Source organism: Apium graveolens, chromosome 6, assembly GCF_009905375.1.
Source record: "Apium graveolens cultivar Ventura chromosome 6, ASM990537v1, whole genome shotgun sequence".
NCBI lineage: Eukaryota > Viridiplantae > Streptophyta > Magnoliopsida > Apiales > Apiaceae > Apium > Apium graveolens.
Window position 1 is genome coordinate 23,305,333 of NC_133652.1, and position 144,179 is coordinate 23,449,511.

The 144,179-nt window shown below is 35.2% G+C and overlaps 6 protein-coding genes and 1 non-coding gene across 11 annotated transcripts; 3 read left to right on the forward strand and 4 right to left on the reverse strand.

The window, feature by feature from the left end:
- The first annotated feature begins 13,042 nt into the window (after positions 1–13,042).
- LOC141666694 (uncharacterized) lies at positions 13,043–18,168 on the forward strand. 3 transcript variants are annotated; one of them, XM_074472838.1, is made up of 14 exons: positions 13,043–13,276; positions 13,383–13,430; positions 13,512–13,572; positions 13,689–13,721; positions 14,041–14,198; positions 14,360–14,494; positions 14,962–15,038; positions 15,193–15,428; positions 16,146–16,202; positions 16,294–16,462; positions 16,985–17,042; positions 17,125–17,210; positions 17,285–17,341; positions 17,740–18,168. In XM_074472838.1, the coding sequence occupies exons 1-14, from the start codon at positions 13,150–13,152 to the stop codon at positions 17,818–17,820; spliced, it is 1,383 nt and encodes a 460-aa protein (XP_074328939.1). In that variant the 5' UTR covers positions 13,043–13,149; the 3' UTR covers positions 17,821–18,168. The 3 variants fall into 3 exon arrangements, with proteins under 3 accessions (XP_074328939.1, XP_074328940.1, XP_074328942.1); XM_074472839.1 differs by having other exon boundaries at positions 13,045–13,276; positions 14,074–14,198; XM_074472841.1 differs by having other exon boundaries at positions 13,175–13,276; positions 14,094–14,198.
- Positions 18,169–21,246: 3,078 nt separating this feature from the next.
- LOC141667898 (cytochrome P450 87A3-like) lies at positions 21,247–24,117 on the forward strand. Its single transcript, XM_074474538.1, has 9 exons — positions 21,247–21,507; positions 21,718–22,039; positions 22,122–22,271; positions 22,499–22,750; positions 22,841–22,930; positions 23,027–23,105; positions 23,184–23,290; positions 23,473–23,600; positions 23,690–24,117. The coding sequence occupies exons 1-9, from the start codon at positions 21,308–21,310 to the stop codon at positions 23,775–23,777; spliced, it is 1,416 nt and encodes a 471-aa protein (XP_074330639.1). The 5' UTR covers positions 21,247–21,307; the 3' UTR covers positions 23,778–24,117.
- A 567-nt stretch (positions 24,118–24,684) lies between these two features.
- Positions 24,685–28,237, reverse strand: LOC141668708 (uncharacterized). Its single transcript, XM_074475696.1, has 4 exons — positions 28,079–28,237; positions 26,857–27,090; positions 26,210–26,309; positions 24,685–25,190 (listed from the first exon to the last, which is right to left on the reverse strand). The coding sequence occupies exons 2-4, from the start codon at positions 27,034–27,036 to the stop codon at positions 24,934–24,936; spliced, it is 537 nt and encodes a 178-aa protein (XP_074331797.1). The 5' UTR covers positions 27,037–27,090; positions 28,079–28,237; the 3' UTR covers positions 24,685–24,933.
- An 800-nt stretch (positions 28,238–29,037) lies between these two features.
- LOC141666718 (bifunctional UDP-glucose 4-epimerase and UDP-xylose 4-epimerase 1-like) lies at positions 29,038–32,860 on the reverse strand. Its single transcript, XM_074472881.1, has 9 exons — positions 32,538–32,860; positions 31,700–31,749; positions 31,420–31,555; positions 30,825–30,926; positions 30,480–30,707; positions 30,240–30,321; positions 29,811–29,893; positions 29,629–29,720; positions 29,038–29,370 (listed from the first exon to the last, which is right to left on the reverse strand). The coding sequence occupies exons 1-9, from the start codon at positions 32,733–32,735 to the stop codon at positions 29,286–29,288; spliced, it is 1,056 nt and encodes a 351-aa protein (XP_074328982.1). The 5' UTR covers positions 32,736–32,860; the 3' UTR covers positions 29,038–29,285.
- Positions 32,861–34,352: 1,492 nt separating this feature from the next.
- On the forward strand, positions 34,353–36,104 carry LOC141667337 (elicitor-responsive protein 3-like). Its single transcript, XM_074473778.1, has 5 exons — positions 34,353–34,508; positions 35,098–35,163; positions 35,355–35,481; positions 35,615–35,729; positions 35,870–36,104. The coding sequence occupies exons 1-5, from the start codon at positions 34,442–34,444 to the stop codon at positions 35,903–35,905; spliced, it is 411 nt and encodes a 136-aa protein (XP_074329879.1). The 5' UTR covers positions 34,353–34,441; the 3' UTR covers positions 35,906–36,104.
- A 1,432-nt stretch (positions 36,105–37,536) lies between these two features.
- Positions 37,537–47,090, reverse strand: LOC141668052 (uncharacterized). Of its 3 annotated transcripts, none has more exons than XM_074474736.1 (16): positions 46,931–47,090; positions 46,028–46,144; positions 45,767–45,883; positions 44,745–44,861; positions 44,500–44,601; positions 44,059–44,184; positions 43,202–43,363; positions 42,099–42,251; positions 41,317–41,418; positions 41,135–41,224; positions 40,799–40,945; positions 40,594–40,716; positions 40,410–40,505; positions 39,935–40,093; positions 38,998–39,055; positions 37,537–38,868 (listed from the first exon to the last, which is right to left on the reverse strand). In XM_074474736.1, the coding sequence occupies exons 1-16, from the start codon at positions 47,012–47,014 to the stop codon at positions 37,703–37,705; spliced, it is 2,919 nt and encodes a 972-aa protein (XP_074330837.1). In that variant the 5' UTR covers positions 47,015–47,090; the 3' UTR covers positions 37,537–37,702. The 3 variants fall into 3 exon arrangements, with proteins under 3 accessions (XP_074330837.1, XP_074330839.1, XP_074330836.1); XM_074474738.1 differs by having other exon boundaries at positions 40,609–40,716; positions 44,056–44,184; XM_074474735.1 differs by having other exon boundaries at positions 44,056–44,184.
- Positions 47,091–67,616: 20,526 nt separating this feature from the next.
- On the reverse strand, positions 67,617–67,723 carry LOC141669822 (small nucleolar RNA R71). The gene has a single exon (XR_012554078.1). It is a non-coding gene; the product is annotated as a small nucleolar RNA R71 (small nucleolar RNA).
- Positions 67,724–144,179: the final 76,456 nt, after the last annotated feature.

Genomic DNA, 144,179 nt, shown 5'->3' on the forward strand with positions numbered 1-144,179 from the left:
TTAAATTCTCTTGTTCCTTGTTTTGACTATAAACAACCTTCTTCGTAATGAAGCAAAATACACCTCAAGCAGCTATCTTTCTTTACTGCTTCGCATTTTATCTCTCTGCTCTGTATCTCCATAGTTAGTGTTTACAATATAACGAGTATTTTACAACACGTTATCAGCACGAAGCCATGCCGAAACTGAGAAGATATAATTTTAATTTAAATATACAAATATACGAGTAGACGTGGTTACACTCTCTACATATTATATATATATAACCGGAGTAGACGTGGTTACACCCTCTACTAATAATTTAAATATATATGCCCGGAGCACCACCTATTAATATTATTTTACGGTACCATTTAATTTTGGGTAATACCGAAGTAAGGGAGAACCTTAATTTATAAATTGCATACTTATCGTATAATAACTTTTTGCCCCTAACTAACTTATGCAGGATTGTCCACTTTAATTTATTATTGATCGGAGATAACCTGCATATGCAGACGTCCGTATGGCGGTGAAAATCCATTTGTCGTTTTATATATAGATCTTTTTATAATATCAATGATAATACTGATATATACATTGATTATTGTATACTTGTTAACGCACCTGATTAACTAGGATTTTATGTAATATTTACATTAATTAATTAAATTTAATAATTTTGTGTTAATTCAAATTTAGTATGACAAATATTACAAGTTTGTCGTTCGTTATCTTGGACATTTCTGGTGATAATTATTTATCATGGGTATAAGATGTAAAGTTGCACTTGGGTTCAAAAAAATTAAGCGAAACAATAAAGGCAGAAAATAAATCCACGGTTGAAAAAAACTTTACCTCTATAATTTTTCTCATGAAGATTTTAAATCCGAGTACTTAGAAGTCAATGATCCCTTTATTTTATGAAAAAATCTAAAGGATAGGTTCGATCACCAGAAACTAGTTTATCTACTTACAGCTGAAAATGATTGGGCTAATTTAAGACTTTAGAATTTTAAGAGAGTCCGAGCATATAGTTCTGCTTTGTTCAAAATAAGTTCTAGGCTTATTATGTGTGGTTAGAAAGTTACTGAAAAAAGAAAAGTCGATAAAACACTATCAATTTATCACCCCAACAATATCAACTTAGCATAGATGTACAGGGAGTGCAAATTTACTAAGTTCGGGGATCTTCTATCAAATATCCTCGTTGCTGAACAAAATCATGAATTAGTGATTTAACATCATCAATTTCGTCCAACAAGATCTGCCCCATTACTTGAAGTAAATAACATGTCATTCCAACAGAATGTACGTGGAAAAGGGTATGAGGGTGGACGGGGCCAAGGTCGGTACCGTGGACGAGGTCGGAGCCACGGACATTTTTGTCCATATAACAACTCTGGTCACCGGAAGTGGCAATCTGAATCACAGAGTAAAAGAAAGGCACCACGGGGAGGAAAAACTGAAAATGTTTGCTATAGGTGCGACATGGATGGACACTAGACACGTAATTGTCATGCCCCAAATCATCTTGTTAAGCTATACCAATCTTCTCAAAAATAAAAAGAGAAAATTGTTGAAACAAATTTCGCCGACAATAACATAGATGATTTCCCGAGAATCACAACTGGAGTGGTAAGTATTACTATAGTAGTGTGTATTGTGTGATTTATTTTGTTTGAACTATGTAGTGTGTTATGTTCTAATCAAATAAATTATGTTTCTTAATTATATACAGAATGGATTCTAAAGATATATGCATTGCTGATTGTGCTACAACTCATACGATTCTACAAAACCGAAAATATTTTACCTAAATAACCAAAACTGAAGCCCAAGTCGGAATGATTTCCAGCGTATCTGATATAATCAAAGGTTTTGGAAAAGCTAGTTTCGTCCTACCTAATGGTACCCAGATAGACATTCCAAATGCATTATATTCTAGTAACTCTACTAGAAAACTTCTTAGTTTTAAAGATATATGACTCAACAATTTTCACATCGAAACTACTTCTGAGGCTGATAGAGAATATCTTCTTATTACTTCCGTTAATCCTGACAACAAGAAAATCTTAGAAAAGTTTCACTCACTTTCCTCAGGATTATATATAATGAAAATTAGAACTATTGAGTCACACAATGTCATTGATTCCAAACTCAGAGATCCAAAATCTTTTACACTTTGGCATGAAAGATTAGGTCATCCTGGAGTCTCTATGATGCGTCTTATTATAGAGAATTCTACTGATCATCCTCTTAAAGATTTTAAATTTCTTTCCAACAATGACCTTCCATGTTCAGCATGTTCTTTAGGAAAATTGATAACTCGACCATCCCCTACTAAAGTTCAGCTTGAAAGCCCAACTTTTCTAGAAAGGATCCAAGGCGACATATGTGGACCTATACACCCATTATCTGGTCCATTTAGGTAACTTTAGTTTTATATTCAAGTTCATTGTATATAAGCATAAAAATTATGTTTTAACTTTTATTATATTTAATTGATAAATGACATATCATTTGGGCATGCTTTTGGCAAAAAAACATGCATATAGGCATACTGTGAGTCTCGTGACAGGTACCTACTTTTGAGTCTACAAATGCTGCTCTGACGTACCTCGATGCTACTTGCAACGGTATGTTTCTCATGTAAATATAATGCTAAGGTCATTCCATCTAGCCTTTTTTTGAGTTTGAAAGTGTTCACTGCTTGATATTTATCCTTAAAATGCTCGTTTCTTGATATTAATTCTTGAAACGCTCGTGGGTTAACTTTGTTTGTTTTCGTGGATGTAAAAAATGAAAGGAAATTATCTATTGGAAAAATGTTTTTATTGCTTCAAGTAATATTTTGTATATACAAAAATTTGCCCTTTATAAGCCTATACTTAACAATTTTCGTAGTTAGTCATATCTGATAATATCACTATTAACTTGAACATCCTAATCACTAGGAACTAATCATTCTTATAGTACTAACAAATAATTAACAATATAAATGATTCAAAACTCTTCAACAACTTTGTATTATTCTCAACAATTTTTAAAACTTAAACCTCTAGACTTGTGATTGTTTAGAATTATTGCTTTCTATTTTTCAGAATTGTTATATTAAAGTAGCAATGCTTCTGTTATTTATAGACACCATGCCTGAGAAATTGATGGAGTTCCTGGTGCTTAATCTTCCAACAACGATGGAGGGTGATAAACATTGTTATTCACTTGCAGTTTCCAGCCCATGTATCGCACGCGAAATACTAATTAATACCAAAACTGCTTGCTCAATAAGTCTGTTTCATGATGAAATTATTCGTGGTGTGCGGATGAATATTGACAAATTCTTCAAGAACATGAAGGTTTGCATTTCTTGTAAACGTATAGTTTGATTTTAAGTAGTGGTTAGCTGGTCTAATTATTCATTATGTAATGTTTTAGCCAGGGGACTTGGAAGAAGCACAACTAGATCTCTCACGTAAGTACTGCATTTCATTAGACAAAGGAAAGTCACAAAAGAAGAGACATGGTTCTCAAGCTAATCTTGTATCAGAAAAGCGCCCAAAGAGGAAGGGGTGGGTGGGCAGATGCTAAAACTAAGTAATTTTGTCATGCATACTTATTCAAATTATCCGAAAGATGACTTATTTTTTTAGGATGTTATTATGATTCCTTTATACTACTTATTATGATTTTATGAATTTTGCAACAATTAAAAATCTTGTGTTGATATGCTAAGAGGAATGTGCTAGGTATGCATCTATGGCCAGAGTACAAGCCTGATGCCTGCTATATTTATTCTACTCTTGTAATCGTGCTATATTAATTGTACTCTGCTGATATATCTCCAATGAAGGAGTTTTTCTCTTAATATATAATCGTTTGTGGTAAAAAAAAACTTCAAAAAAGGAATAGAGTATATATATCTACACGTTTCATACAACCACACGCGTATAGACGCGCATAAAAAATACAAACACAACAAGAAAACACACACACAATATACTCAAATCTAACAGATAATGAAAAACCAATTAAAGACACTACATGTAATCTCTGACCATCACTTGGTAAGTAGACTATTTAGAATACATCAGCACCATCAGACAGTATGCCTGATTCCTCGGGCTCTATTATAGTGCCGCATAGGCTTGTCAATGGAGCGGAGATTCGGTCTGATCCGATTCAATCCGGAGCTTGATTAATGAATATGGATTATATAAAAAAATGTTCGATCCGCTAAAAATCTGATCCAGTAAGAAGCGGATATGGATTTTACGTGATCCGATCTGTTAAAAACCCGATCCGACTTATATTATATTATATATATATATATATAATAAAATCTATATATTTAAAAAATTTAAGTTTGTAAGTACAAAATTTTCATTAAATTTAAATTTCTTAATATTTCTTCCTTGCAATTTATATATTAAACCTGATACACAAAATATCCAAATGTATTCATATATGTTTTGGAATTTTTAATAACAGGCTGGTTATGCAACTTTCAGAATATATATATATATATATATATATATATATATATATATATATATATATATTTATTTATTTAACCGTAGAAAAGTGAAATTTTACATAATCAATTTACTAATAGTTTAATTTCTTTATATAAATCCTCAAAACTGAATCTATGTGCAAATTTTTGTGATGTAACCATATCGGTGCTATATTTTAAAATTTATAATTTTCAATGAACTCATTTCAACATACAAAAATAAATAAACTGAAATTCGATGACACAAGTTTTTGAATGGCTTGCACATTTTTCTAAACACATATCGTATCATTTCATATTTTTCTTCATTCGTTCTTTTTTTAATGTTATTCTCCCGACATTAAAGATGATGTTTTTTTCCTCATATTTTTGGCTTTGTACACTTTATTTTACAAATATATTTCTTTATTCGTTCATTTTCGATGGTCCTCCTGTGATAAGTTGAATAGTTAGTTTGTTCCATTTCAAGATTTTTTTTTTCATTAGATGATAAATTGATTTTACGTACAAGTTTTTTCTTAAAGTTATTTTTCATAACTTTTGGTAATTTAAAAAAAACTTACAAAATTATTGTACAATTAAATTGCATAATTAATAAATAAAATAATTATTTATATCATAATTATTGTATAATCCAACCAACCCTTCTAAACTCTAAATAATAATTGAGTTTTAGAGTTCTAACTCCTACCAAATACCAATTATATTACGTAATTGACGGGTCTGGCGACTATGTCATTGCATATTTGCAATATTACAAAACTTTAATTTCCAATTATTTTTCATTTTAATTTTTAGAAATCAGCAAGCATGTAGCAAGAATAATTTAATTTAAGAAATTGTATATATTTAGATTTAAATGGATTTGAGCTCCGATCCGAAATCCGAAAATCCTAATGGGGTGGATATGGATTGAGTTATAATTTATCCGACACACGATCCGATCCGAATCCGATCCGGAAAAATTAATTGAACTTGAATATAAATTTACTTAAATCCGATTCAAATCTGACTCATTGACAAGTCTAGTGCCGCATCGACTCATTCAAGGAGTTTATGTTAGCAATGATGGTAATAATACTCTCTATACTAGGAATTTGGTACATGCTGCTCAACACGAGGGTGACGTCATAATTTCTGTTGAGGTAATGAATTCAATTGACTTCAATTGTTTTTCAGTCTTTTTCTCTGACTTTGACCCTTCGGTTCTTCCCTTTTTTCCTCAAGAATTTGCCTGTATTCCGCTCTTTGACTCGTACGGCGGCTATATTCTCTTCCGGGCTTATGATATGTATAAAATTGAGAGAAATTACATAGCCATTAAGGAGTATATCAGAGACTTCAAAAAAGTCTTTCAACTCATAGCTTCTCATACTTTTGAGTCTACTAATGATGCTCTGATGTACTTCGAAGCTGCCTCCAATGGTACGTGTCTCGTTGAGCTTATAAAGAGATATTGGATCATTTCAGCCAGACTATCTGTTTAAGCTTGAAGTGTTTGGTCACGCTACCAGCCTTTTTATTTTCAAGAGGATTGTGGGACAAAATGTGTACATAAAATCTTGTACAGTGAAAGAGTTGTGGTTTGACCTTATAGATTTTAAGGAAACCGGCCCCCTAGAATAGTTACTTTAATTAAGAAGAATTGTTTTTGTTTTTTTTTTCTGGATAGAAATATAACAAAAAATATTATGTAGGAAGAATTACTTACGGTTTTATATTTTCTGAATACAATAATCTGCCTTTATACGCTACATACGGATAACAAATATACTAGATAGTAGCCATAGTGACTTATAATAATTATCACTATTAACTTATCTATCTCGTAATCTCAATTATTGGAACTTACTAGTGCTACACAGTATTAGAAAAATCGCTAATTGGACTAAATCGGTTGAGGTGCCGATTTGTGATTTATCGAAAATAGGGGATTTATCAGAATGATAAATCGAAAATAAATCGAATGTAATTTAATATTAAATTTTATAATATTTATAAATTACATCATTATTATTAATATGCCAACATATAAACTTATTATTTTATTATAAATATAATATATATGTAAGTGTGAAGATATTAAAATAAATTAAAATTAATCAATTATTCATTTCAACTGCGTATTATCTCAACAATTCTTGTAACTCAAATGCTAGCCTTGCGATCATGCCGTCTATATTTTAGAATTATTGTATTTCTATGGCAACACTGATGTTGTTTGTAGACACCGTGCCTGAGAAATTGATGGAGTTCCTGGTGCTTAATCTTCCAACAACGATGGAGAATGATGAACATTGTTATTCACTTGTAGTTTCTAGCCCATTTGTGGCAGATGAAATACTAGCTAAAAGCAAATTGCTTGCTCAATAAGTCCGTTTCATAATGAAATCATTCGCTGAGTGCGGATGAATATTGGCGAATTCTTCAAAAACGTGAAGGTTTTTGTTTCTTGAAATCATATACTTTTATTTTAAGTAGTTGCTAGCTCGTCTAGATATTCATATATTTATGTTTACAGCCGGGGGACTTGGAAAATCCCAACTAGAGCTCGCCCGAAACTACTGCAGGCAAATGCTTATTGCACCAGATAAAGGGAAGTCCCGAAAGAGGAGAGTTGTTTTTCAGGCCAGTGTACCAACCAGAAGAAACCCAAAGAGAAAGGCACAGGTAGATGCTAAAACAAAGTGAGTTTGTCCTGCGCTTTTTATTGACATTATCCGGAAGAAACCTAAATTAATCTGCAAGAGTTAGTCATACCTGTTTGCCCTTAAGTAGTACTTCCAGTTCTACAGAACTCTGTGTGTATCAACCCATTTTAGTGATGGTACAATACTATTTTAAGTACCTATCCATAGTTCACTATGATGATTAAAGTTTAATGACAGTATTTCAGCCAATGGCCTAATAATCAAGCAGACATGTTTTGTAGTGATCATTGATCATGCATATAAAGTCACAAGTTCACCAAATAATTTTTACCCAGCATTTCTAAGCCCCCTGTATTCAGACTTCGTTTTTCCTATACTATTCTCTTTTTCCCAGAATCTTGAATACCTTATCTCAAATAACTTTGGCCTAATAACAATAATCATCTGTTGCTACAAATCTCACTGCATAATAGTTAGACCGAGATTTTTTGAAGTGATCAAATATATCATGCGAAGAAGTGTACAAAACAGCTTATACAAAGCACATCTAGACCTTTTTGAACAGCAGTGTATTGACTAGGTATACATTAACAGAAAGCACCTGAAATACCGGGAATTCGGAAGTAACAAACGGTAGGGAGGAATTTTTTTACCAGTTTTAGGTTTTAGTAAGCTAGACATTACATAAGCTAAGAGTTGTACTCTGTGCGAGAATGTGAAATCCAAACGAGGATACTCAAATTCATTGACCGTTACCTGCATTTTTCATCCTCTGATTATAGTGGTTTTTAACCAATGTTGGTCTGATCACCTGGTCCTTGCGACCGGCAACAAGATCAACAGGAATGTCGATGAACCCATAATATTCGCCCACGTCCAATGGTTGAGTTGAACCATATATCTCCATGTTGTTGTATATATAAAAGAAAAAAGCTTATTTCATTAGTACAGAAGAAAATCACCGAGTATATATATATATATATATATATATATATATATATATATATATATACTCCGTGCATTAAAAAATAATCCGTGCATTGTAATGATTTTAGGCTAGTGTATATATATATGTATATATAATTATTATCAAATCGTATGATTTAGAAATTTTATACAAATAAATTTTATGTTTTAAGGTTTTTAATTCAACTTAAATTTAAAAAATAATACACCATTATAGAAAATCCGTACATATACTATACTATTACGGGTCTTTCCCTCGGTGTTAAAAATTTAGAACTTTTAAACTTTTTAAAATTCAACAAAACTCAACTTTGATTAATACTTAAACAACCTGGATTAAATATAAATATTGAAGAAGCGGTTCTTCCGCAATTTTATTAAAAGAAAAATGTTCACGAGGGAACTTTTCTGAGATACAATTATAAGATAAAATGATAATAATTTTTTTGTAAATATATATTATATTATATAATTATTATAAAGTATTATATTATAATAATGATTGTTAAATCTTACTAAAAAATACTCACGATACTTACCGAGAAAAACTCGCGATACTTATCAAGAAAGACTATATTTAATATTGGAAACTTGTCACGAAAATCAAGATTTTGTTAACATGACTAAGAAAACTTAGCCTATTAAGTTTTTTTAGTATAGTTGATAAACCTCAACTATAAATGGAATTTTTGCCTAATTATTTGTACTTGAACAATCACACAAGAAGTAATAATATTTTTGAGATCTCTCTTTCTTTCTTACTCTATAGTTTATAGTTTATTTATATCACGTTATTAGCACGAGTCTCTCCCAACTGAAGTTTGATTCTCGAAAGAGGTACGACTTATTCTGACCCACGAGTCTCTATCAACTAAAACTATTTCATAAAAGAGCACAAATATGGGAGACATGTGTATTGCTGATTGCGCAACTACTCATACAATTCTACAAAACCAGAAGTATTTTTTCTCAGTTAACTAAAACCAACTCACAAGTATGGACAATTTCGGGTATGTCTAATATAATCGAAGGTTTTGGGAAGGCTAATTTTTCTCTACCGAATAAACACAGGTTCATATACCAAATGCCCTTTACTCTAGCAAGTCAACTAGGAAACTCTTAAGTTTTAAGGATATTCGTCTTAATCATTTTCACGTGGAAACTACTTGTGAGGGTGGAAAAGAATATCTCCTAATCACTTCATCTACCTCACGCTATAAGAAAATCTTGGAGAAATTACCATTAGTCTCTTCTGGGTTATATACCACACAAATAAAGGTCATTGAGTCTTACAATGTCACTATTCCCAAAATCGTTGATCCAAAATCCCTTATTATGTGGCATGATAGACTTGGTCATTCAGGAGTCTCTATGATGTATCATATTATAGGAAATTCTACGGGACATCCTCTTAGACACCATAAGATCATACCACAAGATGAACTTTCTTGTTCAGCTTGTTCTCTAGGAAAATTAATTGTTCGACCATCTCCTGTTAAACTTCAAACCGAATCCCCCAAGTTCTTAGAACGGATCCAAGGTGACATTTGTGGTACCATTCATCCATCTTCCGGCCCATTTAGATATTTCATGATTTAAATAGATGCAACAACTAGATGGTCTCATGTATGTCTACTTTCTACCTGAAATTTAGCTTTTTCCAAACCGTTTGACCAAATAATAAAGTTACGAGCCCAATTCCCTGACCATCCTATTAAATAAATTAGTTTAGATAATGCTGCTGAATTTTCATCCTCAACTTTCAATGATTATTGTATGACGGTAGGGATCTCAGTCGAATATCCAGTAACGTGCGTACATACCCAAAATGGTTTGGCAGAATCTTTGATTAAAAGACTTCAACTTATCGCTCGTCCCTTACTTCTTAGAGCCAATTTACCTACATCTGTTTGGGGTCATGCTATATTACATGCTGCGAACCTAATAAGGATTATGCCATCCTCCTATCATAAATAATATCCCCATCAACTAGCATTTGGTCAAATTCCTGATGTCTCTCATTTTAGGATTTTTGGTAATGTCGTATATGTTCCCATTGCCCCACCTCAAAGGTTAAAGATGGGACCGCAAAGGAGGATGGGTATATATGTTGGTTTTGATTCACCATCTATTATAAAATATCTTAAACCACTAACTGGGGAAGTTTTTACTGCTCGCTATGCTGATTGTCATTTTGATGAGTCAATAATTCCGACATTAGGGGGAGATGAATTATTGCATAAGATAAATCTTGACTTGACATGGAATACATCAAGATTAAATGCTTTAGATCCGCGAACTAATCAATGCGAATCTGAAGTTCAAAGAATTATTCATATACAAAATATTGCTAATCAAATGCCAGATGCTTTTAGTGATTCTAGCCATATTGTTAAATCACATATACCTGCAATTAATGCCCCAACAATGGTTGAAATGCCTATTCATAAATCAGTTCCTGAAGAATTGATTAATAATTCAAAACCACGCCAGAAGCGCGGTAGACCAATTGGTGCAAAAGATGTTGTACCACAAAAACGGAAAACGATTGGACATGCCTCTGAAGTGGCAAATCCAGTCAATACCCCAGAAGTGGTATCACCTCCCGAAGAGGTTAAAACCCCTGAAATGGCAGTGACAAAACAACCAGAAGTGGTATTGCCTCTAGAAGAGGATATTGCCCCTGAAGTGGCACTTACTTCTGTAAAAGCAAAGGTACCTGAAATTTATAAGATCTCATTGAGTTATGTATATAACGGGAAATTATTGGATCGTGGGAGTATTGAAGTTGATGATGAATATATTTTTTCGTGATATGTGATATTATTATGAACTCCGATCCAGAACCACAAAATGTGGAAGAATGTCGACAAAGAGATGATTGACCAAAATGGAAAGTTGCAATCCAGGAAGAATTGCAATCCTTGCGCAAGAGAAATGTATTTGAACCTGCGGTCCGAACACCGGCTGGTATGGTCCCCGTTGAGAACAAATGGGTATTTGTATGAAAACGAAATGAGAGAAATGAAATTGTAAGATATAAAGCTCGGCTCGTAGCCCAGGGATTCTCTCATAGGCCTGGATTTGATTATTAGAAAACTTACTCTCCTGTGGTGGATTGAGTTACTTTTCGTTTTGGCTTGTATAGAAAAATTGGAAACACGCCTAATGGACGTTGTGACAGCCTACCTATATGGATCACTTGATAGTGATATCTATATAAAAATCCCCAAATGATTGAAATTAGATGAGACTAAGACTCGTCATTTATACTCAGTTAAATTACAACGATCAATATATGGACTGAAACAATCTGGTCGTATGTGGTAAACAGGCTTAGTGAATACCTATTGAATGATGGGTATGTTAATGATAAAGTGTGTCCATGTGTGTATATTAAAAGATCTCAAACTGGTTTCGTTATTATGCTGTATATGTGGATGATTTGAATATTATAAATACTTCTGAAGATATTACTAATGCTGCTAATTATTTGAAAAATGAGTTTGAGATGATAGATCTTGGAAAGACAAAGTTTTGTTTAGGTTTACAGGTGGAACACTTATCTTCAGGAATATTTGTTCATCAATCAACCTACACATAAAAAGTTTTTGATTGATTTTACATGGACAAATCTCATCCTCTAACTACACCAATGGTGGTTCGGTCACTTGAAGTTGAAAAAGATCCATTTTGTCCCAAAAAAGAAGATGAATATCCACTTGGACCAGAAGTTTCATATCTCAGTGCAATTGGCGCTCTTATGTACCTCGCAAACAACACACAACCTGATATTGCTTTTGCTATGAATCTATTAGCAAGATTCAGTTCAGATCTAACTAAAAGACATTGGGATGGAATCAAGTATATATTGAGATATCTTCGCGGGACAATTGATCTTGGATTATTATTTCCAAATAATTCGAAATTACAGCTGGTTGGATATGCGATGTTGGATACTTGTCAGACCTCATGTTGGACGATCACATACATGTTACCTATTCACATATTGCGGTACTGCTATCTCTTGAAAATTTACAAAACAGACCATGACTGCAACTTCATCAAATCACGCAGAATTACTAACAATCCGTGAAGCAAGTAAGGAATGTGTCTGGCTACAATCCATAATCCAACATATTTGACATTCATGTGGATTATCAAATGTTACAGACGACCCCCCTATTTTGTTTGAAGATAATTCAGCTTGCATTAAATAGTTAAAGGAAGGATATATCAAGGGAGATCGAACAAAACACATCTTACCAAAATTCTTCTACACTCACGAATTACAAGAGGATGGAGATATTGAGGTACAACAAATTCGATCATGTGATAATCTAGCGGATATACTTACAAAGTCACTACCAACATCAACTTTTGAAAAGCTACGAAATAATATCGGAATGCGAAGATTGAAGAACATATTATATCATGATTTCAATATGTGAGATATTTTATTTAGGGGGAGACTGTACTCATTTTCCTTCTTCAAGATTTTTATCCCACCGGATTTTTCCTTACAAGGTTTTAACGAGGCAGTCAATCTTTGAAATACTCACATTTGACAATCAGGGGGAGTGTTATAATAATGATTGTAACTTATCAAGGAAGACTCGCGATACTTATTAAGCAAGACTCGCGATAATTATGAAGAAAGACTTAATTTAATATTGGAAGTTTGTCACGAAAATCAAGATTTTGTTAACCTCTATAAAGTTTTCTTAGTATAGTTGATAAAATTCTATTGTAAATAGAAGTTTTATCTAGTCATTTGTAGTTGAACAATCATGGAAGTAAATTTTTGAGATTTTTTTTTCTTACTCTACGGTTTATAGTTTATTTATATCATTATCGGATTATTATGGGATTTTTTTTAACATCAGTAACCTTTTTACCCGATGTGTCGTATTTAAAAGATGAATGAAGAAACGGCGTCGTAATGGTAGCGGAGCAGAACAAGGTCCAAACTCCAAAACCCTGAATCAAGAAACTCAAGTGTAAACAAGATCCAGAGAGATCGAGAGAGAGAGAGAGATGGGGTTGTGGAAGTGGACATGGGCATCAATACTACTGAGACTAATTCTAATATACTTTCCTCACAATCTCTTCAATTTATCATCTCGTCCTGAACTTTCCACTCCTCTCACTAGCCTCCGTCGCTGTAACAATCTCCTCCCTTCTCTTTAATTACTTACATGCTTTTGTGTATATATAATTCAACTTCTTAATGCAATTGGGTCTTTTTCTTTTTCTTTCTTTTTTTGCAGTGGCTGAAGGATACTGGTTGAAGCAATCATCTATTTCCCCTTATGCCGGTTCCTCCTTTTACCCCTTTTGTTTTAAGTGCATTTTTGTACTAGTTTTTTTTTAATTGAGTTGGATGGTGATTTTATTAGGTTCTATGTACCATGGATCTCCGATTTTACTCTCACTTCTCGGTCCAGTTACTGTTATTAGGTAAACAATTTCTCATTTTTTTAAAAAATATTTGATTTTTAGTGATAGTTCAGAGTCTTTATTGTGTTAGCTGCGCATTTTCGAGTTTTTTATGTTTAGTATTTGCGGGTTTGCAGAATTGAAGGACTGCCTCCTCATGTATTGTGCAGGTATGTTTTGCCTTATCTTGCTGCTTGATTTGCTATGTTTTAACATATTGTATTTTTAATAACATACATGCAGGAACTTTAGATTTTATGTGATTTATTGTTAGGGATAGATTGGAAAACAAACATTATGAATGGTTATTTCTGAGTAAGCTGCAATAAGACCTGATTAAGAGTGACATACAGCTTACAGCATAAGGGGAAATTTACTATACTTATTGCAAACTAGTGTAGTTATCAGTTATCACAGTTCAGAACTGGTCAAAATCGACAGTTTTTCTTCATTATTGTATCCAAGTTGTATTCTGGTTTAATTTTGTAGATGCAACTTAATATCAACACATTTTGGATACAGTTTGGTATTTGTGATCGCAGATTTTGCCACTGCCATGCTCATTCGTGCAATTGGCCACAATCTAAAAGCGGCTTGCAGTAAGAAGTTAAATTCCTTAAATTTAGGCAAACTTGTTGACAATCCAGGTAACAAATAATTATTCTTTGACCACCCTACTGAAGTTCCTTTTCGGACACACCCCACATACATCTATATACTCATTCATTTTGATTTTTTATACAACTTTCTATGTGTTCTTTTACCCCCCATCACATACAAAGATCTAATTTTTTACTTTTTCAACCAGATTTTCTATCGGCTGGAGATATTGCTGCTCTCGTGTACTTGTGGAATCCTTTTACCATATTCACTTGTGTTGGTTCTTCAACATCTCCAATTGAGAATTTTTTCATTATCTTGACCCTTTACGGAGCCTGTAAGAGTAAGAAAACTGAGGGTTTTCTTTCAATTTAATTGTGCAAATTGATTCAGTAGGTGTCACGATATTTTTTATTTTAGTGGGTTGCTCTACCTTATGTCTATACTACTAAATATAATTATGTTATTTAATATTAGAAAATAAAAATTGGGTGTATAATTCTATGATACTAGGGCCCTTGTTTAACTTTGGGCCACAATCTGGTTGGCATTTCATGTTGAAAAGTGTTTTCAAGCCCTGCATCAGTGGCGTTTTAGTGAACTAATTTATCATGATTTCTAGATAATGTCTAAAGGTATGCTGCTGGTATAAGTCGCAAGTTAATTATATGTATATCCAAGTGTGTAATGTAAAATCAAATTTAAAACTTTCTTTTATAAGAAGAGTTCCTTTTAGCAAAGTTCTCCTAACATGAAGTACTAGTTGGTCCCAGTATCATAACCATTCATCTTTGCTTTATACTACAACAGGATTACCTCCTTTGGCAGCTTTTGGATGGGTTGTCTCTTCACAAGTGGCTTTGTATCCTGCGATTCTTATCATACCAGTATGCAGCTTCTCTTCTTTTTGTATTCCACTATGCCCCGTACATGCCCCTAGATCTTAATTGTGAAGGCAAATAATAAAACAATAAAATTATTCAGAGAAAGATCCTAATTGTGAAGCTGATGATCTTATTACTCTTAATCATTTTGCTCCAGGTGATTTTTTTGTTAGGTTATGGTCCTGATTCACCACCAAGGAAGCTGTTCTTGAAAAAGAATCTGTCTAAAATTAAAAATGATATTTTATCAAAACAATCAGCACAACCAACTTATTTCTCATGGACATCAGTTGTGCTTTTCTTTTTGTGGGCATCTATATTTGCATCATGTGTGTTCATCCTATGCGGATTATACATGAAAGAGTATGGTGGCCTACAGGAGATGTTACAGAGGTAAATCCTTACCATGCAGATCTTTAATAATCTATTCCTTCTTTATGTGAATACAATAAGCTTTCCAAAAGCACTCAGCATGATATGCCTGGTAATAGAAACATATGAATGTCCAAGTCTGTGTGTGCCTTTGTACTCAATAAGTAGATGTATCCCAAAATGAATTCACTCACATATTACCCCTCAATCTCTATTTCACTTCGTGAGATTAGGTAGATGGCTAACCTATGGGCTCTAGCCCTCCTTTTAAAAAGAGATGAATACCTGCCACATGAATATATATACAATTAATCTTAGATTGATATTCCGAAATCTTCACTTTGTAACAGTTTCATTCGGGTGCCACCTAAATGATCAATTAATATCACTATAATATGCTTTGATAAAGATGCTTGCACTTCAATCTGTTTGTCTAATTAGAGACACGAGTATCCAATATGACATGCTTACCATTATAACATTCTTCTGTTGAATTCAATGTATATTTTTAATAGTATGGATTGATCACTTGTTTCCCAGTATGTGTCAACCACTTATATATCTTCAAATTGACAAGATATGTAGTATTAGGAAGCTTATAATGTTATTATTTTGTTAGTTATTGAATCATAAGTCACAAGAATGATATTCACTATATAGGCTTCTTTTTGCCAAGGAATTCTATCTACAATTAAATAGTTTTGAATTTTGTTTTGCCATTTTTATGGATTAATGCAGAACCTATGGGTTTATGCTCACTGTAGAAGATTTATCTCCCAATATTGGTGTCCTCTGGTGAGTAATATACTTTTCCAAATGATTTTAGTAATTTTAGTAAAGATTTAATCGTCTCCCTATGTAATATTTTGTGCTACGTTCATCGCAGGTACTTCTTTGCGGAAGTTTTTGATTTTTTCAGAAATTTCTTCTTGATAGTTTTCCATGTCAACATTCTCTTCATGTTGCTTCCATTAGCAATAAGGCTGAACCACCGGCCTTGTTTCCTGGCTTTTGTGTACATTGCAATCTCTTCGATCCTCAAATCATATCCTTCAGTAAGTTTTTAGGTTTTTACCTACAATTACATGTTCGTATATTGGGCTTAGTATAATATATACAGCATCTTCTTACTCCTCTTTCAGTTTACGGCTCTCTGATATGTAGAAATTACCATCGTCTATGACTTATAATGTGAATCTTAAATCAAGTGAAACTCTGGAGAAGCTTTGTCAAAAAACCCCGTAGTATCTTGTTTATCCTAAATGCATCTTGGTTTAATGTTCCAAATTAACTCTTTCATATTATAATCTCATGTTATAGTGTGAAGTATTGAATATGGTGCCTGCCAGTGCCAGCCAGCCAGCCAGCAAAGGATACTGCTAACGTCTAGATACTGAGAGAAAGTTCTTATTGTCCGTGTTCAAATTGTCTTATAAGTGTCGAATAATTAGTATGCAGGCTGTAATAATCTTAGGGCACAGATGACTATGTTAAATTCTGTTTGGTTTTGCATATTTCCAGATGAAAAAGATTGTTGGATATGCTTGCTTACATGTCTATCATTATTCATTGGTCAGGTAGGAGATTCAGCCCTATACTTGGGTTTGTTGAGCTTGTTTGTCAATGAACTAGCAGGTAACTGATAAGAAATCTGTTTTTTTCTCATTGGCGGCCTGTACGTTGGTCGGGCTAATACCATGTAGTTGATTTCCTGCAGATATGCAGTTCTCCTTTTTTCTCTTCTCTGGGTATGTGGGGGTATCTCTTCTCAGCCCTGTAATGCACAACCTATGGATATGGAGGGTATTTATCTGTCTGAAAATTACACATTAGTTTTTCATTTTATATGGTGGAAGTTAACTTGACAGTAATTACAGGGAACTGGCAATGCAAACTTCTACTTTGCAACTGCAATGGCTTATGCTTGCTTCCAGGTTTGTCATTTGTAGTCAAATTACTAAAATCAATAAAAAATTTCAAGAATGCTACACATATATGTGGTTATAGTATTGGATCTTCTAGAGCTCCAGTCGTGTTTGGATTCTTTTCATTCTTGGCCTTTAGAATCTGATGTTTTTGCAATTGATTTTTTCTTTTTTTCATTTTTAGTCTTTGTTCAAGTATTAGCAAAGAGGTCAGAAATATTGGAGCACCCTTCACGGGGAAAGCATGGATAGATGTTTTTGCGTTTGATTTTTTCTTTTTTTCATTTTTAGTCTTTGTTCAAGTATTAGCAAAGAGGTCAGAAATATCGGAGCACCCTTCACGGGGAAAGCATGGATAAATTTTTTAACACATCTAGTTTGTGATACAATTAAAATTTTCTATGCAGATTGTTCTGGTGGTCGAAAGTGTGAACGCCATTCTTAACCATGATAGAAAGATAAGGAAGCTATGTACAACCACAACTTAACAAGGCAGATAATGCTAAAAGAGAGCTTAACCTAGCTGTCACTTTGTCATTTTAGCCTCTGATGCAGAGGTATTCACCCGGCACAACAGCTTGGCATCGTTAATGGTTGTCCTCCCCGCGAAGTCTGGACATGGTTAACATGTATTCTAGAAGGCAGCTGTTTACTATATGAAAGCAGTATACTGAACTCGAGCCCTGGCAGTTGTACAACAATCTGCAATGCACTAGTTAAACTGGTTTTCTGTGTATTATTGTATAAAAGGAATTGTTGATGTCTTGTACTCATGGATAAGCATATGCATTTTGCATCAGCCAAGCTAACCTAGATCTTGAATTATTGACTATTGATCTCGAGGAATTACTTACCAAACACTACTGGAGGAGACGTTATTTTGTTTTCATTACCGGCTGCATAAGCAGATTTATGATGGGAATGCTTTAGTTTTAACCTAGCTAGGGGGATGTAATGTTTTTAAGGTTGAACCATGTGAATGATCAAATTTTCTATAGTTGTCGATTAAATAAAGAGACAATTGTCCAAGTGGCAGACATGCCAACTCATCACATCTAACACAGTGTCCCGTCTGATGTGGAAGGAGGGGGAGGGGGATCCTTTAAAAGTAAGTTCCCCACCATCTGATCACCAAAATGTTGAGTCACAGACAAGTAGGACCTCACTTTATGTCTCCCCACTTTAAGAGGTATACTGTTTAAGTTAATTCCACCTTGCTTATTAAATTTCATCCTTTACTGAATCATTCCATAGAACTTCACTTCTTAGAACATGTAATTATCTCAATTTTAATTTTATTAATAACACTTCCAAAATAGGTCCTTAATTAAGCTGTTATAAGTATAACTCTTTATTTCATTAGGTGATCTCTCCAACTCAAATAGATGGGTAAGCTTTCAATTCAACGTATATGAATTCGTCTAATTTTAGTAATTGTTCACCTTTCATCAACAAAGAAACCCCACTTTGAATTTGCATTATTGATTGATTAGACAATAGAAGAATGCATCATGACACATGTTCATAATGTATGTAGAACGGGATTTAGGAAAACATAGAATGATATTAATTCAAAACATAGAATCATTATATTCAAAATTATAATATTTTGGATCACACTTATGTGCATTCCCTAATGAGGGTTATTTGATAATTTTACGCTCCATTCATCTGAAAATAGAAAAAAATACTCTGAAAATAACATTTATCTACTTTACGTCTGTACAAATTACAACTAGGATGGAATGGATGATCAGTGATGTGATTAGCACAAATCACCGAAAGAATGAAGGCTTAGGTGGGGTGAGTGGATTTAGCAAATGGAAGTGTGCATGAGTTGTAATATTGAGAGAGAGTTGTTTGTTGCAAACGCTGCTTTACAATACAGCCAAGTAACGGCATTACCTATGAATCTTCTTCTCAAGTAGAGTCAAAGTAGTGTGATTACCTGCGACGAATCTTCTCAAGTTTCAAAACTTCATTTTTTCCCCACAGCTCCTATAATTTATCCTATACAGTACCATAGTCAACCCGGAAATAATGGACTTTACATCACTCCTTTGACACTTTTTGTCTGTACTTTGTTACATCTGATGTTTTTAAATCAAACATGGTCCGAGGTTAGGGTTACATCTAGTAATTAATTGACTAATTTGAGATTAACTAGACGAGTACGTGCGCTTAAATTATTCTTGAAGCAGTTAAAACTACCTAAATGCTCAAGTTGTAGCACATCAAAGGTCCGAATAGCTTTTGCCATGGGGACTAGTTGCTCAGACTATAGACAAGTGTGATTCGGAAAAACGAAACTTGTTAAAAAAATGCCTCATAATACAGTAAACCAAATTTATGCAAGTAATACATCAACGGATATCAGGAACATTGCAAGGGTTATATGAACATTTTTGTGTTGCGTATCATATATCCCTTGCGATGCGCATGGTCTGTATATAAGGATTTCATAGGTCTGTGTATAGCGTATAATCTCGTAGTTTCTTGACCATAAAAGTAGATCGATATTTAGAGGGTAATCCACGAAACCATTTAGGGGTCGTTTGTTTCGTGGTATCATGTATGAGTTTTGTTCATTCCAAACTCAGGTTTGTTTTACTGTTTTTAAAATCTGATACGCATTCCTTATATCTAGGGGTATAAACGATCCAAACTGTTCGTGAGCTACTCGAGCTCGGCTCGTAAAAAATTTGAATTCGGCTCGAAAATAATCGAGCCGAGCTCGAGCTCGAGTTTTTCTAATTTTTAACCGAGCCGAGCTCGAGCTTCAAATTATTCGGCTCGTAAGATTCATGAGCCTTATCGAACCTCAATTATTTTTTTTTATTATAAATGTATTTTTATGTAAATATTTAATATTTTTTATATATTATTTATTTTTATCGAGTTGAACTCGAGCCGAACTCAAGCCGAACTCGAGTCGAACCGATCTTATTTTAAATTTTTGTTACTCCCTCCGTCCCATTGAGATGTTTACGTTACTATTCAGCACGCATTTCGAGACTTGTATAAAGTATAGTTTCATAATGTTTTTTCAGATTTTTTTTTTGAATAAAAGTTTTTTTATTCAATTTTTTTTTAAAAAAATATTACGAAACTATATTTTAAACGAGCATTGAAAAACGTGCCGAAAATTAACGTAAACAAAAGAGTGGGACGGAGGGAGTAATATTTAGTGAATTAATTCGAGTTTTCGAGTCGAACTCGAGCCTACCGAACCTTTTACGAGCCGAGCTTCGAACTTGAAATTAAAGGCTCGGTCGAGCTCGAGTCCGAACTATTTTAATTGTGCTCGAGCCGAGCCTACCAGTATTCGGCTCGGCTCGATTACACCCCTAATTATATCCATCGTCAGTGGGAATGTGATTTGAGAGAGGGGTATGAGATATCTAAGATTAGATCATAGAAATCTAATTTAGTCAGTGAATAAAATGGAAATCTAGCAAGTTGTCATATATATATCTTCAAGATTTAGTCTTAATATTACTTCTTGGCCAGAGATTGTTACTGCTAAGTCCTAGCTAACCTTTGATTAATGCAACTAGAGAAACATACCTACCACATTACAGCACTTTGGAGAATGCCAGCATTCAAAGGTGACAAGACATGGAAACATCTTGTAAGCTTCATAGCAATGCTAACTAAAGTTTGATACTAATATGTAGTATTAGCAAGGTCACTAACTCGGGATAAGTGGGGTTTAGACAAAACTTTTAGCTATCTAATACTTGTCTCAACTACTTGTACTACTTTTTGAGGAACTAGACCATGCAAGAACTAACAAAAAGCCAACTTCACATAAAAATATTTACTTGTTGCTGAATCTAGGCAGCCTATATAAGTCACTAAATTCAAGCTACTAAACACATGCCATCATTTCAATCCTTAATCCTCTGAAAAAACTTCGAATAATCAACAGTTCGAACGTTAAGATATTACTAACTTGAGTTTCATTGCATAAACATGTGGTCGGCTGCATTAATCATAACAGCTTTCCTGGCTATAAGTATCTTGCACTGGATTTACAAATGGAGAAATCCTAAATGCAATGGTGTGCTGCCCCCTGGTTCAATGGGCTTGCCACTTCTAGGCGAAACACTTCAGTTTTTTGCCCCCAACTCATCATCCGACATCCAGCCCTTTATCAAAGAAAGAATTAGAAGGTAACAGCTACTAGACCATATGAATGTTATTTCAAAAATAAATGCTACATTCACATTGCATGCTTCTCTTCTTACATTGTAAATTATCACTGTGTTAGTCAGGATACGACTATTTACACATATGCATGACTTACATATTTAGTTGATCCTAGTATAATAAAATCAATGTTGAATATCACATATTCCTAAAGTAATTGTTCTCATTTCCAGATATGGACCAATTTTTCGGACTAGTTTGGTGGGACGGCCACTTATAGTAACAGCAGATCCAGACTTTAGTCACTATGTTTTCCAGCAAGAGGGCGAATTGTTTCAAAGCTGGTATCCTGATACCTTTACAGAGATTTTTGGGAAGCAGAATGTAGGTTCATTGCATGGGTTCATGTACAAATACCTCAAAGGCATGGTACTGAACTTGTTTGGTCCTGAAAGCCTAAAAAATATGCTTCCTGAAGTCGAAATGGCAGCAAGAAGACACCTGAAGATGTGGTCGGAGCAGGACAGTGTAGAAATGAAGGACAGTAGTGCAACAGTAAGTATTGGCTTATTTCCGTGTATCATTGGTGAGAGAAATTCGTACTACATATTAATCAGCTTATGCATCGGATTTGCAGATGATATTTGATCTGACTGCTAAAAAATTGATCAGTCATGATCCAGAGAAATCGTCAGAGAATCTACGGGAGAATTTTGTAGCTTTTATAAAGGGGTTAATCTCCTTCCCAATCAACATTCCTGGAACGGCTTACCACAAGTGTTTACAGGTACATTATTAAAACCTGAACATCATTTTAAACCTGATCCATTAAAAAAGTTTTTGTAACTAAATACACAACTAAAACAGTCCTAACTAAAAAAAAAGCACGAGGGTTTAAGTATATGATGTTGGTCGAAGACAGAAGTCATTAACTAGTGCACTAGCGACTCAACTGTTCCTTGTGCATACAAATGTATCACATTCTTTAGATTCATCACTTATGTGATTGTTCAGGGGCGAAAGAAGGCGATGAAGATGTTGAAGCATATGCTAGAAGAGAGACGGGTGACTCCTAATAAGCTTCAAAGAGATTTCTTTGATTACGTTCTTGAAGATCTACAAAGAAAGGATACAGTTCTTACAGAAGCAATTGCTTTGGATTTGATGTTTGTGTTACTGTTTGCTAGCTTTGAGACAACCTCCCTGGCCATAACTTATGCGATCAAAATCCTAGCAGACCATCCACATGTCCTGAAAGAATTAACAGTAAGTAATGATTTTTTTCTCAAAACAAAAAAAGAAAACCTACTTAACATCACAAGAAACACACTGAGATGCTGTTTATACAATGAACAGGATGAACATGATGCAATACTAAGCAGAAGGAAAAACATGGATGATGGACTTACATGGAAAGAATACAAATCAATGAAGTTTACAATCCAGGTGAGTTAAAAGATCCACATATGTATGATTCTTACAATATCATTGAAATATATTTACGAGTAGTTCTATCGTGCTCAATTGCTATCGTTACTGCAGTTCATCAATGAAACTGCTAGACTGGCAAATATAGTTCCAGGAGTATTCAGAAAAGCGCTCAAGGACATCAAGTTCAAAGGTAAGTAAGATTATGTTACGATGAATTTTCAAGATTTTTATAAGCATAATTAGTGATGAAGTATTGGTACTGATGCAGGACATACTATTCCAGCTGGTTGGGCAGTTATGGTCTGTCCTCCAGCAGTGCATCTGAACCCTTCAGCATACAAAGACCCTCTTGTATTTAACCCACGGAGATGGGAGGTTAGTCAATGATCTCAACATATATAGTGCTCAATTACATTTTCTGCTTTTGTAAGCAGTCCGAGAGCAAGAAAAATGAGCTGGCTCAATATACCCCCCCCCCCAGCCGACTTCAGAGAACTTAATAGCTAGATTTTTTTTTTTGGTTCTAAACTCTCATGTACTGTGTATAAATTATGCAGGAGATGGAACAAAAAGGTGCATCAAAAAATTTCATGGCATTTGGAGGTGGAATGAGATTTTGCGTTGGAACAGATTTCACTAAAGTTCAGATGGCAGTTTTTCTCCACTGCCTGGTCACCAAATACAGGTAAGCTTTAAGCACAGAGTGATCAGTGACATTCTAAGTTGAGTATTAAAAATGAAAGAGCACTTACCTCTTACTTCTAACATCATTAGGTTCCTACTTGTCAAAGGAGGAGACATCGTCCGTACTCCTGGTTTACAATTCCCCAATGGTGTCCATATTAAGATATCTGACAAATGATTGAAAGACAGAGCTAACACCATTCATTGTCAAGCCTCCTAAAGATGAATAAGCAAAGATAATTTGTATTTCCAAAGGCAAATCAAATTAGCTCGAACTCCACATAAAAGGGTAGAAGGAATGAGAACTACGATCCACAAGACATTTTCCTAGGGATTGGCACAAAGTTTTGCACTTCTACAAAGTTTAGCCTTGGATTGGATTTAGGAATATCACAGAACTGTATGTAGAAAGATCAATGTGTAACTTATTATATGAATTTGCTCGTAAAATCTAGTATTTTTCTGGCTCTTGTCAGTCATGTATACAAAGTTTTAGTCCCAGAATGCCTCTTAATATTTGTGTTACTGACCACAAGTATCTCTTGAACAAACCTCATTATCCCCTCCAGTCTAGTGGTGATAAAAATAATGAGGTTGTATGAACTTGAACAAAACAAGAAAGCATCATTCTTAGTGTGGTGTACTGATTGTGTGTCATCTATCATGCTTTTCGTAGTTCCTCTTAATTTTATCAGTATGCCTGGAAATTTTAAACAAACTGTTTATAAGAAGATTCTCTTCCTTTGTCTCCGGTAGCCCATTATATCATCTTGCCTTTGGTTGAAGGAGTTTGCTTCGTAATTCTTCAATTCCCTGTCCTGGTTTTCTATATGCATACTTATGGATTAAGAATTATTACAAATTACATTCAATAACTTTACTCGCTTAAATCTACCGTTCGTTATAAATTTATTAGTTAGTCCTTTTAAGCTGCAGGCTGTAGCTCATAGAAACTAATTGTTAACAGAAATATTAATACATGATAAGATAGTTATAGTTTGACTTGTGACTTGTGAGCTATCAGCTTATGAATTTAAAAGAATATAAACGTATCACAAGGCAAAAATATACAGAAGCCCCTCACCTTCGACTAAAATGAAGTTGAAATCTCTGCTTAAATTCTACTCCAACAAAAATCGTGCCAGGGTTCAAAATTTTACAAGGGTAAAATTTGCATGACGGATTCAAAAAAATTACAGACAGGTATTTCATACTTGACACTGTAATGCAAGTTTAAAAGTTAATGGTTAAATACAGAAGTATACATCAGAAGGAATTGAATCATTTCCCAAGTATACTGTATACCCCTGAAAGAATACATCTGTACAATTTCATTAATCATCAGGATATCCCAGATATCTATTTATGAGTTTAGCTACTGGCACCGCATCACCTGATTTGTATGGAATGAGAGTGTCCAGATCCATAGTTGCAATAATATTGTAAAGCGTTTGGGGGCGAGCACAAAACAGATGTTTTCTCTCTGCTAGTTCTTCCGCTAGCTCACTTTGATGGTTATCCATCAAATCCTCATTTACCACCACAATAAGTGGTTTACCCTGCCGCAGTGTCTCAAAGATGCTACCCGAGCCTGCAGGAAATTACTCTGGTTAAACCATTTATGTAATTTTGGGCAAGGTCAATTACAAGAATTTAATAATCATGCACACATTTGTCTCCACTAAGACTTGAACAGTCGACCTCTTGTAAGCATGGGTGAAGGTATCCCCTGGGCTAGAATGCTAGGGAACATTTCTGGTTTCTTAAATATCTTAATCATGTGTTTGTGACTGAAAGTTTAAAACATGCCACCTGACGGTCTCGGGTAGTACTTGTTTTGCACATAGGTAACAGTAATACACAGATGCTCCAACTTTTAACTCAAAAGTAACTTCGTGAAAATAAGTGAAGGCGATAATTTTATAACATCATGCCTTTTACTGTCTAACCAATGGAGACTTCAATTTTTCTCCTACGTATAATCATCTTGTCTGGAATAATTTCAATCAGAATGAAAGAACAAAAAAGGACTACTAAGGCAGTCAAATTGGGGAATGAGAAGTGAGAACACTCTTGCAAAGATAGTGACTTCTGTGAATACCCTATTAATTCTTTTTACTTTTTTCGTTGATGGTTGTATGTTGGTGGATGGTTAGGGGACGAAGCCAAGGTATATCTAAAAACTTTGGATTTGGAAGCTGTACCTTGGTCTGCGTCGATGAATTCTTTCACAAAGAGTGAACAACTTGGACATCAATAAATATAGGAGAAAGGCTAAGTATACTTGTTGCAGAATTGACCAAATTTAATCAGAGCAATATAAAGGGACAAAATGTGTTATCTCTTTTGTAATTGCAAGAGGGAGATACTGTGACAGTACATATTAACATACACACAGACAGGTACTAAGAGGTAAAATAATTTCTACATTTGCAGCTGAAACTGATATCTAGATGCATATCAATTTATCAGCTCGCAAGGTAACCAATGTCTGATTAAGCCAATGTATAATACATCCATTTAAGTGCTTGAGAAACCAATGGACCAGGAAAAAATGCTAGATACTATTCAAATGTTCCCAAGAACATCTCCTAGTCTGTTGATTATTACCTGCATGACTGATGACTAGAGATGCTTCTTTCAGGTTGTCAGCGATGCTAGATGAAAAAGTAAAATACTCTACATTCAGAGATCCACCTTCTCCACTAGACTGTATGAAATATAAGTACAATCTATTAGGAGGAATTCAAACTAAATAAAGTTCCCTTGAATCAAAAAAGTATATGCAAAATTATGATTTTTACAGGTAAGAAAGAATGGAATTAATTCTACAACAGAGGTCCAGAATATTTTATACTATGCTTCAGATACCCTTTTGAACCAACATGTTGAAGGAAAACTTTATAATATGATAAAATCAGGGTATTTAACATGCGACGGAACCATAACCCTCGGTATTTCTCGACATGTGGAAAAATGTGCTTTATTTTGAATATTTTATTGCAAGACAAGGATATAAAATTATAGACAGATTGTTAGAAGAGCTTATCAGACATAAATCCTAGTCAAAGCAGAGAACATAAATAAATTCGTCATTAAATTTTCACAAATCTGTTTCTTTTCTAATAGTAAGGGGACGTTCATGTAAAGTCCAGGGTAGCACAACTTTTTCATGTTATTATAAGGTTAACCCTACAATTAAGACTATTCATGATTTCCAAAAAGACAACATAATGTAATCCACTATTCATATATACCTCTGTAGGGAAGTAAGAGCCACGGCCCATTTGAATAACGAGGTCGGTGTAGCCTCTTTTTGATAATTCTTCTTTAACTTCACGAGTGTCTGCTGCTCTAACAAGACTATCAAAACTGGTTGTTCCAACTGTAACAAAAACTTTTCTCCTGGGCTTTAAACTTCCATCACTGTCATCCATCTTATTATAGTCTTATATCCCTTTATGAAAAGCACTAAGCCCGGAAACTATGAACTATCATAAATTATAGATATTAGACATACTCAAAACAGCTAAGAAGAAATTTGAATATAGTTACAATACAGTTGAAGAGAAGCAAAGGAAAAACAAGACGATGCTAAGTACAATATTTCAAGTGAATTGAATATTTATACATAATTAAATGATGTAGACGAATAACAATATTCATGCTAATTTCATTTGGGGATTTACAAACTAAACTATGAAAATTTATCAAACACTCTTCTGAGGCCTTTAGCTGGCAACCAAAACCCGTCAAAATTATTTCTCTATATACGCTTCACATATTTTGACGCTATGCTTAATAAGCGTCTCTTCTATATATTGAGTTAATAGACATAAATTGCTTATGACTACATGAAAAAATCAATATTCTGATCCCCCCACATTTAATAGGTCCACTACAGATATATTTAATAGTTGGATGAAGCTCATTATTCAGAAGACAAGTATAACCTCCTAGCTCGATATCATGATTGAATCACACTAACACGCCATAATAATTCGGTAATACCACTAAACTAACTTAAACATCAGTTGGAAAAAAAAAATCTAAAGTTTTCCAATGTCCAGAATTTGTATTGCATAAGCTAAAATCCGAATGAAATCGTGCACTAACTACCATTTTCTTCAAAAAAACAGGATTTAAACACTGGGAATGATTCTTTATGTTGCACTTACCCAACATTCCTAAATCTAAGACCTAAAGAAACAAAAACTAAGCTACAAAATGTCAGTACAAGCAAATTGATATATATATAATCAACTCATTAAGCTAAATTATAAAAAAAAACAACTCAAGATATTTCAACACCACAAAAAATACTAATCACAATAAACAAATAAATCTTGAAAACCCAAATGAGAACACAAGCAAAGAAAATTATATATAAAATTATTCATGTACAAAAAGATTTATGTATATATAGACACAAACAAATGCATACTTACATAAAAAAAAAATTGGGAGAGGCTTACTTACAGGTTAAAGATCCAATCTTTGTGTTCTTGGTGCTACCAAAAGATTGAAACTTTATGAACCCCCAATTAGAAAATTCGTTACCGTTGACTTCAGCTTACAACGACGTCGTTTGTGCAGTTTTTTTTTTGGTTACCTTTAGAAATGTGCAATTTAAATCAAAATGTTGTTCTTTATTTTTGTTGTCAGGGATGTTGTTAATCAATTTAAATTGTTTTTCAATACTTCTTTCCGAAGTCCCTCCCAATTGTTATCGTTTTTAATAGGGTGTCGTTTTTAAAAGAATGTCTGACACGTATTTTAAGATTAATAGAAAGTATAGTTTTATAAATAAATTTTTTTTTCTGAGTAAAAGTTTAAACATTTTTTTTATTCAGAAAAAGAAATTATAACTATACTTTATATTCATTTTAAAATATATACCAGACAATCTCTAAAAAATGATAACAACTGAGTGGGACCAAAGAAGTATTATATTTGCCGTCAAAACATTAACTTAATTTTTGTAGAATTGACATTTTTTATTGTGTTTCTCCCAATTTGTTAATAAAAAATGAAGAAATAATTTGGTAGGATGTAGTTTTATTCTATTTTATTAAATAAAATATTTTCATTCATATATTGTCTTTAACAAAATTCGCAGGGTGTGTAATAAAATTTGTTTATATTCATCCTCACCAATAGCTTGACTTGCGACTTTTTAATAGCTTACAAAATTAGCAGGTTGTGTAATAAAATGATGTTTCCAGCTATTCAAATTTCAAAATCATGTATGCTGCTGCTGCTTTTTCTCTTAAGACCAAACCTATCAGCAATGTACTTGCTTATTTCCTAGTATAGTAGGCAATTGGATAAATTTAAGTATTCATGTGTACATGAGTATACTATAGGATTCATACCAGAGACTAGCAGAGTTTGGACATCAATCAACTAGGTTCAGAAATCAGAATGGAATTGAGATATGAAACGAAACCACTGCAGCTTATTTCACTGATACATGAAAATTCACATACAAACTTTCATTCTTTTCAACATGACACAATGACATCTAGGAAGAAATGAGCCCTATTTCGACATGACGGGATTCTGATTCATTCTCAGATAAGGTATAAAGGATAACTAAGGAACTTGGTAACCCTTTTGGTATCCAAGGAAGTTGAATTATTTCACTCTTTTGAGAAACTACGGCTGTCAACATATTTGTGTCCAACTAATGCTTGGACTGGTAGCCCCAGGGATTTTGGCTTGCCCATTTCCACTGGTCCCTGCACATCTCGTCTACTCCATATTTCGCCCTGACATAAATTTAAAGTTTTTCGTAATCATCTTGCAATGGTAACATTACACAAAACACTTGTCCAACTCTATTTTTATTTTTTAGATTAACAAGTCCAGAATGTTTGGATGAAATCACCTAGCTAGTAGGATCAACTTCATAGCAAATAAGCTTAACCATGTTCTTAATATGCGACTCATAATTTTCTATCATAAAATGATCTAATAGTTGCCCCTCGAGTTCCAAACTGGTAATATAGTGAAAACTTAAAACTTACTTCCAACCAAGCTCTTTCTCAGCTTTGTCTGTTGATGCATACACAGCCGTTGCATCTCCTGGCCTTCTTGGACATAGTTTGAGAGGGATTTTCTGTATCATATATTTGAGATTTAATAAATTAAATATGTTTAGAACTGCTTCCTATCTTCAATGCACTGGTCTCAGTGCAAGATAGATTACCTTTCCAGATGCTTTCTCAAAAGCAGCAACCATTTCAAGCACAGATCTGCCGCAACCAGTCCCTAGGTTGTAGGCAACACAACCTGATAGCAAAAATAATGTAACATAAAACCCAAAATGATACAAAAGTATGCATGCTTATAGTTATTAACTGGAGATCTTACCTAGAAAGCATAAGTGTAAGAGTTACAATGGTGGAGCCAGAAAATTATAGATATGTGGGATAAAATTGAAAAAAAAAATTATAGTTAATATATTTCTTTGAATTTTTTTTCTAGTGGGGGCTTAAAACAGTTTTTATTAAGTACTTACATGTGATTTTTTTATAAAAATATATTAGTGGGGACTTTAGACCCCACTAGCCCCTATATAACTCCGCCGGGAATATCAGTATATGCATGTAATTTATCAATAAAATGATGCAATCACCTATATTATCTGCTGCAAAAAGCTTTCTGAGTGCAGCAACATGACCGTCTGCCAGGTCCATAACATGGATATAGTCACGGATCTGTAAAATCATAAAATCGTTAAGATCTGCATCTGTTCAAGAAAGTTGAGTAATACATAATATACTAGGTAACAAGACCTTAACTGAAAACAGAGCACAATAATGACCTAATACTATAGAATTAACATACTAAATCAACATGAATATATCACACATACCGCAGTACCATCTGGTGTTGGATAATCATGACCATATACATTTAACTTGTCTAATCTTCCAACAGCAACTTGTTGTATATAAGGCAAAAGATTGTTGGGAATGCCCTTGGGATCTTCACCAAGTTTACCACTCTCATGAGCCCCAACAGGATTGAAATATCTTAGCAAAATGATTTTCCAGTCTGGATCTGCCTTGTGAATATCCCGTGCAATTTCTTCCAGAAAGAGCTAACAGAACACAAAATGACAAGTTATTGAGGATAAGCTACACCTGATTGAACCTAACAATGAAAGATAGGTATAATTTATTCAGTATCTGTGATGGCATAAGTTGTGCATATATACCTTAGTGCGGCCATATGGATTCATAGCTTTCAGCTCAAAATCCTCAACACAAGGAATTTTTTCGGGTTGCCCATAAACAGTTGCCGACGAAGAGAAAACCAACTACAAAACCACAGAATCATTTTCTCCTATTAAAATTATGGAGAGAAAGAAATAAAATCTGGAGCTGAAGCTAAAGTTTACATCAAACTGAGAGAATAGACTTGTTACCAATTCAAATACTAGGCTTGCTTAGAAATCGTTCACTAATAAAGTAGACTGCTAATAATTTCAAAATTTTGATCATGGTATCTTAATTAATGTAGTAGGCGATGTAGTAGGAGAGGCAAGTCAATGGTGATTGGGAAGGAATGAAGACTGCATAATCAATTAACAAAGTTGTATTAAACTTAACATGAGACTGAATCTAACTTGTCTTGGACAAAAATTGTCAAAACTTGTGAATAATACTGAAAAAAGTACTTGTCATCCAGATTATCCCAAGACTGCCGATGAAAATGATATACATACAACACTAGACATAACATATATGTAACAATATTCTCTTAAAAAAATAAAAAATATGCAACAATATTCAAGAGGAGAAATAACAAACCTTTTTACAGTTATACTTGGCCATTGTCTGGTATAAAGTAATTGATCCAATCAAATTATTATCGAAATACCGAAATGGATGCTCAACACTCTCACCAACAGCTTTGAGGCCAGCAAAATGAATTACAGCAGCAAACCTATTTCACATTGATTACAATTAGCTCAAACTTGTCATGATCACATCAAACAATAACAAACCCATAATCCAAAAATTTCAATATGAAACGAAACATAAGAACGACAAAGATTTCAAAGACAAAAAAAAGGCAAATCCAACATACTTGGTTGTAGAAAACAACTTCTCCAAATCATCCTTATTCCTAATATCCCCCTGCAATCAACCAGGCAAGAAGAAAACATCAGCACAACATGAGACCCCAAGTACTCCTACTATATAGAAAGAATATGACAAACATCCAAAACCAAACCAAACATACTCATTATATCCCACTCCACAATTATGATCCGAGGAGAGTGAGACACTTTATAAAATTATTTCAAAGTTAGATACGAATTTCAAATTTCTTCTTTTCTAAATTCTAATTATTGAAACTTTAGAACTTTACAAGCACCCAAATTAGCATATTCAAAATTAATTTATAATATAAGACTTGTTCATAGTCTAGTAGCAAAGACTCCTCCCCTCTCGCTCTTGATCACCTCTCATGCCCCACAAGATCCAAGATCAAGGTCATGGGTTGAAATCATCATCGCCAATGTTGTTAAGTAACCCTTCCATCTAAGACTAAAGACCTAAGATGCTAGAGAAATGTCCCAACATGATTTTATACTATTCAAGACACCCCTCAATGGCACTGGACAAACAACAAACACAACCAGGAACCCGAGACCCCTGCCTTGATACCATGTTAAGTAACCGGTCTATGTTAGTAAAAGGTTCCGAGACCCTTCCCTAAACCGAGCTATGATAGCATGTGAAGTAACATGTCCATCTAAAACTTTAAGGTATTAGTAAAAGGTCCCAACATGATTTTATACTATTCGACAAATTTATCTAAAAATACATAAGAGACTCTACATACTCATAATCTTCTTGAATTTTACATATGAAATGAAAAATATAAAGAAATTTATTAAATACAAGAAGAGAGAAATTACCAGGTGGAAGTGAAGATTAGTAGAAAGGTCCTGACCAACCAACTCTCGAACTCGATCAACAGCTTGTTTAACAGAATTATCAAGATTATCAATGATAAAAACCTTAAACCCTTCTTCAAGAAGCTGAACCACAGTGTGTGAACCAATAAATCCAGCCCCTCCAGTCACTAAAATGGTTTGCTGCTCAAGTGAACCCATCAATCACTTTTTCGAAAACAAAGCAAAAGATTTATGATGTGAGCAAAGAAAAAACAAGAGTTCCGTGAAGGGGAAGGCTATAAGTTGAGAAAGAAAAGGATGAAATATTTATACATGCATAAAAAAAAACGTACACGTAAAAAAGATAGACAAGGAGGATAAGATAGGGAGGGGAGGGGGGCAAGCAATAAATGATTGGGGCAATCGAGGAGCTGTATAGGAACGGATAAGGAGCAAGAACAGTGGGATTATTTCTTAACGGTTTTATGATGTGTGCCCAATGACACACAATAATCACGAACTCTGTTCAGTTTGGTGCATTTTGATTGATCTTCTAATTCCTATATTTACAACAACTTCACCAATAAAAATACATTAAACTTATAAAATTTAGTATTTATTATGTGTACTTGAACTGGGGCACACATTAAAAAGACCGTATTTCTTATTAGATAAAAATTGAAGCCCTAGTAATAATAATTCTTGGCGGGTATTTCTTAATTTAGTTACTAGTGTTGAAAGTTAGTTGCCTATTTATTTTGCGGTTTGACAGCTCTATCTATATATCATCATTCTCATTCTTCTTTTCTTATCCAACTGCTCATGCTCGGGCCTTACTTTCTTAACCGCCACAGGTGGACGCAGAGCGGAAATGAGCGGAAATGTAGAAGAGGCTGATTTTAAATTCTAATTTTAAAAATTAAAAAAATAAGGTTAATTATTAAAAAAATTAAAATTTAAATAAAATATATTTAACTTATATCAATTTATTATCAACAATAAAATTTACTAGAATAATGATTTAAAATGTTTAATATATATAAAACAACTAAAGCTGAAAAAAAATACAAAACGATAAAAATTGAAAAATAAAGGGGAAAACTATACTAAAAGAACTTGACTGAACTACAGGTACCTTTGCTATAAAAGCAATACTATAAAGGTCATATTGGAAAATTTAGCGGATTGGTCATCGGGCTCTTTGTTTCTCCGTTTCTGGACATATTGGTTAAATTTATTAGCGAAAATTTTAACGGACATAATTACGAGCATCGTATTGATTAGGAGTGGTTTGATTTATGATTTTATGTCTTTGTTTCTCCGTTTCTGAACACATTGGTTAAATTTATTAGCGAAAATTTTAACGTACAAATAATTACAAGCATCACAACGATTAGGAGTGGTTTGGTTTATTATCTCGGCGGTTTCTGTTGGCGCAAAATTTTTCCAAATTGCTTTTTCAACCTTACTGGAAAGTACTTTATACTTTAGTGTAAAATATTTAAGAAATAAAAGGCAATGTAGTGGGCCAAATTGGTACAAGTTGCATTCATATTCAACTAATTTGGTCCTCCCCTGTACTTACATTTCATCTGAGCCCAATTGCAAGGAATTATCATGTCTCTGTTCCAATTAATTGTTTTTTTCGTATTTTAATTTTAGCTTTTAAATTTGCTCTTGCCAATTTCAATAATTCATCGAGATAAGATAAGCCCCCACAAACAAAATCCCTGTCTGAATTCGGGCCGGGCCAGTCTCTTTCAGACCGGGTCTGTTATATAGATCGGTCCAAGTATACAAGTCAACATCAGGGTATATATAACAAAGGAAACAAAAAGACCCAAAGACTTGTCTATTTCTTGTTTCGATCATCCTAAAAACACAGTAAATAATAAGATCCAAACACATCTCAACTTTAAGCAAGGATGAAACGAGGATCACTCGAAGTTCTTCTCATTGCTGCTAAAGGCCTCGACAATTCTGATTTTCTCTGTATGTTCTTTATTTGTGTGTCTTTGTTTTTACTTGCTAGTGTAAATAATCTCTCTATTTTATCAAAGATCTATCATTCTCACTTTCTCCTGTTCATCTTCTCATCTGGGATCAAAATCCGAATCACTGTTTTTTTTTCTTTTTTAATTTATATGTAACATAAACTGGATCTGTCATGATATTGATTTTGACACCCTGCATTTGATAGATACAACTGATCAAACCAGCCACCTTTTTTCCAACGTTAGATGTCTGAGGTAGTATCATGTATGTGCACTTTGCTAATCCAGTTGTAATTGAAGCATAGATTGTCTCACCAAATTTTATACACAGTTCACGGTGCAACTTTATGCATCATCATTAGCCGATTCTGCTTTTTTTTTTTGTGGCTTGTTTAAATAATTTAGTGCTTAAATCAGGTTTAAGTAAAATTATGCTATTTGGTTCATACATTATGCATATGTGTGATTATTTACTATTTTCGTTGGTTATCTGTTTGATTTGTCATGTGAAGCTCGATGTTTGATGGAAATATATCGTGATTTTAGATTTTGTTTCAGAAAATTTTAATTGAACTGTATTTATGTAGGTAACATGGATCCATATGTTGTTATCACTTGTCGAACACAAGAGCAGAAGAGTAGTGTCGCATCAGGTTGAATACATTCGTTTCTTTGTACACTATTCTTATATATTCCTATCAATTATCATACATTGTAAACCTTTATATTAGTTTTATTAATACATTTTTGGTATTGCTATTTCAATAAATTACATCATTCTGTATCAGTAGTTCAGTGCTGAGTCTGTGATGTGAAAATTGACTGTATGGTGTTTTTGCCTTAGGAATGGGATCTGAGCCGGAATGGAATGAGAATTTCGTGTTCAATTTGTCTGCCGGTGTTTCAGAACTGTCAATCAAAATCATGGATAGTGATGCTGGTTCAGCTGATGACTTCGTAGGGGAGGCAAAGTAAGTCATCTCTCTCTATAAGCAAAAACAATTTTCTGGAAATCAGAACTAATACCTTTAGTGAGAAGCAATTAGACTGCACTCGTAATACAAGGAATGGTCATTGACCAATTCAAATTTTCATATATTCCAGAATTCCACTTGAAGCCTTGTTTGAGGAAAGGAGTATACCTCCAACATCATACAATGTGGTGAAAGATGAAGAATTTTGTGGAGAGATTAGAGTAGGCCTTACTTTCACTCCAGAGGTAATTGTAGTTCTTAGTACCGTTTTTAGCTCCAGCAAGTAGACATTATTCCACTTACCATTGTATGCCTTTGCAAAGCAAGCTTCCATTGACTTAACAGAAAGAAGAAAACTAACCATAAATATCTTGTTTCTTTTCAGGAAGTAGATGACCGTTCTATAGAAGAAGAAAACTAACAATCTTCATACCAGGAATGATAAATATCTGGCCATCTGCATTCCTTGATATCGTGATCAAAGTGCATCAGAAGGGAATTTGCAGTGAAAATGGTTTTCAGTTGATACTGGCATATCTAAGTATTTCTTTTTCTGAATACCTTTTGTAATCTTGGTACTTTTATTTGGTTGGATGAAATTATGAACATATTTCTGAGTATTGCACTTGTCCAGATTAAAGAACATAATTACAATCATCTTACAAAATTCTAAGACACGAAAAGTTGGGTTAACGCCGTAATCTTGTGACTTGATGAGCAATGGAATAATCTGAACATAAATCTATGATCAAGGTAACCTCTACAGTTTGTTTCCGCCTATATAACTGGTGCTGAGCATTGTTCCCGAGTTCTTTTAGTAGCAAAATCACTTTTAAGTAAAAAAAAAGAAGTGAAGCAGTTTAAGCAGCACAAATGTATCTCTGTCATGGCGGTGCTCCGGATGCCCTACTATGTCAGGGTGGTTAGCCGTGCTGCTTTCAGGGGTAGCGCAAAGAAAACATATGAAATTAAGGTAAGTGATATAAGTTTGACCGGCGTGCTAATTAGTTTTATGTAATCTTTTAGAATTATATTACCCTCAAACTTGAACACTTTCTCATCTTCACTTGTTTTCCACCGCATCTATTCAGGAATTAGTACCATCTTCAATCTGTGAAAACCTTAAAGTAGCAGCAATGATAATATGGATAAGAGTTATGGATACGAGTTAATTGCAGTTTGCAATCCCTATCTTTCATCTAAATTCAAAATAGTATACCTATTTTGTAAAATAAAATTTTCAACCCCTAACTTTCAAAATCAAATACAACATGCATCCCCTTCACAATTTTAAGTAATAAACTGGAATTGAGCTGTTTAATATTAATAATTAAAATTTCAAATCAATAAAAATATTTATTTTAATGCATTTTTTACATGAAAAAAAATATAGTTAGTTTCTGTTGGTAATACTCTAAATTAATTATAATGCTAAAATACTTAAAATATATTTATCAAGTAAATATATGTTTATAGATATAATCATAAAATTTCTAAATATATCTATATTTTAACTATTTAAAAATTATATTGAATAAAATATAAAATAATTGACATTAATATTATATTGGGTAAAATATAAAATAATTGACATTAATATTATATTAAGTAAAATATAAAATAAATGACATTAATATTATAATATTTTAAATTATAAAAATAATAATAATAATAAACACCTCAATTCCAATTTTATAACTGAAAATTATGAAGGGAATGCATGTTGTATTTGATTTTGAAAGTTAGGAGTTGCAAATTATGTTTTACAAAATAGGTATACTATTTTGAATTTAAATGAAAGATACAAACTGCAATTAACTCTATGGATACCGATAACACGAACTGTCAATTCAGTGGAAGTTCAAATGACAATTCTTTCAACATTTAGCACTGTAGTTCAATAGAAGTTCAAACGACAATTAGTAACATGCATAATTACTAAAGTAACGACCAGTGAACAGGCAATCATACCTATCAAATTTGAAAACTAGAGCACCTGTTGAGCAGTTTAAAAGTTTTCCGCTGTAGAAATTAGAAAGTATTAAGCAAAAATTAACAAAACAACTCCATGCCCTTAAATAGGAATAAATTTAAGTACAAAAGCACTGGCTAAATATTACATTAGCGATTTTATGTGCTGGTGAGGAGACTTTTACAACACAGTTTACAAGTACATTGATGTTTAAATCTGTTCTACCTTAAAACTAACATATCCCCTTCATTTGGCTTTTGATTGCCATCCAGCCCCAAAGACAAATTGTTGACTAGTCTTGGTAAAACCAGGTACACTGATATTTTCAGACGCAGGGTTAGTTGTACTATTTGGAGGCCACTGCTGCAAAGGCACGGGTGTCTCCATGGCAGCAGAGTGGGATGCAACCTCAATCGTAGAAAAGCTGCTGGGTTGTACAGTCTCCGACAGCTGTCTAACTTGACCATTATATTGATCTTGAGAAGTATCCTGCTCCTTGAAGTAATCCTGAAATGACAAGTTCTCCTCAACTGGGATTGCCCCTGTGAGAGTTTTGAATGCAAATTCGAAACATGGATCTTCCATATACGGATATTCAATCGGCGGCTGCTCTAATTCATGCCTGCTATCAGTTTTTTTCTCCACCTCCTGCCTCTTTAAATTGCTTTCTAAGGCATCGCCTTTTTGCTCTTTCCCCTTGTCCATCTGATATACAGTAGAAGTAATTTCATCACCAGTGAAAGCATTTCGTGCCAACTCTTTCGGGGGACTTCGATCACCAGGTTTCTCAGTCACCTGGTTTCCTGATTGGTTCTCTGTAACAGATTGTTCAACTAGCTTTATTCCACTTCCATTCAACTCATTGCTTAATATATTATCTTTCCAAATGGAAGTAGGATCTGCAGCCTCTCCGTTGGTCGGAGTCTGAAGTTGTTGGGGCACTTCAAAAGATGAGGTACTGATGTGTAACAAGGAATTGGCTTTTATTTCTTCACCATTCCCAGCTACAGCTTGAGAAGATTCACCTAGACTACTCTTCACTGACTGATCGAGATTGACCCCTGCAAGTCTTTTTGAAGATCGAAGAGGTGGGGTAACCACTCTTTTTTTCTTGGATTTAGTTGGGCTCTGAGTCTCTTCTATGATATGCTCACTCCCTAACACTTCGTCATCATTAAAAATATCATTTATCACAGATAAAATAATGTCATTCGCAGAAGAAATGTTTAGAACTCCTCCATTGGAGTCTTTATTTATTGACTCAGAGATCTTCTCTGGGGTAGCTTCAAGTAAATGTCCTGCAGGTGATGAAAGATCCATTGTTGCAACAGATTCATTTCTGCGCCTACTCTGTGACCTTCCTTCTGGTGAGACTGCACTTTTTGACACGATTGTGGTATCCATACTTTCACCTAAACCATAAAATTCTACATCAGGAAATGATCTGATTTTGTGTCACTTAGACTTATATTATATATGCATTTTGACTTGTATATGCTGATAAAACTCTGAATTGAGATTATAATCTTATATATGCTGACCAGGATATTGTCTTTTAGTTGAAGTCCCTGATTTCTTCACCTCAACAGCTGATGATGGCTGAAAAGGCAAAAGTTCAAGAATTAAAAGTAGTAACGTTAATCTGCAATATTAACCACCTCTCAGTACTTAAACTATACAATAATCTATAGGAAGAGAAGACAATGGACAGGGAAACAACAGTCACTAAGAATAATGCAGAATAAGATTACTTTGCAAAATAACTACTAAGATCCAAATATAATATTTTGATGGAAACTTGGCAAGCAGTGGACAAAGAAATTAGCGTTCAGATACTTGGCAAAAAAAGATGTTAACATTCTTAAGATATCCTATAATTTCATTTAACACAGACAGAAACTCGTCATAGACCGTTGCTACGTGTGTGAATGGGACATTACTTGTAAAACCCTAGAGGTAGGCCTACCATTCTGAAGCACAAAAATCATAAACATTAATGGGAGATCCCAAAGTGGTCCATAGACATACATAACCTAATATAATTTGGTGAAGTTTCAACAATTAATACAATGCACTTGGGTTTAAGTCAAAACTCAGAAGTTTGCGGATCATAAAAAGACTTCACAACTATTACAGGTGTGCTAGCAAGTAACAACCAGACAAACAAGAATATAAAAACAAGTTTGAGATAAATAATCCTTCAATATGAAAACAAGCAGGTCTAACAAACATATTCATTACAAAAATAGGGATATTAGTTTTACCATGCTATGTCCTATCAGCTTGTACAAAATTTTGCAAGATATTAAAGATATTTGCATACCAGCATTGCAATGGTCTATAAGCTATAAGCACGAACATTTAAAATCATAAGCAAACTAAATATGTAACATGTACATACTCGAACACAAACATCAATACATAATATAATGATACTCAACACGATAAAACCTTCAAGTTAATCACGCAAAACCCCACCTGATGAAGACTTAAAGAGATATTTTGAGCGCTCATCAGACCATTGACATCCCTCTTCTTTGGTTTGATTTTGCATGAATTTATATCTCCAGTCTCCAAATAACGCAGAACATCAGGCTTTGAGCGGAACTCGTAGCCAGAAACAGGATCCAAATAATACTGTATGTGTATGAATTTCATTATTCATCAATACAATAATCGACACAGAAGATTTTGCTTAAACTTTGCAACATGGAACAACTTCTTTGTTTTTAAATTGTAGCAACAAAGAGAAGTTGCAGCATATCTTGAGCAAAAAATGCAAATTTCAGCCTATCTTATTCATCTGCTTTGATTAACCTTATTTTAGTTATTCCTTTAGAGAACCAGAATACGTAATCTATCTTTGGGTTGACGTATTTGTATGATGCTCATGGATACAGTCCTTTATAGTACAAGAACTAGATTCAATTCAAGTCAGAAAAATAGACAGTACCGGATCTTTGACAACTCGATTAGCCATTTTCCTGGTTTTGTATTCTATCTTCCACCCTGCTGGTATCTCTTCAGAAGAATTCTTCCCAGCCATGTCCTATATGTTTATTTAAAAAGGAATCAGAAATATTCATAGAAAAAACCACATGTTTAAATTCTTTCGAGCATCTTTTATATAATAATACATTGATCCTTGACACCTTCAACACAGAAGGGTCTCCAGATATGTCACCCTGATTGGTTTTGTGGTCTTCAGAGACCTCAGGCTTTGACAAGTTTATTCCCCCTGTTGACTGATCTATATTACGCTGAAAGAAAGAGACCCCTTTGGTGAGATACAGTTAATGACATACCGGTGAACAAAGGTTCATTTGAAAACTGACAACTTACAGGAGTGTTCTCGATCATCAAATTCAGATCACTAATGTCTCTTTTCCTCGGCCTGCATTTGCAGTACCTGATATCTCCTGTTTCCACATAGCGCAGAGCATCCGCTTTCGAACGAAACATGTATCCACCCACAGGATCTATGTAAAACTGAACAGCAAATATAAATTAATAGTTAATACAGTGTTCTCTATACACCTGTCAACATAACAAATGTCTAATGCAGTATACTCTAGCGGATTTACATATTTAGTGTCATACATGCATATAGCTTTTTTCTTATTGGACGTAAGAAAAAGAGAAAACCATTAGTTCTATGTGAATCCAGTAGACATTAACCTGGTCTTTATGTTCACCAGTTTTTCTCGTTCTAATCTCTTTTACCCACCCTGGAGGAAACTTTTCATCTGTGACCCTCTCGAAAGTACCCTACACAAAAAATTAGATTAAAGATCATTACCAGCCAAGGAAATATCCCTAGAGTATATCATACTCTGTAGAGGATGAAGTTTGGCACAAACATTGTCAATTAAGTTTTCATCAAATTTGCTCTTGCTCGTTTGGTGATTTAGAGAAACTTCTGGCTTAAAGGAGGGCCCACTTCCTGTTTCATCCAAGCATTGCTGAAAACAATATAAAACATTAGAAAGCTTTTTACAGTCCAAGCACAATTACAATATTTTTGTAACTTTAAGCATTAGACAAGCTTTCTTTCCTTGAGAGAAGAAAAAAGAGTATGTTATAAGCTACCTACCACCAATAAAAATAATTACTCCCTCCGTCCCTTTCATCCCTTTCAATTGTTTACATTTTTTAGAGAGTGTCCGACACGCATTTTAAGGTGCATATAAAGTATAGTTCTGTAATTTTTTTTTACAATTTTGTTTTTCTGAATAAAAATTAAAACATTCAACTTTTATTCAGAAAAAGAAAATTATAAAAATAAGTTACATAACTTTACTTTTTATGCACCTTAAATTGCGTGCCGGACACTTCCTCAGAAATGTAAACAATTGGAAGGGACTGAGGGAGTATTAGGCAACAAAAATTTCCTTGTGCAAACAGGAAAAGGAATTTGTAACACAATCTTGTGAAAAAATAATTTAAAACGAGTTCTCCTGGAATGGGGCCAAGTCTTTTAAGAAATCTTTGTTTTCAAATCTGACCAATAAGTAACACCAGTGACTAAAATGAGTAACTTAACTCGGATAAATTTCTTGCTAATGGTTGTTGTCACGTCTAAAACTAGTTATATATAATAGTGTCTAATTATCTCAGATTGTTTTAGAAAAATTGAGCATACCATGGGACAAACATCATTAGCAGAGTTGGTGACAATCTGTGGAGAAGAGTTGCTGCCGCTGACAATCTGTCGAGAGGAGTTTATCTTTTCCAGATACCGAGACACCTGAGGCTTTGAATAGAATTTAAATCCGCTTGCTGGATCAGTATAGACCTACGATGATAATAAAAAGATTAGTTACAAGAACGCAAGTTATCACCAAAATTCTAGAGTAAAAACTAACATCAGAATAAGGGTCAACTTCACATTGGGTGTACAGGAATTCCTTACAAGGAGTTTTCAATATATTTCAAATTTTACAAAATTTAACAAGAAAATAACTGCTACCCATTACAATTCACAACTAACTCAAATCCTTACAATCAAAGTTTAAAGCTCACTACATTCCTGTCAGAAAATTTTCACCTTATTCTGGCTAACATAGAAACTAACAAAGAAAACATGAACAACCTGCTTTGACTTCTCTACTTTCCTAGTCAGATATTATTAAATTACTGAAAAAACTAATATAACTCTTATGCTCTTTATGGTTGAAATGAACAGAATGGGGATAGGAATGGAATGAGAAATTGTTGACGAAAGTAAAGGTGAAAGACAATACAAAAGAAGGATAAGGAAAAAAATGAGTGTTTAAATTCTCCATTATGATGAGGTTTGTCAATAAGTGAGTGTAGGCATGATCCTTTCATCTTAAAATTTGTAGAATGAACTCTAGTTTAAATTAGTAAAAATAATTCAGAAGAAACGTAAATCATGAATTTTTTTTCACAAAATTTTATAAATCAATAACATTCCTACCTGATTGCATCGCTTCCACTCAAACCGATCATTAGCACCTTAAGTATTACTAGGTCTAGTATTGGCATTACATCACATATATGTTTTAATAGGTCTAGTATTTGACTACTCACATTCCGTCAATAGGATTTATCTTTCAATCTCCATGGAATCGCACTTTTTAATAAAAGTATTTATTGCTTCACTATGCAGTACGCAGATTAGCAATAGAAATTAGGGTGTCATAATCACACATCAGATGATCAGAATATAATTTAGCAAAAGGTGGCATAGACGTAATAAAGATGATATGACTTGACTTGTACCTTGCGCTTTTTTCCATGCTCTCCCGTTTTTGACTCCACACTCCATCCTTGAGGTAACCATTCTGGAGATTCGTTAGTTTGTTTGGTTTCCTCAATTGTTTGTTTCGGTTCCTCGTGTGTTTGTTTTGTTTCCTTATTTGTTTGTTTCGGTTCTTCAACAGTCTTGAGAAATATATACCACAATTAAAATGAAAGGATAAAAAGATAAATAAGAAATTGAAAATATAAAAATTTATATCACCAAGCAGATGTCACTTCAGGGGTGCACTATATCTACCTATGCAACAGTTTTCTACTTCAAACATTTATGCATTTGTAACACATTGTATGTTATAAAATCTCAAACTGAAAGCAAGTAAAAAGTCACTGTTTGACACTGCTTAGACAATCTAGGCATCATTTGTAATTTATTTTAGAAGCTATCTATTTCTTTATTTAAATGCATTTACGAGAGCTCAAATGAAAAAACAACTGCATTTATAATCATAGCCAGATATGGATGTTAGCATTTTATTTCTTGAAGCTACAAAAGGCAGCAATACGGACCTGCCTCCACATGTCAACATAGAGATTCAAGCATCCTTAGATAAGATTTTATTTTATAATGCACATTGGAACAAAATCCAGCAACTTAGTAAATCATGAAGATAATCTGAGAGTCCAAAACTAGATGGAAACCACTGCCAACCATTTTAAAATTTAATCTGGTAAGTACTCAATTCGTTTTTATTTTAATTTAATTGTACAAGTTTCGTAAACTTCCTATACAGACTTTCTCATACATGATTATGCCAAAGAAGTTGTACAGGTTATGATACCAGAAAATAATAACATAAAGAATCAGAGAGGCATACTACAGAAGAAACTCCGTTAACAGCATTGATGCCAAACTGTGGGATGCTGCTGCTGCTGATTTTGGCAAGATATCGAGACACTTCGGGCTTTGAGTAGAATTTGTTTCCACTTTTCGGGTCAGTGTAGACCTGCCATGAAACAGCTTTTTATGTGAAAGATATTAAAAGATGCAACTTGGTCACTTTTTTCCTTTCTTTGGGGGGGGGGGGGTTAATGCAGCAAGATGTGTTGTCAATATTGTGAACTTTTTAATACAAAATGGCATATAAAAATATAAAGCTTGACAATCCCAAAAAAATAGTAACATATCCTGCAAATTTGAATTTTACACAAAATGATAAGAACTCCTTCAGATTTGGTTTAACAAAGGAAAGATTTTATCAGATGTTAAGGGCAAATTTGTATCTGACATAAAGAGGTTGCAATAATAAAATCACTCATACCTTGAACTTTGACCCCGCTGAAGTACCACTGTTGCGAGTTCTCTCTTCTACAATCCACCCATCAGGTAACCAATCAAGAGATTCATATGCCTTGTTTACAACCTGTACACATTATATTGCCAGGAGTTGAATGAGATATAAAAAAGAGTGATCCAAAGATAAATATTATTATTTATAATACAACGCTATTAATGTCACTGGTCAAGAAAATTTCAAGAAATGAAACAAAGGTATATGGGACAAACATTATCAACTGAGGTGATAGCTAATTCAGGAATAGTTTCACTTTTTGCTTCTTCAAGATACTTAACCACTTGTGCCTTTGAGTAGAATTTACGCCCAGTAGCAGGATCAACGTAGAACTGCATTTGAAATAACATGGTCAGAAAAAAAACCCGAGACATAACTAATAAAACGAAGAAACAATGAAAAGGTGATGTAGTTGCATGCATGTACAGACTACAGACCTAACTTAATATGTAGCGTAAACATTTATAATCAACATGAAGTTCACAGTGAACAATAAATAGTCATGCAAAAAGATTTTAGAGCAGGGACTCCACAAATATGTACCGTGAACATTAAACGAAGTTCACAGCGAACAATAAATAGTCATGCAAAAAGATTCAGAGCACGGACTCCACAAATATGTGCCGTAGCCATTTATAATCAAAATGAAGTTCACAGTGAACAATAAATTGTCATGCAAAAAGATTTTAGAGCAGGGACTCCAACATTGTGTGATAAGTAGACTTTCCATGAGTCGAAAAGATATGACAAGCTCCGTAAATAAAATAAAAGAGCTAAACAATTCGTTTCGAATAACAGCTCTCTCAATTTACTATAAATATGAACCTTTTATATTAGGTAAAACAAAATAAAGAGTTATTTACTATGTATAGGTTGATTTAATGCAGCAAAGTTTGTTTACATGATTAGATCTATGTCTACTGCTACGGTAAGTTACTCAACCCCCTGACCTATCTATAGTAGTCACTTACCAGTATTGTGAATTTTTTAAATACAAGATGACATATAAAGAAATAAAGGTTGACAATCCGAAACAGTAGTAACATAGAAGTTGCTGCTCCACGCAAATTCCAATTTCACACAATCTGATGAATACTCGACCATCATAAGCAACATGAATCTATAAGTAAAGAATAAAATCTTATTGATTTGGTTTAACAAGGGGAATATGTTATTAGATGTTAAGGGCAAGATTATATCGGTCATATTGAGGTTGCAATAATCAAATCACTCATACTTTGAACTTTGACCCAGCTGAAGTACCACTGATGCGAGTTCTCTCTTCTACAATCCACCCATCAGGTAACCAGTCAAGAGATTCATTTGCTTTAGATTCATTTACCTTGTTTACAGCCTGTACACATTATATTGCCAAGAGTGGGATGAGATATAGAAAAAGAGTGATCCAAAGATAATTATTATTACTGATACTATAACCCTATAAATGTCATTGGTCAAGAAAATTTCAAGAAATGAAACATAAGTATATGGGACAAACATTATCAACTGAGGTGATAGCTACTTCAGGAATAGTTTCACTTTTTGCCTCTTCAAGATACTTTACAACTTGTGCCTTTGAGTAGAATTTACGTCCAGTGGCAGGATCAACGTAGAACTGCATTTGAAATAGCATAAAACATGAAGTCAGAAATAAAACCCAAGACATAACTGAAATAACGAAGAAAAAATAAAAAGGTGATGCTGTAGTCGCATGCAACTACAGACTACTTACCTAATTTAAAATGTGCCATTGATATTAATATTCAAAAAGAATTTCACAGCTGACAATAAATAATCATGCAAAAAGAATCCAGAGCAGGGACTCCAAAATTGTGTGATAAGTAGACTTTCTATCAGTCGAAACGATATAACAAGCTCCGTAAACATAAAATGAAGAGCTGAACAATTCTCCTCCAACAACAGCTCCCCCAATTTAGTAATTTACTATGTATATAGAATTTTTATACTGAGTAAGGTCAAATATGCATTTCGAGGAAAAAAAAACCTAAAACACTGTATTTTAACTAATACATCACATGCAATATCATATGAGACTACAATCGAGCCAAACAAGATAACAATAGCATATACTCACCAACTGAAGTAATCGATAGCAAATTCACTTCAGATCAAACATGCAGCTGCTATAATACTTACAAACCTAGCTCATGCATATAACATATCTTATAATCAGCTCAATTGAACTATATCTACAAGTCAACACTTTCTTATAAACACAGATCCATTAATTCAACAACTTAACCGAACTAATTAGGTCAAACAATATGCATATTTATAATTAATATAGAGCAATTTTGAATCGATTCAGTTAAAAATAAGTGAAACTGCCTATTTTAGACAAATTAGGTATCTGAAAAGAGAAGGTTGAAATGAATTAGACCTTGATTTTCTTGCCGTAATCGTTGGATTTTGATCGGGTAGTCCAGCCGGAGGGAAGCCAGTCCGATGATTGTTCCGGTGACATCTCTCCTGGATCTCTCTCTCACACAGTCTCTCTCTCTCAGTCTCTCTAAAAGGGCTTTGCTAAAGTGAGTAAATAAAAGAAATGTGAGTGTTTATATAATTGATTGTATTGCGGAGTAAAAAAAGATTGGATTGGAGGAAACACGTGTTGCTTTTTGGATAACCTTACTCTTTTTCAATATTTTCCAACTTATAAATCATTACTAATAAAAATTAAAAAAAATGTTTAGACAAATTTTTTCAATAGAAAATGATTTATAATTTGATGCGTGTGTGTTATATACCGTTCTTAAATGGTAATAAAATGAATTTGTAAAATATGTTGAATAACTTTCCATCTTCTAATATGTACCCTTTCAGTTTTCTCGACAAGCGTTATTTAACTTTTTTAAAATATTATAAAATACATGTATCTGTGAAATACATGGCGAAAGATGCATGTTTTGTTGTAACTGAACCATAAGTTATGCATTTTAAGCTAATACAAATTATTTTGAACGGGTCTTCAATTTAGTGTGAAGTCTTTAGGTTATAGCTTGAATTGATTGAATGATAATGTCAGACCCATGAGTTAGTCAAAATGTTGATCATATTCATGGTATCATTCTCCACCAAATGAAGACCTGCAATGAAGAAGGACTTTCTTCTTGTTCATGTCAAAATTGTGTTTTCGCTTTTCAACAAATTCGGTAGAATAATCGTTACTTTCTATTAGTTATCAAATGTGTTAAATGTGTTTTTGTGACCACACTTTGGTTGTCCCGAAAATATTCACAAACTTTTTACTAAAAGGAAAAGAGAAAAAAAATAAAATACTGTAAATTAGATTCTCTAACATGTTCTTAAATTTTCAGAAAAAATAAAATGAAGAAAGTTAATGATGATAAAAGGTAAAGTGCACTTGATATACTAGTTTCGGGTTATTTGAAATATTTTTTTGTTAGGTTATACTAGGGGTGAAAATTTAGAAATAACCAATGTTTTAGTAACAATGACATGAATAGTAACACGCTTAAATAAGATCATACTAGTCGGTAACCCGTGCGAAGTACGGGCCGAAATTAAAAATAATAGTATCATATTATTATTTGTATAAAACTGAAACGCATAATCCGTGCAAAATACTTATCTAAATATAATATATAAATTGTTGTTAAAATATGTAGTTAAAAAAATCAAAATTAAGTGTAACTCTAAAATTTCATCGTATAATTCTAATTATGCATGCACCTAATTATTTACTTATATAAATCTGACATGTTAACTTATCAATATAATTATTTTAAAGTAAACTGAGGCTTGGATGTTCAGCAACAAATAAAAATTGAAGAAAATAAAATTTACAAATAAAAATTGAAGAAAATAAAATTTACAGAGAGTGAAGTTAAATTTTGTCAGTTGAGATTTTATTAGTATAGATAGTTGATAACCCGTGCTAAGTACGGGCCCGAGATTAAAAATATCGAATTAATATTTATGGAGAATTATTCATAATCCGTATGACACACGAATTAAAATTAATATATTAATATCAGTATTAAATTGGTACTTGCAAAAAATAGTTATGTGGTTAAAAGAATCGAATCAGTCATGAAATTTTTCACTATAATTCTAGTTTTGTATTGTTTTACTTGATATAAAAATCTAACATATTAGTTTTATTTTTGTGAAACGAATTGTATCTCTATTTTATGAATCAAATATCTATTCTTTAGATAATTTAATATTAATTAATATAATTTGAAAATTATCTTATAATTAGCCTTTTCAATATAGTTTATTTAATATTACTTAATTATCGATAAAAATTAATTTACAAATTAAAAGTAAATAGATGTTATTAAACTTAATTTAATCTTATTTAATATAATCTAAATACAACCCATAAATTTGTTTATGTTAAAATATGTTTTTTAATTTAAAGTAAATCAACGTTGTGATGGACGGTAACAAATACAATCCTTAAATCAATAATTTTCAGTTTAAAAGTTAATAAATGTTACTAAAGTCATTTGCCATTATTTAATTTTTTTAAAAATTATATTATAGAAAAATAAAGTTTACCGAGAATAGATGTCAATTCGTGTTAATAGTTTACTTTGTAATTAGTAGTTTTTCAAAATAAAAGTAAATATATGTTATTTTACTTAATTTAACGCAACTTAATAAATTTTTAATATAATTTATAAAAAATGTTTATAGAGAATATAAGTCAATTCGTGTTAGTAGTTTACTTAGTAGTTTGTAGTTTTTCTAAAATTAAAAATAATTATAAGTTATTTTACTTAATTTAACGTAACTTAATAAATTTTTAATATAATTTACAAATCGTTTAAAAAATATTTTTATTCTATAAAGTAAATAGACAATTGGATGAATACTAACTAAAAATAAAATAAAATTTACAAATAATAGAAGTCGATTTGTGTTAAAAACAAAGTTTAGTGAGAATATAAGTCAACTTATGTCAGGTAAGTACCAAAATTTTGTACTTTGGTACTTTTAGCATCAAATTATACATTGTTTCGCTTATTAATAAAGAGTATAGATACGGTATATCATTCTATTTGAAATAAGTAAGATTTGATGTGTATCACATAATACCTATTGTTAAAACTAAGGAGCTTTGTTTGCGCGCTAGCTAAAATATATATATATATATATATATATATATATATATATTTACAATGAATAGATAAAAAATATTTTCACTTAATTTGGTGATTTAAATTAAGTTACAAATATATTACAGAAAACAATAATCAAATTAAATAAAAGGAAAAAAATAACTAAAAAGTATAATAGAAGATATACAATAATTTTGAAATTAGAATAAAATCAAATTAGGATATTTATTGAAAGTTACTACACCCCGTATTCTGCATTTAAAAATGTGTAAAACATGAGATACATTAATTTTATGTAATAAAATCAAAATAAGATATATGTTGACGACTTACTATTGGGAATCGTGGGTGTATTGACGATTATTGTAGAAGTATTACTCCATCTTTTGTAGCCAAGTATAGACTGCTACTGTCACTACAGAAACCGAAGAACTGATTTCACACGAAAATCAAGAAATATGTGTTAGATATATTTGATAATGTCATGGCTAATATGATTTATGTTTAGTTTTCAAATCTTACTTAAACAGGATAAATCAGTACTTACTGGAAGTCAGTACTTAAAGATATCAGTACTTATATTATCAGGAGATAATCATCAGAAGATGGATATCAGAACTTAAGTGCTAAAGGACGTTCAGATAAGGACAGTAGCTGATTAAAGGAAAGAAGATCGAGATAAACATAAGAAGAGATATGCATGAAGAATGAATTCTATAAAGAATAGAATACTTGGAAGAAAAGATATTTGATTGATATATTTTAGGAAGCATAATTATATTCCATATCAATTAGCGATTATCTTGTAACTGTGTAGTATATAAACACAGACATAGGGTTTACACTATAAGTGTTATCATATTCGAGAAGATTATTCGTAGTAACCCTAGCAGCTCTCGTGATATTTGTTCATCATTGAGAGGTAACAGTTCTATACTGTAATAGAGTTTATTGTTTCAATAAAGGTTGTTTTCTGTTACTTGAGATATTAAAGTTCGATTTGATTGTACTTTACACTGTATTCACCCCCTCTACAGTGTGTGTGACCTAACAAGTGGTATCAGAGCTAATCTGTTAACGCACATACAGTTAAAGATCCAAACACAATCATGTTTGACACAGAAACTCCAACTAAGCCTACCAAAACTGAAGAACCACCAAAGACACAAATTCAAAGTCGGTATGGAAGGTGAGGATAACCATGTTCCTGGAAGCAACAGATCCAAAATATCTTGATAGAATCAAGGAAGGGCCTCACAAACCAACCAAGCTCGCTGTTGCAGTTGCAGGTGAAGCAGCAAAGACTGTACCAAAGGAGAAGAGTGATTATACTGCTGAAGATATCGCATCAATTGCTAAGGATGCTAAGGTACGACACTTACTGCATAGTGCCATTGATAATGTAATGTCAAACAGGGTAATTAACTGCAAGACTGCTAAGGAGATATGGGATGCTCTGGAAACAAGGTGTCAGGGAACTGATACAATTAAGAAGAACAGGAAGACAATACTCACTCAAGAGTATGAACACTTTGACTCAAAGGCTAATGAGTCATTGACTGATTTATATGATAGATATGTCAAACTCCTGAATGATTTGTCACTGGTTAATAAGGAGTATGATCTTGAAGATTCAAACCTTAAATTCCTGTTAGCTCTTCCTGAATGTTGGGATTTGAAGGCAACAACAATAAGAGACAACTACAATCTTGATGAAACAACTCTTGATGAAATTTATGGAATGCTCAAGACTCATGAACTTGAGATGGAACAAAGAAGCAAGAGGAAAGGAGGAAAGTCAAGGACAGTTGCTCTTAAGGCTGAAGAAGAATCCCCCAAAACAGCTACCTCAAAGAAAGACAAGGGTAAAGCTCTTGTCACAAAGTCTGATACTGAGTCATCAAGTTCTGAAAGTGATGATGACTCAGATTCTGAAAGCTTGCCTGAGACTGATGCTGATGAGGAGATGATGAAGCTGTGTGCTCTTATGGTGAAAGGGATCACAAAGATTGCATACAGGAAGTTCAGGAAGGGAAAGAAGTTTTCCAGGAAAGGCACAAGTTCTGATAAGAAGAATTTCAGAAGATCTGAAGGCAGAGGAGGAAAGTCTGATAGAGGAGATTATACCAATGTCAAATGCTATAACTGTGGTGAGAAAGGCCACATATCTCCTGATAGCAAGAAAGTAAAGGGTGACAAAGGCAAGGCTCTTGTCACAAAGAAGAAAAGTTGGATAGACACCTCAGACTCTGAAAGTGAGGAGAACTATGCGTTGATGGCAAATGCTGATAAAGAAAGTGCTGAGAGCAGTTCTGAAGCTGCTGAAATAAAGGTCCTCAGACTACTTATGCTTTTCATACTAATGATATTAATGAGTTGAGAAGATATCTTAAAATCATGTTTGTTAGTTATAGAGATCAAACTTTAACATGTGAAAGATTAACTTCTGAAAATCTTGCTTTTAAGAAAAGAAATGATTTTTTAGAAAAAGAGTTAGTCATGTTCCATCAAACTCAGAAAGATAGAGATGATGCTTTTTATGTTAGGGATGAAGTGCTAAAAATGAATGAATCTCTAAAAACTGAGTTAGAAAAGGAAAGAGAGATTATCAGGACTTGGATTAACTCTGGCAGAACAACTCAAAATTTGCTAAGTAGTAAAAATTGGAAAGAGGGCTTAGGTTATGAGAGGATAAGAATGATAAAGGAACTGTAGAAATTAAGCATGTTGTTAAGCAAAAGCCAAAATTAAAACCTGTTAAGTTTGTAACTGTAAAGTCTGATAATGAGAAATCAGAAGTTAAAGAGGAATTAACTTCTGACAAACTAAAACAGGAAAAGATAGTTGAAGTAAACATAGGCTTAATGACTAAGAAGCAGCTTAAACATAAGCTGAAAGATATTAAGAATGCAAACAAGGTAAAATCACCTAGGAAAAATAGGAATGGAAAGGAAGGTGTGAATAAAAGTAATGATTATAAGCCTGTTCCTGATGCTCCTAGGAAAACGTGTCATAACTGTGGAAGTTCTAACCATCTTACTTCTTTTTGCAGGAAGAATAAAAACATAAACTCCTTACCTTGTTAGATATAAACCACAAAATCCTTGTTTTCATTGTGGTAGTTTATGGCATTCCATTTATACTTATAAGGAATATCATAGTTTGTACTATGATTATTATCAAATAAAACCTTCTTTAAAGAAAGTTTCCATTATTCCTTCTAGTGTAAATTCTGATTCAAAGTCTGATAGTGTAAGTTCTGATAAGAAAAATGTTAACATAAACTCTGATGCTAAATCCGCTGTAAATGTTAACAAACTTGATGAGGCCAAAGGATCCAAGCAAGTCTGGGTCCTTAAAACTAATCATTAGTGGTCTTTGTGATTGCAGGGCAACATGAAAAATATTCTAGTTCTGGACAGTGGATGTTCAGGACATATGACTGGAAATAAAGCCCTGCTATCAGACTTTGTGGAGAAAGCTGGCCCAAGTGTTTCTTATGGAGATGACAACATTGGAAAAACATTGGGATATGGCAATATTAATCTTGGGAATGTCATCATTAAAGAAGTAGCTCTAGTCTCAGGACTTAAACACAATCTGCAGAGTATAAGTCAAATCTGTGACAGAGGTTATGTTGATTTCTTTGAAGAACACTGTGAAGTTGTGAGTAAATCCAAAGGCAAAGTTGTTCTAAAAGGATACAGGCGTGGTAACATTTATGAAGCTAAGCTTTCAACAAGTACTGATGGTTCTGCAATCTGTCTGATGAGTAGAGCATCAATTGAAGAAAGCTGGAATTGGCACAAGAAACTCTTTCATTTAAATTTCAACAATATAAATGAACTAGTCAAGAAAGATCTTGTGAGAGGACTGCCAAAGTCAGTATTTGCTCCTGATGGCCTTTGTGATTCTTGTCAGAAGGCCAAACAAAGAAAATCTTCATTCAAGAGCAAGACTGAATCATCAATTCTTGAGCCTTATCATCTACTACATGTTGATCTATTTGGTCCAGTGAATATCATGTCTATTGCAAAGAAGAAATATGCGTTGGTCATAGTGGATGAGTTCACCAGATACACATGGGTGTATTTCTTGCACACAAAAAGTGAAACTGAATCTATCTTGATTGATCATATCAAACATCTGGATAAATTGGTCAAATATTCTGTGAAAACCATAAGGAGTGATAATGGCACTGAGTTCAAGAATTTGATAATGGAAGAGTTCTGCAAAAACCATGGAATTAAGCAAGAATTTTCTGCTCCTGGAACTCCACAGCAAAATGGAGTTGTTGAAAGGAAGAATAGAACTCTCATTGAAGCTGCACGTACAATGCTTGAAGAAGCAAAGCTTCCAACCTATTTCTGGGCTGAAGCTGTGCAGACTGCTTGTTTTACTCAAAATGCAACACTCATTAACAAGCAAGGAAAAACACCATATGAGATGGTGAAGAAAAAGAAGCCAAATCTGAAGTACTTTCATGTATTTGGATGCAAGTGTTTTGTTCTCAAGACTCATCCTGAACAACTATCTAAATTTGATCTAAAAGCTGATGAAGGAATCTTTGTTGGATATCCACTTTCCACAAAAGCCTTCAGAGTCTATAATTTGAGAACAAGAGTGGTCATGGAATCTATCAATATCTCTTTTGATAACAAAAATATTACTGGTCTTGAAGATTGTATTGATCATGATCAGCTGAGATTTGAAAATGAAGACTCAAATTCTGATACTGAAAATCCTGACAGTCTAAGTCCTGATACTGTAAACTCTGATGGATTAAACTCTGATATTATTGAAACTGTGGTGACTACGCCAAAGGAAGATGCACCTATGCAGGGGGAGCATACTCAAGAACATACCACATCTCAAGAAGCATCAGAACATACATCTGGCTCTTCAAGTTCTGATTCATCAAGTTCTGATAAGCCAAGTTCTGATAGTTCTGAAAATCTAAATTCTGAAGAATCCAACTCAGAGAGCATAGTTTCAGGGGGAGCATCAGAAAATGAAAATAAAGACAACATAGATCATGGAGGAGCATCCAGTTCGAGAGAAAACCTTCCATCTGCAAGGAAGTGGACTAAATCACATACACCTGATTTGATAATTGGAAATCCTGATGCAGGTGTCAAAACTAGAAAAGGTACTTCAAACGAATGTTTTTACAATTCTTTTCTCTCTCATACTAAGCCAAAGAAAGTGGAAGAAGCTCTTCAAGATGCTGATTGGGTGCAAGCAATGCAGGAAGAGTTAAATAAATTTGAAAGAAACAAAGTCTGGACCCTAGTGCCAAGACCAAAGAATAGATCTGTTGTTGGTACAAAGTGGGTATTCAGAAACAAAACTGACAGTGATGGCATAATTACAAGGAATAAGGCAAGGCTGGTTGCAAAAGGATATTCTCAACAGGAGGGAATTGATTATGATGAAACATTTGCACCAGTTGCTAGGTTAAAAGCCATAAGAATATTTTTGGGTTATGCTGCTCACAAAAAGTTTACTGTCTTTCAAATGGATGTGAAAAGTGCTTTTCTCAATGGAGAATTGCAGGAGGAAGTATATGTTGAACAACCTCCAGGCTTTGTAGATTCCAAATATCCAGATTATGTCTACAGGCTTGATAAAGCACTTTATGGACTTAAGCAAGCTCCCAGAGCATGATATGAGACATTAGCTCAGTTTCTTCTGGAAAGTGGATTTAACAGAGGAACAATAGACAAAACACTGTTCTACCTCAACCATTGAAAATACTTACTTCTGGTCCAGATTTATGTTGATGATATCATTTTTGGGTCTACAAATGGCAGACTTTGCAAGAAGTTTGCCAAACTGATGCAGTCAAGGTATCAGATGAGTATGATGGGGGAACTTAGCTATTTTCTGGGCCTTCAAGTCAAGCAGAATGAAGAAGGCACTTTTATTTGTCAAACTAAGTACACCAGAAACTTTCTGAAGAAATTTGGAATGCAAGATTGTTCAAGTGCATCTACTCCCATGGCCACTGCAACAAAACTGGATAAGGATACTGGTAAATCAGTAGATATTACTGATTACAGAGGTATGATTGGCTCTCTACTCTATCTAACTGCTAGTAGACCTGATATCATGTATGCTACCTGTCTTTGTGCAAGATTTCAAGCAGATCCAAGAGAACCTCACCTAATAGCTGTAAAAAGAATTTTCAAATATCTTAAGGGAACATCTGATCTGGGATTATGGTATCCTAGAGAATCAGATTTTAAACTAATAGGTTACTCAGAAGCAGATTTTGCAGATTGCAAAATTGACAGGAAAAGCACAAGTGGAAGCTACCAATTTCTTGGAGGCAGATTGGTTTCTTGGTTTAGCAAGAAACAAAAGTCAATTTCCACATCAACTGCAGAAGCAGAATTTATTGTTGCAGGAAGCTGTTGTGCACAGATTCTCTGGATGAAGAATCAGTTACTGGATTATGGGTTAACATATTTCAAAATCCCTATTTACTGTGATAATCAAAGTGTTATTGCTATGACAGGTAATCCAGTTCAACACTCTATGACAAAGCACATCAGCATCAGGTACCACTTCATCAGGGAACATGTAGATGAAGGTACAGTGGAATTGCACTTTGTTCCAACAGATCAATAACTAGCAGATATCTTCACAAAACCATTGTGTGAAGCTACTTTTACAAGATTGGTAAATGAACTTGGAATGGTTTCAGGTTCTTTCTCTAAATCTGCTTAGTTTTGTTCTGATGTATCAGACTTTATGATCAGTATTTACATAATTTAATCTCTTTGTGTATTCTGTGCTTAATTGAAAAATGCGTTTAAGTACTGACTGTTGTCTGATATATGTTTCTAAACTCTGATAGTGATATGTCTATTTAGGTAACTATTCAATCCTATGAGGATAAATGTGCTAGATGCTGACCTAGTAGTCTTCAATAAACAAGGGATCCCATGTAAGAAGTAATTATTTCTGTGGAAATCTATTGACACAAGCAAATTCTGATAATTGAGCTTAGTTGAGTTTACTTTGTCTATCTTATTACTAAGTCACAAACTAGAATAATGCTACTCATCTGTTAAGTTCTGATGCTAGTAAATCTGTTGAATGTACTAAGTGCTGATAAACCTCACTTATCAAAAGAAAAAGAAAGAGAAACAAGGATTAAAAATCAGGTACTCCTTTGAGATCTAGAGTAAAAATGTGGAAGGGAAGACCCAAGTGCATTGCTGGTATTAAGTAATATGCATCAGAAAAGCAAATCAAATATTTTCTTGGTGACTTTTCACACTCTATGATTATTGGAGAAATACTATGATAATAGCATAAATTCTGATAAGCAGTCGTGATTCACTTACACTGAGAAGCCACTGTAAAATAGAATTTAAAAAGATGCACAAAATTAGCACAAAATAGTTGAGGTGGACTCAAGCATGAATTCATTTAATAGTAGGTTTCAGCATAATGACAGCTCTTTAGCAAAGTTTTAGTTATGCCTTATTTCTAAGATGTACTGAAGTGAATCAGACTTTACTCCTTGTCTGTTATTTAGCTTACTGCACACACTAACCACTCCATATGAATGATGAAAATCACCGTGGTGATCTATGTTATTTTAGATGAACAGTCATTGTGTCACATTGCACAAATTCTGAGGACAAGTTCTGATTGCATGTTCTGATGATTAAGTTCTGAAGAATATAAATCAGAATTTGTGTGAGGACTTACTAAAATAGGCATTCCTTTTTCGAGTTAAGAAATTATGTTCTGATGACTGTTAAGTTTTGATATAAGTCTAAGTTCTGATATTACAGTCTGATTCTTTACTTAACTTATTTGTGGATAAAATTTGACAACAGTCTCAGATTAAACCAGAATATGTTGAAGTGGAAGATTAATAGTCACTATAGTTAGGGATAGTGGTACTCGTACATGAACAATCAACTTTTACTTGCTTCTTGTGCGCATTAAACCATGTTTTCTCTTTCCAATGAATGTTTTTCTTTTTCCAAGTCTGGGGAGACGAGGTAGAATTAATTCTACCTGTCAGCATTAATTTTCTTTGCGTCTCCTGACATTCTATTGCCTATATAAGCAACCACTTCACATCAGCCTTCCCATCAAATCTTTTATCACAAACTCACCTTCATAATACTTATATAAAAAACAAAACACCATGGTTAGATACAATATGTTTTTGAACTACGAAACATTCAACATGGAGCTGAGCTGTGCCGATTGGCAGCAGGAATGGCACATTACTGCCATTCTTGATGAGATATGGGACTCCATTCCCCGGGAGGTACTCACCCACCTCCTGTTCTTCTACATGGACTACCATCGCCATCTGGAGTGATTGGAGGAGGAAAGGCCGGAAGCTCTCCGCCAGCAAGAGCGAATCATTCGACTCGCTATTCTGTTTATCGAGAGTAGGAAGAAGAAACAATTTATTTTCTTCTTCCTATTTTTCTTCATCATCAGCCTTGCCCTGCTTCTTGAGCTAGGACAAAGGCTGTTGACGTTAGGTTTAGCAGCTTAGGGAAATCTTGTACAAGTTCTGATGTAATTTAAATTTCATGAATGTATTCTCTTGATATATTAATGAAATTTATTTTTGTTTCAAGATCTTGTCTCTGAGATATTTTGTAATGTATTGATAAATCCTGATACATATTCATATTCTGATGACCATATAAATTCTGGTTTAACTTAAGTTCTGATTTTATTTTATCAGTACTTGCTCATCTGATTTATTATGGTCATTTTCACTCGAATTTTTTTTCCAGAATATTGATGTTGCAGTGAAAAATAATTAAATAAGCGGGAACGATTTCAATTTTGAATTAAAATTGTTTCACCTTGATTAATGAAATAACTAGGTAAGTGGAACGATTTTTTCTTGAAAAACTGCAAGTGGGTAAGTAATGATTACTGTTTTCTCGTGCCCATTAACTATTCGTTTTTACTGCATGTCTGACAGGTGTCCAACAGTTACATTTTTTTTCTTTCAAAAGTATAAGTAAGACAGAGAGAAGATTTTTTAATCTTTTATTTCCTTTCATACTTTTTCTCTCTACTTGCTTTTACTCTCTTTCTTCTTCTAACGTTGGTTTTTCATATAGACATTCTATCAAACACCTAACAGGCACTTAAACCTCTCGATTACTTTCATGGCACCTAAGGATTTAATCATTGATGGAGCTAAATTTGTTCCAAACAATTATGCTGCTATTCTTGATAATGCTGAAGCTCCGTCTGAATTGCATTTTGTGCAAGACCTTCTTGCACACAGTAAAATTGGGTATGCATTGACCCAACCTTCAGTATTCTCAAGCCAACAAGTTCTGACACTTTGGAGGACTGGAAACTTTGATAATGGTGGTCCAAATGGTACTCCTAGTATTGTTTTCGAAGTGGGTGATTCTTCATATGCAGTCACTCCTGGTATAATACGCAAGGCTCTACATCTCCCAGAAGGATGTACTTTTTCAATTCCAAAGGAATCGGCTCTTCAGGAGTTAATGGCCAGTTTGGGGTATGAACAGAGTTTGGCAAAGCTTGGGCAGTTGAAACGGGCTCATATCAGAAGAGAATGGAGTTTCTTCTTCGATTGCATCACTAAAGCTTTTGGGAACAAGTGTTCGAATTTTGATGCCATCCCCATAATGAGTCAACACATCGGGTATGCCATCATAAACCAAACTCATTTTGATTTTGCAACGGCTATAATAGGTTTTATTGGGGATAGGATGACAGAGGATAGGAATGTTGTCTACTTTGCTAGATTCTGTCAACTTATATATACTTTTTGTACTGATGCACCTCACTTAGTCAGTTCCTTAACTCCACCTTTTAAGGTTGCAAAATGATACTTTAATGACCTGGTAAATGCTGACACTAAGAAACCAGTGGTTAGACCTTTACAGATTCCTCAGTCTGTAAAACAGATCTTAGTAAATGTTGATCCTGATTCCTATAGATCTGTTTATCCTGATGTCCAACCAACCACCACCTCCCAAACATCACAACAACCATCAGAACATACCACTCATTCTACTCAACCAACCCTCAGGTAATATATCAAATCCTATCTCTCCACTTCACAGACAGTTCAACCCTCATCCTCAGCACCTACTGTGAAGCCTTCATCTTCCAAGCCAAAGAGGACAAAGACTGTTCCTCAAACACCTCAAAAGAGAAGGAAGATTGCTTTGAGAGATGAATCTGACACTGAGGAACAGGTTCCTTCTTCAGAACCTGTTGTTAAAGAAGCTGGGAAAGTGACTTCTCAGAAGGATTCTGGAATTGGGGGCTCTAGGCTTCTCAAGAGGCTTAAAAGAATGACTGTTCCTGAAACTCCCAAGGAATCCATATCTACAAAGAGATACAAGAAACAGAGGGCAAAAAGGCCAGTTTCAGATGATGAAGAAGCAGCAGCTAAGGAAGGAGATCAGGAATCTTTGATCTCACAAGAAAAAGAATTTGCTAAAGTCACTACTTCTCCATCAACTCCAACTCGGGACGCTATTCCTGAACATGCCAACACACCATCTGTGTCTCCTGTTCAAAAGTCTGTATCTCCTGTTAATATAGGCACAAGTGCTGATATTGATATCCAGACCTTGGTTGTGCCTGAAGTAATTCTCTTAGAAGCTCCAATATCAACTAATCCATCAACAACACCTGTTACTGATGCTGTTCAAACTCTAGAGTTATCTACTACACCTTCTCTGCATCTAGATGCTGATGATCAGAATATATGTGAGCATCAGGATATGGCTGTTGATCAGAACTTAGAACCAGATCAGCAATTAGAGGATGCTGAAGCCTCCATTGCTACCCACATTGTTGTTCTATCAGAAGATTCTGATTCTGTAAGTTCTGATGCTGCAAATGCTGGAGATACTGGTGATGCTGTTCCGACTGCGGATGTTGATGAAGCAGGTCCTTCAGGACATGCCCCTCAATAAACTGTTCTTAAAACTGAAATTGTTAGGAAGTTTGTTACAAGAGAAGCACCAGTGTCTTGGAGTGAAACTCCTGTAGGACAGGAGTGGACTAAGGAATGGAACTCAGTCACCTGTGCTCCTTCTGCACAGAATCTGGCTGAGCACTTGACAAAAGCTGATGAAATGTTAAATACTGATGATTTCAAAACACAGCTTAGAGTCATTGCATTGAGTACTAAACATTTACAAGGTCTTCATTCAAATACTCATGCAGAGTTACATCTCTTAAGGGAAGAACTAATGAAGCAATAACAAGTTTAAAAGATTGATAAGAAAAAGTTCTTCCAACCTACCTTTGACAGGATTGCTTATATTGAGAAGACTCAAGAGACACAACAAGCTCAGATTGATGATATTCTGAAAAATCAAGCTTCTCAGCAATCCCACCTTACTGAAATCCAAGCCTCAGTGGAATTGCTTGTCTCTCTTCTACTACCTGCTGATGCCAAAAAGGGGGAGAGAGTAATTAAGTCCAAATGCAAGACTGCCAAGACACTGAAAGGGAAGGATGATGAAAATGATGATCATGGAAACCCTGGAATGGGTAGAGGTCATAGTCAAGGTAGACGTTTTTCATCAAGAAAAGCTGAAATCACAAGTTACAGGACAAGTTCTGATACTGGGAAAAGAATTAGTTCTGCTACTGGTAAAAGAATAAGTTCTGATGAACTTTTAGATCTTGATGAAGAAATGTCAAGACAGTTATTTCTTCGGGAAAATCCAGGAATGGACTTGGAGAGTTTAATGGAAGAAGAAGCCATACTTAAATCAGAGAAAGTCACATCTAAATCTGAAGCTTCTGGTAAAAAGACACTTCCAAAACTCAAAGGCATTGTGATAAAATAAAGGACAAATACTGAAGCAACATTGGCTAAATCACAACCGCAGATAGATCCAAGATCCAAGGGTAAAGAAAAGGTTGGTGAACCTATCAAGGTTTATGTGCCTCCTGAGAATGAAGAAATCACTGATGAAAAGGATGATCTTGCTCTGACTTCAAGAAAAGTTCTTAAAACAACCTCTGACATGGCTCAAGTTGTTCAGAGTCAAGAGACAGTAAGTTCTGATATTCCAAAGAAGCAAGTAACCTCTGACATAGCTCAAGTTAACTTGATATCAGAAGATAGATCAAAGACACTCCTACCAGGATTCACTAAAGCAAAACAGACTCAACCTTTGAAGACTGTTGCAAGTGGTTTTGAAGCAAGAGTAGTTACTGGAAAGGAAGCAAGAGATAAAACTGGATTGGGAAGTGCTGATGAAAGAAGAATACAGAACACTACCAATGATCCAACTTCCTTGAGTGAACCAGGTATTGGAGCAACTCCTGAGAGATTGAATCAACTGGAATCTGTACAAATGGTTTACCATACCTACTTGAAAGAACACATCTTGTTGTACTTCATGACAGATGGTAGGGTTTATCATATAAGGTAAAATACCATTCCATTGAAGAATTTTGAAGAGTTAGAGCATGTACTATTCTTACTTCAAGTGGATGACAAATTGACAGGAAGTGCTGTAAACTATTTGAAGGATCAGATTCAGAGACAGAAAAGGCTTTATTCTGTTAAGTCTGACAACACATATGTTCCAAAGTACAGAGATCACAAGGGTGATATAGTTGAAATGAAGCCCAACACTGCTAAAATTATAACTACCTTTCTGGGTTACAGGGCTGTGGAATTCAATCTTGAGTCTGATAAAACTTATTTGATCAGACTAGATCAGGATATAAGAAAAGCAAAGATTAATGATCTCAGGGCTACAATTTTTCAAATTGGTGAAGATAATGCAGAGCTTAAAGATGCTAAAAGGAGGATGATTGATGAACTTAGATATGCTGAGAGATGTTTGTTGAAGAACTATCTCAGAACAACTCCTGACATCAGAGAGATCGGAAGATGAAGCCAAGTCAAGATCTACAACTGATTAAATTCTGATATTTGTACAGACTGAAGCTGTTATCAGAAGTTAAATGTTGGTAAAGCTTTAAGGACTGTAAGTTGTAGTTATCTAGTCTAATTCTCATGCATTTGTACTTAATGTTTTTGACATCATCAAATATCTGTTAAACTTGTGTATTATGCTAATTTACAAGTTGGGGAGATTGTTAGATATATTTGATAATGTCATGGCTAATATGATTTATGTTTAGTTTTCAGATCTTACTTAAACAGGATAAATCAGTACTTACTGGAAGTCAGGACTTCAGGATATCAGTACTTATATTATCAGGAGATAATCATCAGAAGATGGATATCAGAACTTAAGTGATGAATGACGTTCAGATAAGGACAGTAGCTGATTAAAGGAAAGAAAATCGAGATAGACATAAGAAGAGATATGCATGAAGAAGGAATTCTATAAAGAATAGAATACTTGGAAGAAAAGATATTTGATTGATATATTTTAGGAAGCATAATTATATTCCATATCAATTAGCGATTATCTTGTAATTGTGTAGTATATAAACACAGACATAGGGTTTACACTATAAGTGTTATCATATTCGAGAAGATTATTTGTAGTAACCCTAGCAGCTCTCGTGATATTTATTCATCACTGAGAGGTAACAGTTCTATACTGTAACAGAGTTTATTGTTTCAATAAAGGTTGTTTTCTGTTACTTGAGATATTAAAGTTCGATTTGATTGTACTTTACACTGTATTCACCCCCTCTACAGTGTGTCTGACCTAGCAATATGGTTTCTCTTCCATCCAAATAAGTTGTGTTAAGGAAATGAAGATCTCGGAAATCATTCCATGATGTTCCTGGTGAATCAAATTTATTTGTACTTGTGTGACGGCCTCAACCCCGGGGTCAGGAGTTGACGTCATCCACAACACAACAACCAACATAATATAATTCATTTCAATGATAAAATATAATCACGACACCTCTTACCGAGATCTTTTCCAGGTTTAAATATGACTTAGGTTATAATTACTACAAAACTAACTCAGTACAACCACCTTGACAATACTATCTTAATACAGCAACTCAATAGACAATTTCTGGTCTGACACAACTACCTCAGAGGATCCTGACACGGAAGGAACTGAAACTCTGCCCTGACTACCACGGAAGAATCTCCTAGGTATATGCAATATATATATATATATAATATTTGTAAGGGTGAGCAATCAATTGCTCAGCAGTACCACTATATGAATAATAATCAAAAACAGTTTATGATAAACATTTATAGGAACAGAAATCATAACTCGTATATAGAAAACAAGTAAAATAAGTGAAAACAAATGAAAACTGGATATCAATAACTAGCATGCTCTATAAAACATCTCATTAGATGTGTTGTATAAATATCCGAGTTCAATTTTAGCATGTTAATTTTATTTCCAAATCTTTCGTTCCATTACAGGAACCATAAAAACATTTGTTCCGTTACGGGAACCTTAAACCATTTTTTCTGTTACGGGAACCATAACCCATTTGTCCCGTTACGGGGACCCAAAATCATCAGTTCTGTTACGGGAACCACAAAATCTCGCTCAGATATAAATGTATTGGATGATCCATGGCGAGACAGCTGATCAGGCTATCTCCATAGGACGGCTCCATCTGCCATCCCATGAAACCTTTTCTGGAACTTAGCGACTAGCTAGGTCCCTGTCATGCTGGGCTGGTGGTTAAAATAGGGTGCGCAACCACTTCGCCTCTTACACTATCTTCCTGGACGTTATGGGCCCTTGCGCACGCTCATCCAATTATCTGATCAACTTTATCCAGTTTTCCAAACCACTTACCTATCTCTTTTCAAAACAATTCTATCACAGCACAATTTCCAAAACATTTTCATTTTATTCAAAGTTTAGAGATAGGTACTTTCAGAAGTTACTTTTCCCCCAAAACACAGGTTAACAAAACAATTTGAACACAGGGGGTATGTAACTTAAAATATTCTGTTCCAGTACATAATTTAATTTAACAATTATTCATATACTACTGAACCATATAGATATGGTCAAGGGTACTTTCCTTGCAAAGCTTACAACTATCTCTGATTGACCTTGGAATGGCTTGGATGCTTGGCTTTATCGCCTTACTATCAGACTATCCTGGATCCGACTTCAACACTCAGGTCCTTTGCTTAGAACCTTGATGAGCTTGTCGACTGATCGGTAGATTATCTTTAGTCCAATGCCAACTTTCGGGCCTTCCGATTAGAACCTACAAAGTCGAAATACCCTAATTTAGACATTCGATTATGCTTGGCATATACTCGCTTAACAATCTACCCATTCGATATCAAATCCTGACTCGTAATTGTACCTATTATAATAACACATGCAACAATTAGGGTTCACGTTCTCGAAAATCGGTTCGGTGTTCATTTTCAAAAAATATATATACTCGTCATTTTACGAAATTGGGGTTATTGGTTTTGGCAAAATATTTTACCACAACATACAATCAATTTCTGTATAAAATATATTTATATATTCGCTCAACGTCCCGACAATTACTGTATACGCTCCCGCATTTCCGTAGTTTGATTTCCAGAAAATTGGGCAGCACTTCCTTTATTTATCGGACTATCCCGTCGAACCAATTCGACGCTAAATCAACATCAACCAATCACGCAATCCAATTTCACAAATTCCCAACAACCGATTTAAACCAACTAATTATTATTATAATTCGCATTTTATATTTAACTCGTAGGACCCGGAAATATTCATCATAGTCCACCGTCGGCTCGCAGACGGCGGTAAAACCCGGAGGTACCCATATCGGGTTTCCAATCACGAGTTTCATCGATTAATTCGCAATTACCAAAAATGAAATTCGAATAATTATGGAGATTTATTCGAAATATTGATAAGTGGCATTTTATACCACTTAGAACGTCTTAAAATGGCTTAAATTGGTGTCTTGAAATCAAGTATTTTGTGTATTTGATGCGTTTTTCTAGTGTTTATGCATTTCAGGGTATTAGTTGCATTTCGGAGGAGGAATCATCAAGAATAAGCCTTGGCATGTGTTCACCATTGAGAGAGGAAAAGAACGGGCAGATTACGGCGAAGAAACGGAGCAAACCTGGATTTTTTCCAGTAGGGTCCTGCGCGCCCGCGCAGCAATGCTGTGCGGCCGCGCAGCAGCCTTGCGCGCCCGCGCAGAAATGCTGAGCGGCCGCGCAGGGTCGGGGAAAAGGATAAATTATTTTAGACTTCTACTTCTGTTTGGCTTCCAACTTCTATGTAATCTGAGTTTTATGGGACTATTATATAAGTAGATTTGAGACGTTTTCATAGAGAATATGAAGGAGATTATGTTTTAGATTGTGTTTTGCGCAAGAAGCGAAGGAGATAAGGAAGAAGACCGATTTAGCACACCGCAACGAAGAGGAAGCATATTTTCTTGTGATTCTTGTTTCGTTGAAACGTTGGATGCTAGTTTTCTTGCTTTGACTTATTTACTCTTGTGACGTACTCTGTTTTAATATAATTAGTTTAGTTATTATTTTCTTGTGTTGTTTATCATGATTTCATATGAACCCATGATGGCGATAAGTTCTATTATGGGCTAATCGTGATCATGGGGTTGCAACGGATTTATTATGAAATTCTTTGGTTAATTGTTTAATACTTTAGTGTGTGATGATTGCATGATATCTAGTATTGGTTGTGCGTATTCGTCTTATGTGCGCCGCGAACATATAAGATAGGGTGTTAATCTCTTGTGAAGCGACGGTGGATCTTGAGATTTAGAACTTGCCATGCTAGCATAGGTTCATGTACGTTGTGCATGATTAGTGGGTAACTCTAACAGTTTTATTTGCCTTATGTAATCAAAAGGGATAACTTGTGCTTAAATCGTTGTGTTGTCAATTTCTGTAGACATATAGGAACTCAACATAATTGATGACTATTCAACTTATATCTTAATTGTGGATGCTTGGTAGAATGGTATTAGTACAATGAAAGTTGGCTTTTATCAGTTTCGTGTTATTCGATTAATATCATCACTGTCACATGCTAAAGGTAATAACAATGGCTATAGAAGGAATTAATAATGAAGTTGTGATCTCATGAGTGTTTTATTATTGATAAATTGAAGTGTTAGTTAAGTGGTTAATTAAGTAGTTAATTATAATTAATATTTAATCAACAATTTTAAGTGTTATCTTAACATTGAGAAGTAATCATACATTGGTGAGTAAGTTTAATTAGACAATAACTTAGTCTGTGTCTCTGAGGGAACGAATTAGAAAGTATTCTATATTACTTGCGAACGCGTATACTTGCGTGAATATTAGTGCATGTTTTCGCCCTAACAAGTTTTTGGCGCCGCTGCCGGGGACTCGGCGTATTTGTTTAGTTTATGTACTTACCATCATTGGTCATTAGGACTCAGTGATTAGGACGTAGTAGTTAATTACTCTTTTCGGTTGTGTTTCAGGTACTTTAGCAAGCTTTTATGCAAACTCGTTCTCGTGCTCGCAAGAGGACCTTAGATACAGCTGAGGAGAAAGACGAAGTTCTTGATACTCCGGAGAAGTTAGATTTTGAGGATTCGGATTCAGGAACTGAGCAGAAAGAACCAGTAAATATGGGAGATCGTATTGTTCAAGCTGATCCAGCTCTTATGGATTTTTCTCGGCCTAAAATTGATGACATTCAGTCAAGCATCCTTCATCCGGCTATTCAAGCTAACACCTTTGAAATCAAGCCAGGCACTATTCAGATGGTGCAAAATTCTGTTTCTTTTGGAGGAGCGGCAACTGAAGACCCCAACATGCACATAAGGAATTTTGTCGAGATCTGCAGCACTTTTAAGTATAATGGCGTGACTGATGAGGCTATCAAGTTGAGGCTTTTCCCATTCTCACTGAGGGATAAGGCTAAAGACTGGTTACATTCTGAACCAGCTGGGTCCATCACTACGTGGCAAGATCTTGTGCAAAAGTTTCTGGTGAAGTTTTATCCAATGGCAAAGACTGCTGCTATGAGGAGTGCTCTTACTCAGTTTGCGCAGCAACCTACAGAATCTATGTGCGAGGCTTGGGAAAGCTACAAGGAAATGTTGAGAAAATGTCTACATCATGGAATGCCGGATTGGATGGTAATCACTGGTTTTTATAATGGTTTGGGGGCCCAATCTCGGCCCATGCTCGATGCAGCAGCTGGAGGCGCCTTATGGGCTAAAAGCTATACTGAGGCGTATAATCTTATCGAGACGATGGCTGCAAATGAGCATCAAAACCCAACTCAGAGGATGACGTCAGGCAAGGTAGCAGGTATTCTGGAAGTTGATGCAGCCACCGCTATTGCAACCCAGCTCCAAGCGCTATCAATGAAGGTTGATTCTTTGGCTACGTATGGAGTTAATCAAATAGCTATGGTTTGTGAGCTTTGTGCAGGTTCTCATGCTACGGATCAGTGTTCTCTTGTCAACGAATCTGTTCAGTATGTGAATAATTATCAGCAACAACAGCAGCCTGTGCCAGTGACCTATCATCCTAACAACAGAAATCATCCAAATTTCAGCTGGGGGAATAATCAGAATGCTATTCAGCCAACATATCAGCAAGGAGTAAGTAAACAGTTTAACCCACCTGGATTCCAGCAACCACAGCAGTATGCTACAAGGCAATCATATCCTCAACAGGGAAGTGCAGCTGCACCTACTAGTGCTGATTTTGAGGAACTTAAGCTGTTGTGCAAGAGTCAGGCGGTTTCTATCAAGACCTTGGAAAATCAAATCGGTCAATTAGCCAATGCAGTGCTCAATCGTCAACCTGGCACTCTTCCCAGTGACACGGAAGTACCAGGCAGGAAGGAAGCTAAAGAGCAAGTCAAGGCTATTACCTTAAGGTCTGGAAAAGTAGCTGATGCTGAAAAGGCAAAAGAAGTCGAAGCTGAAGTTAGAGATGAAGAATCTAAGCAAAAGGAGAAAGTGGCGGAACCAAAGAAGACTACTGTTGAACATACTCTGCCTGAGGCTAATACAGGGGAGAAACAGCTCTATCCTCCACCACCTTTTCCTAAGAGATTGCAGCAACAAAAGCTGGATAGACAGTTCGGGAAGTTTCTGGAGGTGTTCAAGAAACTTCACATCAATATACCTTTCGCTGAGGCGCTGGAACAAATGCCTAGTTATGCGAAGTTTATGAAGACTATTCTTTCAAGGAAGGTGAAACTGGATGACCTTGAAACCGTTGCTCTCACGGAAGAATGCAGCGCTGTTCTGCAGCAAAAGTTACCACCAAAACTGAAAGATCCAGGAAGCTTCCCATTCCTTGCACCATTGGCAATCTAACTTTTGACAAGTGCCTTTGTGATTTGGGAGCAAGCATTAATCTGATGCCCTTGTCGATCTTTAAAAAGCTGGATCTGCCTGATCCAAAACCCACATACATGTCGCTACAATTGGCGGACTGTTCCATTACTTACCCAAGGGGCATAGTTGAGGATGTGCTCGTCAAGGTGGATAAGCTCTTCTTTCCTGCAGATTTTGTTATTCTGGATTTTGAGGAAGATAAGAAGATTCCCATAATCTTGGGGAGGCCTTTCTTGGCTACTGGCCGTACTTTGATAGATGTGCAAAAAGGGGAACTTACTATGCGGGTCCAAGATCAGGATGTGACCTTCAACGTATTCAAGGCAATGAAATTCCCTACAGAAGATGAGGAGTGCTTAAAAGTGGATGTGATTGATTCTGCAGTTACTTCGGAACTCGATCACATGCTAATGTCTGATGCATTGGAAAAGGCCTTAGTGGGGGATTTTGACAGCGATGATGAAGATAGCAACGAGCAATTACAATATCTGAACGCTTCTCCCTGGAAGCGAAAGCTCGACATACCATTTGAATCTCTTGGTACTTCTGACCTTAAGAATGCTGAAGGGAAGCTCAAACCATCAATAGAGGAAGCACCTACCTTGGAGCTCAAACCATTGCCTGAACACTTGAGGTATGCTTTTTTAGGTGATTCATCTACGTTACCTGTTATTATTTCAGCTGACCTTTCAGGTAGTGAGGAAGACAAGCTCTTAAGGATTTTGAGAGAATTCAAATCGGCTATAGGATGGACCATAGCAGACATCAAGGGGATAAGTCCTTCATATTGTATGCATAAAATTCTTTTAGAGGAAGGTAGTAAGCCAACTGTGGAACAACAGCGAAGACTGAACCCGATCATGAAGGAGGTGGTGAAGAAAGAAATTCTGAAATGGCTAGATGCAGGCATCATTTATCCTATTTCTGACAGCTCGTGGGTGAGCCCCGTGCAATGTGTACCTAAGAAAGGAGGTATCACTGTGGTCGCAAATGAAAAGAATGAGCTCATCCCTACTCGAACAGTTACAGGATGGAAAGTATGCATGGATTATAGAAAATTGAACAAAGCCACAAGGAAGGATCACTTCCCTCTCCCATTCATTGATCAAATGCTTGACAGATTGGCGGGACATGAGTATTTTTGTCTTCTGGATGGTTATTCCGGGTATAATCAGATTTGTATTGCACCAGAGGATCAGGAAAAGACTACCTTCACTTGTTCATTTGGCACATTTGCTTTTCGTAGAGTTTCGTTTGGGTTATGTGGCGCCCCGACCACCTTTCAGAGATGTATGATGGCTATATTCTCTGACATGATTGGAAATAACGTCGAAGTGTTCATGGATGACTTCTCCATCTTTGGACACTCATATGATGAATGTTTGAATAATCTGCGCGCCGTACTCAAAAGATGCGTGGAAACTAATTTGGTGCTTAATTGGGAGAAATGTCATTTTATGGTGCGTGAAGGCATTATCCTTGGACATAAGGTCTCTAGCAAAGGTCTGGAGGTGGACAAGGCCAAGGTGGGAGTCATTGAAAATCTTCCCCCACCTAATTCGGTGAAAGGAATCCGTAGTTTTCTCGGTCATGCGGGTTTTTATCGGCGATTCATCAAGGACTTTTCAAAGATATCTAAGCCGTTGTGCAATTTACTTGAGAAAGATGTGCCTTTCAAATTTGATGATGAATGTTTGGCAGCATTCGAGACTCTCAAGGAGAGTTTGATCACGGCACCAGTTATTACAGCACCAGATTGGACAGAACCGTTTGAGATGATGTGTGATGCGAGTGACTATACGGTAGGTGCAGTTCTGGGACAGCGCAAGAAAAATCTCTTCCATGTGGTCTACTATGCGAGTAAGACTTTAAATGGCGCCCAATTGAACTACACCACTACTGAGAAGGAGCTTTTGGCTATAGTCTTTGGCTTTGAGAAATTTCGATCTTATCTGCTTGGTACGAAAGTAACAGTATTCACTGATCATGCAACTATTCGCTATCTGGTTTCTAAGAAGGATTCGAAGCCGAGACTCATTCGTTGGGTGCTTTTACTTCAGGAATTTGAGTTAGAGATCAAAGATAAAAAAGGTACCGAGAATCAAGTAGCTGACCATCTCTCTAGGTTGGATAATCCCGATTCTACTTTATAAGATAGGACGTTAATTAATGAATCTTTTCCGGATGAGCAGTTGTTTGCAATTCAGGAGGAAGAACCATGGTTTGCAGATATTGTAAACTATCTTGTCAGCAATATAATGCCGCTTAATTTGACATCCGCTCAAAAGAAGAAGTTTCTGCATGAGGTGAAGTGGTATATGTGGGATGAACCATATTTATTTAGACAGGGAGCTGATCAGATCATCAGGAGATGTATCCCGTTCTGTGAGACGGAGGGGATATTACGAGACTGCCATTCCACGGTTTACGGTGGACACTATGGAGGTGAGAAGACGGCAGCTCGTATTCTGCAAGCAGGTTTTTTCTGGCCTACTTTGTTCAAGGATGCTCATCAGTTTGTTTTAAGGTGTGATCGTTGCCAAAGAGTGGGAAATTTGTCAAGGAAGGATGAGATGCCATTAAATGTGATGCTTGAAGTCGAGGTCTTTGATGTATGGGGAATCGATTTCATGGGGCCTTTTATCTCGTCTTGCAATAATCAGTACATCTTGCTGGCAGTCGATTATGTCTCAAAATGGGTCGAAGTTAAAGCTTTACCGACAAATGATGCAAAGGCAGTGCTAAATTTTCTTCATAAGCAAATTTTCACAAGGTTTGGAACGCCTCGGGTAATCATAAGTGATGAAGGATCGCATTTTTGCAACCGTAAGTTCACTTCTATGATGCAACGTTATAATGTGAATCATCGAGTAGCTACTGCCTATCATCCGCAAACAAATGGTCAAGCGGAAGTGTCTAACAGAGAGATAAAGCGCATTCTAGAGAAGGTTGTTTGTCCGTCAAGGAAGGATTGGTCTTTAAAGCTCGATGAAGCTGTTTGGGCTTACAGAACAGCATACAAAACTCCACTTGGGATGTCACCGTTTCAGTTGGTGTACGGTAAGGGATGTCATCTACCGGCGGAGCTTGAGCATAAGGCCTACTGGGAATTGAAGAAATTGAACCTGGATTTAGATGCAGCTGGTAAGAAAAGAATGCTTCAGCTTAATAAACTTGATGAATTTCGACTTCAAGCGTACGAGAATAACAAAATGTATAAGGAAAAGGTGAAGAGGTGGCATGATAGGAAGCTACATCCTAAGTTATTTGTGTCAGGGCAACAAGTTCTGTTATTCAACTCTCGGCTCCGACTTTTTCCTGGGAAGTTGAAATCAAGGTGGTCTGGACCTTTTATTGTCAAAACTGTGTTTCCACATGGAGCGGTGGAAATTTTTGAGAATGATTCGGACCAAGCATTCAAGGTTAACGGTCAGCGGTTGAAGCACTACTATGGGGACATGGCAAACCGAGAGGTGGTTAGTGCCATTTTGTTGACTACTTGAGAAAGGTACGGAACGTCAAGCTAATGACGAAAAAGAAGCGCTGCGTGGGAGGCAACCCATGAATTGTTGTTACAGGAACCCTTAGAAGTTAATAACCTATCCAAAAACACAAAAAAAATCAGAAAACAGGGGCTGAAAATTTTTTTTTCCAGAGACCCTCTGCGCGCCCGCGCAGGGGTCGAGTTCCAGAAAATTTTTTGCAGTTCAAAAAAAAAAAAAAAACATAAAAAACCCATTACAGAACATAAACCCATGAATTCTTTTCCCATTACCCCATGATTTTATCCCTCAACCCCACTCCTAATCTAATTTAACCTACTCCACACCCTATATATACATACACCTATCCTACATATCTCCCACAAACTTCCTACACTTAAACCCTCTCATAAAAATCAAAAATCAGTTCTTACACACTTTTATTCACAAATCAATGGCACCCAAGAGAGCACGCACTATTGACAGCAGCAGCACAGTTCCTACTGCTGATTCATCAAGGGGTACTGCTGCAAGGCCTCGGTTAACTGACAGAGCTGCGGAGGAGGAGTACACTAGGTTGTTGGGGAAGCCGATTCTGAAGGAGAGGGGGTTTTTACCATCAGGGAGGGATGGTGAGTTATTGCCCATGATTGCAGAGAAGGGGTGGATAGCTTTTTGTGAGTCACCCGAAGCAGTACCGATGAGTGTTGTTCGCGAGTTCTACGCGAACGCGAAGGCTGAAAAGAATGGGTTTTCTGTAGTTCGTGGGCTGACGGTTGATTATCATCCTGCGGCGATTCGCCGTGTGATTGGACAGCGAGAGAGGAAGCCCGAGGAGGAGAACTGGAATGAAAAGACTGCTGAGGATTTTGACTTGGATTTGATTTGTGCGACTCTCTGTCGACCGGGCACAGTTTGGAACCGCAGTCCAGCCAATAATGAGTATCGTCACTTTCCGGCGATCGCCATGAACAGGTATGCCCGTGCATGGAATGCATTTATATGTGCTAATATTTTGCCTTCTTCACATGCACATGAGGTCACAGTTGAGAGAGCACAGTTGTTGTGGGTAATTTAGAATGAGGAATACTATGTGGACCTTGGTGAGTTTATCTACCAAGGAATTCTGAAGTTTTTGAGGGGAGCAAAGCATATGAACATCCCTTATGCATCCACGGTTACGAAGCTATGCCGAGCAGTAGGAGTGAACTGGCCGGCTCATGAGCAGTTGCAGTTGCCAGCAGCTCCGATAGATTCTGGCACTCTGAATGGGATGCAGGAGTGGACCGGTGGTGAGCCTGAGGAGCATGGGCTGGGTTATCGTCTTCCAGGAGGGCGTCCAACACGAGGTGCTACTATGGCTAGGCCAGGGCATGGTGAGGCTGGTTCTTCGAGAGCTCAGGAGGGTGCTGGGATGGGTGATGCCCAGTATAGGAGGCTTTCACGGCGGATGGATGCCATGTATGAGACGCAGAGCAGGTTTGCTCAGGAGCTCACCCTTGCGTTAGGGACTGCTTTTCGAGGCCTTGGAGCTGATATCCAATGGCCAGTTTTTGGTGAGGACTCTGCATACCCGCTGCCTGATACTCCAACCACTGAGGGTGATGATGATGATGACTCCGAGTAGGTATACCCTGTGTTCCTTCCTACTACCTTCACTGGGGACAGTGAAGATTTTAAGTTTGGGGGTGGTAGTTAAGGAATATTTTGTGTGTGTCATATAGCTGCATATTCATGATAGTTAGTTCATATAGTTGCATATTTTTTGCCATATAGTTTTTTTTATATAGCTTTATTTGTTTGTCATATCATATAGCTCATGCATATACCATGATCCCTTTTGCAATGATTTATCGACTGAATTGTGATATTGATGCGAGTGTAGTGATAGCATTAAAGTGCTATTAAGTTGTGTAGGTTGATATGCATGCTAGAAGCACTTGTATTTTCACTAAGTCTTAGAGAATGCTTAAGGGCTAGATTGTTGTTATGATCTGATTATTTTCGAGGATAATCTATTTATTATGCTTAGAATTTGATAATAGGTTCTTAGTGGTAAAGGCATGAAAAAGAAAAAAAAATGGAGTAAAAATGGAATTTGTTGCTAGTTGTGGCTAGGCGTCAAATGGCTAGTAGCCGGCTCGCATGTTATGCGAGTAGTCTAGGGTTGAGCAAGATGGAGCGAAACGCACTTGCTCAGAAAAGAAAAGAAAAAAAAAATTGCATAATTGATCAAGAGTGGGCTCTTTGGTATTCGAGTTATTAAGTTCTTAGGGGACTTTGTGCCTAGTGACCTAAGGCTTTTAGAGTCTGGGATCCGCTAACCTAACGCTCGTTACATGGATACCATTGTATAAGTTTTTTGTGGACCTCACTCATTGCACGGTCAAATAAGCATTTGAGTTGTAAATAAAAAGCACGATTCCGTAGTAAGCTCCAAAGTTCTTGTAGTGTTGTATATCACTTTGTGCCTAGAATTTTTATTCTTTGTATAATCGTAGGATTGCCTTGAGGATAGTCTAGTCATAGTAATTGGTCTAGTTCCGAAGCATATCTGTTAAGCATTTGCACACACCACGTTTCTGGCTGTATGTCCGTTTGCATGAGTTTATTGATCTTTAGTGTCTAACTGCATTCGTTGAGACGTGACAATTTGGTTGGTTAATTGTAGTAAGGGGGATCGTTGCATTTTCATATAGATTGCATTCATGCATATTTTTATTTATTTTGAGTCTGTGACGCTTGAGGACAAGCATCGATTTAAGTTTGGGGGTGTGATAAGTGGCATTTTATACCACTTAGAACGTCTTAAAATGGCTTAAATTGGTGTCTTGAAATCAAGTATTTTGTGTATTTGATGCGTTTTTCTAGTGTTTATGCATTTCAGGGTATTAGTTGCATTTCGGAGGAGGAATCATCAAGAATAAGCCTTGGCATGTGTTCACCATTGAGAGAGGAAAAGAACGGGCAGATTACGGCGAAGAAACGGAGCAAACCTGGATTTTTTCCAGTAGGGTCCTGCGCGCCCGCGCAGCAATGCTGAGCGGCCGCGCAGCAGCCTTGCGCGCCCGCGCAGAAATGCTGAGCGGCCGCGCAGGGTCGGGGAAAAGGATAAATTATTTTAGACTTCTACTTCTGTTTGGCTTCCAACTTCTATGTAATCTGAGTTTTATGGGACTATTATATAAGTATATTTGAGACGTTTTCATAGAGAATATGAAGGAGATTATGTTTTAGATTGTGTTTTGCGCAAGAAGCGAAGGAGATAAAGAAGAAGACCGATTTAGCACACCGCAACGAAGAGGAAGCATATTTTCTTGTGATTCTTGTTTCGTTGTAACGTTGGATGCTAGTTTTCTTGCTTTGACTTATTTACTCTTGTGACGTACTCTGTTTTAATATAATTAGTTTAGTTATTATTTTCTTGTGTTGTTTATCATGATTTCATATGAACCCATGATGGCGATAAGTTCTATTATGGGCTAATCGTGATCATGGGGTTGCAACGGATTTATTATGAAATTCTTTAGTTAATTGTTTAATACTTTAGTGTGTGATGATTGCATGTTATCTAGTATTGGTTGTGCGTATTCGTCTTATGTGCGTCGCAAACATATAAGATAGGGTGTTAATCTCTTGTGAAGCGACGGTGGATTTTGAGATTTAGAACTTGCCATGCTAGCATAGGTTCATGTACGTTGTGCATGATTAGTGGGTAACTCTAACAGTTTTATTTGCCTTATGTAATCAGAAGGGATAACTTGTGCTTAAATCGTTGTGTTGTCAATTTCTGTAGACATATAGGAACTCAACATAATTGATGACTATTCAACTTCTATCTTAATTGTGGATGCTTGGTAGAATGATATTAGTACAATGAAAGTTGGCTTTTATCAGTTTCGTGTTATTCGATTAATATCATCACTGTCACATGCTAAAGGTAATAACAATGGCTATAGAAGGAATTAATAATGAAGTTGTGATCTCATGAGTGTTTTATTATTGATAAATTGATGTGTTAATTAAGTGGTTAATTAAGTAGTTAATTATAATTAATATTTAATCAACAATTTTAAGTGTTATCTTAACATTGAGAAGTAATCATACATTGGTGAGTGAGTTTAATTAGACAATAACTTAGTCTGAGTCTCTGAGGGAACGAACTAGAAAGTATTCTATATTACTTGCGAACGCGTATACTTGCGTGAATATTAGTGCATGTTTTCGCCCTAACAAATATCTTACCAAATAATTTGAGTAAATATTTTAAATATTTACTTCGAATTTTTCAGAAGTTAATCGAATAATCCAAGATAATCAATCAAATTTTTACCAACTACAGTTCATCAAGATTCAGAAAAAAATAAAGAGAACCAAAGTATCACAAGCAAGGAACACACCGGAACAGGCACAACAGCGTTGGCAGAACTCGCTGGGAAAAGAAAGTGCAAAACAGCGGCAGCAGAACTCGTCGGGAAAAGAAAATGAAAGGGAGAGGGAGTAGACAGAGATTGAGAGAGATATTCCCAGCGAGAGAGAGGGCCGAGAGAAATCAAAGAGAGAAAATATGGATGAGAGATTAAGATAAAGATTGAAGTTGTACACCCCTCCCTGACTTCCAAATTTCAGTCCACGTGTCCAAATAAAAAGAACACGTATCCCTCTTACTAACCGTACGCCTCAAATTCGACTCGAATTCACGTTTTAGAGATATATTTTACAAGTAGAAACGAGTCAAATTTTTTTCTAAATTAATATTAAAATTTCCAAAATACCCAAAAACTAATAAAATAAGATTTTCGTAATTTTTAAATCATTCTTGAATCGCGCTAACATACCCGCAATTCACAATTAACGAACCGAGCTACACTTAACACAATTTCAGAAAATCACGAAAATAGTTTTAAAATGTTATAAATATCCCGAAGTTAATAAAAATTCAAATTTTGTAATTTTAAAATAATTTATGAAACGCAATTTATACCCGCTTTTATCAATTAATCGAATCTACGCACGGGTGAAATTAATCCAAAAAATTCCCAAAATAATTTTAAAATTCTCATAATAATCCAAATTTAATAAAATATGAATTTCATAAATTTTGAAACATTTCTGATTTTAGTTTCGAATTTACAGTAAAATACAATTAGAAAATCATTCAGGGCTTGAAAATTAATAAAATATTGATTTCTAAATTTTATAAAATCCTAAAAATAATTATTGAAATTATAAAACCACAAAAATATTTTTAGGGGTAAACCAGATATTAGGAAGAATAAAACTTCACAAAAATCGCTTTTAAAAGCGAAACAACACAATACAACCCAATAATTAGCTACGCAATTCAATCTTATACACCATTAATCACATATAAATAATAACAAAGCAATAGCCCGCTGATAGAACCCATACACATATTTTATTAATTTAATTATTTAATAATTATATACGTAAATATTGCAAAATATACGAGTCGTTATAACTTACATTATATATACTTGTGCATAAGATAACCATAAATATAGTCTTAGTAATATCTTTCAAAAATGTTTAATTTTATATACCTTGATACCTCTAAAGTAGTTGTAACAGAAGTTGGGAACCTCCAAGGCCAGCAAACCTCGGCTTATCTAGCAACAACAATAAAAATGGAAACAATCACTGAAGTGACATCTTACAACATTTATCATACTTCAGTAGCTTTCTGTTACTTTTGTTTCTCCTTAATGTACAAATTGTCTTATAATTAAATATACATCTTGTCACTCTGACCCTAAAAGTTACACTTTAAGTTTTGCCAACAGAAAACTATAAAACCAAGTCAAAATTAGATTCTTAAATTTCTTTAAATTCACCACTGTTTCATTTCCCAAATGTTATGGTTAGCAATAATTTTAGGCTTATAATTATGCCAAAACTATGTGATTTACTTAAAAAAATCAGCTGAAAACAGGTTGCAATAGGGGGGCCAACTGCAGCAATAGCATATGTCCTAGAATTAGCGTCTAAAAGCTAGTAAATTTTTGCACCAGACTTTATAATTTTTCATACACATCACTTTCTCATACATCACTATCACCACAAACTGCATTATCGACTCTAGAGAGTTGGTTAACATTGCCAAGCTTTAATTATTTATTTTCATTACCTCTATAAAATGTGAGGCCTTCCTAACATCACCGCAAGATTTTGCACACGGCATCGGTGCTTACCTATCCTTTTTATTTTCACACAGTCATGTTAGATATATTTGTGATGTCATGTCTAATAATGATTTGTGTTTAGTTTTCAGATCTTAACTAACAGGACAAATCAGGACTTAACTGGAAATCAGTACTTATACTGAAGTTAGAACTTAAGATATCAGAACTTAAATTATCAGAACTTAAGTTATCAGAAGATATTTATCAGGAGATAATATGAGGACTTAAGAAGACGTTCAGATAAGGAAGACGACTGATTAAAGGAAAGAAGATTAAGGCAGGCACAAGAAGAGATATGCATGGAGAAGAATTCTATGAAGAATAGAATACTTGGAAGAAAAGATAACTAGTTGATATATTTTAGGATGCAGACTTATGTTCGATATCAATTAGAAGATTATCTTGTAACTGTGTGTCTATATAAACACAACATAGGGTTTACACTATAAGTGTTATCGTAATCGAGGATATTATTCATTGTAACCCTAGCAGCTCTCGTGATATTTGTTCATCACTGAGAGAGAACGGTTCCATTGTAATATTGTTTTATTAATAAGATTATTCTGTGTTTCATACTTGTGTTCTTAATTCGATTTGATTGTACTAGACACTGTATTCAACCCCCTTCTACAGTGTGTGTGACCTAATAAGTGGTATCAGAGCTATCTGTTAACACATATACACTAAAGATCCAAAACAATTATGTCTGAAGAAGAACAAACTCCAACCAAGCCCAACAAAACTGAAGAAACTCCAAAGACTAAATCCATAATCGATATGAGACTATTAGGGTTCACATATTGAAACCTTCTGAGTATCCCATATGGAAAGTGAGGATGGCTATGTTTCTGGAAGCTACAAATCCAGAATACCTTGACAGAATTAATGAAGGACCACATAAGCCAACCAAGCTTTCTGTTGTAGTTGCAGATCAGCCAGCATATACTGTACCAAAGGAGAAAAGTGAGTATACAGCTGAAGATATCTCATCTATTGCCAAGGATGCAAAGTTAAGACATCTGCTGCATAGTGCCATTGATAATGTCATGTCAAACAGGGTAATTAACTACAAGACTGCAAAGGAGATATGGGATTCCTTGGAGACAAGATGCCAGGGAACTGATTCAATTAAGAAGAACAGAAGGACTATACTCACTCAAGAGTATGAGCACTTTGACTCAAAACCTGATGAGTCATTAACTGGTTTATATGACAGATTTGTAAAACTCTTGAATGACCTGTCACTGGTGTATAAGGAATATGATCTTGAAGATACTAATTTTAAATTCCTTTTAGCTCTTCCTGAAAGTTGGGATTTGAAGGCAACTATTATAAGAAACAACTATGCTCTTGATGAAATAACTCTTGATGAAATTTATGGTATGCTCAAGACTCATAAACTTGAGATGGATCAAAGAAGCAAGAGGCATGAGAGAAAGGAAAACACAGTTGCTCTTAAGGCTGAGGAGGAATCCCCCAAATTGGTCGTCTCAAAGAAAGGCAAAGGAAAGGCTCTCATTACAAAGTCTGATTCAGACTCATCAAGTTCTGATGAAGATGATGAGGATTCAGAAACTGAGAATCTATCGGAGATAGATGTTGATGAAGAGATGATGAGATTGTGTGCTTTTATGGTGAAGGGCATCACAAAGATAGCTTACAGGAAATTCAGAAAGGGAAAGAAGTTTTCAAGGAAAAGTGGAAGTTCTGATAAGAAGGGATTCAGAAAATCTGAAGGCAAAGCTGGAAAGTCTGACAGAGGAGATTACTCAAATGTTAAATGCTACAATTGTGGTGAGAAAGGCCACATATCTCCTGATTACAAGAAATGAAAAAGTGACAAAGGCAAGGCACTTGTCACAGAGAAGAAAAGCTGGACAGACACTTCAGATTCCGAGAATGAGATGACTATGCCTTGATGGTAAATAATGATAGCAGTTTTGAAGCTGTTGAGTTAAAGGTACCTCAAACAACTTATGCTTTTCATACTGATGATATTACTGAGTTGAGATCTTATCTTAAAATCATATTCATTAGCTATAGAGATTGAAAGAGATATGTCCTAAGTCCAATCATGTATGAGGATTTAGGAATAACTTTTATGTAATCTGTTTTGATTTCATTGATATTAATAAAAGACTTGTTTTGTTTTTATTGCGGGCTCTATCTATTTTAAGTGTTTAAATAAGATATGCCACAGTTTAGAGTAAAGCTTTTTATGGATTGTGATGAGATCATAATAATGAGACCTAAAAGATGATAACTCTAAACTTAAATAGTTCCTGGTCGTAGGATTACTAACTGGTAATTAATAATCCACAAAGATCGGTACATACTATGCTTGCTTCATTATGAAGGATGTCTGTTCTCATAGACATTTGTGTGGTGACACTATAGCTAGTATGTAGGTGCTTATTATAGAATAAGTTCACTGAACATGACTCACACAGCTGAACAACTGATGGAGTTCACTCACGTGTCAGCAATTGTTCACATAGTGATAGTTGTACAAGTATCCTTAGACTTGAGGTCATCATAGTCATCTTGTGTACACTGAACTATGCTTTGGTTTAGTTTTTAGTCTCCAGGGACAATTATAAGGGCTCTACTGGGTATAGGAATTTGTACACGAAGATAGTGTATGATCAATAGAGGATCTACCCCTTCCAGTGAAGGAAGAGAATGTTCAATGCTGATCCACTTATGCTAGTTCAGGAATCTCTGGCCAGAGTGAATGAAATTAGAAAGGAGTTTCTAATTTACATTAAATAGAACTAAGCATAGTGAATGGGAAAGGAAGTGATTAAATAAGATAGGCTTGACACAAGTTCCATGCCTTGTATTTAATCGTGACATTGCAGGGTAGAAGGAATTGATTGTACGGTAACTACTCACTGAATAGGTTATTGGTATTCTAAGCAGTGAATTCGTATTATTCGGATAGTCGCGATATGCTGAGAAGTATCCCTCACGATGTAGAATAAATATGATTAATTAATTAATCATATTTAATGAATTAGAGAATTTATATAAATAATGATAAAATAGTTTTATTATTATTTATTTCTACTACCGGCTTAATATTGAACCTACAAGGTCACACCATAAAAGAGAATGATTTAATGGTGGAGGAATTAATTAATAATGACTGATAATTATTTATTTATGAAATAAATAATTAATTGGCAAATTTAATAATTGATTAAATGAGATTTAATTGATTATAAATTAATTAAGAAAAGTTCTTAATATTATTAATTAAGAATTTAAATTTTGGAAATTAAATCAAGAGAGAGAATTATTTCTAAAGTGTTTAGAAAAAGAATTAATAATTAAAAGGTGTTTTAATTATTAGTGAGAATAATAAAGGGTTAATAATAATAATATTTTATGGGAAAATTTTCAGCTGAAAATTTTGCCTATAAATATACTATTATAAACCATTTTTTTGCCTAAAACCCAAAGATTTACAAAACCCTAATTCTCTCCACCTCCTCCTCCTTCATTACATCGTTTTCTTGGTGGATACCGGTGGAGTGCTTCACACTTGAGGAGCAGCTGCTAAGGATCTCCGCTCGTTGTTCTTGGATCGCTTTTAATGGTTAGAAATCGATCCCTCGATTTTATTTACGATCTGTATGCATATTATATGGATTTTATAAGTGTAAAATTGTTTTACCACGCTTCCGTGATAGATAAAATCCTACAGAGATCAGACTTTAACTTGTGATAGGTTAACTTCTAAAAATCTGGTTTTTAAGAAAAGGAATGACTATTTAGAAAAGGAGTTAGTTATGTTCCATCAAACTCAGAAAGAAAGAGATGATGCTTTTTATGTTAGAGATGAAGTGTTAAAATTAAATCAATCTCTAAAAACTGAGTTAGAAAAGGAAAGAGAGATTATCAGGACTTGGACTAACTCTGGCACAACAACTCAGAATTTATTAAGTAGTGGAAACTGGAAAGAGGGCTTAGGTTATGGAGATGATAAAAGTGAAACAGGAACTGAACAAATTAAGCCAATTATTGTTAAACAGACTAATAAGCCAAAGTTAAATCCTGTTAAGTTTGTAGCTAAATCTGTAAAGTCTAATTCTGAAAAGATGAAAGAGACTAAGACAGAAGTTAAGGCAGGGTCAACTTTTGACAAATCAAAACATGATAAGACAATTGAAGTTAACATATGCTTAATGACTAAGAAGTAGCTTAAGTATAAGATGAAAGAGATTAAGGATGTAAACAAGGTAAACCCACCTAGGAAAAATAGGAATGGAAAAGAAGGTGTGAATAAAAGCAATAATTATAAGCCTGTTCCTAATGCTCCTAGAAAGAAATGTTATAACTGTGGAAATTCTAACCATCTGGCTTCTTTTTGCAGGAAGAATAAGAACATAAACTCCTTACCTTCTAAGTTAGGAGTTAAGAGTCAGTCTGTTAGGTTTAAGCTACAAAATCCTTATTTTCATTGTGGTAGTTTATGGCATTCCATTTATACTTGTAAGGAATATCATAGTTTGTACTATGATTATTATCAAATAAAATCTTCTTTAAAGAAAGTTAGCATTGTTCCTTCTAGTGTAAGTTCTAATGCAAAGTCTGATACTGTAAATGCTGATAAGAAAAAAGATAACATAAACTCTGATGTTAAATCCGTTGCAAATGTTAACAAACTTAATAAGGCCAAAGGATCCAAGCAAGTCTGGGTCCTTAAAACTAATCATTAGTGGTCTTTGTGATTGCAGGGCAACAGGAAAAACATCCCAGTTCTGGACAGTGGATGTTCAGGACATATGACTGGAAATGAAACCCTGTTATCAGACTTTATGAAGAAAGCTGGCCCAGGTGTTTCTTATAGAGATGTCAACATGGGAAAAACTCTGGGATATGGCAATATCAATCTTGGGAATGTCATCATTGAAAAAGTAGCTCTAGTCTCAGGACTTAAACACAATCTGCTGAGTGCTAGTCAAATCTGTGACAGAGGTTATCATGTGGATTTCTTTGAAGAACACTGTGAAGTTGTAAGCAAATCTACAGGCAAAACTGTTCTAAAGGGATACAAGCATGGTAACATTTATGAAGCCAAGCTTTCAACAAGTTCTGATGGTTCTGCAATCTGTCTGTTAAGCAGAGCATCAATTGAAGAAAGTTGGGATTGACACAAGAAACTCTCTCATTTAAATTTCAACAATATAAATGAACTAGTCAAGAAAGATCTTGTGAGAGGACTGCCAAAATCAGTATTTGCTCCTGATGGCCTTTGTGATTCATGTCAAAAGGCAAAATAAAGAAAATCCTCATTCAAGAGAAAGACTGGATCTTCAATTTTTGAGGCTTATCACCTACTACATGTTGATCTATTTGGTCCAGTGAATGTCATGTTTATTGCAAAGAAGAAATATGCCATAGTCATAGTAGATGAGTTTACCAGATACGCATGGGTGTATTTCTTGCACACAAAAAGTGAAACTGCATCTAACTTGATTGATCATGTCAAACAACTGGATAAGTTGGTCAAAGACTTTGTGAAAATCATAGAAGTGATAATGACACTGAGTTCAAGAATTTGATCATGGAAGAGTTCTGCAAAGACCATGGAATAAAGCAAGAATTTTCTGCTCATGGAACTCCACAGCAAAATGTAGTTGTTGAACAAAAGAATAGACTCTTATTGAAGCTGCACGAACTATGCTTGATGAAGCAAAGTTACCAACCTACTTTTGGGCTGAAGTTGTGCAGACTGCTTGTTTACTCAGAATGCAACACTTATTAACAAGCATGGAAAGACACCATATGAAATGGTGAAGAAAAAGAAGTCAAATCTATCAATGTCTCTTTTTATAAGTCCAGGGTATTCAAGGATTTTCTGGACAAGTTTGTAACAATAGAATATGTACTTCTTTTTATAAATTATTTATTCATATTAAGTAGGCGAGTTTTAATAGTATAAATTTTGATAAATTCATGATATCATGATTAATTGAGTATCATTCTAGTATATGATTAATTATAATTTTATTTTATCTATTAAGTTATAAGGAAATTGTGTAAAAATAAATTGGTGTTAAATAATTATATTAACTGATGAAATATGAGGCATTAGTTTAATTATAATTATACATGTGTTAAAGTACATGAGAATCTCATTTATTAATTAAGATTTATAGAATTTTATTATTAAATAATTAGTTTAGTCATATAATTATTGTTGTTATAATTATTATTATTATGTTGCATTTCCCTTAAAAGGTAATTATTAAAATTCTTATATTTTATTGTCACTGTTACAAAATTTACAAATATATGAAATTGTTTTTATAAACTATTTAGTTATTACTTTACATGTTTAATTAAGTATTATTAATATGTAGTCAATGTCACAACAGTGAGCATGCATATATAATTATATTTTTATATTGCTAAGCATTTAGAAAGATAGTAAGCATCTATTTATAAATGTATTTTCTTATTATAGATTGATTTGGAGGTTGAATTGGAGTTGTGTCAGCATTATTAAATATTCTAGATTGATTCAAGGTACGGATATCTATTCCCTTTCTTTTTATTAAATTCTATATATTTTCCATTATACTCCTCAGTTATATTTCTATAAACTGTGACTTTTTGCTACACCTTGTATACCCCTCTGTCATATATTTTCCTTGAGATTATAGATGACTCTTTGTTTATTTATTGGATCCATCTCATTCTGACTACTTGGAAAACAACTTTGTAACCTATTTGTTAAGGCTCTTAAACTTATCTGTGTGGGTAAATCACAGACGAGACACATGGAGTTTTTACAGTCTTTGGTGCTCTCGGCACTAACTCATATCAGTGCTGTGAGTATACGAGCATGTCTCTGCGGTATGAGGCATGATTAAGATCATGATCATTTTGCTTGTGGATAACCGGAGAAGGAACTGTTTGCACTGTGCTTTGTTTGGTGTTTACTAGCGAGCAGAGGTTTTATTAGATGCCCTTATTAGTACCCACCTTACTTGTTCTCAGCTGAGGTTGAATTGGTGTTTACTTTTGATGATAAGAAGATTACTGGACTTGAAGATTTCAATTATCATGATCAGCTGAGATTTGAGAATGAAGCTTTAAATTTTTATTCTGTAAATTCTGATAGTCTAAATCCTGACACTGCAAACTCTGATGGGTTAGACTCAGATGTTATTGAAACTGTGGTGACTACGCCAAAAGAAACTGTGCAAGGGGAGCATATTGAAGATCCAACCACATCTTAAGAAGCATCAAAACCTAGAACAGCCTCTTCAAGTTCTGATTCATCAAGTTCTGATGGGCCAAGTTCTGATAATTCTGGAAACTCAAATTCTGAAGGATCCAACTCAGAGAGCATAATTTCAGGGGGAGCATCAGAAAATGTTGATGGAGACAACATGGATCATGGGGGAGCATCCAGTTCTAGAGATAATCTTCCATCTGCAAGGAAGTGGACTAAAGCACATACACCTGACTTGATTATTGGAGATCCTGAAGCAGGTATAAGAACTAGAACATCAACATCAAATGAATGTCTCTATCACTCTTTTCTTTCTCAGGCTGAACCAAAGAAAGTGGAAGAAGCTCTTCAAGATGCTGATTGGGTGCAAGCAATGCAGGAAGAGTTAAATGAATTTGAAAGAAATAAAGTCTGGACCCTAGTGCCAAGACCAAAGGACAGATCAGTTGTTGGTACAAAATGGGTGTTCAGAAACAAAACTGATAGTGATGGCATAATTACAAGGAATAAAGCAAGGATGGTTGCAAATAGATATTCTCAATATGAGGGAATTGATTATGATGAAACATTTGCACCAGTTGCTAGATTGGAAGCCATTAGGATATTTTTGGCTTATGCTGCTCACAAAAAGTTTACAGTCTTTCAAATGGATGTAAAAAGTACTTTTCTTAATGGAGAATTGGAAGAAGAAGTATATGTTGAAAAACCTCCAAGTTTGTAGATTCAAAATTTCCTAATCATGTCTACAGACTTGCTAAAGCACTTTATGGCCTTAAGCAAGCTCCAAGAGCATGGTATGAGACATTAGCTCAGTTTCTTCTGGAAAATGGATTTAACAGAGGGACTATTGACAAAACTTTATTTTATCTCAACCATGGAAATGACTTACTTTTGGTGCAGATATATGTTGATGATATCATTTTTGGTTCTAGAAATGACAGACTTTGTAAAAGGTTTGCCAAGCTAATGCAGTCAAGATATCAAATGAGTATGATGGGAGAACTTAGCTATTTTCTGGGCCTTCAAGTCAAGCAGAATGAAGAAGGAACTTTTATTTGTCAATCTAAGTACACCGGAAATTTGTTGAAGAAATTTGGAATGCAAGATTGTTCAAGTGCATCCACTCTTATGGCCACTACAACAAAATTGGATAAGGATACTGCTATATCAGTAGATATTACTGATTACAGAGGTATGATTGGCTCATTACTCTATCTAACTGCAAGTAGACCTGATATTATGTATGCTACCTGTCTTTGTGCAAGATTTCAAGCAAATCCAAGAGAACCTCACTTAACAGTTGTGAAAAGAATTTTCAAGTACCTTAAGGGTACAGCTGATCTGGGATTGTGGTATCCTAGGGAATCAGACTTTAAGCTAATAGGTTACTCAGATGCAGATTTTGCAGGGTGCAAAATTGACAGGAAAAGCACAAGTGGAAGCTGCCAAATTCTTGGAGGCAGATTAGTTTCTTGGTTTAGTAAGAAACAAAAGTCAATTTCCATATCAACTGCAGAGGCAAAGTACATTGCTGCCGGAAGTTGTTGTGCACAGATTCTTTGGATGAAGAATCAGTTACTGGATTATGGTTTAGAATTTTCTAAAATCCCTATTTATTGTGATAATCAAAGTGCTATTGCTATGACAAGTAATCCAGTTCAACACTCAATGATAAATCACATCAGCATAAGGTACCATTTCATAAGGGAACATGTGATGGAAGGTACAGTGGAATTGCATTTTGTTCCAACAGATCAACAACTAGCAGATATATTCACAAAATCACTGTGTGAAGCTACTTTTACAAGATTGGTAAATGAACTTTGAATGGTTTTAGGTTCTTTCTCTAAATATGTTTAGTTTATGTTCTGATATATCAAACTTTATGATCAGTATTTACAGATATTACTATCTTTATGTAATCTGTGCTTAAATTGAAATTTCCTTAAGTGCTGATTGTTGTCTGATGTGAATTTCTAAACTCTGATAGTGATATGAATGTTTATGTGACTATTCAATCCAATGAGGATAACTGTGCTAGATGCTGATCTATTAGTCTTTAATATACTAAAGATCCCATGTTTGAAATAATTATTTATGTGGAAATCTTTTAACACAAGCAAATTCTGATATTGAGCTTGGTTAGGTTTACTTTGTGTATCTTATTACTAAGTCAAAAACTAGAATAGTGCTTCTTATCTGTTAAGTTCTGATGTTGGTAAATCTTATGGATGTACTAAGTGCTGATAATTCTCACTTATCAAAAGAAAAAGAAAAAAAAGAAATAAATATCAGGTACTCCTTTGAGATCTAGAGAAAAATATATGTGGAAGGGAAGACCCAAGTGCATTGCTGGTATTAAGTAATATGCATTAGAAAAGCAAAATAAATTTTTCTTGGTAACTTTTCACATTCTCTGATTACTGGAGAAATACTCTGATAACAACATAAATTCTGATAAGCAGTCGTGACTCATTTACACTGAGAAGCCACTGTAAAAAGGAATTTCAAAATATGCATAAAATGAGCACAAAACAGTTGAGGTAGACTCATGCATGAACTCATTCTATAGTAGACTTCAGACTAATGACAGATTTTGAGCAAAGTTCTTAGTTATGCCTAATTTCTAAGATGTACTGAAGTAAATCAGACTTTACTCTTTGTCTGATATTTAGCTTAATGCACACACTTACACTCTATATGAATGATGAAAATTATTGTGGTGATCAATGTTGTTTCAGATGAACAGTTTAAGTGTCAGTTGCATAAATTCTGAGGACAAGTTCTGATGGAAGTTCTGATGATTAAATTATGAGGAAACCATATCAGTATTTATGTGAAGAATTACAGAAATAAACATTCCCTTTTTGGGTAAAGAAGTCATATTCTGATGACTTTTAAATTCTGATAATAATCAAGTTCTGATGTTTACGTGGCAGTATTCATTTACTTGATTTATTTTTAAGTCAATACTTGAACGGTTATATTTTATCAGAATATTGGATTACGTGAGATAAAGCAGTCATAATCATCTGTTTCGTGGGAACAGTTTTTTATATAAAAAAAACTGAATGTGCATAGTAATCATTACTTATTTCACGTGCCAATTAACTTTTGTTTTAACTGCTGCATGCCTGACAGGTGTAACGTCTGTTCCACTTCTCCATAACTGTTGTCACGTGGGGTGTCTAAGTAAAAGAGATAAAAGATTTTCAAATCTTTTATTTACATTTCTATTATATTTACTCTCTCATATTTTCTGACGGTTTACAATACAGACATTTTATCAAACACTTTTCAGTCATTCTAACTTCTCATCTATTTTCAATGGCACCCAAGGATATAATCTGTGATGGAGCAAAGTTCGTCCCCAACAACTATGCTACCATTCTCACTAAGAGTGAAGCTCCTTCGAAACTTCATTTTATACAGGATTTCTTAGCTAATAGTGAGATTGGGTATGCTCTGACTCAACCTCAATCTATTTCTGGCAAACAAGTGCTGATGTTCTGGCGAACTGGGTTATATGATGATGGTGGTGCTGCTGATTCTCCAAGCATAATTTTCACATCAGGAGATGTCGAGTATGTGGTTACTAAATCGACTGTTCGTAAAGCTCTCCATTTACCTGAAGACTGTACATTCTCAACAGTGGAGGAGCCTGTTTTACAGCAGCTTATGGCCAATTTGGGCTATGAGCAAAGCTTGGGAAAGCTGGGTCAATTGAAAATATCACATATCAGAAAGGAATGGAGTTATTTCTTTGACTGCATCACCAAGACATTCACAAATAAATGCTCCAACTTTGATGTTATTCCCATTCTGAGTCAGCAAATCGGGTATGCTCTTATAAATCAAACTCATTTTGATTATGCAAGTGTTGTGCTAGGTTTTATAGGGGATAGGATGACAGAAGAAAGAATGTAGTATATTTTGCTAGATTCTGTCAGCTTATATATAGTTACTGTTGTGCTGAAGAACCCCAACTATTCAGTGACTCAATTTCACCCTTTAAGCTTGCAAAAAGGGCTTTTAAAGATCCGTTAAACTCTGATACTAAGAAGAGAGTTTTGAGACCTTTACAAATCTCTCAATCAGTAAAACAAGTCTTGGTAAATGCTGATCCAGAAACCTATACAACTCTATATCCTGATGTCCAACCCACCAACACACAACAGCCATCAGTACCTACTCCTGTCACTCAACAACCACAAACATCAAATCATGCAACTCAACCATCAGCACCTACTGTGAAGCCTTCTACTTCTAGGGCAAAGAGGACAAAGACTGTACCTTAGACATAACAAATGAGAAGAAGGATGATTTTAAGAGATGGGTCTGATGATGAGGAAGTACAGGTTCAACAATCAGAACCTATTGCTAAAGTATCTGAGAAGGTCTCTTCTCAGAAAGTTCAGGAAACTGGGAGTTTTAGGCCCCTCAAAAGGCTTAGAAAGATAAATTCTGATGACAAAGCTCCCAAAGTCTCTCCACCCTTGAAGAGATGGAAGAAACAAAGAGCTAACAGGGACACAGTTGAGTCAGATTCAGAGGATATAGAAGCAGCAGCTAAGGAAGGGGATCAGGAATCTCTGATCTCAAAGGAGCCAATTGTGATTGAATCCCTTCCTTCTACACAACCAGAGTTTGTTGAAGCCACTGAATCTTCACCATCACTGCCACCAATTCAAGCTGAAGATACTGCTCAAGACAGAGTGCCTACACCTCCTGTGTCTCCTATCAATGAACAAGTACATGCTGAAGACCCAGGTACAAGTGCTGAAATAGATATTCACAACTTGGTTGTGCCTGAGGTTCTGTACTTAGAAGCTCCAACCATTCTTCAATAAACACCACCAACAACACCAATTTTAGATGCTGATCTCAATGCAGATATTCCAGCAATACCTCTTCTGAATTCAGATGAAGAAGATCAAATATTAGGTGAGCATCAGAATTTGGATGTTGATCAGAACTTAGAGAAAGATTTTGAAACCTCTATAGCCTCACACACTATCATTTTATCAGAGGAAACTGATTCCGCAGGCTCTGTAAGTTCTGATGCTGCAAATGCTGAAAATACTGGTGAAGCTACTATAAATGAAAATGTTGATGCAGCTGGTCCTTTAGGACATGCACCTCTACCAGCAGTTAATAAAGCTGATTTGATTAAAAAGTTTGTGAGAGGGGATGCACCAGTACTTTGGAGTGAAACTCCAAGTGGAAAAGAATGGATCAAGGAGTGGAACAAAGTTGATTTTGTTCCTACTGAAAAAATTCTTGTTGAGCACCTAGCTAAAGCTGATGAGATGCTAATGAATGATGACTTCAAAGTACAGCTCAGAGTTACTGCATTGAGTACAAGGCAACTTCAAGATCAACACTCAATAACTCAAGCCAAGGTGAACAAAATTTAAGAAACCCTAATTCAGCAAGACATGAATGTCAAATTGGAAAAGAACAGGTTTTTTAAACCAGCCTTTGACCGCATTGGGTATATTGAGAAAGCTCAGGAGAAACAGCAAGCTCAGATTGCTGAAGTACTGAAGAATCAAGCTTTTCGACAAGTTCAACTAAATAAAATCCAATCCTCAGTGGAATTACTTCTCTCTCTCTTTCTCTCTTTCTCTCTTTCTCTCTTTCTCTCTCTCTCTCTCTCTCTCTCTCTCTCTCTCTCTCTCTCTCTCTCTCTCTCCTATTACCTGATGATGCTAAAAAGGGGGAGAAAGTGATTAAGTCCAAATACAAATCTGATTTAGCATTGAAGAAAAAGGATGATGGAAATGATGACCAGGGAAACTCTGAAAGGGGTAGAGGTCATGGTCAAGGCAAAGGCTCTTCATTCAAGAAAGCAGGAACTTCTATACAGAAATCAAGTTCTGATGCTGATAGAAGAATAAATTCTGATAAGCAAGTTCTGACTAAGCCTGATGTTCTGATACAGGGTGAAAGTCAAGAATCACAAAAGTTTATGCAGACACTAAAGCTTAAGGGGAAGGAAACATCAGTCTACTATCAAGACCCCAAGTTACAGAAGCTGGATGAAGAAATTTCAAAAAGACTATTTCTCAAAGATAATCCAGGAATGGACTTTGAAAGTATGAAGAAAGAAGAAGCCAGACTTAAAGCAGAAAATGACAAATTCAAGTCTAAAGCTTCTATTACTGCAAAGAAACTTCCAAAGCCTAAGGGTATTGTGATTAAAGAGAAGACAAACTCTGAGGCAACCAAATCTGAATCCAAAGCCAAATCACAAGTAGAGGTAAATCCAAGATTCAAGGGCAAAACTAAAGTTGATGAACCTGTAAAGGTTTATATGCCGATCATGGATCTGGAAGGAAAATCTGATGAAGATACTAGTCTGATTTTGAAGAAGAAGAATATTCAAACAACCTCTGACAGAGCTCATGTTGTTCAAAATCAGGACTTAGTAAATTCTGATATTACAATGAAGCAAGCAACCTCTGACAGAGCTCAAGTTGGCTTGATATCAGAAGATAAAGAAAAGGAAACCTCTGACACGGCTCATGTTAAACCTTCAAAAATTCTACTACCTGGGTTTACTAAAGCTCAACAATCTACTCAACTTTTGAAGACTACATCAAGTGGTTTTGAAGCAAGAGTTATTAGAGAAAAGGAAGCTAGAGACAAATCAGGATTGGGTAGTTCTAAAGAAAAGAGAGTAAATAATACTACCTTTGATCCAACTTCCTTAAGTGAACCGGGAGTGGGAACAACTCCTGAAAGATTGAATCAACTGGAGTCTATACAAATGGTTTACCACTCTATATTAAAAGACGATATCATGCTATATTTCATGACAGATGGGAGGGTATTCTAGATTAGAAAGAATGCTATTCGTTTGAAGTATTTTGAAGAATTGCAACTGTGTTATTTCTACTTCAAGTGAAAAACAGATCAACAGATGGTGCTGCCATTTACTTAAAATCTGATATTCAAAGGCAGAAGAAACTTTACTCTGTAAAGTCTGACAGACTATACTATCCTAAGTACAGAGCTCACAATGGTGATATAGTTGAGATGAAGCCTAATACCGCCAAAATCATCACTACATTTCTTGGTATTAAAGGTCTTGAATTCAATCTAGAGTTTGATAAAGCCTATTTCATCAGACTGGATCAGGATATAAGGAAAACAAAAATAAATGATCTCAGGGCTGCTATCTTCCAAACAGGTGAAGATACAGTTGAACTTAAAGATACAAAAAGGAGGATGAAGAATGAACTTGAATATGCTGAGAGAAGTCTGTTGAAGAATTATCTCAGAACAACTCCTGATATTAAGGAGATTACATACTGAAGCCAAGTCAAGAACTACAGCTGATAAATTCTGAAGGTTATACAGGTTAAAGCTGATATCAGACTTTAAGGATGATAAAAGCTATAAAGACTGTGAGTTGTAGTTACTTAGTCAAATACTCATATGCATTTGTACTTAATATTTTTGACATCATTAAATATCTATTGAACTTGTATATTATGCTAATTTACAAGTTGGGGGAGATTGTTAGATATATTTGTGATGTCATGTCTAATAATGATTTGTGTTTAGTTTTCAGATCTGAACTAACAGGACAAATCAGGACTTAACTGGAAATCAATACTTATACTGAAGTCAGAACTTAAGATATCAGAACTTAAGTTATCAGAAGATATTTATCAGGAGATAATATCAGGACTTAAGAAGACGTTCAGATAAGGAAAACGACTGATTAAAGGAAAAAAGATTAAAGCAAACACAAGAAGAGATATGCATGGAGAAGAATTCTATGAAGAATAGAATACTTGGAAGAAAAAATAACTATTTGATATATTTTAGGATGCAGACTTATGTTCGATATCAATTAGAAGATTATCTTGTAACTGTGTGTCTATATAAATACAACATAGGGTTTACACTATAAGTGTTATCTTAATCGAGGATATTATTCATTGTAATCCTAGCAGCTCTCGTGATATTTGTTCATCACTGAGAGAGAACAGTTCCATTGTAATACTGTTTTATTAATAAGAATATTATGTATTTCATACTTGTGTTCTTAATTCGATTTTATTGTACTAGACACTGTATTCAACCCCCTTCTACAGTGTGTGTGACCTAACAAGTCATTCTTCAACACCTTACCAAGTATGACATGCAGGCTATAACATAATTAACATGTTTAACAAAGTATAAAATACGTTTTAACATGCATAAGATATATCTCCATAATTGTGTTATCTGGATAAAGCCGTAACTATCAAGGTTGATTAATATATTTGTTTGAGGTTTTTAATTTAATATGAATAATATATATGTCTTTATATATTTGAAGAAGTAAGAACCATACTTTGGCATAATAATACATGCGGAAATGGTAAAATAAAAAACATCAAATTATATTAACTGCCCAGTTTTAATAAAAATAGAAGTATTTCCTTGTAAATTAGCTCCCCTGCTCCACATTCTTTTACATGCATTCAACTATTCAAAAAGATAAATGGGATAATCGTTCCTAATTTGAAATTTTTGATGAAAAAGAATTAGATATATATATGGTCATTGTGAATCCAAATATGACAGTTGGCAGCACTCATCACTGAATGTTCGACAAGTTCTGCTTGATAAGAAAATAGTCTAGTGTTCAACAAAAATGTAACTAACTTAAAATATTTTTTTTGGAACTTCCCTGAGCAAGCCTTCACGACTTCCTGTTCATTTATGACGTCAAATATAGCGACACCTGCAATATATATAATTCCAGTATCAACTCAATCATGATTATGTGTAAAATAAAATATGAATAACTTTCAATGTATACTTACTTACTAGTTTAATGGTCCATGTGAAATTCTAGCTCATGGTTTTCGATCTACAAAAGGAAGGCTTCATTGCGATTATTGTGATATGAAGACTGTTGCTTTGCATGAAACTGGATACCTTCTTGGACTTGGTCACATACTTGACAAAAAAACATATGATCATCCATAAAAATCAACAACAAAATCAACTAATAAAGAAAAAGAGAGTAACATTCACCAATAAATAAAACATCAAAAAAATAATAACTTAAGGCAGTGAACATATGTAAATTTAGACATACATACACACACAATATTGATAATGAAAAATTTAGTTGTGTAAATAAAGGGTAGACGAAAACAACCTTTATAAGAAAAACTTACACAAATTGTAGGTAAATAGACCAAGAAACTCTGTTGCCCAGACTCCATTTCATACTCTAAATTTGTACATAAAAATAAGTCATATTTTAAACAAATTGAGAGATGTTAACAACAACCCATCACATACCATTTCCATTCGAATATATATATATATATATATATATATATATATATATATATATTGTTAGGTCACACACACACTGTAGAGGGGGTAAAATACAGTGTATAGTACAATCAAATTGAACTTTAATAACTCAAGTAACAGAAAACAAACTTTATTGAAACAATAAACTCTGTTACAATATGGAACTGTTACCTCTCAGTGATGAACAAATATCACGAGAGCTGTTAGGGTTACAATGAATAATCTTCTCGAATATGATAACACTTTTAGTGTAAACCCTATGTCTGTGTTTATATACTACACAGTTACAAGATAATCGCTAATTGATATGGAATATAATTCTGCTTCCTAAAATATATCAATCAGATATCTTTTCTTCCAAGTATTCTATTCTTCATAGAATTCCTTCTTCATGCATATCTCTACTTATGTTTATCTCGATCTTCTTTCCTTTAATCAGCTGCTGTCCTTATCTGAACGTCCTTCAGTACTTAAGTTCTGATATCCATCTTCTGATGATTATCTCCTGATAATATAAGTACTGATATCCTTAAGTCCTGACTTCCAGTAAGTACCGATTTATCCTGTTTAAGTAAGATCTGAAAACTAAACATAAATTATATTAGCCATGACATTATCAAATATATCTAACAATCTCCCCCAACTTGTAAATTAGCATAATATACAAGTTTAACAGATATTTGATGATGTCAAAACATTAAGTACAAATGCATGAGAATTAGACTAGATAACTATAACTTACAGTCCTCAAAGCTTTACCAGTCTTTAACTTCTGATAACAACTTCAGTCTGTATTCATATCAGAATTTAAGTAGTTATAGATCTTGACTTGGCTTCATCTTCTGATCTCTCTGATGTCAGGAGTTGTTCTGAGATAGTTCTTCAGCAAACATCTCTCAGCATATCTGAGTTCATCAATTATCCTCCTTTTAGCATCTTTAAGTTCTGCAGTATCTTCACCAATTTGAAAGATTGCAGCCCTGAGATCATTAATTCTAGCTTTTCTTATATCCTGATCCAGTCTGATCAAATATGCCTTGTCAGACTCAAGATTGAATTCCACAGCCCTGTAACCCAGAAAGGTAGTTATAATCTTAGCAGTGTTGGGCTTCATTTCAACTATATCACCTGTAACACCCCCAGATCCGGGGTCGGGGATCCGGGTCGTCACGGTCTTTCTTCCACAATATCACTTCACTTAATTAATAATAATAACCTTATGCTGTGACCCCACACTAACACACACCACAACCCGTTATAGTCTCAGAGATGAAATTTAAATAAGTACAAGTCTTTGAATCCACAATTTAAAAGTTATTACAACCCAAAATGATTACTTGATAAATTTACAGTTAATTGCCATTATCTGCCACAAGTTATAATTATACATAATTTGATTCTCAAAAATAGAATGCCTGATCTACCAATAGATCTACCTCTGCAGCTATAGCAGCCACAACATCATCGGGAAGACACGAGATGCTTCCCACGCGCTTGCTCTGGGTCTGCTGGAGTCTGGCCATCTTTCCTAACTGTTGTTGTGTGATGAAGAAATAAAGCAAGGGTGAGCAGCAAGCCCACCAAAATAATATATATAATGATTTACAATATATGAGCCTACTCATAATACTCATGAAAGTCTTGGTCAAAAGAAATGAACCAAGTTTGATATCTTAATGCGATGAAGTCGCAAAATATTCAGTATATATACATATATACTTTTCAAAATATTGGAAGTCCTCTTCCATGCATAATATACACAAAGTCCCAGTGTATAACTGTATAAAAAAATATCGTTGCAAGGTGATCTCATATATCTAACCTTGTCTCAACGTTTTTCTGAAAATCTTTGTCATTCATAAGACAATTATTAATTAGATATAAGTTTAAAAGATGAAGTTACAAGATACCCCAATATACTTATATCTTTCCCAAATACTACTTGAACTACCACCGTTCAAGTTATAAATTAGCTTCAAAAGTTCATCACATAGATGAGACTATAAGACAAGATTTGAATAGAATAAATCTTTAAAATATTATCAAAATAAAATGAAGTTACGAGATACTTCATTTGATGTAAACATCATTTTGAAAACTTGACCCTGCCAACACTCAACAATCGCCCAACCGTAGCCTTTCCATCGAAGTGCTCTGGGTAGTGTTGCAGAAATTATCCAATTGGATGATGAACTCATTACGGGAGTTTACCGCGCCAGGAAGACCACTTACGATGATCAGTCGTAGTAGTACAACCCCACCATTTTCTACATGTAGAGGAGAACCTGTCGGATTTACTTGTCAACCGAACACTGAACTCCTAAGGAATGGACCGCCTTAGCGGAACTTCCAGGCCATTTGGGCCAATATAATAAGGCTGGGCCGGCGCTACTCGGCCACTTACGCCACTCCTAGTTCAGATGAAATCCATGACTCTGAAACGTAAAGCTCGTTTCCCCCTTTCCCCAAGTAGAAACTTGTTGATACGGCTCCACCAAGAAGTCGTACCTAGTTGGAAAGGAAAACTCACCGATATTTCCCAGGCGATGCCTGTTAATGGATTAACTTGTTCCAAGAATTTTACTTCCCGAATATTGGGTAAGTAATCAAAAACTCTTTTACCAAGACAGCAACCTTGTTGCGAATATAAAACACACCACCGAGCCGGATCCCTCAGGTTTTGAGCGAGTATTTAAATCCCCTTCGAAAGGAGGATCTTAAAAAAATGAGTTTTGGGATCCGCTCTAACTTTTAAAAAAAATCATTTTGAAGACTCGCAAAACATTTTTAAGAATGTTTGGAGTGAAGCTGATTTAATGAAGTAAATCAGTCCCCAGAATATTTAGAAAATGTCTGAATATTATTATTTAAATAATATTCCCATAAAGAATAATCTTTATAAAATAATTGAAGTAGAAGTATTAAAACTTATACTTGAAATGAATAGCAAATAATCAAAGATATACTTATACGAAAGTAATATCTTTATTTGAATAATCGAAAATAAGTTTGATTATTTATACCTTATTCTTTAATAAAATAAAGAACAAATCTCAGCAAATAATCGGAGTCATAGATCCTCAAATGAATATTCAAAAATATTCATTAAACAATATAAACTGAGTCATAAGCCCTCGAATGAATATTCAAAATAATATTCATATAATAAAATAAACTGAGTCATAAGCCCTCGAATGAATACTCAAATTAATATTCAATTAAGTAAAATAAAGGTATCGAATAAACCTTATTCGATCCATAGTTTTAAAAACTATATCCATATATATATAAATATATATATATATATAATATACTCGGGAACATCGACTCCCGGTTTAGAAATATGTTCACCTTTTATCCCCTATACTAAGGGTATACGCAACTACTTGCTTATTTCTAGCATAGGTATTATGCAACTATAAGCATTGAAATCAACAGATAGATAACCAGATTACGAAACAGACATGCATATATACCATATCAGCATGCTCCAATATATCGCAAAATTTGCTAATAACAATCATGCACTATCACAAGATAATGCATATACATATATTTACATCACAACAACAGTATATCGGGTAGAAAACTTGCCTGAGCGACTGGGGGTTACGAATGGCTCGGGACGAGTCTGGTAACCTATAAACAACAAGTAAGTTGGAATTAAACCAAAGTCACTTGTAAATCTATACTCTAACCAACTCAGACTCTAACGCTCATTTTGCGCTTACTGATTCTCTTAAGTCACTCGAGTACCCTCGGCTCCACCATTTTTAATAATTTAACCTTTACGAGTTTTAAAGCGATTCCTTCGCGGATGTCTTACCAACTGCTTATTACACCTTACATAAATGTTTCATACTTCAATTAGTCCTTTAAGTTCTTTAACCTATGTTTCAAAGTAAGGCGAGGGGAAAAGTATCGTTCGCGAAACGCCGTTACTTGAAACGGTCGTTTCTCCTAAACCGTGCATCGGAATCGAACGAACTACATATCAAAACGAAGCTCGTAACATGAGCTATCTAAAAATGGCAGTGGTCATAATCTAGCAGGGGATCCTCGGGTCCTAATGTTATGCACAAAACAGTCTAAAGAAAATCGGACGTTACGACGGCTATGTTTATGCGATTACCAATATTTATACCACTCCAAATTCTTTACCAATTCACTACAAACCACCCAACCATCATCAATACATCAAACACAACTTATATCAAGGCAAAGTCAGTCCATAATCTCAAGGTTTTCCAACTTATTCAACCACAAACATGATCTACTAACCATAACTTAAGATTCATTAACCATTAACCAAGATTCATATCCAAAATCACCACAAATCCAACCAAACTATCTAACATACATGGATCTTGTTATACATACATGGATATTTCTATATATACATTAATCCATCCATAAACTCATCAAAACTCAAAGTTCAAACTATAAGTTAAAGGTGAAAGTTGTTTATACCTCCTTGAAGCTTCCTAACACAACCCAAGAGCTTTGAATGCGTAAAAGAACCTTGATCCTTGCTTGTATAACCTTAATCTTTCATAAAAATTCAAGAAAACTAAAGTTATTTCTTGAAGGTTACTATTCACCATCTTCTTCCTTGATTTATTGGAAGAGATTGTGAAGGAATTAGGAGCTTAAACTTATAGCATATCCATATCTATGTATAAGGAAGCTTAGATAATTACCTTGTGATTTAACAATGCTTGGAACTTGATTTTTGAAATTCTTGCCCTTGAAAAAGATGAAAAGCCGAGAGCAAGATGATGAGAATGAAATGATTTTGCTAGCTTGGTTGGCTTGGTTTTTGTGCTTGCTTTAGTCAATTACCTTCTTGCCCTTGAATTTGTGTGGTTCTCATTCAACCACACCTCCTTCCTTCCCATGTCATGCTTATATCATCCTCATGATGTCATCTTCCCTTCCTTGTCCTCTTTCTATTGGTTGGATGACATCATTCCCACTAATCCCTTGATTAACTTCCTAATCGCTTGCCTAATGACCGCTGATCTGTTATACGGTTCGCTTAACTTTCGTTCTCGTTTATCATTTGAAGGATCATACCCGGGATCTTATTACTTAGGTTCCCTTAACCTTTCTCAATACATTATATTCCTTTTTATGATCCTCTATTATAATCCTTTAATTTAAATCCTTTTTATCCTGTTACCTTATACTCAATTCTCTCCGTATCTTGTGGATTTCCGGGAAAAACCAAAGTGTTCGGAATTGGATTCTGACGATCTTTACATACACTTATATACTTCATAGAGTACTAATAATATCTCAGAATATCTATATCAGAACCCCTACATAGTGTGGCATGAAAAGTTTTCTCATTCAGCAAAAACACTATTCATAAGGGTTTCAAAAATTTCCAAAAATTGGGGTTATTACAGTCTCCCCTCCTTAAAAGGATTCCGTCCCGGAATCAGATAGAAATGAATAGGGATACTCTCTTAGCATTGCACTTTCTAACTCTCGAGTAAATTTTCCCACATTGTGGTTCTACCATCAAACTCTTACTAGTTTGATAACCCTTCTCCTAAGCACTCGTTCCTTTTTACTCTATACCCTTCCTGGTTGCTCCATATAGGTTACGTCTGGTTGCATGTCTATGCGCTCATATGCCCCTATTTGTCTGGCATCCGAATTACACTTTCATAACATTGATACGTGGAACACGTTATGAACTTGCTACAGGTTCGGGGGTAGGGCTAGCTCATATGCTAACTTCCCAAACGTCTTAATATATCCAAGGGTCCAATAAATTGTAGACTTATCTTTCCTTTCTTTCCGAACCTCATCAATCCTTTCCAAGGGATACCTATAACATTACTAGGTCCCCTATTTCATACTCTTTATCCTTTCGTGTCAAATCAACATACTTATCATGACCATCTTGGGCTACTACCAGCCGTCCTCTGATTAGATCTATCATATCCTTGGTCCTTTGGACTACTGCGGGTCCGAGCATCTTGCGCTCTACAACTTCATCCTAACATAAGGGAGATCGACATTGTCTTCCCTCAATGATCTCATAAGGCGACATCTCGATAATGACATATGATCTATTGTCGTAAGATAACTCAATCCGAATTAAGTGATCATTCCAAATTCTTTCAAGTCTATTGCACAGACTCTCATTATTGCTTTTAACATTAGAGCTTCTGCTTCTCAAAACCCATTCTTTTCCAGTTCGTAATCGCTACTACCTTCCGTTCCTAATATTATACTGGTTATACTTTTGCTCGTTAGCGTTCTATAACCTTTTAATAACCACGTCAACCTTAGTATCACGAATGTGTTCCCATTCCGCATACTACCACCACTTTATTACTCCTTTTTCAGTTGCTTCTATTTTCCAAAATTTGATCAATCAAATAGAAGTAAAGGAATTTGTTGAGAGATCACTAAGATCATGAACACTTGTTATATCGCATAGTTAGTACAGAAGGTGGCCAGCCTTTAGTACTTGACAAGCAATTAAACAATAGTTGGTATCCTACTAGGCTTCTATCACACAGATAGACAGTCATTCGGCAATACCTCCCCTTCTGGAAGGGTTGTTCTTCTCAACTTACATGAAATGAAAAGAAGAGAAAAGAACGAACTGAAGAGAATTGTATATATAAAAAAAATATACTGCCACAAAATATCTGGCTTGGAACCTACCTCTGAACTATAGAGGTTTGTCATAGGAGAACAAAACATATACGTATTTATATCAGCATCAAGTATTATAACATCGTATTTCCCATGCCTAAATATTTCTATTCCGTCCATCATTCTATGGACCCATGCTCTTCCTCGAGCTTATACACAATCACCTTTGAAACTCCCTCGATTTCGAAAATCGAACCTGGGATCTCATTTTAGACATCACCGTTACTAGAGTTCTATGCTTGTACCACAACCTTCCTCATATAGTAATACGACTCTCTTTTCATAAGAGGGAATAAATATTCAATAGGTAGATACTCTACTTAATTAGTCTATCAATGATAACTTATACACTACCACGACCCGTTTAGTGGTACTCAATCTCAACATCCATTCCAATACAACTCTCACAATTGTAATCAGCTCGTTACTCGCAGAATCATTGCTGCCTTACTATGGTCCACCACTGACCCACTGTCATCATTCACTTTCCATGAAATCTTAATAGCTAACCATACGGAGTCCATACATGTCGTATCAAATCCTTCTAAGGAGGTAACATAATCACCATTTCTGATTCATGAAGAACACTCCTGATCTCAAAGGTTCGTTTAGTCCTTTTGAAACATGGTCCAGGCTCATTCTCAAGATAGTACCTTCTAAGATAGATAGCCCGCTCATGGCGATTACACGAATTAAACCTTTACCAACTACTATTACGGCTGGGTATTGCACAGTCATCAGAAGGAATGTCAATCTTCCAAACCATAATACAACCTTCACAGTTTTAACCATCATCACTGTATTCTTTTGGCACAAGCGCCTATAATTATCCTCTTACCTTTAAAGTGTCGGCCACCTCTTTGGCCTTTCCTGATAGTAAAATTTCCTTACAGTCAATGTCACTTTAACCATCTCCAAATAAATTTTCTACCTTATTTCAATCATAGCTTATGTGAAAATGCTTTCCTTAAAATCTGATGAGTAAAAAAAAATCACCATTTTTCCATAAGTTATTGCCTCAGTCTTTAGAGGTTAATCACTGTCATGACTGACTCTCAATCATAATTAGAACATCTTTTATCTTAAGTCCTAATTGCCCTGAATAATTTCGACCATTACTGGTTCGATCCATACTTTCTCGTGGTTTAACACGTGCCCCACTTGGCAACATTATAATTACGTCATATTTCCTTTATCAACATTTCTATTCTTGAAAATTTTGAATATTACCTTTCTCCTTGTAAAACCTCTAAGGTTATCCTTCAATCGTTCCTCCTGTATTCCCTAGATACAGGGCATATTAAAATACCATTTACTATTACTAGAACCATTGTCTATATACTTCTGAAAAATTTCTCCACTGATTCTTAAAGGTTGTTGCTACATTAACCCTTTCCAAATCATACTGTCAAAACTCATACTGTCCCTATTAAGGGTGAAATTCCAACCTTTATGCATTCCCCTATGATTCATTTTAAGTTACCGATGTTCTATCCTTAATTCCACCTTTAAAAGGTACCTGCATCCTTCCATGGATAAATCAAGTCATATATCCCTGATAAGGGTGTCTTATTCAATCATTCCCACCTCGATAGTCTATACCTAACTTCATAATAGCATCCTTATTCAAATTGAGGTCAATCCATATGGCCTCCAAAAGATAACAATGGTCATCCACTTTTCTTTCTTGATTTGGTAATGATAACATGGATGTTCTGGAAGATATTGGTCATGTTCAACGTGAACTTCTTCTTAATAATTCCTTATTTACTTTTGTTGTTTATCTCAACAGTCATCTCAATGTTGGGATATCTTTCATATCTGGCGTCTCCCTTTCTGGGTATCATGCCACCGGTCTTACACTTCTCATTCTTGAAGGTCACTTCCTTCATCCAATTTTCCTAGATTCTTACTTCCTTGTCTCCTCAGTCTATCCGCGTCTCATTGTTTATCCTTCGAACTATCTCAATATTTCCTCGAATCCTCCCAACTTAAAGGGGATAAAATATACATAACTCTTATGCCTTCAACCATCAATTTTAACTCATGGTGAATCACCCTCATCCTGACGATTACATACTCTTCTATTTCTATTTCTACAAGTCTTTAGGGTTTCCTCATGCCCAACTCCCTTATCATTCCTCAAACTCTCTTGCCTTTATATTCCTTTCTCTTATCGTTAGTTCATGAACCAACACAACATAAGCATTGATTTCAAACATCCCGTCATTCTGGATTCATGTCTTCAGAACGAATCTTGATAACTTTTATAACTTAGCTTCATATACATCATACTAGTCTGCTTTTGTTCTGGTTCTAAAGCTTTTGCACTCTCTCCATAACCTTGGGAAGTACTTTCCCGAAAATAATTGTCTGAACTTAAATCAGTTTATTATAATCTCTTGCTCCGTGCCTTCCTTGGCCTTTCACCAGCAGGTGGTCTCTCTCTTAGGAGGGTGAGTGATAAAAACAGTCTTTTGTGATTCGTCAATTATTTAGAGTCTCAAATGATTCCTATATTTCCTTTAGCCAGGCTCTTGCCTCGACCAGGTCAACTTGTTCCTTGGAACTCTGAGAGCTTAACGATTTAAAGGTCATGAAAGAATTTCCTGCCGCATTGTCCCCTCAGGGTGGTGGTTGGGGATAATAGTCTAAGTTCTCTTTAGACAGGTCCATGAATTGCCGTATTGGAGTACCGTCTCGGGTCTCCTTTCCTTACTCGACTTTTGTTTCCTCAGTCTAAATATTTCTTCCTACTCCCCATAATTGGAGTCATCTTTTAATTTAAAATCTTCATTTTCCACTTTATTATATTCCGGGTTCTTTATATCTTAATTGCGACCTCCCTGATTATTACGTTCAAGGTTTGCCCTTAATCTTATTCCTTGTGGGGGCATATTACTTGGAAAATTTTGAGAATCTCCGGATATTTATCTTACTTACTTTGCTTAAGTCTTCCCCCCGTTTAGTCCTTGCACGATTGCAAATTATGAATTCTTAAGTTCGATAAACTTCATGACACTCTCTTAAGTGTTAATAGAGCAATTAACAATGTGATTTATCACAATCAAACTGATCTGAACTGAAATTAACGAATATATACATAACCATTTGTTCGAGGGTACAACAACTGAACATATTAAAGAGGATTACATCATATGAACTTATCGCTCCTATCCCAAAAGTACTACCATAGGTAGTCATCTCGTCATTAAAACTAATCATTCATAACTTAGGCTAATCCTTCAAAAGCGGTGCTACATGAGACCCTTGTTTGATTGCTCTGGCTCTGCGCACTACCATGGATTAAGAGATGCGAGCACGCACGACATCCCTAACCTGCTCCATCACAGAGGTGATGAGGTCTAAGATAGTCGCAAGTAGAGCTGGATCAACCTGACCCTCAAGATGGCCCCTAGCTGTAACACGGGTGGTAGCCTCAATCCTTTCCATGCTATACGCTAATCCTGCCGGAAGTATCCCACCCTCAATCCTTGGTGCAGTAAGTCGATCCAACAGATCACTCCTAACATTACGGGCCTCTGACAGGCCACCCAAAGTCATATGATAATCAGCGATAAGAGAAGCCTGAGTGGTAGCATCTAGCAGTCCATGGGGGGCAGGTGGTGCAGACCCAGGAGATCCAAATGGATAACCAAGCACGGTATCCGGTGACAATGGTGCAGGGGATAAAGGTGGCATTTCCTCAGTATGTGCTGGGCTCTGCACAGGGGAGGGAACAGGAATTGGTGGAACCTCATGGATGTCTACAGGAGCCTCTGGAAGAGGGTCTGATACTGGTATAATTGGGGTCGTGGAAGGCCCCACTCCTTCTGCCCTCATTAACCTTTGTGCCCTTGGTAACTCTTCGTCCTCTAGTGCCACCCTCGCGGCCATTCTTGCTCTGGTAGTCGCCCTGACTACGGTCATCTGTTCCTCAACGGTCCTCTCTTCATTCTCATCAGGATCCTCCATGAGATCCCCCTCAGCCACAATCCTTTCCGGAATAACATCCTCAACCGCAGCATTCTCTATCTGAACCTCATTCGGTCCCTCATTAGGGTACTCCATCGGATTCACAATTTGATCTCCAACTTGTAATAAAACATCCTCATGCTGATGCTCCTGAACCTCAAGGTTTGGTGCCCCGCTGCCCTATACGAGAACAAACTATGTTACTATCACGATACCTATAAGGGTTCCCATAAGGGTTTTAACTGTCAGTGCTACGTTAGGTAGCCCGACTATGAACTTGGCAAGAGTTCTTATTATCTTAGTGAACTTTTTATCTTAACGTCCCATCATCTCTGAGGTTTATAACGCTTAGCTCTGATACCATTTCTGTAACACCCCCAGATCCGGGGTCGGGGATCCGGGTCGTCACGGTCTTTCTTCCACAATATCACTTCACTTAATTAATAATAATAACCTTATGCTGTGACCCCACACTAACACACACCACAACCCGTTATAGTCTCAGAGATGAAATTTAAATAAGTACAAGTCTTTGAATCCACAATTTAAAAGTTATTACAACCCAAAATGATTACTTGATAAATTTACAGTTAATTGCCATTATCTGCCACAAGTTATAATTATACATAATTTGATTCTCAAAAATAGAATGCCTGATCTACCAATAGATCTACCTCTGCAGCTATAGCAGCCACAACATCATCGGGAAGACACGGGATGCTTCCCACGCGCTTGCTCTGGGTCTGCTGGAGTCTGGCCATCTTTCCTAACTGTTGTTGTGTGATGAAGAAATAAAGCAAGGGTGAGCAGCAAGCCCACCAAAATAATATATATAATGATTTACAATATATGAGCCTACTCATAATACTCATGAAAGTCTTGGTCAAAAGAAATGAACCAAGTTTGATATCTTAATGCGATGAAGTCGCAAAATATTCAGTATATATACATATATACTTTTCAAAATATTGGAAGTCCTCTTCCATGCATAATATACACAAAGTCCCAGTGTATAACTGTATAAAAAAAATATCGTTGCAAGGTGATCTCATATATCTAACCTTGTCTCAACGTTTTTCTGAAAATCTTTGTCATTCATAAGACAATTATTAATTAGATATAAGTTTAAAAGATGAAGTTACAAGATACCCCAATATACTTATATCTTTCCCAAATACTACTTGAACTACCACCGTTCAAGTTATAAATTAGCTTCAAAAGTTCATCACATAGATGAGACTATAAGACAAGATTTGAATAGAATAAATCTTTAAAATATTATCAAAATAAAATGAAGTTACGAGATACTTCATTTGATGTAAACATCATTTTGAAAACTTGACCCTGCCAACACTCAACAATCGCCCAACCGTAGCCTTTCCATCGAAGTGCTCTGGGTAGTGTTGCAGAAATTATCCAATTGGATGATGAACTCATTACGGGAGTTTACCGCGCCAGGAAGACCACTTACGATGATCAGTCGTAGTAGTACAACCCCACCATTTTCTACATGTAGAGGAGAACCTGTCGGATTTACTTGTCAACCGAACACTGAACTCCTAAGGAATGGACCGCCTTAGCGGAACTTCCAGGCCATTTGGGCCAATATAATAAGGCTGGGCCGGCGCTACTCGGCCACTTACGCCACTCCTAGTTCAGATGAAATCCATGACTCTGAAACGTAAAGCTCGTTTCCCCCTTTCCCCAAGTAGAAACTTGTTGATACGGCTCCACCAAGAAGTCGTACCTAGTTGGAAAGGAAAACTCACCGATATTTCCCAGGCGATGCCTGTTAATGGATTAACTTGTTCCAAGAATTTTACTTCCCGAATATTGGGTAAGTAATCAAAAACTCTTTTACCAAGACAGCAACCTTGTTGCGAATATAAAACACACCACCGAGCCGGATCCCTCAGGTTTTGAGCGAGTATTTAAATCCCCTTCGAAAGGAGGATCTTAAAAAAATGAGTTTTGGGATCCGCTCTAACTTTTAAAAAAAATCATTTTGAAGACTCGCAAAACATTTTTAAGAATGTTTGGAGTGAAGCTGATTTAATGAAGTAAATCAGTCCCCAGAATATTTAGAAAATGTCTGAATATTATTATTTAAATAATATTCCCATAAAGAATAATCTTTATAAAATAATTGAAGTAGAAGTATTAAAACTTATACTTGAAATGAATAGCAAATAATCAAAGATATACTTATACGAAAGTAATATCTTTATTTGAATAATCGAAAATAAGTTTGATTATTTATACCTTATTCTTTAATAAAATAAAGAACAAATCTCAGCAAATAATCGGAGTCATAGATCCTCAAATGAATATTCAAAAATATTCATTAAACAATATAAACTGAGTCATAAGCCCTCGAATGAATATTCAAAATAATATTCATATAATAAAATAAACTGAGTCATAAGCCCTCGAATGAATACTCAAATTAATATTCAATTAAGTAAAATAAAGGTATCGAATAAACCTTATTCGATCCATAGTTTTAAAAACTATATCCATATATATATAAATATATATATATATATAATATACTCGGGAACATCGACTCCCGGTTTAGAAATATGTTCACCTTTTATCCCCTATACTAAGGGTATACGCAACTACTTGCTTATTTCTAGCATAGGTATTATGCAACTATAAGCATTGAAATCAACAGATAGATAACCAGATTACGAAACAGACATGCATATATACCATATCAGCATGCTCCAATATATCGCAAAATTTGCTAATAACAATCATGCACTATCACAAGATAATGCATATACATATATTTACATCACAACAACAGTATATCGGGTAGAAAACTTGCCTGAGCGACTGGGGGTTACGAATGGCTCGGGACGAGTCTGGTAACCTATAAACAACAAGTAAGTTGGAATTAAACCAAAGTCACTTGTAAATCTATACTCTAACCAACTCAGACTCTAACGCTCATTTTGCGCTTACTGATTCTCTTAAGTCACTCGAGTACCCTCGGCTCCACCATTTTTAATAATTTAACCTTTACGAGTTTTAAAGCGATTCCTTCGCGGATGTCTTACCAACTGCTTATTACACCTTACATAAATGTTTCATACTTCAATTAGTCCTTTAAGTTCTTTAACCTATGTTTCAAAGTAAGGCGAGGGGAAAAGTATCGTTCGCGAAACGCCGTTACTTGAAACGGTCATTTCTCCTAAACCGTGCATCGGAATCGAACGAACTACATATCAAAACGAAGCTCGTAACATGAGCTATCTAAAAATGGCAGTGGTCATAATCTAGCAGGGGATCCTCGGGTCCTAATGTTATGCACAAAACAGTCTAAAGAAAATCGGACGTTACGACGGCTATGTTTATGCGATTACCAATATTTATACCACTCCAAATTCTTTACCAATTCACTACAAACCACCCAACCATCATCAATACATCAAACACAACTTATATCAAGGCAAAGTCAGTCCATAATCTCAAGGTTTTCCAACTTATTCAACCACAAACATGATCTACTAACCATAACTTAAGATTCATTAACCATTAACCAAGATTCATATCCAAAATCACCACAAATCCAACCAAACTATCTAACATACATGGATCTTGTTATACATACATGGATATTTCTATATATACATTAATCCATCCATAAACTCATCAAAACTCAAAGTTCAAACTATAAGTTAAAGGTGAAAGTTGTTTATACCTCCTTGAAGCTTCCTAACACAACCCAAGAGCTTTGAATGCGTAAAAGAACCTTGATCCTTGCTTGTATAACCTTAATCTTTCATAAAAATTCAAGAAAACTAAAGTTATTTCTTGAAGGTTACTATTCACCATCTTCTTCCTTGATTTATTGGAAGAGATTGTGAAGGAATTAGGAGCTTAAACTTATAGCATATCCATATCTATGTATAAGGAAGCTTAGATAATTACCTTGTGATTTAACAATGCTTGGAACTTGATTTTTGAAATTCTTGCCCTTGAAAAAGATGAAAAGCCGAGAGCAAGATGATGAGAATGAAATGATTTTGCTAGCTTGGTTGGCTTGGTTTTTGTGCTTGCTTTAGTCAATTACCTTCTTGCCCTTGAATTTGTGTGGTTCTCATTCAACCACACCTCCTTCCTTCCCATGTCATGCTTATATCATCCTCATGATGTCATCTTCCCTTCCTTGTCCTCTTTCTATTGGTTGGATGACATCATTCCCACTAATCCCTTGATTAACTTCCTAATCGCTTGCCTAATGACCGCTGATCTGTTATACGGTTCGCTTAACTTTCGTTCTCGTTTATCATTTGAAGGATCATACCCGGGATCTTATTACTTAGGTTCCCTTAACCTTTCTCAATACATTATATTCCTTTTTATGATCCTCTATTATAATCCTTTAATTTAAATCCTTTTTATCCTGTTACCTTATACTCAATTCTCTCCGTATCTTGTGGATTTCCGGGAAAAACCAAAGTGTTCGGAATTGGATTCTGACGATCTTTACATACACTTATATACTTCATAGAGTACTAATAATATCTCAGAATATCTATATCAGAACCCCTACATAGTGTGGCATGAAAAGTTTTCTCATTCAGCAAAAACACTATTCATAAGGGTTTCAAAAATTTCCAAAAATTGGGGTTATTACATCACCCTTGTGATCTCTGTACTTTGGAAGATATGTATTGTCAGACTTAACAGAATAAAGCCTTTTCTGTCTCTGAATCTGATTCTTCAAGTAGTTTGCAGCACTTTCAGTTATTCTGTCATTCACTTGAAGTAAGAATAATACATGCTCCAGTTCTTCAAAATACTTCAATGGAATGGCATTTTCCCTTATATGATAAACCCTATCATCTGTCATGAAGTACAATAAGATGTGTTCTTTCAAGTAGGTATGGTAAACCATTTGCACAGATTCTAGTTGATTCAATCTCTCAGGAGTTGCTCCAATACCTGGTTCACTTAAGGAAGTTGGATCATTGACAGTGTTCTGTATTCTTCTTTCATCAGCACTTCCCAATCCAGTTTTATCTCTTGCTTCCTTTCCAGTAACCACTCTTGCTTCAAAACCACTTGCAGCAGTCTTCAAAGGTTGAGTCTGTTTTGCTTTAGTGAATCCTGGTAGGAGTGTCTTTGATTTATCTTCTGATATCAAGTTAACTTGAGCTATGTCAGAGGTTACTTGCTTCTTTGAAATATCAAAACTTACTATCTCTTGACTCTGAACAACTTGAGCCATGTCAGAGGTTGTCTTAAAAACTTTTCTTGAAGTCAGAGCAAGATCATCATCTTCATCAGTAATTTCTTCATTCACAGGAGGCACATAAACCTTGATAGGTTCACCAACTTTTTCTTTACCCTTGGACCTATCTGCGGTTGTGATTTAGCCATGCTTGCTTCAGTATTTATCCTTTCTTTTATCACAATGCCTTTGAGTTTTGGAAGTTTCTTTTTACCAGAAGCTTCAGATTTAGACTTGACTTTTTCTGATTTAAGTCTGGCTTCTTCTTCCATTAAACTCTCCAAGTCCATTCCTGGATTTTCTTGAAGAAATAACTGTCTTGACATTTCTTCATCAAGATCTAAAAGTTCATCAGAACTTATCATTTTACCAGTAGCAGAACTAATTCTTTTTCCAGCATCAGAACTTGTTCTGTGACTTGTGATTTCAGCTTTTCTTGATGAGAAACCTCTACCTTGACTATGACCTCTACCCATTCCAGGGTTTCCTTGATCATCCTTTTCATCATCCTTCCCCTTCAGTGTCTTATCAGTTTTGCATTTGGACTTAATTACTTTCTCCCCCTTTTTGGCATCAGCAGGTAAGAGAAGAGAGACAAACAATTCCACTGAGGCTTGGATTTCATTAAGTTGAGATTGCTGAGAAGCTTGATTTTTCAGAATATCATCAATCTGAGCTTGTTGTTTCTCTTGAGTCTTCTCAATATAAGCAACTCTGTCAAAGGTAGGTTGGAAGAATTTTTTCTTATCAATCTTCTGAACCTGTTCTTGCTTCGTTAATTCTTCTTGAATTTTATGTATCTCTGTATGAGTAGTTGAATGAAGACCTTGTAGATGTTTAGTACTCAATGCAGTGACTCTAAGCTGTGTTTTGAAATCATCAGTAATTAACATCTCATCAGCTTTAGTCAAGTGCTCAGCAAGATGCTTTGCAGATGGAACACAGGTAACTGATTTCCATTCCTTAGTCCAATCCTGTCCTGCAGGAGTTTCACTCCAAGGCACTGGTGTTTCTCTGGTAACAAACTTCTTAACGAGTTCAGATTTAAGAATACTTTGTTGAGGTGCATGTCCTGAAGGACCTGCTTCATCAGCATCTGCATCTGGAGCAGCATCACCAGTATCTCCAGCATTTGTAGTATCAGAACTTTCAGAATCAACATTTTTTGATAAAATAACAGTATGAGAAGCAATTGAGGCTTCAACATCATCCTCTAATTGTTGATCTGGTTCCAAGTTCTGATCAACAGCTATATCCTGATTCTCACCTATATTCTGATCATCATCAGCTAGATGCAGAGAAGGTGTAGTAGATAATTCTAGAGTTTGAGCAGCATCAGGAACATGTGTTGTTGATGGATTAGTTGCTGTTGGAGCTTCTAAGTAAAGTACCTCAGGCACAACCAGGTTCTGAATATCAATTTCAGCACTTGTGCCTGAATCAACAGGAGATACAGTCTTGTGAACAGGAGACACAGATGGTGTGTTAGCCTTTTCAGTAGCAGCTTCATGAGTTGGAGTTGATGGAGAAACAGTGGCGTTGGCAGATTCTAGTTCTTGTGAGATCAGAGATTCCTGATCTCCTTCCTTAGCTGCTGCTTACTCATCATCTGAAACTGGCCTTTTAGCTCTCTGTTTCTTGTATCTCTTTGAAGGTGGGGATTCCTTGGGAGTTTCAGGAGAAGTCATTTTTCTATGCCTTTTGAGAAGCTTAGATCCCCCAATTCCATAATCCTTCCGAGAATGAACTTTCTCAGCTTTTTTGACAACAGGTTCTGATGTAGAAACCTGTTCCTCACTGTCAGGTTCATCTCTCAAAATAATCCTCCTTCTCTTCTGAGGTGTTTGAGGAACAGTCTTTGTCCTCTTAGGCTTGGAAGATGAAGGCTTCACAGTAGATGCTGAGGATGAGGGTTGAGCTGTCTGTGAAGTGGAGAGATATGATTTGAGATATGTTCTGAGGGATGGTTGAGTACTATGAGTGGTATGTTCTGTTGGTTGCTGTGGTGTTTGAGATGTGGTGGTAGGTTGGATATCAGGATAAACAGATCTATAGGTGTCAGGATCAGCATTTACCAAGATCTGTTGTACAGATTGAGGAATCTGTAAAGGTCTAACCACTGTTTTCTTAAGATCAGCATTTACCAAATCATTAAAGGCTCGTTTTATAATTTTGAAAGGTGGAATTAATTCAGTGGTAGGTTGGGGTTCATCAGCACAACAAAAATTATATATAAGCTGACAAAATCTAGCAAAGTAGACAACATTCCTATCTTCTGTCATCCTATCCCCAATAAAACCTATCATAGTATTTGCAAAATCGAAATGAGTTTGGTTAATGATAGCATACCCGATGTGCTGACTCATTATAGGGATGGCATCAAAGTTGGAACACTTATTCCCAAAAGCTTTAGTGATGCAGTCGAAGAAGAAGCTCCATTCCTTTCTGATATGAGCCCATTTCAACTGCCCAAGCTTTGCCAAACTCTGCTCATACCCCAAACTAGCCATTGATTCTTTAAGAGCCGATTCCTCCGGGGTTGAAAAAGTATATCCTTCTGGTAAATGTAGAGCCTTTCGAATTGTACCAGGAGTTACCACATGTGTAGAATCATCCACTTCGAAAATAATACTGGGAGTACCATGTGTACCACCATTATCAAAGTGCCCGGTCTGCCAAAATGTCAGAACTTGTTGGCCGGAAAAGACTGAAGGCTGGGTCAATGCATACCCGATTTCACTGTGTGCAAGAATATCTTGCACAAAATGCAACTCAGACAGAGCTTCAGCATGATCGAGAATTACAGCATAGTTGTTTGGAACAAATTTAGCTCCATCTATGATCAAATCCTTAAGAGCCATGAGAATAATTGAGATTTAAGAGTGCCTGTTAGGTGTTTGATAAAATATCTGTATGAAAAATCAACGTCAGGAGATGAAAGAGAGTAAAAGCAAAGAGAGAGAGATAAAGTTGAAAAAGTAAATAAAAGATTATATAATCTTCTCTCTCTTTTACTTATACTTGGTAAAAAAAATATAAGCGTTGGACACCTGTCAGACATGCAGCAATAATGAATATTTAATGGGCACGGGAAAACAGTAATCATTACTTACCAACTTGCAGTTGTTCAAGGAAAAATCGTTCCACTTACCCAGTAATTCCATTAATCGAGGTAAATCAGTTTTAATTCAAAATTTAAATTGTTCCCACCTATTCAATTATTTTTCACTGCAACACCAATATTCTGAAAACCAAATTCGAGTGAGAATGACCAAAATAAATCAAGTAAACAAGTACTGATATTGTAAGATCAGAACTTAATTTAAATCAAAATTGAAATGGTCATCAGAATATGGGTATATCAGGATTTATCAGTGCATTTAAAGTACAAACATCTCAGAGACAAAAACTTGCAAAAAGTAGAAATTCCATTAATATATCAAGAGAATACATTCATGAAATTTAAATTACATCAGAACTTTACAAGATTGTCCTAAGCTTCTAAACCTAACATCAACAGCCTTTGTCCTAGCTCAAGAAGTAGGGCAAGGCTGACGATGAAGAAAAACAGGAAAAATAAATAAATTATTTCTTCTTCCTACTCTCGACAATCAGAATAGCGAGTCTGATGATTCGCTCTTGCTGGCGGAAAGCTTCTAGCCTTTCCTCCTCCAATCGCTCCAGATGGCGATGGTAGTCCATATAGAAGAACAGGAGGTGGGTGAGTACCTCCTGGGAAACTGAGTCCCATATCTCATCAGGAATGGCAGTGACGTGCCATTCCTGCTGCCAGGCTTCACAGCTCAGCTCCATGTTGAATGTTTCATAGTTCAAAAACATATTGTAATTGACCATAGTGTTTTTGATATAAAGAAAATGAAGGTGAGTTTGTGATAAAAGAGTTGATGTATAGGCTGATATGAAGTGGGTATTTATATAGGCAAAAGAATACCAGGAGACGCAAGGAGTTTAATGCTGACAGGTAGAATTAATTCTACCTCGTCTCCCTAGACTTGGAAAAAGAAAAACAGTCATTGGAAAGGTAAAACATGGTTTAATGCGCACAAGAAGCAAGTAAAAATGACCGTGCATGTACGTGTACCACTATCCCTAAATATAGTGACTGTTAATCTTCCACTTCAACATATTCTGGTTTAAACTGAGACTGTTTTTAAAATTTTATCCACAAATAAGTCAAGTAAAGAATCAGAATTTAATATTAGAACTTAGACTTATATCAGAACTTAACAGTCATCAGAACTTGATTTCTTAACTCGAAAAGTGAATGGCTATTTCTGTAATTCTTCACACAAATTCTGATATACATTCTTCAGAACTTAATCATTAGAACGTGCAACAGAACTTGTCCTCAGAATTTATGCAATTTGATACCTAGACTGTTCATCTAAAATAACTTAGATCACCACAGTAATTTTCATCATTTATATGGAGTGTTTAGTGTGTGCATTAAGTTAAATATCAGACAAAGAGTAAAGTCTGATTCACTTCAGTTCATCTTAGAAATAAGGCATAACTAAAACTTTACTAAAAACCTATCATTATTCTGAAACCTACTATTGAATGAGTTCATACTTGAGTCCACCTCACTTGTTTTGTGCTAATTTTGTGCATCTTTTTAAATTCCATTGTACAGTGGCTTCTCAGTGTAAGTGAGTCACGACTGCTTATCAGAATTTATGCCATTATCAGAGTAATTCTCCAGTAATCATAGAGTGTGAAAAGTCACCAAGAAAATATTTTACTTTTCTGATGCATATTTACTTAATACCAGCAATGCACTTGGGTCGTCCCTTCCACATTTTTACTCTAGATCTCAAAGGAGTACCTGATCTTAATCCTTGATTCCTTTTCTTTTTCTTTTGATAAGTGAGGTTTATCAGCACTTTATACATTCAACAGATTTACTAGCATCAGAACTTAACAGATGAGAAGCATTATTATAATTTGTGACTTAGTAATAAGATAGACAAAGTAAACTCAACTAAGCTCAATATCAGAATTTGCTTGTGTTAATAGATTTCCACAGAAATAATTACTTCTAACATGGGATCTTTAGTATATTGAAGATTACTACGTCAGCATCTAGCACATGTATCCTCATAGGATTGAATAGCTACACAAACAGACATATCATTATCAGAGTTTAGAGAGTCACATCAGACAACAGTCAGTACTTAATCAATTTTCATTTAAGCACAGAATACACAAGGAGAGTAATTTCTGTAAATACTGATCATAAAGTCTGATGCATCAGAACAAAACTAAGCAGATTTAGAGAAAGAACCTGAAACCATTCTAAGTTCATTTACCAATCTTGTAAAAGTAGCTTCACACAGTGGTTTTATGAAGATATCTGCTAGTTGTTAATATGTTGGAACAAAGTACAATTCCACTGTACCTTCATCCACATTTTCCCTTATGAAGTGGTACCTAATGCTGATGTGCTTTGTCATTGAGTGTTGAACTGGATTACCTGTCATAGCAATAACACTTTGATTATCACAGAAAATAGGGATTTTGATATATGTTAACCCATAATCCAGTAACTGATTTTTCATTCAAAGAATCTGTGCACAACAGCTTCCTGCAGCAATGTACTCTGCTTCTGCAGTTGATGTGGAAATTGACTTTTGTTTCTTTCTAAACCAAGAAACCAATCTGCCTCCAAGAAATTGGCAGCTTCCACTTGTGCTTTTCCTGTCAATTTTGCAACCTGTAAAATCTGCATCTGAGTAACCTATTAGTTTAAAATCTGATTCTCTGGGATACCACAGTCCCAGATCAGCTGTTCCTTTAAGATACTTGAATATTCTTTTCACAGCTGTTAAGTGAGGTTCTCTTAGATCTGCTTGAAATCTTGCACAAAGACAGGTAACATACATGATATCAGGTCTACTAGTAGTTAGATAGAGTAGAGAGCCAATCATACCTCTGTAATCAGTAATATCTACTGATTTACCAGTATCCTTGTCCAGTTTTGTTGCAGTGGCCATGGGAGTGGATGCACTTGAACAATCTTGCATTCCAAATTTCTTCAGCAAGTTTCTGGTGTACTTAGTTTGACAAATAAAAGTGCCTTCTTCATTCTGCTTGACTTGAAGGCCCAGAAAATAGCTAAGTTCCCCCATCATACTCATTTGATATCTTGACTGCATCAGTTTGGCAAACTTCTTGCAAAGTCTGTCATTTGTAGAACCAAAAATGATATCATCAACATAAATCTGGATCAGAAGTAAGTCCTTTCCATGGTTGAGGTAGAACAGTATTTTGTCTATAGTTCCTCTGTTAAATCCACTTTCCAGAAGAAACTGTGCTAAAGTCTCATACCATGCTCTTGGAGCTTGCTTAAGTCCATAAAGTGCTTTATCAAGCCTGTAGACATAATCTGGATATTTTGAATCTACAAAGCCTGGAGGTTGTTCAACATATACTTCTTCCTTCATTCTCCATTGAGAAAAGCACTTTTCACATCCATTTGAAAGATGGTAAACTTTTTGTGAGCAACATAAGCCAAAAATATCCTTATGGCTTCTAATCTAGCAACTGGTGCAAATGTTTCATCATAATCAATTCCCTCCTATTGAGAATATCCTTTTGCAACCAGCCTTGCCTTATTCCTTGTAATTATGCCATCACTATCAGTTTTGTTTCTGAATACCCATTTTGTACCAACAACAGATCTGTTCTTTGGTCTTGGTACTAGGGTCCAGACTTTGTTTCTTTCAAATTCATTTAACTCTTCCTGCATTGCTTGCACCCAATCAGCATCTTGAAGAGCTTCTTCCACTTTCTTTGGCTCATTCTGAGAAAGAAAAGAATTGTAAAGACATTCATTTGAAGTACCTGTTCTAGTTCTGATACCTGCATCAGGATTTCCAATTATCAAATCAGGTTATGTGATTTAGTCCACTTTCTTGCAGATGGAAGGTTTTCTCTAGAACTGGATGCTCCCCCATGATCCATGCTGTCTTCATTTTCATTTTCTGATTCTCCCCCTGAAGCTATGCTCTCTGAGTTGGATTCTTCAGATTTTAGATTTTCAGGCCTATTAGAACTTCGCTTATCAGAGCTTGACGAATCAGAACTTGAAGAGCCAGATGTATGTTCTGATTCTTCTTGAGATGTGGTAAGATCTTGAGTATGCTCCCCCTGCATAGGTGCATCTTCCTTTGGCGTAGTCACCACAATTTCAATAACATCAGAGTTTAATCCATCAGAGTTTGCAGTATCAGGACTTAGATTGTCAGGATTATCAGTATCAGAATTTGAGTCTTCATTTTCAAATCTCAGCTGATCATGATCAATAAAATCTTCAAGTCCAGTAATCTTCTTGTCATCAAAAAAGACATTGATAGATTCCATGACCACTCTTGTTCTCAAGTTATAGACTCTGAATGCTTTTGTGGAAAGTGGATATCCAACAAAAATTCCTTCATCAGCTTTTAAATCAAATTTAGATAGCTGTTCAGGATGAGTCTTAAGAACAAAACACTTGCATCCAAATACATGAAAATACTTCAGATTTGGCTTTTTTTTCTTCACCATCTCATATGGTGTCTTTCCTTGCTTGTTAATGAGTGTTGCATTTTGAGTAAAACAAGCAGTCTGCACAGCTTCAGCCCAGAAATAGGTTGGAAGCTTTGCTTCATCAAGCATTGTACATGCAGCTTCAATGAGAGTTCTATTCTTCCTTTCAACAACTCCATTTTGCTGTGGAGTTCCAGGAGCAGAAAATTCCTGCTTGATTCCATAGTTTTTGCAGAACTCTTCCATTATCAAATTCTTGAACTCAGTACCATTATCACTCCTTATTTTCTTTACTGAATTTTTGACCAATTTATCCAGTTGCCTGACATGATCAATCAAGATAGATGCAGTTTCACTTTTTATGTGCAAGAAATACACCCATGTGTATCTGGTGAACTCATCCACTATGACCAAAGCATATTTCTTCTTTACAATAGACATGACATTTACTGGACCAAATAGATCAACATGTAGTAGGTGATAAGGCTCAAGAATTGATGATTCAGTCTTGCTCTTGAATGAAGATTTTCTTTGTTTGGCCTTCTGACAAGAATCACAAAGGCCATTAGGAGCAAATACTGACTTTGGCAGTCCTCTCACAAGATCTTTCTTGACCAACTCATTTATATTGTTGAAATTTAAATGAGAGAGTTTCTTGTGCCAATTCAAGCTTTCTTCAATTGATGCTCTACTTATCAGACAGATTGCAGAACCATCAGTACTTGTTGAAAGCTTAGCTTCATAAATGTTACCACGCCTGTATCCTTTCAGAACAACTTTGTCTTTAGATTTACTTACAACTTCACAGTGTTCTTCAAAGAAATCAACATGATAATCTCTGTCACAGATTTGACTTATACTTAGCAGATTGTGTTTAAGTCCTGAGACCAGAGCTACTTCTTTAATGATGATATTCCCAAGATTGATATTGCCATATCCCAATATTTTTCCAATATTTCCATCTCCATAAGAAACATTTGGGCCAGCTTTCTCCACAAAGTCTGATAGCAGGGCTTTATTTCCAGTCATATGTCCTGAACATCCATTGTTCATAACTAAGATGTTTTTCCTGTTGCCCTGCAATCACAAAGACCACTAATGATTAGTTTTAAGGACCCATACTTGCTTGGATCCTTTTGCCTTATTAAGTTTGTTAACATTTGCAGCGGATTTAGCATCAGAGTTAACATTTTTCTTATCAGAATTTACACTATCAGACTTTGAATCAGAACTTACACTATAAGGAACAATGGAAACTTTCTTTAAAGAAAGTTTTATTTGATAATAATCATAGTACAAACTATGATAATCCTTACAAGTATAAATGGAATGCCATAAACTACCGCAATGAAAACAAGGATTTTGTGGCTTATATCTAACAGACTGACTCTTAACTCCTGACTTTGAAAGTAAGGAGTTTATGTTCTTATTCTTCCTGTAAAAAGAAGCCAGATGGTTAGAACTTCCACAGTTATGACACGTTTTCCTAGGAGCTTCAGGAACAGGCTTATAATCATTGCTTTTATTCACTCCTTCCTTTCCATTCCTATTTTTCCTAGGTGATTTTACCTTGTTTGCATTCTTAACATCTTTCAGCTTATGCTTAAGCTGCTTCTTTGTCATTAAGCCTATGTTTACTTCAGCTGTCTTTTCCTGTTTTAGTTTGTCAGAAGTTAATTCCTTTTTAACTTCTGATTTCTCATTATCAGACTTTACAAGTACAAACTTGACATGTTTTAACTTTGGCTTTTGTTTAACAACTACAGGCTTAATACTTTCAGTTCCTTTATCATTCTTATCATCTCTATAACCTAAGCCCTCTTTCCAGTTTTCACTACTTAACAAATTCTGAGTTGTTCTGCCAGAGTTAGTCCAAGTCCTGATAACCTCTCTTTCCTTTTCTAACTCAGTTTTTAGAGATTCATTCATTTTTAGCACTTCATCCCTAACATAAAAAGCATCATCTCTATCTTTCTGAGTTTGATGGAACATAACTAACTCCTTTTCTAAGAAATCATTTCTTTTCTTAAAAGCAAGATTTTCAGAAGTTAATCTTTCACATGTTAAAGTTTGATCTCTATAACTAACAAACATGGTTTTAAGATATCTTCCTAACTCATTTATATCATCAGTATGAAAGGCATAATTAGTTTGAGGTACCTTTGATTCAACAGCTTCAGGACTACTTTCAGCACTTGCCTTATCAGCATTTTCCATCAATGCATAATTCTCCTCACTTTCAGAATCTGAGGTGTCTGTCCAGCTTTTTTTTTGTGACAAGAGCCTTGCCTTTGTCACTCTTCACTTTCTTGCAATCAGGAGATATGTGGCATTTCTCACCACAGTTGTAACATTTGACATTTGTATAATCTCCTCTGTCAGACTTTCCTCCTCTGCTCTCAGATTTTCTGAAATTCTTCTTATCAGAGCTTGTGTCTTTCCTGGAAAATTTCTTTCCCTTCCTGAACTTCCTGTATGCAATCTTTGTGATCCCTTTCACCATAAGAGCACACAACTTCATCATCTCCTCATCAGCATCCGTCTCAGGCAAGCTTTCAGATTCTGAGTCATCATCACTTTCAGAATTTGATGACTCAGTATCAGACTTTATGAAGAGAGCCTTACCCTTGTTTTTCCTTGAGGTAGCTGCCTTGGAGAATTCTTCTTCAGCCTTAAGAGCAACTGTCCTTGACTTTCCACCTTTTCTCTTGCTTCTTTGTTCCATCTCAAGTTCATGAGTCTTGAGCATTCCATAAATTTCATCAAGAGTTGTTTCATCAAGATTGTAGTTGTCTCTTATTGTTGTCGCCTTCAAATCCCAGCATTCAGGAAGAGCTAACAGGAATTTAAGGTTTGAATCTTCAAGATCATACTCCTTATCAACCAGTGACAGATCATTCAAGAGTTTGACAAATCTATCATACAAATCAGTCAATGACTCATTAGCCTTTGAGTCAAAGTGTTCATACTTTTGAGTGAGCATTGTCTTCCTGTTCTTCTTAATTGTATCAGTTCCCTGACACCTTGTTTCCAGAGCATCCCATATCTCCTTTACAGTTTTGCAGTTTATTACCCTGTTTGACATTACATTATCAATGGCACTATGCAGTAAGTGTCGTACCTTAGCATCCTTAGCAATTGATGCGATATCTTCAGCAGTGTAATCACTCTTCTCCTTTGGTACAGTCTTTGCTGCTTCACCTGCAACTGCAACCGCGAGCTTTGTTGGTTTGTGAGGTCCTTCCTTGATTCTATCAAGATATTCTGGATCTGTAGCTTCCAGAAACATGGTCATCCTCACCTTCCATATGGCATATTCAGATGGTCTCAATATGGGAACTCTGATGGTCTCATACCGACTTTGAATTTGTGTCTTTGGAGGTTCTTCAGTTTTGGTGGGCTTAGTTGGAGTTTCTGTATCAGACATGATTGTGTTTGGATCTTAAACTGTTTGTGTGTTAACAAACAGGCTCTGATACCACTTGTTAGGTCACACACACACACTGTAGAGGGGGTGAATACAGTGTATAGTACAATCAAATCGAACTTTAATAACTCAAGAAACAGAAAACAAACTTTATTGAAACAATAAACTCTGTTACAATATGGAACTGTTACCTCTCAGTGATGAACAAATATCACGAGAGCTGCTAGGGTTACAATGAATAATCTTCTCGAATATGATAATACTTTTAGTGTAAACCCTATGTCTGTGTTTATATACTACACAGTTACAAGATAATCGCTAATTGATATAGAATATAATTCTGCTTCCTAAAATATATCAATAAGATATCTTTTCTTCCAAGTATTCTATTCTTCACAGAATTCCTTCTTCAAGCATATCTCTACTTATGTTTATCTCGATCTTCTTTCCTTTAATCAGCTGTTGTCCTTATCTGAACGTCCTTCAGTACTTAAGTTCTGATATCCATCTTCTGATGATTATCTCTTGATAAGATAAGTACTGATATCCTTAAGTTCTGATGTTAGATATATTTGATAATGTCATGGCTAATATGATTTATGTTTAGTTTTCAGATCTTACTTAAACAGGATAAATCAGTACTTACTGGAAGTCAGGACTTAAGGATATCAATACTTATATTATCAGGAGATAATCATCAGAAGATGGATATCAGAACTTAAGTGCTGAAGGACGTTCAGATAAGGATAGTAGCTGATTAAAGGATAGAAGATCGAGATAAACATAAGAAGAGATATGCATGAAGAAGGAATTCTATGAAGAATAGAATACTTGGAAGAAAAGATATCTGATTGATATATTTTAGGAAGCAGAATTATATTCCATATCAATTAGCGATTATCTTGTAACTGTGTAGTATATAAACACAGACATAGGGTTTACACTATAAGTGTTATCATATTTTGAAGAGATTATTCATTGTAACCCTAGCAGCTCTCGTGATATTTGTTCATCACTGAGAGGTAACAGTTCCATATTGTAACAGAGTTTATTGTTTCAATAAAGTTTGTTTTCTGTTACTTGAAACATTAAAAGTTCGATTTGATTGTATTCTACACTGTATTCACCCCCTCTACAGTGTGTGTGACCTAACAAGTGGTATCAGAGCCTATATGTTAACACACATACAGTTAAAGATCCAAACACAATCATGTCTGACACAGAAACTCCAACTAAGCCTACCAAAACTGAAGAACCTCCAAAGACACAAATTCAAAGTCGGTATGAAACCATCAGAGTTCCCATACTGAGACCATCTGAATATGCCATATGGAAGGTGAGGATGACCATGTTTCTGGAAGCTACAGATCCAGAATATCTTGATAGAATCAAGGAAGGGCCTCACAAACCAACCAAGCGCGCTGTTGTAGTTGCAGGTGAAGCAGCAAAGACTGTACCAAAGGAGAAGAGTGATTATACTGCTGAAGATATAGCATCAATTGCTAAGGATGCTAAGGTACAACACTTACTGCATAGTGCCATTGATAATGTAATGTCAAACAGGGTAATTAACTGCAAGACTGCTAAAGAGATATGGGATGCTCTGGAAACAAGGTGTCAGGGAACTGATACAATTAAGAAGAACAGGAAGACAATACTCACTCAAGAGTATGAACACTTTGACTCAAAGGCTAATGAGTCATTGACTGATTTATATGATAGATTTGTCAAACTCTTGAATGATTTGTCACTGGTTAATAAGGAGTATGATCTTGAAGATTCAAACCTTAAATTCCTGTTAGTTCTTCCTGAATGTTGGGATTTGAAGGCAACAACAATAAGAGACAACTACAGTCTTGATGAAACAACTCTTGATGAAATTTATGGAATGCTCAAGACTCATGAACTTGAGATGGAACAAAGAAGCAAGAGGAAAGGAGGAAAGTCAAGGACAGTTGCTCTTAAGGCTGAAGAAGAATCCCCCAAGGCAGCTACCTCAAGAAAAGACAAGGGTAAAGCTCTTTTCACAAAGTCTGATACTGAGTCATCAAGTTCTGAAAGTGATGATGACTCAGATTCTGAAAGCTTGCCTGAGACTGATGCTGATGAGGAGATGATGAAGCTGTGTGCTCTTACGGTGAAAGGGATCACAAAGATTGCATACAGGAAGTTCAGGTGGGGAAAAAAGTTTTCCAGGAAAGGCACAAGTTCTGATAAGAAGAATTTTAGAAGATCTGAAGGCAGAGGAGGAAAGTCTGATAGAGGAGATTATACCAATGTCAAATGCTATAACTGTGGTGAGAAAGGCCACATATCTCCTGATTGCAAGAAAGTAAAGGGTGACAAAGGCAAGGCTCTTGTCACAAAGCATAAAAGCTGGACAGACACCTCAGACTCTGAAAGTGAGGAGAACTATGCGTTGATGGCAAATGCTGATAAAGAAAGTGCTGAGAGCAGTTCTGAAGCTGCTGAAACTACTTATGCTTTTTATACTGATGATATTAATGAGTTGAGAAGATATCTTAAAACCATGTTTGTTAGTTATAGAGATCAAACTTTAACATGTGAAAGATTAACTTCTGAAAATCTTGCTTTTAAGAAAAGAAATGATTTCTTAGAAAAATAGTTAGTCATGTTTCATCAAACTCAGAAGGATAGAGATGATGCTTTTTATGTTAGGGATGAAGTGCTAAAATTGAATGAATCTCTAAAAACTGAGTTAGAAAAGGAAAGAGAGATTATCAGGACTTGGACTAACTCTGGCAAAATAACTCAAAATTTGCTAAGTAGTGAAAATTGGAAAGAGGGCTTAGGTTATGGAGAGGATAAGAATGATAAAGGAACTGTAGAAATTAAACCTGTTATTAAGCAAAAGCCAAAGTTAAAACCTGTTAAGTTTGTAACTGTAAAGTCTGATAATGATAGATCAGAAGTTAGAGAGGGATTAACTTCTGACAAACTAAAACAGGAAAAGACAGTTGAAGTAAACAAAGGCTTAATGACTAAGAAGCAGCTTAAGCATAAGCTGAAAGATGTTAAGAATGCAAACAAGGTAAAATCACCTAGGAAAAATAGGAATGGAAAGGAAGGTGTGAATAAAAGAAATGATTATAAACCTGTTCCTGATGCTCCTAGGAAAATATGTCATAACTGTGGAAGTTCTAACCATCTGGCTTCTTTTTGCAGGAAGAATAAGAACATAAACTTCTTACCTTCAAAATCAGGAGTTAAGAGTCAGTCTATTAGATATAAACCACAAAATCCTTGTTTTCATTGTGGTAGTTTATGGCATTCCATTTATACTTGTAATAAATATCATAGTTTGTACTATGATTATTATCAAATAAAACCTTCTTTGAAGAAAGTTTCCATTGTTCCTTCTAGTGTAAATTCTGATTCAAAGTCTGATAGTGTAAGTTCTGATAAGAAAAATGTTAACATAAACTCTGATGCTAAATCCGCTGCAAATGTTAACAAACTTGATAAGGCTAAAGGATCCAAGCAAGTCTGGGTCCTTAAAACTAATCATTAGTGGCCTTTGTGATTGCAGGGCAACAGGAAAAATATCCTAGTTCTGGACAGTGGATGTTCAGGACATATGACTGGAAATAAGGCCCTGCTATCAGACTTTGTGGAGAAAGCTGGCCCAAGTGTTTCTTATGGAGATGGCAACATTGGAAAAACATTGGGATATGGCAATATCAATCTTGGGAATGTCATCATTAAAGATGTAGCTCTGGTCTCAGGACTTAAACACAATCTGCTGAGTATAAGTCAAATCTGTGACAGAGGTCATCATGTTGATTTCTTTGAAGAACACTGTGAAGTTGTGAGTAAATCCAAAGGCCAAGTTGTTCTAAAAGGATACAGGCGTGGTAACATTTATGAAGCTAAGCTTTCAACAAGTACTGATGGTTCTGCAATCTGTCTGATGAGTAGAGCATCAATTGAAGAAAGCTGGAATTGGCACAAGAAACTCTCTCATTTAAATTTCAACAATATAAATGAACTAGTCAAGAAAGATCTTGTGAGAGGACTGCCCAAGTCAGTATTTGCTCCTGATGGCCTTTGTGGTTCTTGTCAGAAGGCCAAACAAAGAAAATCTTCATTCAAGAGCAAGACTGAATCATCAATTCTTGAGCCTTATCATCTACTATATGTTGATCTATTTGGTCCAGTGAATGTCATGTCTATTGCAAAGAAGAAATATGCGTTGGTCATAGTGGATGAGTTAACCAGATACACATGGGTGTATTTCTTGCACACAAAAAGTAAAACTACATCTATCTTGATTGATCATATCAAACATCTGGATAAATTGATCAAAGATTCTGTGAAAACCATAAGGAGTGATAATGGTACTGAGTTCAAGAATTTGATAATGGAAGAGTTCTGCAAAAACCATGGAATTAAGCAGGAATTTTCTGCTCCTGGAACTCCACAGCAAAATGGAGTTGTTGAAAGGAAGAATAGAACTCTCATTGAAGCTGCACGTGCAATGCTTGAAGAAGCAAAGCTTCCAACCTATTTCTGGGCTGAAGCTGTGCAGACTGCTTGTTTTACTCAAAATGCAACACTCATTAACAAGCAAGGAAAAACACCATATGAGATGGTGAAGAAAAAGAAGCCAAATCTGAAGTAGTTTCATTTGGATGCAAGTGTTTTGTTCTCAAGACTCATCCTGAACAGCTATCTAAATTTGATATAAAAGCCGATGAAGGAATCTTTGTTGGATATCCACTTTCCACAAAAGCCTTTAGAGTCTATAATTTGAGAACAAGAGTGGTCATGGAATCTATCAATGTCTCTTTTGATGACAAGAATATTACTGGTCTTGAAGATTTTATTGATCATGATCAGCTGAGATTTGAAAATGAAGACTCAAGTACTGATACTGAAAATCCTGACAGTCTAAGTCCTGATACTGTAAACTCTGATGGATTAAACTCTGATGTTATTAAAACTGTGGTGACTACGCCAAAGGAAGATGCACCTATACAGGGGGAGCATACTCAAGATCTTACCACATCTCAAGAAACATCAGAACATACATCTAGCTCTTCAAGTTCTGATTCGTCAAGTTCTCATAAGTCAAGTTCTGATAGTGCTGAAAATCTAAATTCTGAAGAATCCAACTCAGAGAGCATAATTTCAGGGGGAGCATCAGAAAATGAAAATGAAGACAGCATGGATCATGGGGAGCATCCAGTTCTAGAGAAAACCTTCCATCTGCAAGGAAGTGGACTAAATCACATACACCTGATTTGATAATTGGGAATCCTGATACAGGTGTCAGAACTAGAACAGGAACTTCAAACGAATGTTTTTACAATTCTTTTCTCTCTCAGACTGAGTCAAAGAAAATGGAAGAAGCTCTTCAAGATGCTGATTGGGTGCAAGCAATGCTGGAAGAGTTAAATGAATTTGAAAGAAACAAAGTCTGGACCTTAGTGCCAAGACCAAAGAATAGATCTGTTATTGGTACAAAGTGGGTATTCAGAAACAAAACTGACAGTGATGGCATAATTACAAGGAATAAGGCAAGGCTGGTTGCAAAAGGATATTCTCAACAAGAGGGAATTGATTATGATGAAATATTTGCACCAGTTGCTAGGTTAGAAGCTATAAGGATATTTTTGGCTTATGCTGCTCACAAAAAGTTTACTGTCTTTCAAATGGATGTGAAAAGTGCTTTTCTCAATGGAGAATTGGAGGAGGAAGTATATTTTGAACAACCTCCAGGCTTTGTAGATTCCAAACATCTAGATTATGTCTACAGGCTTGATAAAGTACTTTATGGACTTAAGCAAACTCCTAGAGCATGGTATGAGACTTTAGCTCAGTTTCTTCTGGAAAGTGGATTCAACAGAGGAACAACAGACAAAACATTGTTCTACCTCAACCATGGAAAGGACTTACTTTTGGTCCAGATTTATGTTGATGATATCATTTTTGGATCAACAAATGACAGACTTTGCAAGAAGTTTGCCAAACTGATGTAGTCAAGGTATCAGATGAGTATGATGGGAGAACTTAGCTATTTTCTGGGTCTTCAAGTCAAGCAAAATGAAGAAGGCACTTTTATTTGTCAAACTAAGTACACCAGAAACTTGCTGAAGAAATTTGGAATGCAAGATTGTAGTGCATCCACTCCCATGGCCACTGCAACAAAACTGGATAAGAATACTGGTAAATCATTAGATATTACTGATTACAGAGGTATGATTGGCTCTCTACTCTATCTAACTGCTAGTAGACCTGATATCATGTATGCTACCTGTCTTTGTGCAAGATTTCAAGCAGATCCAAGAGAACCTCACTTAACAGCTGTGAAAAGAATTTTTAAATATCTAAGGGAACAGCTGATCTGGGTTTATGGTATCCCAGAGAATCAGATTTTAAACTAATAGGTTACTCAGATGCAGATTTTGCAGGTTGCAAAATTGACAGGAAAAGCACAAGTGGAAGCTGCCAATTTCTTGAAGGCAGATTGGTTTCTTGGTTTAGCAAGAAACAAAAGTCAATTTCCACATCAACTGCAGAAGCAGAATATATTGCTGCAGGAAGTTGTTGTGCACAGATTCTTTGGATGAAGAATCAATTACTGGATTATGGGTTAACATATTTCAAAATCCCTATTTACTGTGATAATCAAAGTGCTATTGCTATGACAGGTAATCCAGTTCAACACTCTATGACAAAGCACATCAGCATCAGGTACCACTTCATCAGGGAACATGTAGATGAAGGTACAAGGGAATTGGACTTTGTTCCAACAGATCAACAACTAGCAGATATCTTCACAAAACCATTATGTGAAGCTACTTTTACAAGATTGGTAAATGAACTTGGAATGGTTTCAGGTTCTTTCTCTAAATCTGCTTAGTTTTGTTCTGTTACATCAGACTTTATGATCAGTATTTACAGATTCAATCTCTTTGTGTATTCTGTGCTTAATTGAAAATTTTGTTTAAGTACTGACTGTTTTCTGATCAATGTTTCTAAACTCTGATAGTGATATGTCTGTTTAGGTAACTATTCAATCCTATGAGGATAACTGTGCTAGATGCTGACCTAGTAGTCTTCAATAAATAAGGGATTCCATGTAAGAAGTAATTATTTCTGTGGAAATCTATTGACACAAGCAAATTCTGATAATTGAGCTTAGTTGAGTTTACTTTGTCTATCTTATTACTAAGTCACAAACTAGAATAATGTTGCTCATCTGTTAAGTTCTGATGCTAGTAAACCTGTTGAATGAACTAAGTGCTGATAAACCTCACTTATCAAAAAAAAATGAAAAATGAAACAAGGATTAAAAATCAGGTACTCCTTTGAGATCTAGAGTAAAAAATGTGGAAGGGAAGACCCAAGTGCATTGCTGGTATTAAGTAATATGCATCAGAAAAGTAAATAAAATATTTTCTTGGTGACTTTTCACACTCTATGATTACTGGAGAAATACTCTGATAATAGCATAAATTCTGATAAGCAGTCGTGACTCACTTACACTGAGAAGCCACTGTAAAAAGGAATTTAAAAAGATGCACAAAATTAGCACACAATAGTTGAGGTGGACTCAAGCATGAACTCATTCACCAGTAGGTTTCAGGATAATGACAGCTCTTTAGCAAAGTTTTAGTTATGCCTTATTTCTAAGATGTACTGAAGTGAATCAGACTTTACTCTTTGTCTGATATTTAGCTTAATGCACACACTCTCCACTCTATATGAATGATGAAAATCACTGTGGTGATCTATGTTGTTTTAGATGACCAGTCATTGTGTCACATTGCACAAATTCTGAGGACAAGTTTTGATTGCATGTTCTGATGATTATGTTCTGAAGAATATAAATCAGAATTTGTGTGAGGATTTACTAAGATAGGCATTCATTTTTTGAGTTAAGAGATTATGTACTGATGACTGTTAAGTTCTGATATAAGTCTAAGTTCTGATATTCACGTCTGATTCTTTACTTAACTTATTTGTGGATAAAATTTGACCTAACAGTCTCAGTTTAAACATGAATATGTTGAAGTGGAAGATTAATAGTCACTATGGTTAGGGATAGTGGTACTCGTACTTGAACAGTCAACTTTTAGTTGCTTCTTGTGCGCATTAAACCATGTTTTATCTTTCCAATGAATGTTTTTCTTTTTCCATGTCTGGGGAGACGAGGTAGAATTAATTCCACCTGTAAGCATTAAATTTCTTTGCGTCTCCTGGCATTCTTCTGCCTATATAAGCAACCACTTCACTTCAGCCTTCCCATCAAATCTTTTCTCACAAACTCGCCTTCATATTTTTTCTATCAAAAACACCATGGTCAGATACAATATGTTTTTGAACTACGAAACTTTCAACATGGAGCTGAGCTGTGCTGATTGGCAGCAGGAATGGCACGTCACTGCCATTCCTGATGAGATATGGGACTATGTTCCCCAGGAGGTACTCACCCACCTCCTGTTCTTCTATATGGATTACCATCGCCATCTGGAGCGATTGGAGGAGGAAAGGCTGGAAGCTCTCCGCCAACAAGAGCGAATCATTCGACTCGCTATTCTGTTTGTCGAGAGTAGGAAGAAGAAATGATTTATTTTCTTCTTCCTGTTTTTCTTCATCATCAGCCTTGCCCTGCTTCTTGAGCTAGGAAAAAGGCTGTTGACGTTAGGTTTAGCAGCTTAGGGAAATCTTGTATAAGTTCTTATGTAATTTAAATTTCATGAATGTATTCTCTTGATATATTAATGAAAATTTTTTTGTTTCAAGATCTTGTCTCTGAGATATTTTAATGCATTGTTAAATCCTGATACATTCATATTCTGATGACCATATAAATTCTGTTTTAATTTAAGTTCTGATTTTCCTTTATCAGTACTTACTCATCTGATTTATCTTGGTCATTTTCACTCGATTTATTTTCAGAATATTGATGTTGCAGTGAACAATAATTAAATAAGTGGGAACGGTTTCAATTCTGAATTAAAACTGTTTCACCTTGATTAATGGAATAAATGGGTAAGTGGAACGGTTTCTCCTTGAAAAACTATAAGTGGGTAAGTAATGATTACTGTTTTCTCGCGCCCAGTAACTATCCGTTATTACTGCATGTCTGACAGGTGTCCAACGGTAACATTTTTTTAAGAGTATAAGTAAGACAGAGAGAGGATTTTTTTTAATCTTTTATTTCTTTTCATACTTTTTCTCTCTACTTTCTTTTACTCTCTTTCTTCTTCTCACGTTGGTTTTTCATACAGATATTTTATCAAACACCTATCAGGCACTCTTAAATATCAATTTTTCTCATGGCACCAAAGGATTTAATCATTGATGGAGCTAAATTTGTTCCAAACAACTATGCTGCAATTCTTGATCATGCTGAAGCTCCATTTGAATTGCATTTTGTGCAAGATCTTCTTGCACACAGTGAGATTGGGTATGCATTGACCCAGCCATCAGTCTTTTCGAGCCAACAAGTTCTGACATTTTGGCGGACTGGGCACTTTGATAATGGTGGTACACATGGCACTCCCAGTATTGTTTTCGAAGTGGGTGATTCTTCATATGCAGTCACTCCTGGTACAATACGCAAGACTCTACATCTCCAAGAAAGATGTACCTTTTCAATTCCAGAGGAATCGGCTCTTCAGGAGTTAATGGCCATTTTGGGATATGAACAGAGTTTGGCAAAGCTTGGGCAGTTGAAACGGGCTCATATCAGGAGGGAATGGAGCTTCTTCTTCGACTGCATCACTAAAGCTTTTGGGAACAAGTGTTTGAATTTTGATATCATCCCCATACTGAGTCAGCACATCGGGTATGCCATTATAAACCAAACTCATTTTGATTTTGCAACTGTAATAATTGGTTTTATTGGGGATAGGATGACAGAGGATAGGAATGTTGTTTACTTTGCTAGATTATGTCAACTTATATATACCTTTTGTACTGATGAACCTCAATTAGTCAGTTCCTCAACTCCACCTTTTAAGGTTGCAAAACGCTACTTTAATGACCTGATAAATGCTGACACTAAGAAATCAGTGGTTAGACCTTTACAGATTCCTCAGTCTGTAAAACAGATCTTAGTAAATGTTGATTCTGATACTTATAGATCTGTTTATTCTGATGTCCAACCAACAACAACCTCCCAAACACCACAACAACCATCAGCACCTACCACTCATTCTACTCAATCAACCCTCAGGCAATATATCAAATCCTATCTCTCCACTTAATAGACAGTTCAACCCTCATCCTCAGCACCTACTGTGAAGCCTTCATCTTCCAAACCTAAGAGGACAAAAACTGTTCCTCAAACACCTCAAAAGAGAAGGAGGATTGCTTTGAGAGATGAATCTGATACTGAGGAACATGTTCCTTCTTCAGAACCTGTTGTTAAAGAAGCTGAGAAAGTGACTTCTCAGAAGGATTCTGGAATTGGGGGATCTAAGCTTCTCAAGAGGCTTAGAAGAATGACTATTCCTGACACTCCCAAGGAATCCATATCTACACAGAGATACAAGAAACAGAGGGTAAAAAGGCCAGTTTCAGATGATGAAGAAGCAGCAGCTAAGGAAGGGGATCAGGAATCTCTGATCTCACAAGGAAAGGAATCTGCTCCAGTCCCTACTTCTCCATCAACTCCAACTCAGGAAGCTGTTACTGAAAAGGCCACCACAACATCTATGTCTCTTGTTCAAAAATCTGTATCTCCTGTTGATTCAAGCACAATTGCTGATATTGATGTTAAAAACTTGGTTGTGCCTGAAGTAATTCTCTTAGAAGCTCTAACAACAACTAATCCATCAACAACACCTGTTACTGATGCTGTTCAAACTCCAGAGTTATCTACTACACCTTCTCTGCATCTAGATGCTGATGATCAGAATATAGGTGAGCATCAGGATATGGATGTTGATCAGAACTTAGAACCAGATCAGCAATTAGAGGATGCTGAAGCCTCTATTGCTACTCACACTGTTGTTCTATCAGAAGATACTGATTCTGTAAGTTCTGATGCTGCAAAAGCTGGAGATACTGGTGATGCTGCTCTACAAGCAGATACTGATGAAGCAGGTCCTTCAGGACATTCCCCTCAACAAACAGTTCTTAAATCTGAACTTGTTAAGAAGTTTATTACCAGAGAAGTACCAGTGCCTTGGAGTGAAACTCCTGCTGGTCAGGAGTGGACTAAGGAATGGAACTCAATTACTTGTGTTCCATCTGCAAAGAATCTGGCTGCGCAATTGACAAAAGCTGATGAGATGTTAAATACTGATGATTTCAAAACCCAGCTTAGAATCACTGCATTGAGTACTAAACATCTTCAAGGTCTCCATTCAACTACTCATGCAGAGCTACACAAGATTCAGGAAGAATTTATCAAACAGGAACAAGTTCAAAAGATTGATAAGAAAAAGTTCTTCCAACCTACCTTTGACAGGATTGCTTATATTGAGAAGACTCAGGAGAAATAACAAGCTCAGATTGATGATATTCTGAAAAATCAAGCTTCTCAGCAATCTCAACTTACTGAAATCCAAGCCTCAGTGGAATTGCTTGTCTCTCTTCTACTACCTGCTGATGCCAAAAAGGGGGAAAAAGTAATTAAGTCCAAATGCAAGACTGACAAGACACTGAAAGGGAAGGATGATGAAAAGGATGATCAAGGAAACTCTGGAATGGGTAGAGGTCATAGTCAAGGTAGAGGTTTCTCATCAAGAAAAGCTGAAATCACAAGTCACAGGACAAGTTCTGATGCTGGAAAAAGAATTAGTTCTGCTACTGGTAAAAGGATAAGTTCTGATGAACTTTTAGATCTTGATGAAGAAATATCAAGACAGTTATTTCTTCAGGAAAATCCAGGAATGGACTTGGAGAGTTTAATGGAAGAAGAAGCCAGACTTAAATCAGAGAAAGTTACATCTAAATCTGAAGCTTCTGGTAAAAAAGACACTTCCAAAACTCAAAGGCATTGTGATAAAAGAAAGGACAAATACTGAAGCAACATTGGCTAAATCACAACCGCAGATAGATCCAAGATCCAAGGGTAAAGAAAAGGTTGGTGAACCTATCAAGGTTTATGTGCCTCCTGAGAATGAAGAAATCACTGATGAAAAGGATGATCTTGCTCTGACTTCAAGAAAAGTTTTTAAAACAACCTCTGACATGACTCAAGTTGTTCAGAGTCAAGATACAGTAAGTTCTGATATTCCAAAGAAGCAAGTAACCTCTGACACAGCTCAAGTTAACTTGATATCAGAAGATAAACCAAAGACACTCCTACCAGGATTCACTAAAGCAAAACAGACTCAACCTTTGAAGACTGCTGCAAGTGGTTTTGAAGCAAGAGTAGTTACTGGAAAGGAAGCAAGAGATAAAACTGGATTGGGAAGTGTTGATGAAAGAAGAATACAGAACACTACCAATGATCCAACTTCCTTAAGTGAACCAGGTATTGGAGCAACTCCTGAGAGATTGAATCAACTGGAGTCTGTACAAATGGTTTACCATACCTACTTGAAAGAACACATCTTATTGTACTTCATGACAGATGGTAGGGTTTATCATATAAGGCAAAATGCCATTCCATTGAAGTATTTTGAAGAATTGGAGCATGTACTATTCTTACTTCAAGTGGATGACAGATTGACAGGAAGTGCTGCAAACTATTTGAAGGATCAGATTCAGAGACAGAAAAGACTTTATTCTATTAAGTCTGATAGCACATATGTTCCAAAGTACAGAGATCACAAGGATGATATAGTTGAAATGAAGCCCAACACTGCTAAAATTATAACTACCTTTCTAGGTTACAGGGCTGTGGAATTCAATCTTGAGTCTGATAAAGCTTATTTGGTCAGACTGGATCAGGATATAAGAAAAGCAAAGATTAATGATCTCAGGGCTGCAATCTTTCAATTTGGTGAAGATAATGCAGAGCTTAAAGATGCTAAAAGGAGGATGATTGATGAACTTAGATATGCTGAGAGATGTTTGTTGAAGAACTATCTCAGAACAACTCCTGACATCAGAGAGATCAGAAGATGAAGCCAAGTCAAGATCTACAACTGATTAAATTCTGATATTTGTACAGACTGAAGCTGTTATCAGAAGTTAAATGTTGGTAAAGCTTTAAGGACTGTAAGTTGTAGTTATCTAGTCTAATTCTCATGCATTTGTACTTAATGTTTTTGACATCATCAAATATCTGTTAAACTTGTATATTATGCTAATTTACAAGTTGGGGGAGATTGTTAGATATATTTGATAATGTCATGGCTAATATGATTTATGTTTAGTTTTCAGATCTTACTTAAACAGGATAAATCATTACTTACTGGAAGTCAGGACTTGAGGATATCAATACTTATATTATCAGGAGATAATCATCAGAAGATGGATATCAGAACTTAAGTGCTGAAGGACGTTCAGATAAGGACAATAGCTGATTAAAGGAAAGAAGATCGAGATAAACATAAGAAGAGATATGCATGAAGAAGGAATTCTATGAAGAATAGAATACTTGGAAGAAAAGATATTTGATTGATATATTTTAGGAAGCAGAATTATATTCCATATCAATTAGCGATTATCTTGTAACTGTGTAGTATATAAACACAGACATAGGGTTTACACTATAAGTGTTATCATATTTTGAAGAGATTATTCATTGTAACCCTAGCAGCTCTCGTGATATTTGTTCATCACTGAGAGGTAACAGTTCCATATTGTAACAGAGTTTATTATTTCAATAAAGTTTGTTTTCTGTTACTTGAAACATTAAAAGTTCGATTTGATTGTATTCTACACTGTATTCACCCCCTCTACAGTGTGTGTGACCTAACATCTGACTTTCAGTAAGTACTGATTTATCCTGTTTAAGTAAGATCTGAAAACTAAACATAAATCATATTAGCCATGACATTATCAAATATATCTAACATATATATTGAATATCGTCTGTAGAGTCTAGTCAACTTGTCGAACATGAGTTTGACCAACATCTAAATAAGTAAAGTAACAAATGAATCAACACAAATACGTCAATTGTTAGGTCCCAATGCGTTTGTAGAAGGGGGGTTGAATACAAACGGTACCGAATAATCGAATAAATGCGGAATAAAAAATATGAAACAAAATTCAAGTTAAATAAGAATATTATTAAACTTGAAAGGTGTTACAACAACTGTATCGATTACAAGGAATTAATCTCAAATTAATTATCACAAATCTAGAATAAATTCGACATAAACTTTTTCTATTTTTGTAATAATTAGAATCAAATGCTAAACGCAATTTGAGATTAAGTTCTAGGGATTTTAATCCGCTAGATTGTTACACAAGAACAAGAGAATGATTTCTAGTTGATTGGATTTAACATTACAAACTAGAAATTGTGATCTTGAATTAGCAGATAAGATGAAATATTTGGCTGCTTTTTCTCTCTGTATGTTCTTGACTTCTTTTCTGTTGGATGATTTTGAATTGCTGCTTCTGCTTCTTTTTAAACAATCCAACGAGAGAAAAGAACTGGAATGACAATCTCTTTTGCTCAGCAAGACTTTCGGTAGGACTATCTTTAGAGCTAGCAAGGCAATCAGAATGAACTAGCAAGACTTTCGGTATGACAATCAATTGTCATACCGATTGTCATAGTAGTTCAAATAGATTATTTTTGCTGAATTAATAAGTGATTTTAATCTAATAATAATTCTGGTAAGACAATCAACTGAATTAGCATGACTTTCGGTATGACTATTGATTGTCATACCGATTGTCATACTAATACAATCAGTTGTCTTTTTGGAATTAAAACAGATTTTAACCAATTAAAAATTCTGAAAAACCTTAATATTAATTCTGAATTAATTAATCAATCAATTCAATTAATCAATAAATTAATCTTTGCAGATATAATTTATTTTTTTAATTAAATTATATGACTTAATTAATTAATAGAGAATTAATACTAACCTTGAGCAGCAACCATTCTTCTGAAAATCTTCTGAAAATCACTGTCAATTATGAATCAATTCCACCACTTCAATGTTGACACTCGATGTACTGTCTGGTTCATGAGTGACTAACTTCCGTGACGTTTCTTCATGTCTTGACTTTGATACTCTTGATTTTCTTCAGACTAAATCCTTGTAATTTATGATACTCTGACGAGATCTCTGTCATTTGATTAAATCCACGATCTTGATTTATATCACTGAGGCATGATCAATTTCTTGAACTTCTTCCAGTGAATTAATTCCTCAATTCTGTAGATGAACCTTGTTTCTGAATCCTTTGACAGATATTACTTTGCGAGATCTCTCTTACGGTAGATCCACTATTTACTTATTACATTCTTATTTGAGTTGAGTTAAATCCTCGAATATACAAATAGGCCTATGACATATGACTTACAATCTCCCCCTATTTGTTTGTTAGACAATAACACACAAATACCTAGAGGATAACTCAACTAACAAATAAGAAAAAGATATAAACAGAAATGCAAAGTAAATAGCAGAAAAGTTCTGGATAACATTTAACCTTTTCTAGATTCCAAATAGATGTTCCTCTAGATTGAACATATCTTCAAGTAGTTTCATCTTCTTTTGTACAACCACATTTCCTGTTGAGAAGCCCATATCTCTCTTGCTTCTCCCCCTATGAGAATCAACTGATTAAAGAAGATCACCTTCATTTACCACCTCTCCCGTACAATAGGATCCGCAGATAAAAACCAATGGTACTCCCCTTTTCAAAACAGCTTCTTCCCTTACTAGAAAATCACCTTGTGTCTAGAAAATCACCTTGTGTTTACCACCTCTCCCGTACAATAGGATCCGTAGTTACAAACAACAATGGTGTGGTGTAGTGTACATATGATCTTTTTCTTCCTCCCTGCTATTTCTCCCCCTTAGTTGAGGAATCCTCCAAACTATTACTTAAGCTTTTATCTCCCCCTTAAAGAAGGAATGTATGCCGTCGTCTGAAGGAGTTCTCATATTTCACTTTGTTGGAAAAGAAATAACAAGTAGTTTCTCTTTCTTCCTCACTGTGAGTATGTGATTCTGTTTAGTGTACCTCACATGTGTTTCACTCTTCTCTCCACTCGTGTTTACACTCTTTCTCACAAGTGTATCACTCGTCTCATAGCTCCATATTCCAGCTGTACCTGCAAGGAAAATCACCTTAGCCATCCTTAAGGAGGTCACAGGTGGTGCAATGGGAGTTCGCAAATCCCCATCCTTGTTAAACTCGTCAGATGAATCTGAGTTATAATCTACAAGTTGCTAGTTTCCCTTTTAGGGTTCCAGATTTGAATTCTGGGAAGGTAAACAATGATCCAAAGAATTTAGCATAAAGATCAAAGTTCCCTTCTAATGTCTGTGAAGACATTTCCTTGTGACTCATCAGGTTATATCTGAATCATTGTCAACAAGTTGCCGATCTGCACCTATGTCAGATCCACTATCCGCAGATGCATCCAGGGGATTTAAGCCTGGGGAGGTAGACACTGACCACTGACATATGGCTTTTGGATCAGTATCCTCTCCTAACAGTTGTAAAGGCAATTGGTCCATTAACTAACCTTAAACAATCGAATCTAACCTTAAAATGGTCGAAACTCTTGTTTCCGTCAACTCATCCTTTGTGTGTGTACCATTTCCTTGTGCATCAAGAATTGTTTATGTTTGAAGTGGTGACACTACATTGGATACCTTGGCCGACAGGCAAATTTTAATAGACGCACCCTGTTGAGAGAATGAATCTAGTAACTATTTTTGTGCCTTTTCAGCCATTACATCTTTTTGAGAAGATGTATGTGGGCTAGCAGTTGTCTCGGTTTAAATACTACTCATCTATGTAGGAGACATAGCTACTGGGTTGACTACAGAACCTTCCTTATGTGGTGCACTAAGGCACTATCTCCCTCACGCTCATTCATACTACATTTAGTGGTAAGAGAGTGTTGGTTGGTTCTGTTTTTGTGTTTGTCTTTACAGTCTGGGATAGACGTTGTGGGTTTTCAACCTCATGACTGTCAATGAAAGAAAGTCATTGGAGACTGAACCTGTAACACAGAATATATGGCACTATAGAGATAAAATGTATTTAAGATTTATAATGAATGAAAATTATACATTTAATCTTTTGAGAGTAATGATGTACAATAGTGATTTCAAAGGATTTTACATGAAATAAGAAATCACTAATGTAGAAAGAAGTTTGATTTTGTTTTTTTTTTAATATGAATGAGTTTTTGATAAAACATTGATCACTTAGGGTAAAGTCTAAGTATTTCTCATTCATGTCAAAAGCTTACAAATATCTGCAACATAATGTTAACAACATATCATTGACCGATACTTGTCAAGTTCTTTAGATACTAATTGTTATGTTGCATAAGATTTAAAATAAAATAAAAATAAAATAATAAAAATAAAAAATAATACAATACAAATAATAATAATAAAAACAAATATCAATGAATTAAATACCAAATATCTATCAACAAGATATCAGCATTCAATTTCATATATCATACAATATTTATAATTATAAAAAATACAAATAAAAACTTATATAAATATAGCAAAAATATAGAAACTATTTACAAGTTCAAGATAACATTACCAGCTTGCAAACAGCCATATCCCTCGGATAAACCTTTGATGTTATCTCCAAAGGTAACCAGGGGGCCAGCTTTCTCAACCACATTTGATAGCAGGGCTCTATCTCCGGTCATATGTCTTGATGATCCACTGTCAAGAATCCACACTACCGGTTACACCTGTTTAATGCCCTGCACTTCAAATGGATTAGACCTTCTTCGGAACCCAAACTTGGTTGGGCCCGGCATACTTGTAGAATTGTCCTTTGTCAGGAAAAACAACATTTTTTATTTTAATGGTCTCAACATCCTCAATGACTGAACATTTGACCTTGTAAACAGCCTTAACAAATTTATGTTTAAGCTTAGGCACAAATGTCTCTTTTCTAGCCTTAGAAGGACTAGCAGTCTTAGACCTATCATGCTTCTTGTTATTCACATGCTGACGAGGAGTAGTCTTATCATTAGAAACACGCTTACCATTAAAATAAGCATACATCATATTAAAAGCACAAGACATACAATTAGAAACACCACATGCTTTATGAGAGATATTAACAGCAGGCAATTTATGCATAGTAGACATGGCATTTTTGTTATCCAACTCATGTGTGTCTGAGTTAGTCTCAGTTGCTTTTACAACTTTGACTGGAACTTTTGACACACTCGACTTGGAAACAACCTTCTCATTAGCAAGATCTTCAGCACGTATTTCTTCTTGAATAACAGAAGAGGTCGCATCAAATGGTTCAGCAATTGATGGTTTATAGTTGGGTTCATCAACACCCTTAAGCACATGTGGTACTTCCCTCCCTTTAGCACATACATGAGGAGGGGAGTTTATGCCTAATTCTCCAATAGCAGCATTGTAATCATAACCTATTCCAGATGTTTGATTAACAGCTTGCTTACTGTAGAACTCTTTAGCCTTCAAACAAGAATTGAAGTAGGCCCTAACCTTAGTCTCAAGACCGGTGATCTTGTCTTTGAGAATAGTTTCGAGTTTTCTATAACAGTCAACTCTATTCTCTAGAAAAGATACTTGTTCTTTTAATTTGTCTTGATTAATATGCACAAGTCTTAATTCATTGACCTCATTCTCAAGGTCTTTGATCTGTAAACTTAACAGTTCATTATCATGACGTGCATTATCTAAGTTGCCTCTTAGATGATTACCAATTCAGCATCAGTATATATTACCTCTTTTCTTGACGATGAAGCTTTTCCATCAATAGCCATAAGAGCAAGATTCCCTTCTTCTTCATCTTCACTATCAGTATCATCCCAGCTTCTTCCCTTTGCCAGATAAGCCCTTTCAGAGTTACTCTTCTGATTTGAATCATAAGAGTTCTTCCTTACTTGCTTTGGCTTCCTACATTCTGTGGCAAAGTGTCCCAACTCATTACAGTTATAGCATCTGATGGTGCTCCGATCAACCATCCCTGTTTTGTATCCACCACTGCTGGTGTTAGAGGATGAAGATCCACCTTTCTGGAATTTGTTGTCGTTGGACTTGTACTTAAGCTTGGGATTCCTCTTGAATCTGACATTGGAGAATCTTTTGACAATTTGGGCCATTGACTCATCTTCCAATTGCTCCAGCTCTTCCAAGGAATAAAAATCATCACTTGATTGATTTGTAGTAGGAGGATCATATTCTGCTACTAACTCATTTTCCTCAGCCTTGGAAAACTGTACCATTCTTTCTAACTGTTGAGATTGTTGTTGTTGTTGACCTTTAGCTACAAGTGCAGTAGATGTGCTAATCATCCTATCTTTCCCGTAGACTTCCTTTTGCTGAATCTGCTCCAACTCATAGGCTTTTAACACACCATAGAGTCTATCCAAAGAAATCTCACTCAGATCTCTAGCTTCTCTAATGGCAGTGATTCTATGTTCAAGATGAGTTGGCAGTGTTAAAAGAAACTTTTTGTTGACCTTCCTGATTGAATAATATTTCCCATTTATGTTCAGGTTGTTGATCAACGCATTGTACCTCTCAAACACTTCAGTAATTCCTTCTCCTGGATTGGATTTGAAATGTTCATATTCAGAGGTTAGGATCTCCAACTTGTTCTCCCTAACTTCCTCTGTGCCTTCATTAATCACCTCAATAGTTTCCCACATGTGTTTGGAATTTTTACAGTTCATCACATGTCTGTTCATCAAGGGATCAAGGGAATCAATTAATATTAATTGAAGGCTGGCATCCAAGGAGGCTTCTTCCTTCTCAGCAGGAGTAAAATCTTCAGGCTCTTTTGGATAGGTTCTAGCTTTGGTAATCACAATATCATCTACTATCACCTCTGGTTCAATAACCATCGGAGTTTTTAGACCCTTCTTTAACAAGTTCAGATATTTGGGATTTGTAACTTGTAAAAATAATAGCATCTTCTTCTTCCACATGATATAATTTTCTTTATCAAATAGTGGAATTTTAACGGTTCCAACTTTTTGTGAAGTCATTATGAATTTTTGAATAAATAAAAATTCAAGGAGTTGAAAAATCACAAAAGTCTAGGATCTTGATTTGTTCGTTAATCAGAAGGCTCTGATACCAATTGTTAGGTCCCAATGCGTTTGTAGAAGGGGGGTTGAATACAAACGGTACCGAATAATCGAATAAATGCGGAATAAAAAATATGAAACAAAATTCAAGTTAAATAAGAATATTATTAAACTTGAAAGGTGTTACAACAACTGTATCGATTACAAGGAATTAATCTCAAATTAATTATCACAAATCTTGAATAAATTCGACATGAACTTTTTCTATTTTTGTAATAATTAGAATCAAATGCTAAACGCAATTTGAGATTAAGTTCTAGGGATTTTGATCCGCTAGATTGTTACACAAGAACAAGAGAATGATTTCTAGTTGATTGGATTTAACATTACAAACTAGAAATTGTGATCTTGAATTAGCAGATAAGATGAAATATTTGGCTGCTTTTTCTCTCTGTATGTTCTTGACTTCTTTTCTGTTGGATGATTTTGAATTGCTGCTTCTGCTTCTTTTTAAACAATCCAACGAGAGAAAAGAACTGGAATGACAATCTCTTTTGCTCAGCAAGACTTTCGGTAGGACTATCTTTAGAGCTAGCAAGACAATCAGAATGAACTAGCAAGACTTTCGGTATGACAATCAATTGTCATACCGATTGTCATAGTAGTTCAAATAGATTGTTTTTGCTGAATTAATAAGTGATTTTAATCTAATAATAATTCTGGTAAGACAATCAACTGAATTAGCATGACTTTCGGTATGACTATTGATTGTCATACCGATTGTCATACTAATACAATCAGTTGTCTTTTTGGAATTAAAACAGATTTTAACCAATTAAAAATTCTGAAAAACCTTAATATTAATTCTGAATTAATTAATCAGTTAATTCAATTAATCAATAAATTAATCTTTGCAGATATAATTTATTTTCTTAATTAAATTATATGACTTAATTAATTAATAGAGAATTAATACTAACCTTGAGCAGCAACCATTCTTCTGAAAATCTTCTGAAAATCACTGTCAATTATGAATCAATTCCACCACTTCAATGTTGACACTCGATGTACTATCTGGTTCATGAGTGACTAACTTCCGTGATGTTTCTTCATGTCTTGACTTTGATACTCTTGATTTTCTTCAGACTAAATCCTTGTAATTTATGATACTCTAACGAGATCTCTGTCACTTGATTAAATCCACGATCTTGATTTATATCACTGAGGCATGATCAATTTCTTGAACTTCTTCCAGTGAATTAATTCCTCAAGTCTGTAGATGAACCTTGTTTCTGAATCCTTTGACAGATATTACTTTGCGAGATCTCTCTGACGGTAGATCCACTATTTACTTATTACATTCTTATTTGAGTTGAGTTAAATCCTCGAATATACAAATAGGCCTATGACATATGACTTACATCAATGTCACATATAATGAATCAACACAAATATGTCAATATCACGTATAATGAATCAACACTCCAATTATAACAAATTTATGTTGGGGGAAGATAACAAGAATGCACATTAACATTTATACCTTAAGTTTGGCAATCTAAGTATCAAATTTATTTCATTGAGAAGACTACTATGATAAGTGGATAAAAATGTCAAATTTGGATCCTAGAATATCCACTGCCTTCACATAATCAGGCCAGAAAAAAATGTCAAAACAGTAAGTAAGAACAATTATTATGTAAAAAGTTTAACGTACACACATGTATGATCCAATCATCTATCATAACTTACTTATCCAAATTTTTGGAATATCTATGTTTCCTAATATCCAAGAAAGCACATAATTTAATGTATTAATAACAGTATAAACATTAGGGCACAGAATAATGTTGCATAATTAGGGGAATAAATTTGAATAATAGCACTATGAGTTTATAATATGCAAATTCAAGCATCCGCAGATTGTAAAATTGATCATGCATTCCTGCAGAATTCACAG

Bases quoted from the DNA above. Each gene is read 5' to 3' on its own strand.
- LOC141668708 (XM_074475696.1), bottom strand. From the start codon at position 27,036: ATGGATGACAGTGATGGAAGTTTAAAGCCCAGGAGAAAAGTTTTTGTT. The intron at 26,310-26,856 runs GTATATATGAAT...TATTTCATACAG, and splicing joins GCTCTTACTTCCCTACAGAG to TCTAGTGGAGAAGGTGGATC. The intron at 25,191-26,209 runs GTAATAATCAAC...AATTTCCTGCAG, and splicing joins TCTAGTCATCAGTCATGCAG to GCTCGGGTAGCATCTTTGAG.
- LOC141666718 (XM_074472881.1), bottom strand. From the start codon at position 32,735: ATGGGTTCACTTGAGCAGCAAACCATTTTAGTGACTGGAGGGGCTGGA. The intron at 30,927-31,419 runs GTTTGTTATTTC...GTGGTTTTGTAG, and splicing joins CCAAGTATAACTGTAAAAAG to TTGGTTTTCTCTTCGTCGGC. The intron at 30,708-30,824 runs GTATATATGCAC...GTGTTCTGTTAG, and splicing joins ATCCATATGGCCGCACTAAG to CTCTTTCTGGAAGAAATTGC.
- LOC141667337 (XM_074473778.1), top strand. From the start codon at position 34,442: ATGAAACGAGGATCACTCGAAGTTCTTCTCATTGCTGCTAAAGGCCTC. The intron at 35,164-35,354 runs GTTGAATACATT...TTTTTGCCTTAG, and splicing joins GAAGAGTAGTGTCGCATCAG to GAATGGGATCTGAGCCGGAA. The intron at 35,730-35,869 runs GTAATTGTAGTT...GTTTCTTTTCAG, and splicing joins GCCTTACTTTCACTCCAGAG to GAAGTAGATGACCGTTCTAT.
- LOC141666694 (XM_074472838.1), top strand. From the start codon at position 13,150: ATGGGGTTGTGGAAGTGGACATGGGCATCAATACTACTGAGACTAATT. The intron at 13,277-13,382 runs GTAACAATCTCC...CTTTTTTTGCAG, and splicing joins TCTCACTAGCCTCCGTCGCT to TGGCTGAAGGATACTGGTTG. The intron at 17,211-17,284 runs GTATTTATCTGT...CAGTAATTACAG, and splicing joins ACAACCTATGGATATGGAGG to GGAACTGGCAATGCAAACTT.
- LOC141667898 (XM_074474538.1), top strand. From the start codon at position 21,308: ATGTGGTCGGCTGCATTAATCATAACAGCTTTCCTGGCTATAAGTATC. The intron at 22,751-22,840 runs GTAAGTAATGAT...TACAATGAACAG, and splicing joins ATGTCCTGAAAGAATTAACA to GATGAACATGATGCAATACT. The intron at 23,601-23,689 runs GTAAGCTTTAAG...TAACATCATTAG, and splicing joins TGCCTGGTCACCAAATACAG to GTTCCTACTTGTCAAAGGAG.
- LOC141668052 (XM_074474735.1), bottom strand. From the start codon at position 47,014: ATGTCACCGGAACAATCATCGGACTGGCTTCCCTCCGGCTGGACTACC. The intron at 46,145-46,930 runs GTCTAATTCATT...TTTCAAATGCAG, and splicing joins ATTACGGCAAGAAAATCAAG to TTCTACGTTGATCCTGCCAC. The intron at 40,506-40,593 runs GTATTATTATAT...ATAAACATATAG, and splicing joins TGAAGGTGTCAAGGATCAAT to GACATGGCTGGGAAGAATTC.